We start from the raw sequence: 143,819 nt of genomic DNA on the forward strand, positions 1-143,819 counted from the left end.
TCAGTCAATTGGAGGGCTTTGTGTGTTGCGTGGAGTTTTATGTCACTCCCTGATTTTTGATGTGACTCACTGCTCGATCTCCGTCCTGTTTCACAGCTCGCCATGCAGGCGGGAAGCGAACCGCCGCCAATCTGGCGGGTCCAGAAAGCCTCACTGCAGCAGTTTGTACCCGAGGTGCGAGACGGCCAGCGCCACTTCTCCTCCAGTGGTCAGGTAAGCTTATCCCTCGAGCTCACTCTCGCCCCTCCCCCCCCCTCCCCCTCGGGCGCTCGCCCTCCCCCCCCCTCAGGCGCTCGCCCCCTCCCACCCCCCCACCCCCCTCGGGCGCTCACCCCCTCCCACCCACCTCGGGTGTTCGCCCCCCCTCCCCCTCGGGCGCTTGCCCCCCCCCCCTCGGGCGGGCGCTCTCCTCTCCTCCCCCCCCCCCCCCCCCCCCCCGAGCGGGCGCTCTCCCCTCCTCCCCCCCTCGGGCGGGCGCTCTCCCCCCACCCCCCCCCCTCGGGCGGGCGCTCTCCCCTCCTCCCCCCCCCCCCTCAGGCGGGCGCTCTCCCCTCCTCCCACCCCCCCCCCCCCCTCGGGCGCTCGGGCGCTCGCCCCCTCCCACCCCCCTCCCCCTCGGGCGCTCGCCCCCCCTCTCCCCCCCGCCCCCTCGGGCGCTCGCCCCCCACCCCCCCCCTCGGGTGCTCGCCGTTCGCCCCCCCCCCCCTCCCCCTCGGGCGCTCGCCCCCTCCCCCCCCCCCCCCCCTCGGGCGCTCGCCCCCCACTTGGGCGCTCGCCCCCTCCCCCGCCCCTTGGGCATTCCCCCCCTCCGCCACCTCGGGCGCTTGCCCTCGCCCTCCCCCCGGGTCCTCGCCCCACCCCCCCCCTCGCTCTCACCCACCACCACCCCCCTTGCCCTTGTTCTCGCCCCCCCCCCCTCTCTCCCCCTTGGCTTGACCCCCTCTCTCTCCCTCACCCCCCCCCCCCTCCCTCACCCCCTCCCCTCTCCCTCGGCTCACCCCCCCCCTCTCTCTCCCTCACTCCCCCCCACTCCCTCACCCCCCCTCTCCCCCCCCCCCCACCTCTCCCTCGGCTCGCCCCCCCCCTCTCTCTCTCCCTCACACCCCCCTCTCTCTCCCTCGCCCCCCCCCCCCTCCCTCAGCTCATCCCCCCCTCTCTCTCCCTCGCCCCCCCCCTCCTCTCTCCCTCACCTCCCCCCCGCCCCCCCCCTCACGTTCACCCCCGCACACTGGGAGGCGTGTTCCTACGCACCTGCTGCCTTTGCCACTCACGCTGGCAGAGGAGCCCTGAGGGTTTGGGAGGTGACAGTTGCGTTATTGTCTTTCCCGTTTCCGCGGTGAGCTCATTTTGAAAATGGCCGACCGTGGGATTGTCAAACAAGCAATGAAACGTTCTCCTCCTCCTCCCCGACTAGTACATCGAGTACCCGGATGAGGTGAAGACCGATTACCAGCGTCTCTATGTGAAGTTTCTGGAGAACGTGGACAAGAAGGACTACGTGCGCATCTGCTCCAAGAAGCCCTGGCACAGGCCCCTGCACTTGGCCAAGAAGCAAGAGTCGGTCGCCATCTCCGGGGAGACGGATGAAGACGATGAGGAGAGCGGCGGCGAAGGGGTGTTCCGGGAACGCGACGAGTTCGTCGTGAAAATCGATGACATCAAGGCACTTAAGGTAAAAGAAAACCTCCTGGTTAAACAGCAGCGTGTGCCCTTAACCCGGGGAAAAGTGTCCCCAAGGGCGGCACAGTGGGTTAGCATTGCTGCCTCACAGCGCCAGGGACCCGGGTTCAAATCCCGGCTTGGGTCACTGTCTGTGTGGAGTTAGCACGTTCTCCCCGTGTCTGCGTGGGTTTCCTCCGGGTGCTCCGGTTTCCTCCCACAGTCCAAAGATGTGCGAGTTAGGTGGATTGGCCATGCTACATTGCCCCTTGGTGTCAGTGGGACTAGCAAGGGTAAATGCATGGGGTTACGGGAATAGGGCCTAGGTGGGATTGTGATCGGTGCAGACGCGATGGGCCGAATGGCCGCCTTCTGCACTGTCAGGTTTCTAAGATAGCCGTCCACAGGCAATAGACACCTGAGGAATTATGAGATGGTGCTAAGTGTGGTCAAATGGGAACTGCCTTGAAGAACAATTTAGAGACAGAGAAGCTTGGGGCGGGAATTGACTGTCAATGGTGTGGCAACGTCAACTTAGGCATTTGCAAAGTGACGTGACTGAGGCAGTGCCAATGACTCAGAGAGTGATAGGGTGGGAGAGATTGCGGAGAGGGAGAGGGAAAGGATTTGAAGACAGAGATGAGAAATTTAAGCTCCACTTGTTGCTGGGCCAGGGGCGTAATCTTTAGCCCAATGGCATCGCGGCGGCACCGTGGGTTCGCGCTGCTGCCTCACAGCGGCAGGGACCCGGGGCATCGCGGCGGCACCGTGGGTTCGCGCTGCTGCCTCACAGCGCCAGGGACCCGGGGCATCGCGGCGGCACAGTGGGTTCGCGCTGCTGCCTCACAGTGCCAGGGACCCGGGTTCGATTCCCGGGGGCACGGTGGCACAGTGGGTTCGCGCTGCTGCCTCACAGCGCCAGGGACCCGGGTTCGATTCCCGGGGGCACGGTGGCACAGTGGGTTCGCGCTGCTGCCTCACAGCGCCAGGGACCCGGGTTCGATTCCCGGGGGCACGGTGTCACAGTGGGTTCGCACTGCTGCCTCACAGCGGCAGGGACCCGGGTTCGATTCCCGGGGGCACGGTGACACAGTGGTTCGCGCTGCTGCCTCACAGCGGCAGGGACCCGGATTCGATTCCCGGGGGCACAGTGGTTCGCGCTGCTGCCTCACAGCGCCAGGGACCCGGGTTCGATTCCCGGGGGCACGGTGGCACAGTGGGTTCGCACTGCTGCCTCACAGCGGCAGGGACCCGGATTCGATTCCCGGCTTGGGTCACTTTCTGTGCGGAGTTTGCACGTTCTCCCCGTGTCTGCGTGGGTTTTCTCCGGGTGCTCCGGTTTCCTCCCACAGTCCAAAGATGTGCTGGTTAGGTTGATTGGCCGTGCTAAATTGCCCCTTAAGTGTCCCGGGATGGGTAGGTTAGAGGGTTTAGCGGGGTGAATATGTGGGGTGACGGGGCTAGGACCTGGGTGGGATTGTGGTCAGTGCAGACGCAATGGGCCGGATGGCCTCCTTCTGTACTGTAGGGTTTCTACGATTCTAAACTGAACTGAACAGTCTAAAACCAAAATATATTTCAACTCTTATCTCGTTATTGGAAGTGTTTTTCGCATGCTGTCTCCGTCTAGAAAAACAACCCCTGCAGCTGCTGTTATGGTGTTGTTTGCCTGCATTGTGTACCCTTCAGGAATGCAGTCAATTATTAGCTAACCCAGCATGCCTTCTGGTTCTCTTATGTAGTCAAGCTAGGTACAGTTGTTAAGCGCAGCATAGTTAATCCCTACAGTCTCGCATTTAAATGTAATGTGTACATGGCAGAAATATCTTAAAATGAAGTCTTTGCACAGATTGAAGCGAACAGGGCTATGCGTACATGGGATCCCTCGTGTCCGAACGGCGATTGATGCTGCCTTGTGTTGCTTTCCTTTTTCCGCAGCTTGCCGTGCAGGCGGGACGGGAACCTCCCCCCATCTGGCGAGTCCAGAAGGCCTTGCTACAGAAGTTCACCCCGGAGATCAGAGACGGACAACGGCAGTTCTGCGCAACCAGCAAAGTAAGAGTACCGGGAAGGGAAAGAATACTTGCATTTATATAGCGCCTTGCCTGACCTCAGCACGTCCTCAAGTGCCTGACAGCCAACAAAAAAATACTTTCAGAGTGCAGTTGCCATTGTAATATAGGAAACACGGCAGCCAATTTATGCACAGCAAGCTCCCACAAAAAGCAATGTGACAAGGACTGGATAAACATAGAAGATAGGAGCAGGAGGAGGCCATTCGGCCCTTCGAACCTGCTCCGCCATTCATCACGATCATGGCTGATCATCCAACTCAATTAGCCTAATCCTGCTTTCTCCCCATAACCTTTGATCGCATTCGCCCCAAGTGCTATATCCAGCCGCCTCTTGAATACATTCAATGTTTTGGCCTCAACTAATGAATTCCACAGGCTCACCACTCTTTGGGTGAAGAAATGTCTCCTCACCTCCGTCCTAAATGGTCCACCCCGAATCCTCAGACTGTGACCCCTGGTTCTGGACTCCCCCACTATCGGGAACATCTTCCCTGCATCTACCCTGTCTAGTCCTGTTAGAAGTTTATAAGTCTCTATGAGAACCCCCTTCTTTCGTCTGAACTCCAGTGAAAACAATCCTAACCTAGTCAATCTCGCCTCATACATCAGTCCCGCCATCCCCGGAATCAGCCTGATAAACCTTCGCTGCACTCCCTCGAGAGCAAGAACATCCTTCCTCATTATTAAGATATTGAATGGGCAATCAATATTAACCAGGACTCCACCACTTATCTTCAAAGTAGGGCACCCCAGGGGGGGTGCTCACCAGAGAGAGTGGTTTAATACCACGGCACAGTGGTTAGCACTGTTGCCTCACAGTGCCAGGGACCCAGGTTCGATTCCAGCCTTGGTTGACTGTCCGTGTGGAGGCTGCACATTCTCCATGTGTCTGCGTGGGTTTCCGCCAGATGCTCCGGTTTCCTCCACAGTTCAAAGATGTGCAGGTTAGGTGGATTGGCCATGATAAATTGGCCCTTAGTGCCCAAAGATGTGTGGGTTAGGGGGATTGACCATGCTAAATTGGCCCTTAGTGCCCAAAGATGTGTGGGCATAGTAAGAAGTCTCACAACACCAGGTTAAAGTCCAATAGGTTTATTTGGAATCACGAGCTGTCGGAGCGCTGCTCCTTCATCAGGTGAGTGGCTACTGACCTGATGAAGGAGACTCACTCACCTGATGAGCTAGCAGCGCTCCGAAAGCTTGTGATTCCAAATATACCTGTTGGACTTTAACCTGGTGTTGTGAGACTTCTTACTGTGCCCACCCCAGTCCAATGCCGGCATCTCCACACCAAAGATGTGTGGGTTAGGGGGATTAACAGGGTAAACGCAGGGTGTTAGAGGGAAAGGGCAGTGGGGTGTGGGTAATATGCTCTATCAGAGAGTCGGTGCAGATGTGATATGCAGAATGGCCTCCTTCTGCACTGTAGGGATTCTATGTGGGGAGGCAGTGGCGTAGTGGTATTATCACCGGACTAGTAATCCAGAGGCCCAGGCTCTGAGGACCCCGATTCAAATCCCACCTCGGCAAATGGTGAAATTTGAATTCAATAAAAATCTAGAATTAAAAGTCTAACGATGACCATGAAACCAATGTGGATTGTTGTAAAGCCCAGCTGTTTCACTAATGTCCCTTTTAGAGAAAGAAATCTGCCATCCTGACCTGGCCTGGCCTACACCTGACTCCAGATCCACAGCAATGTGGTTGACTCTTAACTGCCCTCTGTTCAAGGACAATTAGAGATGGGCAGTAAATGCTGGCCCAGCCTTCAATGTCCACATCTCGTGAATGAATCAACAAAATGAGATTCTATAATCTCATCCCAAAGACGCCAGTGCAAGTCTTGGTTCTGTACTGGTGGTTTCGGCCTAGATTTTTGTACTCCAGCCTCTCGACGGGGATTTGAACCTGTCACCTCCTGATTTGGGGATTTACCATCTGAGCCTCGCCTGTCTCACAAACCACGCGTCTACCACAAGGCAACTTGCGATGGGCGATAAATGCCAAAACCTGAAGAATAATTATTCTTTTTTTAAAAAACAAATGTAGTTTAAGATGCTTGGAAGCAGATTCCAGTCAATGAACTTTTTTTTTCTTTTGATTATTCTTTCACGGGGTGGGGGTGTCACTGATATCCCTAATTGCCCTTGAACTCAATAGCTTACTAGGTCATGTCAGAGGGCAGTTAAAAGTTAACCACATTGCTGTGGGTCTGGAGTCACATGTAGGCCAGACCAGGTAAGGACGGCAGATTTCCTTCCGTAAAGGGACATTAGTGAACCAGGTGGGTTTTTCCAACAATCAATAATGGTTTCAAAGAACAAAGAACAGTACAGCACAGGAAACAGGCCCTTCGGCCCTCCAAGCCTGTGCCGCTCCTTGGTCCAACTAGACCAATCGTTTGTATCCCTCCATTCCCAGGCTGCTCATGTGACTATCCAGGTAAGTCTTAAACTATGTCAGCGTGCCTGCCTCCACCACCCTACTTGGCAGCGCATTCCAGGCCCCCATCACCCTCTGTGTAAAAAACGTCCCTCTGATGTCTGAGTTATACTTCGCCCCTCTCAGCTTGAGCCCGTGACCCCTCGTGATCGTCACCTCCGACCTGGGAAAAAGCTTCCCACTGTTCACCCTATCTATACCCTTCATAATCTTGTATACCTCTATTAGATCTCCCCTCATTCTCCGTCTTTCCAAGGAGAACAACCCCAGTCTACCCAATCTCTCCTCATAGCTAAGACCCTCCATACCAGGCAACATCCTGGTAAACCTTCTCTGCACTCTCTCCAATGCCTCCACGTCCTTCTGGTAGTGCGGCGACCAGAACTGGACGCAGTACTCCAAATGTGGCCTAACCAGCGTTCTATACAGCTGCATCATCAGACTCCAGCTTTTATACTCTATACCCCGTCCTATAAAGGCAAGCATACCTTTTCATGGTCATCAGTAGATTCCTAATTCCAGATTTTTTTGTATTGAATTCAAATTCTACCATCTGCCGTGGTGGGATTTGAACTCCGGTCCCCAGAACATTCGCTGAGTTTCGAGATTAATAGTCGAGCGATAATACCACTAGGCCATTGCCTTCTAGTTATCCGAGGGCAGCTATGTGTGGGTCTGGAGTCGCACGTAGGCCAGACCGGGTAAGGATGGCAGATTTCCTTCCCGATAGAGCTTTGGTGAAAGGGGTGGGTTTTTCCAATAATTGATGATCGTTTCATGGTCACCATTACAAATGGGAATTTATTAATTCAATTTAAATTCCACCAGCTGCCATGGTGGGATTTGAACCCATGTCCCCTAAAGCATTAGCTCTGTTCTCTCCGCTGATGCTGTCAGACCCACTGTTTGGTAATTTTCCAAAATTGGTTCCAGGCACTTCACCCCCACCCCTCCAAATAAATGTAGACACTCCACACCATGAGGTGGTGTTGGGTGTCCATTCAAACACCTTCCCATTGACAGTTGCTAAGCAACAGGCGGGTTCCCAGGCCTAATGATCTGTCATTTCCTGTTCCAGTATCTTGGGTACTTTGGCCATGCGAAGAATGAATACCAGCGGCTCTACGTCAAGTTCCTGGAGAACGTCAACAAGAAGGACTACGTCCGTGTCTGCTCCAAGAAGCCTTGGCATAGGCCGCAGCAATCCTTGAGGTACAGGCATCACGTCACCATGATGACAGCTTGGCTTGGCGGTTTTTCATGCTTCCTCCTTTAAAAAGAGCGAATATGGGATTGTTTGGAAACAGTAACGGGTCTCTAGGTGGTAGACCCCTCACGGTCACTTGGCCTATAGGGGCCTGGTGTTCATGTGGGGGTTAAGGGCCTTGATCAGAGTGCGAGAGGGTCACGCCATGGGACCTTAATTGGAGTGGCCAGGCCACACAGTCCAGTCACTGCTTAAAGAGTGGGGACCCTTGCTGACTTTGCCTTTACTAGGAAGAAAAATTAATTGAATCCCTACAGCATTTTGCATGGCCACCCTGGCATCTCAAAGATCTTTACAGTCAATGAAGTACTTTTTGAAGTGTAGTTGCTGTTGTAATGTAGGAAACGCAGCGGCTAATTTGCACACAGCAGGATCCCACAAATAGCAATGCAGTAACGGCTAGATAATTTGCTTCTGCAATTTTGATTGAGGGATAGTGGGGCGGCACGGTGGCACAGTGGTTAGCACTGCTGCCTCAGAGCGCCAGGGACCCGGGTTCGATTCCCGGCTTGGGTCACTGTCCGTGTGGAGTTTGCACATTCTCCCCGTGTCTGCGTGGGTTTCCTCCCAAAGATGTGCGGGTTAGGTGGATTGGCCATGCCAAATTGCCCCTTTAGTGTCCAAAGATGTGCAGGTTAGGTGGATTGGCCATGCTAAATTGTCCCTTAGTGTCCAAAGATGTTTGTTATAGGAATAAGGTGGGGGACAAGCCTGGGTATGATGCTTTGTCGGAGAGTCAGTGCAGACTCGTTGGGCCGAATGCACTGCAGGGATTGTAGGATTCTTTAATAGATATTGCTCAGACCCCGGGGAAAACTCCCCTGCTCTTCTTCTGCGTCTTCTTACACGCACCGTGGCAGGCAGATGGGGGCCTTGTTTTAACGTCTCATCCCAATGATGGCACCTCTGACAGGGCAGCACTCCCTCGGGGCTGCATTGGAGTGCCAGCCTTGGTTTCTGTACTCGAGCCCTGGAGTGGGCCTAGCTCAGGGGGGCTGAGAAGTGAGGCCCCTTCATCCTGCCTCCCCAACACCCTGGCTGAGATCACGGGCAGAATTCTCCGGCCGCGCTGGTCTAAAAGCCGGAAGTTCCCGCCCGACCGTCAATGGGGGTTTCACATTCTCCGCAACCCGCCCGCTAAAATTTCAGTGGCGGGTGGGATGGGAGAATTCTGGCCTGCTATGCGTTTTGCCCTGCTGGGGGAGGGAGGCTCTACCTGCAATGTGCCGTTACTTCTGCTGGTACTAACTTGTGGTGCTTGGCCCTATAGGCGGCAGAGCCAGACGAAGACCACTCCAAATCGGGTACCCGTGGTAGTGAAACCGGAGCCACCAGCACGCCCAGCTTCGAAACCCAAACAGAGACCGTCCAAAGCCAAGGCTGAGCCCCCTCCGAAGAAGAGGAAAAAATGGCTGAAGGAGGTTGCTTCATCATCAGAATCAGACTCCACACCCAACCAGCAGAGTGAAGAGGGTGAGTGGCTTTGTGTGAACTTCGTTTCTCCGCTATTGTGTTTCCATGCTGTGTTGTGTTGGACTGTTGGGTCATTCCCATTTTGTTGGAGGAAACATTCAGGAAGTCGGTGTGTGGGGTGAATGAAGCACCGGCTACTTTTGGGATTCTGTTCTGCTCTTGAACACTCCCAGGACAGGTACAGCACGGGATTAGATACAGAGTAAAGCTCCCTCTACACTGTCCCCATCAAACACTCCCAGGACAGGTACAGCATGGGGGTAGCTACAGAGTAAAGCTCCTCTACACTGTCCCCATCAAACACTCCCAGGACAACACAGGGTTCAATACAGAGTAAAGCTCCCTAGTGACAAAAACGGTTGATGAAGTGACAAAAACGGTTGATGAAGGAAGGGCCGTGGATGTTGTCTATATGGATTTCAGTAAGGCATTTGACAAAGTCCCACATGGCAGGTTGGTTAAGAAGGTTAAGGCTCATGGGATACAAGGAGAAGTGGCTAGATGGGTGGAGAACTGGCTTGGCCATAGGAGACAGAGGGTAGTGGTCGAAGGGTCTTTTTCCGGCTGGAGGTCTGTGACCAGTGGTGTTCCGCAGGGCTCTGTACTGGGACCTCTGCTATTTGTGATATATATAAATGATTTGGAAGAAGGTGTAACTGGTGTAATCAGCAAGTTTGCGGATGACACGAAGATGGCTGGAATTGCGGATAGCGAAGAGCATTGTCGGGCAATACAGCAGGATATAGATAGGCTGGAAAATTGGGCGGAGAGGTGGCAGATGGAGTTTAATCCGGATAAATGCGAAGTGATGCATTTTGGAAGAAATAATGTAGGGAGGAGTTATACAATAAATGGCAGAGTCATCAGGAGTATAGAAACACAGAGGGACCTAGGTGTGCAAGTCCACAAATCCTTGAAGGTGGCAACACAGGTGGAGAAGGTGGTGAAGAAGGCATATGGTATGCTTGCCTTTATAGGACGGGGTATAGAGTATAAAAGCTGGAGTCTGATGATGCAGCTGTATAGAACGCTGGTTAGGCCACATTTGGAGTACTGCGTCCAGTTCTGGTCGCCGCACTACCAGAAGGACGTGGAGGCATTGGAGAGAGTGCAGAGAAGGTTTACCAGGATGTTGCCTGGTATGGAGGGTCTTAGCTATGAGGAGAGATTGGGTAGACTGGGGTTGTTCTCCTTGGAAAGACGGAGAATGAGGGGAGATCTAATAGAGGTATACAAGATTATGAAGGGTATAGATAGGGTGAACAGTGGGAAGCTTTTTCCCAGGTCGGAGGTGACGATCACGAGGGGTCACAGGCTCAAGCTGAGAGGGGCGAAGTATAACTCAGACATCAGAGGGACGTTTTTACACAGAGGGTGGTGGGGGCCTGGAATGCGCTGCCAAGTAGGGTGGTGGAGGCAGGCACGCTGACATAGTTTAAGACTTACCTGGATAGTCACATGAGCAGCCTGGGAATGGAGGGATACAAACGATTGGTCTAGTTGGACCAAGGAGCGGCACAGGCTTGGAGGGCCGAAGGGCCTGTTTCCTGTGCTGTACTGTTCTTTGTTCTTTGTTCTACATTGTCCCCATCAAACACTCCCAGGACAGGTACAGTACGGGATTAGATATAGAGTAAAGCTCCCTCTACACTGTCCCCATCAAACACTCCCAGGACAGGTACAGCACGGGATTAGATACAGAGTAAAGCTGCCTCTACATTTTCCCATCAAACACCAGGACAGGTACAGCACGGGGTTAGATACAGAGTAAAGCTCCCTCTACACTGTCCCCATCAAACACTCCCAAGACAGGTACAGCACGGGGTTAGATACAGAGTAAAGCTCCCTCTGCACTGTCCCCATCAAACACTCCCAGGACAGGTACAGCACGGGATTAGATACAGAGTAAAGCTGCCTCTACATTGTCCCCATCAAACACTCCCAGGACAGGTACAGCACGGGGTTAGATACAGAGTAAAGCTCCCTCTACACTGTCCCCATCAAACACTCCCAGGACAGGTACAGCACGGGATTAGATACAGAGTAAAGCTGCCTTTACATTGTCCCCATCAAACACTCCCAGGACAGGTACAGCACGGGGTTAGATACAGAGTAAAGCTCCCTCTACACTGTCCCCATCAAACACTCCCAAGACAGGTACAGCACGGGGTTAGATACAGAGAAAGGTATGTTTGAGTTGAAGTGGTTTAAGGCTTGCAGTGGTGTTCCCATTTTGAAACACCCGCTGTCCTTGTCCTTCTCAAGATGGTCGAGATCACGGGTGTGGAAGGCGCTGTTGGAGGAGCTACTGCAGTGCATCTTATAGATGGTGCATAATGCTGCCACTGTGCATTGGTGGTGGAGGGAATGAATGTTTAGGGTGGTGCATGGGGTTCCAATCAGGCAGGCTGCTTTGTTTTGGATAGTGTCGAACTTCTTGAGTGTTGTTGGAGCTGTGCCCATCGAGGCAAGTGGGAACTTTTCCATCACACTCCTCGTGCTTGCCTATCAGATATGTCCAGACACGTATAACATGGTTTAAGCTGTATCTTCATTAGACCAGCAAAATACGTGCGGAGTCTCCCCGTGTCTGCATGGGTTTCTCCCGGGTGCTCCGGTTTCCTCCCACAGTCCAGAAGACCTGCTGGTTAGGTGCATTGGCCGTACTAAATTCCCCCTCAAAAAAAAAGGGGTGACATGGTGGCACAGGAACAGGCCCTTCGGCCCTCCAAGCCTGCACCGACCATGCTGCCCGACTGAACTATAACCCCCTACCCTTCCGGAGACCGTATCCTTCTATTCCCATCCTATTCATGTATTTGTCAAGACGCCCCTTAAAACTCAGCATCGTATCTGCTTCCACTACCTCCCCCGGCAGCGAGTTCCAGGCACCCTCTGTGTAAAAAAACTTGCCTCATACATCTCCTTTAAACCTTGCCCCTCGCACCTTAAACCTGTGCTCCCTAGTAATTGACTCTTCCACCCTGGGAAGAAGCTTCTGACTATCCAGTCTGTCCATGCCTCTCATAATCTTGTAGACTTCTATCAGGTCGCCCCTCAACCTCCGCTGTTCCAGTGAGAACAAACCAAGTTTCTCCAACCTCTCCTCACAGCTAATGCCCTCCATACCAGGCAACATCCTGGTAAATCTTTTCTGTACCCTCTCCAAAGCCTCCACATCCTTCTGGTAGTGTGGCGATCAGAATTGAACACTATATTCCAAGTGCGGCCTCACTAAGGTTCTATTATGCTGCAACATGACTTGCCAATTTTTAAACTAAGTGCCCCGGCCAATGAAGGCAAGCATGCCGTATGCCTTCTTGACTACCTTCTCCACCTGCGTTGCCACTTTCAGTGACCTGTGTAACCTGTACACCCAGATCCCTCTGCCTATCAATACTCTAAAGGGTTCTGCCATTTACTGTATATTTCCCATCTGAATTAGACCTTCCAAAATGCATTACCTCACATTTGTCCGGATTAAACTCCATCTGCCATCTCTCTGCCCTCCAACCGATCTGTATCCTGCTGTATCCTCTGACAGTCCTCATCGCTATCCATAAATCCACCAACTTTTGCGTCATCCGCAAACTTACTAATCAAACCAGTTACATTTTCCTCCAAAAATATATATATATAATATATATATATTACAAACAGCAAAGATCCCGGCGCTGATCCCTGAGGAACGCCACTTGTCACAGCCCTCCATTCAGAAACGCACCCTTCCACTGCTACCCTCTGGGGTGGTTAAGGGGACATTGAACAAATATGTAAGAGAGAATGGATTTAGAATCATAGAATCCCTACAGTGCAGGAGGAGGCCATTCGGCCCATCGAGCCTGCACCGACAGCAATCCCACCCAGGCCCTAGCCCCGTAACCCCACATATTTACCCTGCTGACAACAAGGGAGCATGGCCAATCCACCCTAACCCGCACACCTTTGGACTTAGAATTTAGAAGGTTAGGGGAGTGGGGTTAGATGAATGAGGGTCAGAAGGTGAAGGCTTGTGTGGAGCCGAAAAAGGCAGTGTAGACCAGATGGGCTAAGTGCCTGTGTCTGTGCAGTAAGAACATAAGAACATAAGAAATAGGAGCAGGAGTAGGCCATCTGGCCCTTCGAGTCTGCCCCGCCATTCAACAAGATCATGGCTGATCTGAAGCGAATCAGTTCCACTTACCCGCCTGCTCCCCATATCCCCTAATTCCCTTATCGATCAGAAAACTATCTACCCGTGATTTAAACATATTCAACGAGGAAGCCTCCACCACTTCAATGGGCAGAGAATTCCAGAGATTCACTACCCTCTGAGAGAAGAAGTTCCCCCTCAACTCTGTTCTGAACCGGCCCCCCCTTATTTTGAGGCTGTGCCCTCTAGTTCTGGTTTCCCTTCTAAGTGGAAAGAATCTCTCCACCTCTACCCTATCCAGCCCCTTCATTATCTTCTATATCTCTATAAGATCACCCCTCATCCTTCTAAACTCCAACGAGTACAGACCCAATCTGTTTAATCTCTCCTCATAAGCTACACCCCTCATCTCCGGTATCAACCTGGTGAACCTTCTCTGCACTCCCTCCAAGGCCAATATATCCTTTCGCAAATAAGGGGACCAAAACTGCACACAGTACTCCAGTTGCGGCCTCACCAGTGCCTTGTACAGTTGCAGCAAGACCTCCCTGCTTTTATATTCTATCCCCCTCGCGATAAAGGCCAAAATTCCATTCGCCTTCTTGATCACCTGCTGCACCTGCAGACTGAGTTTTTGCGATTCGTGCACAAGGACCCCCAGGTCCCTCTGCACAGTCGCACGATGTAATTTTTCTCCATTTAAATAATATTCCAATTTACTATTATTTCTTCCAAAGTGGATAACCTCACATTTGCTAACGTTATATTCCATCTGCCAGATCCTCGCCCACTCGCTCAGCCTATCCAAATCTCTCTGCAGACTTTCCGCGTCCTCCACGCAATTCGCTTTCCCACTCACCTTCGTGTCATCAGCAAACTTGAATACCCTAGATTCAGTCCCCTCCTCCAGATCATCTATGTAAATGGTAAACAATTGAGGCCCCAGCACCGATCCCTGCGGCACGCCACTGGTCACCAACTGCCAACCAGAAAAGCACCCATTTATCCCAACTCTCTGCTTCCTGTTAGATAGCCAATCCCCAATCCACGCCAACACCTTACCCCTAACTCCGTGTACCCCAATCTTCTGCAGCAACCTCTTGTGAGGCACCTTATCGAACGCCTTCTGGAAATCTAAAAACACCACATCCACCGGTTCCCCTCTGTCAACCGCACTAGTGACATCTTCATAAAAGTCCAGTAGATTCGTCAAACACGACTTTCCCTTCATGAATCCATGCTGCGTCTGCTTGATCAAACCATTCTTATTCAGGTGCTCTGTTATTTCCTCTTTAATAATGGACTCTAGCATCTTCCCAACTACGGACGTTAAGCTAACCGGCCTGTAGTTATCCGCCTTTTGTCTACTTCCTTTTTTAAACAGCGGCGTAACAGTAGCTGTTTTCCAGTCAGCCGGCACTACCCCAGAGTCCAGCGAATTTTGATAAATTACTACTAACGCATCTGCTATTACCTCAGCCATTTCTTTCAGTACCCTGGGATGCATTCCATCCGGGCCCGGGTAACTGCTATATGTTTCTAATTTGGCCGGAGCTCCAGTGGACTGGTGAACTGATATTCAGTCTGTGTAGTTCTCAAGTAATCGCAGTGCTGCTGATATAATCTCCCCCTGGGGAATCATTTGTTTGAAAGTAAACACAATGGGTGGACTTTGAAGTGAAAGAAAAGTCTCTCGGCCTGACTCGGAGCCTCTGGAAGGCCGGGGTCTGGTGAGGATGGCAGCAGTTTAGCTTTTAAGCGTGGCTGGGCCTTTACTGCTTCGTGATCCTCTTGCAGGAAGCGACGCCTGTACAGAGTTGTGGGAGCCGGTGTTCCCTCAGACTTTTCCCTGATGTGCTGTGACTTGTTGTGTCCGCAGGGACATTCCAGATTGCTGTGCCTGCATGCTTCAGAGCGAACGTGAGGGAAAGGGGTGATGTAACAAGCATCGGTGTCGACTGCCTTGGTCAATGGTTACCGCAGCCTGTGAAGATTTTGATCAATTTATTTTTGTCGTGTGTTGGGATGCAGTGAAAAGTATTGCTTCTCATGCGCTTTACGGACAAATCATACCATTCATCACAGAATCACAGAATCCCCACAGGCCTTGTGAGGCTATTTGGCCCATCGAGTGTGCACCGGCCACAATCCCATCCAGGTCCTATCCCCGTAACCCCATTTACCCTAGCTAGTCTCCCTGATACTAAGGGGCGATTTAGCACGGCCAATCCACCTAACCCGCACATCTTTGGAGTGTGGGAGGAAACCGGAGGAAACCCACGCAGACACGGGGAGAACGTGCAAACTCCACACAGACAGTGACTGGGAATTGAACCCAGGCCCCTGGCGCTGTGAGGCAACTGTGCTAACCACTGTGCCACCGTGCCGCCCTTCATAGAGAACGAAAGGAGAGAGTGCAGAATGCAGTGTTACAGTCATATCTAGGGTGTAGAGAAAGATCAGCTTAATATAAGGGAGATCCATTCAAAAGTCTGATGGCAACAGGGAAGAAGCTGTTATTTGATTTGATTTATTATTGTCACGTATTATACAATGAAAAGTATTGTTTCTTGCGCGCTATACAGACAAAGCATACCATTCATAGAGAAGGAAAGGAGAGGGTGCAGAATGTAGTGTTACAGTCATAGCTAGGGTGTAGGGAAAGATCAACTTAATACGAGGTAGGCCCATTCAAAAGTCTGATGGCAAAAAGGAGAAGTTGTTCTTGAGTCGGTTGGTAGGTGATCTCAGACTTTTGTGTCTTTTTTTCCCATCCGGGGTGCGTTGGGGTCCTTGATTACGCCGGCTGCTTTCCTGAGGCAGCGGGAAGTGTAGACAGAGTCAATGGGATGGGAGGCTGGTTTGCGTGATGGATTGGGCTACATTCACGACCTTTTGTAAAAGAGCAGGAGCCATACCAAGCTGTAATACAACCAGAAAGATGCATCTTTCTATGGTGCATCTGTAAATGTTGGTGAGGTTTACCAGGATGCTGTCTGGATTAGGGAGTGTGAGCTATAAGGAGAAGCTGGACAATCTAGGGTTGTTTTCTCTGGAGCGGCGGAGGCTGAGGGGAGACCCGGTAGAAGAGTATAAAATTATGAAAGGCACAGATAGGGTTGACAATCAGCATCATTTTCCCAGAGTTGAAATGTCTAACATACGGGGCATGCACTTAAGCTGAGAGGCAGAAAGTTCAAAGAAGATGTGAGGGGTAATTTTTTTTACAGAGTGGTAGGTGTCTGGAACGCACTGTCAGGAATGGTGGTAGAGGCAGACACGATCGGGGCATTTAAGGGGCTTTTATGAATAAAGGGATATGGACCAAGGGCAGGCAGAAGGGATTAATTTAATTTGGCGTCATGTTCAGCACAACATTTTGGGCCAAAGGGCCTGTTCCTGTGCTGTACTGTTCTATGTACTACTGAATGTGCTTCCACTGTTCTATCAGGGTGGCACAGTGGTTAGCACTGCTGCCTCACAGCGCCAGGGACCCTGGTTCGATTTCCAGCTCGGGTCACTGTCTGTGCGGAGTCTGCACATTCTCCCCGTGTCTGCACGGGTTTCCTCCGGGTGCTCTGGTTTCTTCCCACCGTCCAAAGATGTGCGGGTTAGGTGGATTGGCCACGCTAAATTGCCCCTTAGTGTCAGAGGGACTAGCTGGGTAAATGCATGGGGTAAGGGGGGGACAGGGCCTGGGTGGGATTGTGGTCGCTGCAGACTCGATGGGCCGAATGGTCTCCTGCACTGTAAGACTCTATGAGCACACTCATAACAACACACCGTGTTTAAAAATAAGAATTCTCCTCATCCTTACGCAGGTTGTTCTCTGCTTGGGGCATGACCCCGTGGATTGAGTTGCTTGACCAGATAGATTCTCTTCAAGTGTGATACAGATCGATGGGCTGATTGATTATTGGTGCTGATCCAAAGTCTCTGTTTGCCCATTCTGTTTCCCACGGGTGTTCCCAGTGTATGTTGTTGGATATTGATCAGGAGGTGAAACTTGGCAAACCACCACCTCCCGACTCGAGACAACAAAATGAAGACAGTACCCACAATCTAGATGGTGGTGGGAGTCTGGAACTCTGCCTGAAAGGGTGGGGGAGGCAGAGATCCTCATAATATTTAAGAAGTATTTAGATGTGGGGTGGCACGATGGTTAGCACTGCTGCATCACAGCGCCAAGGACCCGGGTTTGGTCCTCGGCCTCGGGTGACTGTCTGTCTGGAGTTTGCACATTCTCCCCGTGTCTGCATGGGTTTCCTCCGGGTGCTCCGGTTTCCTCCCACAGTCCAAAGATGTGCGGGTTAGGTTGATTGGCCATGCTAAAAAATTGCCCCTTAGAGTCCTGAGATGTGTAGGTTCGAGGGATTAGCGGGTAAATATGTAGGGATATGGGGGTAGGGCCTGGGTGGGATTGTGGTTGGTGCAGACTCGATGGGCCAAATGGCCTCTTTCTGCACTGTAGGGTTTCTATGATCTATGATTCTAAATTGACCCTAGTGTCAGGGGATTAGCAGGGTAAATAGGTAGGGTCACGGGAATGGGGCCTGGGTGGGATTGTGGTCGGTCCAGACTCGCTGGGCCAAATGGCCTCCTTCTGCACTGTCGGGATGCTGTGCTATGTTATGTGCACTACAAGGCTATGGACCAAGTGCTGGAAAATGGGATTAGAACAGTTGGATGGTTTATCTTTGATTGGCGCAGACTCAACGGGTTGAAGGGCCTTTTTCTGTGTTGTAGATCTCTATGACTCTCATAGAATCCCTACAGTGCAGAAGGAGGCAATTCGGCCCATCGAGCCTGCACTGACCACAATCCCCTCGCCAGGCTCCATCTCCCATGCATTTACCCTAGCTAGTCCCCCTGACAATAACAGGCAATTTAGCATGGCCAGTCCACCTAAGCTGCACATCTTTGGACTGTGGGAGGAAACCGGAGCACCCAGAGGAAACCCACGCAGACACGGGGAGAATGTCCAGACTTTGCACAGACAGTGACCCGAGGCCGGGAATCGTACCCAGGATCCTGGTGCTGTGAGGCAGCAGTGCTAACCACTGCGCCACCGTGCCATCTTAGAACATAGAACATAGAAAGCCACAGCACAAACAGGCCCTTCGGCCCACAAGTTGCGCTGATCACATCCCTACCTCTAGGCCTATCTATAGCCCTCAATCCCATTAAATCCCATGTACTCATCCAGAAGTCTCTTAAAAGACCCCAACGAGTTTGCCTCCACCACCACCGACGTCAGCCGATTCCACTCACCCACCACCCTCTGAGTGAAAAACTTACCCCTGACATCTCCTCTGTACCTACCCCCCAGCACCTTAAACCTGTGTCCTCTCGTAGCAACCATTTCAGCCCTTGGAAATAGCCTCTGAGAGTCTACCCTATCCAGACCTCTCAACATCTTGTAAACCTCTATCAGGTCACCTCTCATCCTTCGTCTCTCCAGGGAGAAGAGACCAAGCTCCCTCAACCTATCCTCATAAGGCATGCCCCCCAATCCAGGCAACATCCTTGTAAATCTCCTCTGCACCCTTTCAATGGCTTCAACATCTTTCCTGTAATGAGGTGACCAGAACTGCGCGCAGTACTCCAAGTGGGGTCTAACCAGGGTCCTATAAAGCTGCAGCATTATCTCCCGACTCCTAAACTCAATCCCTCGATTAATGAAGGCTAGTACGCCGTACGCCTTCTTGACCGCATCCTCCACCTGCGAGGCCGATTTAAGAGTCCTATGGACCCGGACCCCAAGGTCCTTCTGATCCTCTACACTGCTAAGAATGGTACCCTTCATATTATACTGCTGCTTCATCCCATTGGATCTGCCAAAATGGATCACTACACACTTATCCGGGTTGAAGTCCATCTGCCACTTCTCCGCCCAGTCTTGCATTCTATCTATGTCTCGCTGCAACTTCTGACATCCCTCCAAACTATCCACAACACCACCTACCTTGGTGTCGTCAGCAAACTTACCAACCCATCCCTCCACTTCCTCATCCAGGTCCTTAGGCGATCTCTATCTCCTTTCTGGCTCCCTGCTGAAATAAAGTGAATGACTGGGTTCAATAAACGGTTACGAGTACATCAGGGCCCCTCAATTTGTTGGTTCCATCCACAATGGGTATTATCATAAAATCTAGGCCTGAAAATATGAATAATTCAGCGATATTTAATTGAGGGCAACGAAGGTTAATTCGCCAATAATCTGTCGTAAAAATGCAACTTGATGTAATCGCTGTAAATCAGTGTAATGATTGCGTAAGGAAGAAAGATTTCCATTCACATAGCCTCTGTCACAACATAGGATATCTCAACGCTTTATGTATGATCATCGTAGAATCCCTACAGTGCAGAAGAAGGCCATTCGGCCCATCAAGTCTGCACCAACCACAATCCCACCCAGGCCTTATCCCCATAACCCCATGCATTTACCCTCGCTAGTCCCCCTGACACTAAGGGGCAATTTAGCATGGCCAATCCACCTAACCCACACATCTTTGGACTATGGGAGGAAACCAGAGCACCCGGAGGAAACCCACGCAGACACGGGGAGAATGTGCAAACTTCACACAGACAGTGACCCAAGCTGGGAATCGAACCTGGGTCCCTGGCGCTGTGAGGCAGCAGCGCTAACCACTGTGCCATCGTGCCGCCCCGCATGAAGTATTTCTAAACATCGGACCATAGGAATGAGGAGCGGCAGTCGGCCATTCAGCCCTTCAAGCCATTTAACACGATCATGGCTGATCTTATCCTGGTCTCAACTCCACTTTCCTGCCTGCTCCCCATCGCCCTTCATCCGCTTTTCATTAGAAACATACCTTGACTATGTTAATTGGTTGGTTATTGTTGATTGATTGGGGAAGGCAATGGCCTAGTGGTATTATCGCTAGACTATTAATCCAGAAACTCAGCTAATGTTCTGGGGACCCGGGTTCGAATCCCACCACGGCAGCTGGTGGAATTTGAATTCAATAAAAAATATCTGGAATTAATAATCTACTGATGACCCATTGTCGATTTTCGGAAAAACCCATCTGGTTCATTAATGTCCTTTATGGAAGGAAATCTGCCATCCTTACCCGGTCTGGCCTATATGTGACTCCAGAGCCACAGGAATGTGGTTGATTCTCAGCTGCCCTCCAAGGGCAACTAGGGATACGCAATAAATGCTGGCCCAGCCAGCGCTGCCCATGTCCCATGCATGAATGATTCGGCCTCCACTGCACTCTAGGGCAGTGAGTTCCAGATTCGCAACCCTCTGAGAGAAGTAGTTTCTCCTCATCTCAGTTTAAAGTTTATTTATTAGTGTCACAAGTAGGCTTACATTAACACCGCAATGAAGTTACTGTGAAAGTCGCCGCACTCTGTTCGGGTACACTGAGGGAGAATTTAGCACGGCCAATGCAGCAAACCCGCACGTATTTCGGACTGTGGGAGGAAACCGGAGCACCCAGAGGAAACCCACGCAGACACGGGGAGAACATGCAAACTCCACACAGACAGTGACCCAAGGCTGGAATCGAACCGGGGTCCCTGGCGCTGTGAGGCCACAGTGCTAACCACTGGGCCATCATGCCTCCCCCTATGGAATGTGTTTTGAAATGTGGTCACTGTTGTAGTGTCCGGGCAATTGAACCAGGTTGCACAGAAGGAAGATTTGTGATGATACGTTTCCATGTGCTGTAGCCAGGGTGGGAAAGTGCAAAGCCGCAGCACTATAGCGGCACCACTGGTGGGAGGCTGGAAGTACAGCGTGATACGTTTACATAGCCAGTCACTATTGTAAATGTGGACACAGGTATTTGTGTCTCTGGGGAGTGTTGAGCCTGGATGTTGGGGCAGGGGTTTGTAAATCAGGAAAGGCTCATTGGCGAAAGTTTTTTTTTTCAAATGTACTGTTATAAATGTGAAAATAGGTGATTAATTGTGACTGCTTCCCTGTGCCGCAGAACGGATTCCCACGGGCCGCATTCTGAACACGCGGGCAATGAAGGAGATGTACAAGAGCTACATTGAGTTATTGGTCAGTGCTGCCCTTGACCCAGCCATGATCGAAACAATCGAGGCCAACAACGGTAGGAATGATCAAGTTTATTCATTATATATTTGTCACAATTCGTCGGGGAAGGCGATGGCCTAGTGGTATTATCGCTAGACTATTAATCCAGAAACTCAGCTAATGTTCTGGGGACCCGGGTTCGAATCCCACCACGATGGTGGAATTTGAATTCAATTAAAAATATCTGGAATTAAGAATCTACTGGCGACCCATTGTCGATTGTTGGAAAAACCCATCTGATTCACTAATGTCCTTGAGGGAAGGAAATCTGCCTTCCTTACCCGGTCTGGCCTACATGTGACTCCAGAGCCACGGCAATGTGGTTGACTATCAACTGCCCTCGGGCAACTAGGGATGGGCAGCAAATGCTGGGGTCAATGCACCCTAACCAGCGTGTCTTTTGGACTGTGGGAGGAAACCGGAGCACCTGGAGGAAACCCACGCAGACACGGGGAGAATGTGCAAACTCCACACAGACAGTGACCCAAGCCGGGAATCGAACCCGGGACCCTGACGCTGTGAGACTGCAGTGCTAACCACTGCCACCGTGCCGCCCTTATCATGATCAACCTGCGAACCGTATATCGGTTTTGAGTGAGAAAACTTATTTCCAAATTTTTGCTGTTATCCCCAATCCTGTCTCATGTTTTCATTTTCTCGCTCCCTTTCTCTTGCTTCTCTGATTGCGCACTTGAGCCCCCCCACTCCAGGTTCCCTCGCCCTCCTGGCGTCTCATTCTGTTTTTCGGGGGGGTGGGGGAGTTGGGGTAGTGAAAAGAAATATCTGCCAACGTTTCTGAAAATGCTACCAAATGTCTGTGGGATTGAATCGTAGTATCATAGAATCTCTGCAGCGCAGAAGGAGGCCTTTCGGCCCATCAAGCCTATACCGCCCCTCCAACAAAGCATCTTACTCAGGTCCACATCTTTCCCCACTCCTGTCCTATTCCCGTAACCCCACGCATTTACCCCACTAATCCACCTAACCTGCACATCTTTGGACACGAAGGGGCAATTTGGCATGGCCAATCCACCTAACCTGCACATTTTGGGCAACTAAGGGGCAATTTAGCATGACCAATCCACATAACCTGCACATCTTTGGACACGAAGGGGCAATTTAGCATGGCCAATCCACCTAACCTACACATTTTGGGCAACTAAGGGGCAATTTAGCATGACCAATCCACATAACCTGCACATCTTTGGACAATAAGGGGCAATTTAGCATGGCCAATCCTCCTAACCTGCATATCTTTGGACACGAAGGGGCAATTTAGCATGGCCAATCCACCTAACTTGCAGATCTTTGGGCTGTGGGAGGAAACCGGAGAACCCGGAGGAAACCCACGTAGACACGGGGAGAATGTGCAAACTCCACACAGCCAGTGACCCGAGACCAGAATTAAACCGGGGGTCCCTGGCGCTGTGAGGCTTGGCACCGCCGCCGTTCGCTGCTAATTTATATCATTGCTTTTCGTTGCAGACGAACTTTACTTACCGACTATGAGGAAGATTGATGGCATTTTAACGGAACATAAGAAACGAGTGACAAAGCGAGTGTCTCTGAGCTCCTCGCTGCAGGTACCTGTGCGACTGCTTACCTTCCTTGACTAAAGTCCGTATGTCAATGCTGACTGGGGTATTGTCATGACAGCCTCCCATCCATTGACTGTCTACATTTTCCGCTGCCTCGGAAAAGCAGCCAGCATTATCAAGGATCCCACGCACCCCGGGCATTCTCTCTTCCACCTTCTTCCGTCGGGAAAAAGATACAAAAGTCTGAGGTCATGTACCAACCAACTCAAGAACAGCTTCTTCCCTGCTGCCAATTGAATGGACTTACCTTGCATTCGGTTGATCTTTCTCTACACCCTAGTTAAAAGTTAAAGTTTATTTATTAGTGTCACAAGTAGGCTTGCTTTAACACTGCAATGAAGTTACTGTGAAAATCCCCTAGTCGCCACAGTCCGACGCCTGTTCACTGAGGGAGAATTTAGCATGGCCAATGCACCTAACCAGCACATCTTTGGACTGTTTGAGGAAATCGGAGCACCCGGAGGAAACCCACACAGACACGGGGAGAACGTGCAGACTCCATACAGACAGAGTGACCCAAGCCAGGAATTGAACCCAGATCCCTGGTGCTGTGAGGCAGTAGTGCTAACCACCGTGCCACCCCACTGTAACACTATATTCTGCACCCTCTCCTTTCCTTCACTATGAACGGTATGCTTTATCTGTATAGCGTGCAAGAAACAATACTTTTCACTGAATGTTAATACATGTGACAATAATAAATCAAATCAAATGTGGAATTCACATTGCACAGAATCAGATCCTTAATGGCTCCTTTGCTAATTGACTGCGTATTTTGGAAGCACACTTTCTGGGAGGAAGTGGTTATCTCGAGGCGAGGTTAAGTGGCTGGTCCTGAGGTTACCTTATCGAAACATACGAAACCTCAAGAGGGCTTGACAGAGGGAATGCCGAGAGGCCTGTTTCCCCTCGAGGGGGAGTCTGGAACTAAGGGGCACGCTTTTAAAAATTAGGCAGTCCCCCATTTCGGACAGAGATGAGGAAAAATGTTTCTCAGAGCTCCTTTATTCTTTGGAACTCTCTTCCCCAGAGAGCAGTGGACGCTGGATCATAGAATATATCGAAGGCTGAATTAGATATATTTTGGATTGGTTTATTGATTTATTGTCTGGGATACAGTGAAAAGTATTGTTTCTTGCACGCTACACAGGCAAAACATACTGTTCATAGAGAAGGAAAGGAGAGGGTGCAGAATGTAGTGTTACAGTCATAGCTAGGGTGTAGAGAAAGATCAACTTAATGCAAGGTAAGTCCATTCAAAAGTCTGATGGCAGCAGGGAAGAAGTTGTTCTTGAGTCGGTTGGAACGTGACCTCAGACTTTAGTATCTTTTTCCCAATGGAAGAAGGTGGAAGAGAGAATGTCCGGGGTGTGTGGGGCCCTTAATTTTGCTGGCTGCTTTGCCAAGGCAGCGGGAAGTGTAGACAGAGTCAATGGATGGGAGGCTGGTTTGCGTGATGGATTGGGCAACATTCAAGACCTTTTGTAGTTTCTTGCGGTCTTGGGCAGAGCAGTTGCCAAACCAAGTTCATAGAGAAGGAAAGGAGAGAGTGCAGAATGTAGTGTTACAGTCATCGGACCGTTCAAAAGTCTGATGACAGCAGAGAAGAAGCTGTTCTGGAGTCAGTTGGTATGTGTTTTCAGACTTTTGCATTTTTTTCCCGACAGAAGAAGGTGGAAGAGAATACATCCGGGGTGTGCGGGGTCTTTGATTATGCTGGCTTGCTTTCCCAAGGCAGTGGGAAGTGTAGACGGAGTCAATGGATGGGAGACTGGTTTGTGTGATGGATTGGGCTACATTCACAACCATTTGTAGTCTCTTGTGGTCTTGGGCAGAGCAGGAGCCATAGCAAGCTCTGATACAACCAGGAAGGATGCTTTCTATGGTGCATCTGTAAAAGTTGGAGTCTTAGTAGACATGCCGAATTTCCTTAACCTCCATGAGAGGCATTGGTGAGCTTTCTTATCGCGACAATGATTGACGAGACAATGGGGAGTGCAGATGAGGCTATAAGTCAAATCGGCCATGATCCGATTGAATGGCGGAAGAAGCTCGATGGGCCAAAAAGGCCTACTGCTCCTAATTCTTGTGCCTTTGTGAATGTTAGAGACAAAGGGAGCTTTATACATTGCCTTTAAAACAGACACTGCGCAGATGATTTTTGAGGCACAATGCACAATATGGAACACAGTTAACTGTACTGTGAATACTGAGAGAAGAATTCATACTGGTCTAAGGGATCTTGTCGTCATTTGTGGTGTTACCAGGCCAGTAGAATTGATGCCCGGAGTTGGGCACGATATTGGGTCAGGTTTTGCTGTTGCAGGGCATCTAACTGCACTTGCCACCCGTTTGACATTTAAAACCAAATCTCCAACAACAATTAACACCTGAAGGGATCAGACTTCCCACTCAAACGAGTTAATTTTCAATACCAGAGGGGTTGACTGGAGGTAATTAGCAATTACAACGTCATCAGCAAGAAATGTTTTGAATTTAAGTACCCAAAATGCTAGCTGACAACGATGCAGCAAGGGAATTGGGGGATTTGAGACCCGGGTCAGCAGGACAAGCAACGGGGCCACAAATATAACCAACCAGATTGAAGGAGGGAGAAACCAGCATCATAAAGACTGAGGACGATGTGTAAGCTAAAGTGGATGAATTTGATGTTGATTCAAGTCGAGACGGAAATGAGAGAGGGATAGAAAGGTTAATGGGGGTGGGGGGGGGAGCGATAAAGGCAAAATGGAAACGATTAAAAAATGTTTTAAAGTTTGACGTTAAAAAAAATCTCCAACAACAATTGCCACCTGAAAGGATGAGACTTCCCACTTGAAATAGTTAATTTTCAGCACCAGAAGGGTTGACTGATAGTAATTAGCAATTACCATGTCATTAGCAGTGAATTTGTTGAATTTAACTTTGTGGTCTGTTTAGCTTGTAGTTAGCATTACAGGAACCCGGCGCTACTCAATGCCAAACAGGCACCAGGATGCCATTCACCAATGATGGTCACCTTGGGTAGCAGTTTTTGAATATTTGCATATCGCTGCACAAAGGCCTCTTGTGTAATGTTGCAGTAACATTTGCACATAGAATCCCTGCAGTGCAGTAGGAGGCCCTTTGGCCCATTGAGTCTGCACTGACTCTCCAACTGAGTGTCTTTTCCCAGGCCCTATCCTCGTAACCCCAGACATTTAATCCATCAAACGACACATCTTAGCGCAATTTAGCACGGCCAATCCACCTAACCCGCACGTCTTTGGAGTGTGGGAGGAAACCGGAGCACCCGGAGGAAACCCACGCAGACACGGGGAGAATGTGCAGATCTCCACACAGACAGTGACCCGAGGCCGGAACCGAACACGGCTCCCTGGCGTTGTGAGGCAGCAGTGCTAACCCACTGTGCCACCGTGCCGCCCACATCACAGCGAGTGTTATGAGCCTCGCTGGTCTTTGGTTGAGAGGATTTGGACCATCGGGTAATGCTTTGGCTCTGTGCATCTGCTCTGTTACAGGAGGGGCTGCAGGCGTTTCCTCAATTGGTCGTCGAAGACTGTGAAGCAGACCGCAAGGGCATCCCGGCCAGCTCAGTGAAGTTAAAAGTGGCCGGTGCGCCGTACAACAGGAAGACACTCAACCAACTAAAGAAGAATGTACCGCGGCCACAGGTAGAGATCCCTCTGCTTTGGCGCCAGTCCGGGGAATGGCGGGGGGGGAGGCACTGAGCGAGCAGGCGCCACCTATTGATGCCTTACAAGAGGCTCAAGGTGCAAGACAAATTGGTCTACGTGGTGACCCCTCTCACTGGGGTCAATGGCACGTCCGATCAAGTCATCACAGGAGGGTGGGTGGGGCGGGGAACAGGGCAAGGTGAAGGTTATTTCTGATGCCCCTAGGGTCGGGTAGCTGGCTGACCTGCCGCTGGGAGAGTCACTCGGAGGGCTGCCGATACCAGTGGAATTCTACCCCAGTCAGCGACGTGGCGTTGGAATGGAGGAACATGAGGTCATTGACCTTTTTGCCCACATGTCCATTCTTGGCCAGTTGCAAGCTGGAGCAGCAGCACCTCATTTTTCAATTGGTTGCATCGCAGCCCTGGGGACTCGACCTTGAGTTTGGCAGCTTTAAATTTTGACCTTTTGACCTCCATCTTTGGCAGCAATTGGGTTCGGGGCTGGCTTCTGACTGGGGCAGAGATTGCCCGTTATTCGGAAGGTAAGTTACAGATGACATTCAGTGATGCTTTGATCTCCCAGACTGGATTTGACATCCTGAGAGAGCCGGAGTGGCATTTTCCCAAATTTCCCCTCTCTGAGTGGCCCCGGGGTTATTTTTGTTGGCCTCTCCTGGGACATCAGAAGACTGCGGAGATGAGGGAGGGTTGGGAGGGTGGGTCTATGGATAGAATGCATCTAATCATGATGGCCTCCTGCAATAGGATTATTGAATCCTAGAATCCTTACCGTGCAGAAGGAGGCCATTCAGCCATCGAGTCTGCACCTACAACAATACCACCCGGGCCCTATTCCCATAACTCCATGCACTTACCCTGCTAATCCCCCTGACACTAAGAGGCAATTTAGCATGGCCAATCCACCTAACCTGCACATCTTTGGAGTGTGGGAGGAAACCAGAGCACCCGGAGGAAACCCACACAGACACGGGGAGAATGTATAAACTCCACACAGACAGTCACCCAAGGCTGGAATCGAACCCCTGGCACTGTGAGGCAGCAGTGCTAACTGCTGAGCCACTGTGCCACCCTGTTCAGTTAGGAGGTAAATGCTTTGAATGAGTAATACTGCAAATAAATATTAATCATGGTGGTTAGCACTGCTGTCTCACAGCTCCAGGGGCCTGGGTCTTGGGTCACCGTCTGTGTGGAGTTTGCACGTTCTCCCCGTGTCTGCGTGGGTTTCCTCCGGATGCCCCGGTTTCCTCCCACAGTCTGAAAGATGTGCTGGTTCGGGTGCATTGACCCCGAACAGGCGCCGGAGTGTGGCGACGAGGGGAATTTCACAGTAACTTCATTGCAGTGTTAATGTAAGCCTTACTTGTGACTAATAAATACACTTTAAATAAACTTTTACTTTACTTTTTCCGGAGTTTGCACTTTCTTCCCATGAGTGGAATGGGAGTTTATACATTCTCCAGGGGAATTGAACCCGGACCCCTGGCTGCGGTGTGGCAGCCGTGTTAACCACCCTGCCGCCCGTGGATGAAGCAACTGTTTCTTTTTCCACCCCCTCCCCCCCTTGCCCTTGTGTTTTGCCTATGCGTGTTTGATGGAGAGGCAATAGTTGACCAGTTTGCAGTTGCGTGTAAGCTGGCATTGCCCACACTGTGCGTTCGTTGATTCTGGAGATCTTCCCTGTGTTTGTTTTCCAGGACTTCCAAGTGGAGGCGGAGAAATTACAGTTTTACACTTTGTTTCACTCCCTCCACCACTACAAGTACCACACGTTACTGCATTGCAAGGAGCAGGTGAGTTGGTTCCTTTCTGGCCTCTTCTTCCTTTCAAAAAAACCCCCCGCGTCAATTGGTTTATAATACTCCCCTCTCCAGCTGTCTCTCCGCCTGTGTCTTGCGTTGTGTTTGAGAGACTGAACTGGGGACTGTTCTCCGAGCGGAGACGGTTCAGGGAAGGTTTCATAAAGGCGTTCAAAATTACGAAGGGTTTTGACAGAGCAAATAGGGCCAAATGGTTCTCGCTGGCAGGAGAGTTGGTCACCAGAGGGCACAGATTTAAGGTGATTGGCAAAAGGACACAGGCGCAGGACTAGACTAGATGGCCCGTCGAACTTGTTCTGCCGTCCAATACGATGGGCGGCACGGTAGCACAGTGGTTAGCACTGCTGCTTCACAGCTCCAGGGACCTGGGTTCGATTCCCGGCTTGGGTCACTGTCTGTGTGGAGTTTGCACATTCTCCTCGTGTCTGCGTGGGTTTCCTCCGGGTGCTCCGGTTTCCTCCCACAGTCCAAAGATGTGTGGGTTAGGTTGATTGGTCATGCTAAAAATTGCCCCTTAGAGTCCTGAGATGCGTAGGTTTGAGGGATTAGCGGGTAAATATGTAGGGATATGGGGGTAGGGTCTGGGTGGGATTGTGGTCGGTGCAGACTCGATGGGCTGAATGGCCTCTTTCTGCACTGTAGGGTTTCTATGATCCTGGCTGATCTTTCCTGCCTGCTCCCCGCACCCCTTAATTCCCTGAGAGACCAAAACTCTGTCAATTCCAGCCTTAAATATATTCCAATGATACAAGATCAGCTAAAAGATATCTGCTTATCCCAACCTTAAATATATCGACAATACAAGATCAAGCAACAGATCTCTTTCTCTCTCGGCCTGGAATATATTCCAACGATACAAGATCAAATAAAAGGACAAGAGGTGATATGAGGATTTTAAAAAATTAACATTGTGAGTGGTTGTGGTCTGGGACTTGCTGCCTGAAAGGGCGGTGGAAGCAGATCCGATAACTTTCGAAAGGGTGTTGGATACTTCAAAAGGAAAACTGGGCAGGGTTATGGGGTAAGTGCAGGGGAGCGAGGCTACAAAGGGCCAGCACCGACAAATGGGCTGAATTCCTCCCCCACTGTTAAGGTTCTCTTCAGCTCCGCATCTAGTTGCGGGTAGACCCTGTCACAGTGTTCCTTCAGAAGGAACTCTTCAAAATGCAAATAATAAAAATATAACAAAACTTACTCCAACTTAAAAATCAAAGAAAGGTTTTCTCCCCATGTCTGCGTGGGTTTCCTCCGGATGCTCCGGTTTCCTCCCACAGTCTGAAAGATGTGCAGGTTAGGTGGCTTAGCCACGTTAAATTGCCCCTTAGTGTCAGGGGGACTAGCTAGGGTAAATGCATGGGGATACGGGGATAGGGCCTGGGTGGGATTGTGGTCGGTGCAGACACGATGGGCTGAATGGCCTCCGTCTGCACTGTAGGATTCTATGATATGATAGCGTGGTGCCCATAGTGGTGAATTAGTAAGCCAAAGGTTGTAGGTTCAAATCTGACCACGGTCAGTTGTCAAACTGAATTAATATCACTCTAGTAATTAGTTGCCATTGACACCAGATGCTGACCATGAAACCATTGTCAATTGTTGTAAAAACCCATCTGGTTCACTAATGTCCCTTTAGGGAAGGAAATCTGCCGTCCTTACCCGGTCTGGCCTACACGTGACTCCAGAGCCACAGCAATGTGGTTAACTCTCAACTGCCCTCTGAAATGGCCCAGCAAGCTATTCAGTTGTATCCAATCCAAGGATGGGCAATAAATGCTGGCCAGCCAGCGATGCCTACATCCCACGGATGAATTAAAAGAGATTGATTCTCAATTCCCTCAGGGTAACTGGGTGCTTAGCAATGGATACTGCCTCACAAGAACCCAACACCAAATAATTTATAAAAACAAATCCTGTCTAAATTATCTAAGCCGATTTTGATGAGATCTGACAGACCCGTGTGTCTGTTTCAAGCCATCCTCTGCCTTACTACCCCTCAACCTAATGCCTTCTCACTGGCACTAGAATCGTAGAAATCCTACAGTGCAGAAGGAGGCCATTCGGCCCATTGAGTTTGCACCGACCACAATCCCACCCCAGGATCTATCCCCATAACCCCAAACATTGACCCCACTAATCCCTCTAACCTACATATCGCAGGACACTATGGGCCATTTAGCATGGCCCATCAACCTAACCTGCACATCTTTGGACTGTGGGAGGAAATGGGAGCACCCGGAGGAAACCCACGCAGACATGGCGAGAATGTGCAAACTCCACACAGACAGTGACTCAAGTCGGGAATCAAACCCGGATCCCTGGAGCTGTGAGGCAGCAGTGCTAACCATTGTGCCACCCTGATCTGGTTGGTATTGACCTGGTTGGATAAGGGGATGCATTGGCACTGCAGGAAATTCAGTCATAATCAAACTTGCCTCGATGAAGTGCCAGGCTGATGCTTAAAAGCTTTAACTGAGGTGTTGGGCATTCTAAAATTGCAGTAATTGTAGTTTTACCCCAAATCTTTACTGCTGCAGGAATTGTTGACTTGTGATATAGACTATTTTTACAATCAGTCAATGTGATGGAAGCAATATTGGAACCAAAAGAGAAAATGCTGGAAAATCTCAGCAGGTCTGGCAGCATCTGTAAGGAGAGAAAAGAGTTGACGTTTCGAGTCCAGATGACCCTTTATCATCGCTATTCCATCCTGCAACGTGCATGGAAAGGTGGCAACTCAGCCTCCCTGCGGAGGTCTGGTTGGCTCAGTTGGCTGGATGGCAGGTGCAGGTCAGATTGGTGCCCACAGCGCGGGATTCGATCCCTGTTCCGCTTTGGGGTGGATTTAGGACCTGCCCCTGCTGGAGAGCCTGGCACTCTGAGAGAGGACCTGCCCTCGGGGACAGGAAGGAAGAGGGTGTGAGGATTCAGTCATTTTGCCCAAACGATGGTGGAAATGATGGCACGACATGGTGGCCTCACGCCGCCAGGGATCTGAGTTCGATTCCCGGCTCGGGTCACTGTGCGGAGTTTGCACATTCTCCCCGCCCCCCCCCTCCCCCGTGTCTGCGTGGGTTCCCTCCGAGTGCTCTGGTTTCCTCCCACAGTCCAAAGATGTGCTGTGCTCAGTTCTGGTCGCCTCATTACAGGAAGGATGTAGAAATTATTGAAAGGGTGCAGAGAAGATTTACAAGGATGTTGCCTGGATTGAGTGGCATGCCTTATGAGGATAGGTTGAGGGAGCTCGGTCTTTTCTCCTTGGAGAGACGAAGGATGAGAGGTGACCTGATAGAGGTGTACAAGATGTTGAGAGGCATAGATCGGGTGGACTCTCAGAGGCTTTTTCCCCAGGGCTGAAATGGCTGCTACGAGAGGACACAGGTTTAAGGTGCTGGGGAGTAGGTACAGAGGAGATGTCAGGGGTGAGTTTTTCACTCGGGGGGTGGTGGGTGAGTGGAATCGGCTGCCGTCAGTGGTGGTGGAGGCAAACTCGATAGGGTCTTTTAAGAGACTTCTGGATGAGTACATGGAACTTAATAGGATTGAGGGTTATAGGTAAGCCTATATATAAGCCTAGGTAGGTAGGGACATGACCGGCGCAACTTGTGGGCCGAAGGGCCTGTTTGTGCTGTAGTTTTTCTATGTTCTATGTTCTATGTGCTGGTTAGGCAGATTGGCCGTGATAAACTGTCCCTTGGTGTCAGGGAGACTAGCAGTGTAAATACGTGGGGTTATGGGATAGGGCCTCGGTGGGATTGTAGTCAGTGCAGGCTTGATGGGCCGAATGACCTCCTTTAACACTGATGAGGAGTTGCCGGCATTGGACTGGGGTAGGCACAGTAAGAAATCTCACAACACCAGGTTAACCGGTTTATTTGGTAGCACGAGCTTTCAGAGCACTGCTCCTTCGTCAGGTGAGTAACCCCCACGACTTGCCTGGACTTGCAAAAATCTCACTAACTGTCCTGGCTGGAGACAATACACATCTCTTTAACCCTGTGCTTAACCCTCTCTCCACTCACATTGTCTGCACCCGACCGCATGACAAAGGCTGCCCAGGACGATCCCCTCTCTCTCTCTCTCGTTCTCTCTCTCTCTCTCCCCCTCCCCCACCTTCCCCCCCTCCCATCCCCTCACCCTTCATCCTATTCCTGACCCTCCCCTCCCTCACCAACGCCTCCATCTCCCTCCTTCCCTCCCTCCAATGGTGGACCCCCACGTCCTCACTAAAACTGTACAGGACGTGACATCAATGATCAAAGGAGAAGGCCTAACATTCATCACTGGATTTTATTTTTAGGATTGTTGGTGTTGCTGTGCGGTGATTTCAGTGCGAAAACTATTCAGTTAGGAGTGTCGATTACCTGGTGCACCTGTTGAGACTCGCATTCCAACCATTATCCCATGATAGAGTTTGTGTCTATATCTGCCCTGTTTGTGAAACAAATCCTGCACTCATCTGATGAAGGAGCAGCGCTCCGAAAGCTCATGCTACCAAATAAACCTGTTGGGCTTTAACCTGGTGTTGTGAGACTACTTACTGCTCCTTCAGCACAGTAAGGATTCTATGATTAAACCCCCAAAATGAATATTCGCCGAGTGTGATTTCGCGTAATTGCTGTTCATGGAATCGAGAGGTCAAAGTCATAGAATCCCTACAGTGCAGAAGAGGCCATTTGGCCCATCGAGCGCACACCGACTCTCTTATAGAGTATCTTAAAGACGTGCTGGTTAGGGTGCATTGGCCATGCTAAATTCTCCCTCAGTGTACCCGAACAGGCGCCGGAGTGTGGCGACTGGGGGATTTTCACAGTAACTTCATTGCAGTGTTAATGTAAGCCTACTTGTGACACTAATAAATAAACTTTAAACTTACTTGAGTTTTAGTCTTGCATTTGGCTTTCTCTCTCCCCCACCCCCACCCTGCAGACAGACACTCTGTCGGAGGTAAACGAGGACTTGGGCCAGGAGGAGATTGTACAACAGTGCATGCGGAACGTGGCGTGGTTGGAGAAACTCTTTGATTCATTCAGCGAGCTCCTCACACAGGTGCAGCAGCAGTGCGCGTGACAACCCTCCGCCTCCACCCGACCGCATGACAAAGGCTGCCCGGGACGATCCCCTCTCTCTCTCTCTCTCTCGTTCTCTCTCTCTCCCCCTCCCCCACCCTCCCCCCCTCTCATCCCCTCACCCTTCATCCTATTCCTGACCCTCCCCTCCCTCACCAACGCGTCCATCTCCCTCCTTCCCTCCCTCCAATGGTGGACCCCCACGTCCTCACTAAAACTGTACAGGACGTGACATCAATGATCAAAGGAGAAGGCCTAACATTCATCACTGGATTTTATTTTTATTTTTTGGATTGTTGTTGTTGCTGTGCGGTGATTTCAGTGCGAAAACTATTCAGTTAGGAGTGTTGAGCGACTTATTTTCTCTCTCACCGCCGCCCCCCCTCCCCCCCACAACCTCGATGAAGCCTCGCGGCCTAGGCCCCGGCCTGCTCTCAGTGGTACCAAGAGGCATCAAGGCGGAGGGTAAGTGCTGAATTTTAAAGCCTTGCAAAGCAATAGTGTTAATTCCTTTGTCGCCCGGACTGACTCCCCACAGCACCTGCCCACCTTCCCTGCCGTTTCTGTAAACGCGGTTGCTAAGCTGGAGGAGGCGGGGTGGGGGCCGGGGTTGGAGTGGTGCTGACGGGGGCGAAAGACGCCGCCAGCCTTTTAATGAACTCTCGGCCTGAACCCAGGGAGCCGCGTGGTAATTTGGCCCACTCGCGATCTCCATTCACTCTTTCGTGGCGGTGTGTTAGTGCGGCGGGGGGGGGGGGGTGCGGAGGCGGCCATCATGTTGGGTGCGATGCTGAGTGCGGCTTTGTGGTGAGTGGCGCAGGGGATTGGGTTTGAGACAAGAGGGGGAAAGAAAAGGCGCGTTTGGGGGTGGGGGAAAAAAACCACTACGTTAAAACCAGGCACAGATTTTCTTCTTTTTAAAAGCGAAATATAATGGAGTTTGAGGTGTCAGATTGCCCATCACAATGTGTCTTTTTTTTTTGTAAATTATAATTCCGACCCTTCAAAACTAACTCCTATCCTCCTTCCCTTAACCCCCATTTTCCTCCGATCCCGAGGCATGCTCAGTGACGGTTAGAGTGCTCTCACCTTTTTTTTTTAATCAGAGTTTGACCCCATTACGGGCAGACATTCTGAAGGTCTCGCTCTGTGAGCAGGGCTGAAAATGACAGTCCGCGACTGGCGTTGGATAAGTGGAGAGTTCAGGGGCCTGGTGAGCAGTGGGAAGGGGAACTTTGTCCCTTTTGGATCATTTTCTTTCTGCACCGCCCCCGCCCCCCCACACTTTGACTTCCCCGTCATCTCCCACTTCCAAACCCCACACAACCCCAACTCTTTCCAACATGGATGCTGGTAGGATTCTTGTCAATATTTAAAGAGGTAAACTATCCAGCCTGTTTTGCAGCTCCTTCGTCTTCCTGGTACCGGCTCTCATGGCATTGTTCAAGTTTAACCCACCCCACTCCATATGCGAGTTCCCGTAAACGTGATTGAGGCCGGGGGGGGGGGAGCGGGGAGGGGGTGGGGTGGGGGGGGAGGGGGGTCAGGGCGGGGGTCGTTGGAGAAGAGCACGAACATTGCACCTCTCAACCAACGGACCATTTGACTTGTCTTCCCTGACGGAGTGTTTCCGAGTGGCTAATCCCGCTTTGCGGGCTGGTGGCATTTGTTTTTTCTCTCTTCCCCCCCCCCACCCCCCAGCTGTCGGAATTCTGTTGCTTCCCTGGAGGCTGGGATAAATCGAGAGGCGCCAGCCGATTTTTTTTTTGTTTCCAATTTAATCGCTGGTTTTCTTAGCTGCTGTAACGAGGGTCATGTCCCAACTATTTGGGCAGTGCCTTAACTGCAGTGTTATATTGTGGCATCCTCCCCCCGCCCCCCCACCCCCGCTCCTCCTTTGCCAGCTGCCCAGCGCAGAGTTAGGACAGAAAGTAGGCCGCTTGTTAACTCTACTTCAATGTTTCCCCAGAGGTCACGGTGCTTTCCTGATCTGGAACTGTCTAACTTCAGTTCAAGTTAAGTTCTGTTTCTACTTCCGGGGGTTGGAGTAAGTTTTTGGCCCCCTCCAGCCGATTGTCCTTTAATTATCTGGTTAGAATTTGTGAAAAGCCACAAAACCCAGTCAGATAGTCTTCACTGTTGCCATGGCTACCGGACTGGTTTGCACTCTGACCTGATCCCTGAGATCTACTTACCCTCTCCGCACCCCCCCGCCCCATTCACAATAGGTAAAGCAAAAAAACCCTGCAGGTTTCTATCTGTAAATTATTGTTTTTAGCGAGGTTAAATTAAAGCCAAGATGATCACGGAATCTAGGCCTGTGGGGCTGGTAATGCTGGAGCGGCTTTACGCTCCCAAGTGAGTGGATTGGGCGACAGTGCAAATGGCCGCCATTTTGGAGGACATCTGACTGGCCTCTGCCAATGGCCACCATTCTGGATGATGTGTGATTGGCCTCTGCCAATGGCTGCCATTTTGGAGAAGTGACTGGCCTCTGCCAATGGCCGCCATTCTGGAGGACATGTGACTGGCCTCTGCCAATGGCTGCCATTCTGGATGACGTGTGACTGGCCTCTGCCAGTGGCCGCCATTTTGGAGAAGAAGTGACTGGACACTGCAAATGGCCACCATTCTGGAGAGTGGGTGACGGTGAAGGGCTGCCAACCTCGAGAGCCAAGTGACGACTGGATTCTGTTTTACCCTCGATTGCCGTCGATTATCTGGTTAGAATTTGTGAAAAGCCACAAAACCCAGTCAGAGAAAGTCTTCACTGTGACGTAGGGTTGTGATGGGCAATTGAAAATGGCTGCCAGTCTGGAGTACGTGACTGGGCGTTCCCAATGGCCACCGGCCCGCGAGGAACGATGTATTCCACAGTCCGAAGAACCAATTTCTTCATCGATACGATCGCACAATCAAAGAAGACAATCTGCCCCGACTAAAAAAAAAATGGCTGCTGTAAATCTCTTCTTCCCTTGCCTGAGAACCCACTCACCCACTCACGCGGAGGGAGGGGAGGGGGTGGTAGAACAACACTTTGGAAAAGATGAGCAGTCTAATTTTAGCACTTGCTGCAAGTGAGACGTCCTGGAGTATCCTTGACCTGACTTCTGGCCAACTCTGGGTGAATTGGGGGGGTGGGGGGTGCGCGGTTGGTGGTACGGAGTGGGGTAGGGGAGGAGGAGAGGGAACCTGCTGAGAGAGGAACGGTGCAGGAACAGCTTTGAGCTTTCCTTCGAGGAAAAACTCAGTAAAAAGTTTGAGGTCGAGCGGCATGTTTTAGACATCATTTCTTTTAGATTTTAATCGAGAGAAAAAAAAGAATTTCTCCCTCATCCTTCTAACAAGAGAATTAACTATTTAAAGAGAGGGGGGGAAAAGAAAATACACAAAAAAAAAACCTAACGCTGGCTGGATATAATTTAATCAGGTTTTGAAGTTATTTAAAAGTGTTTTACTTATTCCATGTCTCTCTCTCTCTCTCTCTTTCCAGTAAAACGATTTTACACAAAATCAAATTAGATTCTGTCCTTTTCGGGTGCTGAGTTGTGTGAAGCGCTTTTTAAAACAGTGGCTACATGCCAAATCACCAGTGTATATATTGTACAGAGCAAATGTCCATGTACTATATTATATTTGAGAGAGGAATCGATACTTAACAGAGGAAAAAAAAAGCAAGGTCGCTTAGCTGTGATGTTCAGTTTGACTGGACCCTATTAGTACCTGGTTTATATAATATGTTCTGAGACTCGTCAAGTGTCCTATTTTATTCAGAAAGGCGGTTTACGACAAGATGGGGGAATGACGCCCCCTCCCCCCCCCCCCCGACCACTCCCTCGGTGAATGGCAGGATAGGGTTTGTGCACGATAGGGTCTTCCCTAACTCCGTGGCCCTCGTCCGGAGGCTTCAGACGCTTGAGCCAGCGGTCACAGCCCACCCGGGACTGATCGTGGTTGCTGCTGGCGGGGGGGGGGGGGGGGGGGGGGGAGAGGAATGGGTGGGGTTGCGCGATTGTACTCCCGTCTCTCGAGTTGGGGGGTGAGGGGGGGGGGGTTTAAAAATAAAAATCAGCTAGGGCAGATATAAAAGCGAAGTACTACGGCTGCTGGAAATCGGAAATGAAAAGAGAAAATAGCGGCTCGTGATTCCTGTGTGTGTCTGCGTGTGTGCGAGTAAAGAGAAGGACAATGTCTGACTGCGGTGATGCCTGCCCTAGTCGAATTACCCTGTCAGCTGAACTTTGCGTCCTGGGTTGCCAGACTGAGAGACCAGCGGGACAGTTTGCACAGCTGCCTCACAGCGCCAGGGACCCGGGTTCAATTCCCGGCTTGGGTCACTGTCTGTGCGGAGTCTGCACGTTCTAGCCGTGTCTGCGTGGGTTTCCTCCGGGTGCTCCGGTTTCCTCCCACAGTCTGAAAGACGTGCTGGTTAGGGTGCATTGGCCGTGCTAAATTCTCCCTCAGTGTACCCGAACAGGTGCCGGAGTGTGGCGACAAGGGGATTTTCATAGTAACTTCATTGCAGTGTTAATGTAAGCTTACTTGTGACACTAAAACATAAACTAAACCCTCCCAATGTGTTTGGCGTTTTAAGAGAATGCCAAGCTGAAAAATTGTTGGCTGCCTGGTTCTGAGTTGGGGCATCAGATTCTGAACTAAATTTTAAAGGTTTATTTGTTAGTCACAAGTAAGGCTTACATTAACACTGCAATGAAGTTACTGTGAAAATCCCCTAGTCGCCACAATCCAGCGCCTGTTCGGAATATCATGACTCTTGCTTAAGCTGGTTTCCATCACCGTTCTCCCACTGATAATATTTCTGCAGATGTATCTGTCGGAAAGGCGATCCATCATAGAATCAAAGAATCCTGCAGTGCAGAAGGAGGCCATTTGGCCCATCGACCACAATTCCAACCAGGCCCTATCCCCATAACCCCATGCATTTGCCCTAGCTAGTTCCCCCGAGACTAAGGGACAATTTAGCATGGCCAATCCGCCTAGCCCGCACATCTTTGGACTGCGGGAGGAAACCGGAGCACCCGGGAGAACGTGCAGGCTCCACACAGACAGTGACCCAAGGCAGGAATCGAACCTGGATCCCTGCTGCTGTGAGGCAGCAGTGCTAACTACTGTGCCGTCGTGTCGCCCCATCAGTGCCACTGACCGGAATGCCGGACCTGATCCCACCCCAGGAATCCCCCGCTAGCAGGATTACACCCGCCAACCGGGCGTTATCCAGGTCACAAGTAGCTTGGAGACAGACCTGCTTTTATCTTGCTTCCTCCCCCGAGTTCTGCCACCTTTTCTACGCATTAAGTAGAGATTAGAACGAAATTCTGACAAGCTGGCACTGATATGGAGTTAACGTCTGTTGTGATGTCAGAAGTACACCACCAACAGCACTGTGAGAATGACCAGATAATCAGATAGAATTGTAGAATCCCTCCAGTGTATTAGAGCCCAATAACCATCATATCATAGAGAATCATAGACTGACTCCAGTGCAGATGGAGGCCATTCAGCCTAGTGAGTCTGCACCAACAACAATCCCATCCAGGGCCTATCCCCATAACCCCATGTATTTACCCCGCTAATCCCCCTGACACAATTTAGCATGGTCAATCCACCTAATTTGGAGACCAACCTAGCCACAAATATTGCAATAGTGTCTCTAGATCTTTCCCCACATCTGGCTGAGAGGCCCCGGTTTAATGTCCTATCTAAATGTCGGCACCTCTGACTGTGCAGCACTCCCGCAGTGGGAGACTCGGTGCCTGGCCGAACGTAATGCCTGAATTCTGCATCTTGCTCCCCAGAGCTTTATAAAAGTGAGTGATAGATGAAGCCTCTCACACCCACTTCTCCAATCGATTCCAACCTGGCTACAGTTTCTGCTATTTATCACCTTTCCTGTGATTTCAGCTTTGGGAAAGGCAGATTCCTGTCTTCCGTCTCCTGGACTTCCATCCCTTGCACTCCCTTCTCCAGCCCTCCAACCGACTCGCGCTTGGATACAGTTCCCTGCCTGCCAGCCGATATTTTGCCTCCTTTGCCCGCGTCTAGGGCAGTGTGCGGCCCTGCTAGAGGGGAAGGGGAATCAAACCCCAGCCTGAAATTGTATCGCCCCCTACCCCATCCAGTGCCCCCCCCCTTTGACTGAGGTCCTCGAGCTATCCCCCTCACTCCCCTCCTTAAACCAGGCCAGTTGCAGACCCCTTGCTGAGTGACTATGAAGTGATCTGCGTGTTTCTGAGGATCCCAGGCCATCGTTTTACTCACATGTTCCCTTTATTTGTTCATCATCCGTTCCCTCCATCATCAGGGCGGAACCCTTTGGTTGGTCCGAATGATCTGCTTGGCTCCAAGAACAGGCAGACTAGGAACTGTTTGACTTGGCCTTGGCTGTGCCCATCTGAACTACCCAGCGACATCAAACCCAAATGGGGGAAACGGAAGGTCCGGGTAAGGGGCTAGGCCTCACCTGGAGTATAGGTGGGTGAAAGGAATAAACATTCACAAACTGGGGAGGCGATGGCCTAGTGATATTATCACCAGACTATTAATCCAGAAACTCAGCGAATGTTCTGGGGACCCGGGTTCGAATCCCGCCACGGCAGATGGTGAAATTTGAATTCAATAAAAAATAGATCTGGAATTAAGAATCTACTGATGACCCATTGTCGATTGTCGGAAAAACCCATCTGGTTCACTAATGTCCCTTTAGGGAAGGAAATCTTACCCGGTCTGGCCTACATGTGACTCTAGGGCCACAGCAATGTGGTTGACTCTCAACTGCCCTCCAAGGGCAACAAAGCTTGGGCAATAAATGCTGGCCAGCCAGTGACGCCATGTCCCACGAATGAATTAAAAAAAGCCTGTTGCAACTGAACATTCTGGAAATTACTGGGTTACAATCTGAAGTCGGAGCTTTAGTTGAGAGTTTTCATCAACTGTGAGGATGGAGGAGTCAGTTTATTTAAATCAAAGATTCTAGGGATTCCTCGAGGTTAAAAGGACTTTAAGGAATTGTTTCCAATTTCAGGTTAATTTTTGGATGAATAAATGTGTGTTTGCGTGTGTGAATGGACTGTACAGTTGGGGAACTATTGGATGAAGGATATCTTGTGGCAGGCGCTGCTCAGAGAACTTGAATTAATGTAATGTTTTTGTTGCCAACTCTGGAAGATATTCCTGAAGGTTTCATCACGACTACCTTCAGCCAACCTTCATTCCCAACTCCCCAACACTTTTTAGTAAAAGAAAGTCTTCAAACAAGAATGCTCCCCAAATCTTGGCAAGGTTTAAGCTCGCAACAGTTGTCCTGGAGACTGATCTTGAGTTAACCCCAGGCCAATCCTGGAGCGTTGGCAATCCTTGCCTGGCGACGCCATTTATTCTGCTCTGAGTCATCCCTGTGTGCATCCTTGCCAGTCATGGGTGTAAACTGGGTTGCCAACTCGTAGTTATGCCAATTTGAACGTTGACTCTCTTTCTTCAGAGCACTCCAGAGATGCCCATTGGTTTGGGAAACTTGTTCGGACTTACTGAGGGGAAAGGAGGGGAACGGGTTGGGGTTTTCTTCCTGAAATTACTGTTATCCTCGCCCCATCCACCACCCCACAAGCGTTTTTACCTTCTTGCTCCTTGCCTGGCATTTTTATTCATTCATTCACTCACCAAATCCTGGTGCCCACATCTAATGTCCACCATTCAGCCCATCGAGCATCAGTGGGCCGAATGGCCTAATTCCGCTCCCATATCTTATGGTCTTGGGGCTTGCTGGCTGACTTCCGAGGGTGCTTAAGAGGTCATCCACAATGCTGCAGGTCGGGAGTCACGTGTAGGCCAGACCGGGAAAGGTTGGCAGACTTCCTCACTATCAGTGAGCCCCGTGGAGTTTTCCGACAATCCAGTGATCTCTTTATTCCTGGTTTTATTTTTAATTTAAATTTAAATTCTCCGGCTGCCATCGCAGGATTTGAACCCGTGACTCTGGAATCAGTAGTCCAGATCTCTGGGCTATTAGTCCAGTCACGTGAACGTAGTTTCATCATTCCCATTATGAATGAAGTAGAATAACAAGAAGTGAACCGTTAGACCTGGGGAATCTCCTCGGGCCTTTTTTTCAGTTAAGAAAAAGAGGAAGTTGCTGTTCGAAGAAACATTCTTCCTTTTTTTTCTTGGTTTTTAAGAACCATATTTTAAGCAATCCTAAAAATGACCGCTCCTGCTCTCTGCCTCGGTGAGCTGGCTACGCTGTCTGGCTCTGCCGCTCGCTGCCAACCAGGCGCCAATCGGAAGGGCGATTCCTGAGCTGGGGCTCGGGTTGCCAACTGAATGCGTTCTGGAGGACCCCCAATGACCCCCCCTTCCACCGCCCCATTCGCCTGCCATTGCTCACCCTCCAGCCCATCCTCACGACCCCACAACCAATTGAGGCGGCGCAGTGGTTAGCACTGCTGCCTCACAGCGCCAGGGACCCGGGTTCGATTCCCGGCTCAGGTCACAGCCTGTGCGGAGTCTGCACGTTCTCCCCGTGTGTCTGCGTGGGTTTCCTCCGGGTGCTCCGCTTTCCTCCCGCACTCCGATAGATGTGCCGGTTAGGTTGATTGGCCACGCTAAATTGTCCCTCAGTGTCAGTGGGACTAGCGGGGTAAATACGTGGGGTCACAGGGATGGGGCCTGGGTTGGATTGTTGACGGTGCAGGCTCGATGGGCCAAATGGCCTCCTTCTGCGCTGTAGGGATTCCATGAATTGGAAAGCAGACAAACTCTTCCTGAACAATCAGATGAACAACCTCCCTACGCTTCCAATCTTTTTTTGACAACAACCAAAAGCGTTCAAGATATTTTTTAAAAAGGTGTATTTTTGTTGGTGATTTTCCCCACGTCCTGGGTGTGTAACCCGCAGCAGTGTCCTCGATGATTCATTGTTGAAGATTCCGGGGTAATCCTGGAGGCGTTGGCGACTCCAAGGAGAGGTGTGGAGGATTGACGGATCGCGATGCAACATTGTGGGGGCGGGGGGGGTAGGTAAGGGCGAAGTGAGAGATAAACGGTTAAGGAGGGACTTGACATTTCACAGAAGGCCCCCCCACCACCAGCTCCTTCCCCCACCGAGGCAACACTAATGGCAACTGAGAATGTGGGCGACCACTGCCTCGCGGGACCTGTGCTCAGTTTGGAGATCTGCGGCCTGTACGGGCCCCAGGGTGAACTCTTTCCCCCGCCCCCCCATCATCGTAAACTGCCTTTCTGAGTTGCAATGTTTTCATCCCTCTCTCTCACACACACTCTCTCTCTCATTACGTACTACTTATTATTGACTTTTTTTAATGACGTGTTTTAACTGTACAATGTTATGGCCTGAAAGGTATTGTTACTGTTTCTGATTTGTGTTTCTTGTATTGATGTTACATATATTATATATTTTTAATTGTTTAATAATGTCCTGCAAATGTTATTCTTTTCCTACTTCTACCCTCCCCTCCCCAACCACCTACCCTACTTCCCTCGCAAAATGTAAAACTTGCGTTGTATCCTGTGTCCACAGAATGAAAAGCAAAACACATTCTTCCTCTGTATTGTTTTTTTCTAAAAAAAAATAGTTTAACCTCTTTTGTGTTTTAAATGATGAATAATTCCTACGCTGCTTTCTGCATTTTTTTCATCTGGTTTAATATGCCTGTGTGTGACGGGTTGTCTCTGCTTGCGGTTCACGGAGCTACGCGGTTGTCCTTTTGGATGGTGCCCTGGGCAGTCCAGTGGGCATAAAGGGAGAGTGGGTGGGTTCTTGGGTAGATTTGGCCTGGGGTTACTGAGTTCCGTCCCGGGCACCGCACCTCAGCAAGGGCACAACCCAGATCCACCAGTTGGCCACAGGTTCAATTCCCCTACCAGCTGAGGTTATTCTGGGCCGCACCTTCTCAGCCTTGCCCCTTGCTGAGGTGTGGTGACCCTCAGGTTAAATCACCACCAGTCAGCTCTCCGTCTACAGAGGGGAGAGCAGTCTATGGTCCTCTGGGACTATGGCGTCTTGACCTTTTCACTTTACTGGAGCCAAACCAGTGAAATTCTAGAATCTACGAACAGGAGGTTGCCCTTTGAGTTCAGTTCCACTGTCCAGTTAAAATAATCACCTATCTGTTCCTCACCTCCCTTTATCCAACTTGATTCTGTATTCCTTAGACCATAAGATCAAAAGAAATAGGAACAGGAGGCCATTCAGCCCTTTCAGTCTGTTCTGTCATTTAATAAGATCATGACTGATCTTATTAACTAAGGGAGGCGATGGCCTAGTGTGATGATCTCCAGACTATTAATCCAGAAATCATAGAATCCCTACAGTGCAGAAGGAGGCCATTCGGCCCATCGAGTCTGCACCGACCACAATCCCACCCAGCCCCTATCCCCACATATTTTACCCACTAATCCCTCTAACCTACGTATCCCAGGACTCTAAGGGGCAATTTTTTTAACCTGGCCAATCAACCTAACCCGCACATCTTTGGACTGTGGGAGGAAACCGGAGCACCCGGAGGAAACCCACGCAGACACGAGGAGAATGTGCAAACTCCACACAGATAGTGACCCGAGCCGGGAATCGAACCCGGGACCCTGGAGCTGTGAAGCAGCAGTGCTAACCACTGTGCTACCGTGCCGCCCAACCACTGTGCTACCGTGCTGAGAAACTCAGATAATATTCTGGGGATGTGGGTTCGAATCCCACAATAGATGGTGGAATTTAAACTCAATAACAAATATCTGGAATTAAGAATCGACTGATGACCATGAAACCATTGTCGATTGTCGGAAAAACCCATCCGGTTCACTAATGTCCTTTTAGGGAAGGAAATCTGCCGTCCTTACCGGGTCTGGCCTACATGTGACTCCAGAGCCACAGCAATGTGGTTGGCTCTCAACTGCCCTCTGAAATGGCCGAGCGAGACACTCAGTTCAAAGGCAATAAATGCTGGTCCCCAGCCAGTGATGCCCATGTCCCATGAATGGGGGAAAAAAAACCACTCACTAAATCCACTTTCCTGCTCTGTAAGCCTCAACTCCCCTACTGATCAATCTCCGCCTTGGAAATGTTCAAGGACTCGGCCTCCTGGGGGTAAAGAATTCCAAACTTTCGCCCCTTTTCGAGAGAAGAATTTCTTTCTCAAATCCGTCTTAAATACGCATCTCCTTATCCTTTCGAGTAAAAACCTAGAGGAAGTGCTGGAGATGAGACTGAAGCATTTGTAGCCATTGTCAGCCAAAGAGGGTGATCCATCTCGGCCTCCTCCTGAGGCTCTTTGCCACCCTGGATGTCGGTCTTCAGCCAATTCGATTCATTCGACGTGGTATCAAGAAACGGCCGAGGCAAAGGCCATGAGAGTGCTGACAATATCCCCTCTGTGGTGTTGAAGACGTGTGCTCCAGAACCTGCCTCTGTCTCTGGCCAAACTGGTACAGTTTGAAACCAGCTGTACCAGTGCCTACACACTGCTGGAAAAGGTTTTTTTTAAAGTTTATTTATTAATCACAAGTAGGCTTACATTCACACGACAATAAGTTACTATGAAAGTCCCCTAGTCGCCGTCCTCCGGTGCCTGTTCGGGTACACTGAGGGAGAATTTAGCATGGCCAATTGCACCCTAACCAGCACGTCTTTCGGACTGTGGGAGGAAACTGGAGTACCCGGAGGAAACCCACGCAGACACGGGGAGAACGTGCAGACTCCACACAGACAGTGACCCAAGCCAGGAATTGAACCCGGGTCCCTGGCGCTGTGAGGCAGCAGTGCTAATCACTGCCACCGTGCCGCCTGGGTGTGTCCTGGCCACAAAAAGCCAGGTCAGATCCAACCTGGCTAATTGCCACAATTATTGGCAAAAGCGATGGAAGGTGTTATTAACAGTGCTGTCAAAGTGGCACATACTTAGCAATAGCTCGGTCTCTGATGTTCAACTTCAGTCTCTTACGAACCACTTGCCCACAGACCTCCGCATAGCCTTGGTTCGAATGTGGTCCAAAAAACTGGATTCCAGAAGTGCAGTGAGAGGGTCTGTGCTTAACATCACGGTGGGATTTGACTGGGTGCGCCATCAAGAAACCCTACTACTGGGAATCGGGGCAAATTCATGTAAGCGAAGATGGTTTGTGGTTATTGGAGACTTGTCATCTCAGCCATAGCACCCCGCTGTGCGGGAGTTCTTCCAGGCAGTATGCTAGACTCAGCTGCTTTGCCAATGACTTTCCTGCCATGATACGGTCAGTTGGCTGATGAGTGCACAGTGTACAGGCCCAACAGCATCTCTTAAGATGACGAAATAGTCTTTGATCATGTGGAACAAATCCTAGACGTTATTCAGGCTTGGGCTGATGGGTGGTGAGTTGTCCTCAAAAAAATGCCAGACAATGACTACCTTCAGTAAGAGAATGTGTAACCAGCTTGCCTTGACACTCAATGGCATTAACATAACAAAATCCCTAACATAATCTAGGTGGGCGGGGCGGTGGGGGGGGGGGGGTGGAAGGAGGGTATCCAATGCAGGTCAGAAGTTGAGTTACCGGAATCATTGACTCACCTATCGATTCCTTAATGCCTGTCCACCATCTGCAAGGCACAAGTTAGCAGTGTGATGGAATAAGTAAGTGAAGTTTTAAGTTTATTTATTAGTCTCACAAGTAGGCTTGTATTAACACTGCAATGAAGTTACTCTGAAACTACCCTAGTCACCATTCTCCGGTGTCTTTTTGGGTACATGATGTGGAGGTGTCAGCACTGGACTGGGGTGGCCACAGTAAGAAGTCTCACAACACCAGGTTAAAGTCCAACAGGTTTATTTGGAATCACGAGCTTTTGGAGCGCTGCTCCTTCATCACTCACCTGATGAAGGAGCAGCGCTCCGAAAGCTCGTGATTCCAAATAAGCCTATTGTACTTTAATCTGGTGTTGTGAGACTTCTTTCTGTTTGGGTACACTGAGGGACAGTTTCGCATGGCCAATGCAGCTAACCAGCATGTCTTTCGGACTGTGGGAGGAAACCGGAGCACCCGGAGAAAACCTACACAAATGCAGGGAGAACATGCAGACTTCACACAGACAGTGACCCAATCTGGGAAATGAACCTGGGTCCCTGGCGCTGTGAGGCAGCAGTGCTAACTATGCCACCACGCTGCCCTTACTCTACTTGCCTGGATAAGTGTGGCTCCGACAACACTCAGGCAGTTCAACACCATCCAGGACAAAGCAGCCTCCTTTATTAGTACCGCACCCTCCACCTTAAACATTCACTCCCTCCACCACTGGTGCAGAAGTGTGTATCAGCTACAGGATGCATTGCAAAGTGGCATTTCCTAAACCCTGTGAGCTCTTAACAGCTGGAAAGACAAGGGAAGCAGACGCACCACCCACCACCTGCAAGTTGCACTCCAAGTCACACTCCATCCTGGCCTGGAACCTCAATGCTGTTCCTTCTTCATCGCTGGGTCAAAATCCTGGAACCCTGCTCCCTAAGGACATGGTGGGAGTAACGGGACAAGAAGATGGTTCACCAACACATTCACGAGGGCAGTTTGGGATGGGGAAGAAACGTGGTGGCCATGTCAGGGATGCCTCTATTGCATGAATGAATAAAGTTAAGGCTTTCATAAGAACCACAGCACTTGAGCAAGGCTTATGCTTGTGTATCTAAACTATAAAATGATCATTAGTGGCCCCCCCTATTGTGTTCTAGAATTACTAACCCTCCTGGATTGTGTTCCAGGAATGATAGATTTACTCGGGCACTGCATGAAGGGCCCTCGTACTTCAACACGTATCAACCATGCCTGCCTCTTGGAATAGGCAACTTGAGACAATTCAGGGGCCTCGTGGCAAAACCTACCTCTCCAAACATGAGGCAACCAAGAAGTGAAATCCGGTATTGGTGGAAGCAACAATGGAAGTTTCGTTAAAAATCTAATGGGTTCTTGAAGGAAGGAAACCTGCTCATCTGACATGATCTCCGTGACACTCTACATCAATATGGTAACTAAAAACAGGGAAGTTAGCCCAACAACAGCTGCCAGGAAAATGCTGGAGTCCATTCTTGAGGAGGTGTTAACAAGACACTTTGAAAATTGTAATATGTTTAGGCGGAGTCAACATAGTTTTATGAGGGGGAAATCTTGTTGGACAAATGGTGGGCGTCATCGTGGCGCAGTGGTTAGCACTGCTGCCTCACAGCGCCAGGGACCCGGGTTCAATCCCCAGCTGGGGTCACTGTCTGTGTGGAGTTTGCACGTTCTCCCTGTGTCTGCGTGGGTTTCCTCCGGGTGCTCCGGTTTCCTCTCACAGATCAAAGATGTGCGGGTTAGGTGGATCGGCCATGCTGAATTACCCCTTAGTGTCAGAGGGACTAGCTAGGGTAAATGCATGGAGGTATGGGGATAGGGCCTGGGTGGGATTGTGGTTGGTGCAGACTCGATGGGCTGAATGGCCTCCTTCTGCAGTGTAGGATTCTATGCTTCTAATTCACTTTGAGGATGGATCTAACAGGATGGAGAAAGGGGACTCTGGGTGGAATATAATTGGATTTTAAAAGGGCAACATGGTGTCAGGTAGGAAGAATGTGAAGGCTCTTGAGACGATGTGAAGGACATTTATCAGAATGCTTTCAGGTGGGTGGGCATGGTGGCACAGTGGTTAGCACTGCTGCCTCACGGCGCCACAGACCCGGTTTCAATTCCGGCCTTGGGTGACTGTGTGGAGTCTGCACGTTCTACCCTGTGTCTGCGTGGGTTTCCTCCGGGTGCTCCGGTTTCCTCCCACACTCCAAAGATGTGCGGGTTAGGCGGATTGGCCATGCTGAATTGTCCTTTAGTGTCAGGGGGATTAGTGGGGTTACAGGGGTAGGGCCTGAGTGGGACTATTGTTGGTTCAGGCTCAATGGGCTGAAAGACCTCCTTCTGCACTGTAGGGATTCTACGATTTTAGTGAAGGATTTTAGCTACAGGGTTAGGTTGGAGAAACTGGGGTTGTTCTTGGAGCAAATGAGGTCTAAAACAGATGTACAAGGTTATGACAGGTTTCGATTAGGTATATACAAAGAAAAGCAGTTCCCATTAGCTGATTGTACAAGAACCAAGGGACACCGATTTAAAGTTTTGGACAAGAGATTTGGGGGGGATGGGATTGACTGGATTGCTCTGCAGAGTTGGACTGGATTCAATGGGCCAAATGGCCTCCTTCGATACCATAACTCTCCGATTTGAAACCTTGGAAATGGCCGACTAAACCACTCAATTATATCAAACCACTGCCTATGGTTCAAGAAGAAAGACTGGCGTTACCTTCTTTGGACAACTAGGAATGGGCAACGATATGCCAGTGATGGCCAGATTCCTGAGAATGAAAAAGCAAATGTCTCCTTGTGGCCACGAGGTCCAAGCACGTTCATTATTATCCTGGGAGAAAAATCATGAATCATTCATTAATTTGGTTTGTGTGTGTGTGCGTGTGTTAATTTCCTGTGCACACTTAATATTCTACAAATACTGGAGATAGAATTTCATCTTTCATATTAAAGAGCTAAAATTAAAGTTCATTTATTAGTCACAAGTAAGGCTTACATTAACACTGCAATGAAGTTACTGTGAAATTCCCCTAGTCGCCACACTCCGGCACCTGTTCGGGTCAATGCACCCGAACCAGCACGTCTTTCAGACTGTGGGAGGAAACCGGAGCACCCCGAGGAAATCCACGCAGACACGGGGAGAACGTGCAGACTCCACACAGACAGTGACCCACACCGGGAATCGAACCCGAGTCCCTAGCGATGTGAGGCAGCAGTGCTAACCACTGTGTTACCATCCCAAACAACAGCCCACACCTTCAGGAAAATGAAGGGGGGATTATTGAAGAGAAGGGATGATAAAGATGTTCGAACAAATGCTTTTTCCTTCCTACACTGTGTTATTGTTTTTTTCATTGCTTGAACAGAGTGAATATATTTCTCATTCAGATCAGAATGTAGAAGCTTGATTACAACGTGATGCAGGCAATGAGAGGTAAATGAGTCTTGTTTATGCAACGTTGGAATCATAGAAGCCCCACAATGCAGAAGGAGGCCATTCAGCCCATCAAGTCTATGCTGACTCTTTGACAGCATCTTACCCAGGTCCTATCCCTGTAACCGCACAGTATTTATCTCGTTAATCCGCCTAACCCACACATCCTAGGACACTAAGGGGCAATTTAGCATGGCCAATCCACCTAATCTGCACATCTTTGCCCAGTAGGGGCAATTTAGCATGGCCAATCCACCTAATCTGCACATCTTTGGACACTAAGGGACAATTTAGCATGGCCAATCCACCTAACCTGCACATCTTTGCCCAGTAGGGGCAATTTAGATAGATACCCTACAGTGCAGAAAGAGGCCCTTCGGCCCATCGAGTCTGCACCGACCACAATCCCACCCAGGCCCTATCCCCATATCCCTACATATTTTACCCACTAATCCCTCTAACCCACACATCTCATGACTCTAAGGGGCAATTTTAGCATGGCCAATCTACCTAACCCGCACATCTTTGGACTGTGGGAGGAAACCGGAGCACCCGGAGGAAACCCACGCAGACACGAAGAGAATGTGCAAACTCCACACAGACAGTGACCCAAGCCGGGAATCGAACCCAGGTCCCTGGAGCTGTGAAGCAGCAGTGCTAACCACTGTGCTACCGTGCCGCCCAATTTAGCATGGCCAATCCACCTAATCTGCACATTTTTGGACACTAAGGGACAATTTAGCATGGCCAATCCACCTAATCTGCACATCTTTGGACACTAAGGGGCAATTTAGCATGGCCAATCCACCTAACCGGCACATCTTTGGACACTAAGGGACAATTTAGCATGGCCAATCCACCTAACCTACACATCTTTGGACACTAAGGGACAATTTAGCATGGCCAATCCACCTAATCTGCACATCTTTGGACACTAAGGGACAATTTAGCATGGCCAATCCACCTAATCTGCACATCTTTGGACACTAAGGGGCAATTTAGCATGGCCAATCCACCTAACCGGCACATCTTTGGATGCTAAGGGACAATTTAGCATGGCCAATCCACCTAACCTACACATCTTTGGACACTAAGGGACAATTTAGCATGGCCAATCCACCTAATCTGGACATCTTTGGACATTAAGGGGCAATTTAGCATGGCCAATCCACCTAACCTGCACATCTTTGGACACTAGGGGGCAAGTTAGCATGGCCAATCCACTTAACCTGCACATCTTTGGACACTAAGGGGCAACTTACCATGGCCAATCCACCTAAGCTACACATCTTTGGACTGTGGGAGGAAACCAGAGCACCTGGAGGAAACCCACGTAGTCACAGGGGAACATGCAAACTCCAGACAGAGGGTCTCCGAAGGCCGCAATTGAATGCAGGTCTCTGTTGTTGTGAGGCAGCAGTGCTAACCGCTGTGACACTCTGTTTTGTTATATTTTATTGGCAGACCTTTTTATGTTCCACACTTTTATTTTTTAGCTTCATTAATACATCTCCACCAATCGGCCACAAGGATGGCATGGTTGCACAGTGCTTAGTGCATATCCCCTACATATGGACTTGTTCAATGGTCCCTTAATCAACATCGCTAAAACTAATGATCTGATCAATATTGCATTGCTGTTTATGTGATCTGAGAGTCAGAGAGCTGTACAGTGCAGAAAAGGACCTTCGGCCCATTTAATCTGCACTGACTATAACTACCATTAAAGTTGCGCTAATCCCATTTTCCTGCACTTGTCCCACATCCTTGAATGCTATGATATTTCAAGTGCTCATCCAAGCACTTTTTAAAGGCTGTAAGGTTTCCGGCCTCCATTGCCTTTCCAGGCTGTGCATTCCAGATTCCCACCACCCTCTGAGTGAAAAAATGTTTTCTCAAGTCCCCTCTGAATTTCCTGAAATTTCCCCTCACCCTAAAACTGTGCCCCCTCGTGATTGACCCCTCAACCATGGGGAACAGCTGCTTCCTACTCACCCTGCCCATACCCCTCATAATCTTATACACCTCAATCATATCCCCCACTCAGCCTTCTCTGCTCTGGAGAAAACAACGCAAGAAGTCTCACAACAGCAGGTTAAAGTCCAACAGGTTTATTTGGTAGCAAAAGCCACCAGCTTTCGGAGTGCTGCTCCTTCGTCAGGTAAGGTGGATTTGACTTACCTGACGAAGGAGCAGCGCTCCAAAAGCTCTTATGAAACCGGAGCACCCGGAGGAAACCCACGCAGACATGGGGAGAAAGTGCAGACTCCACACAGGCAGTGATCCAAGCTGGGAATCGAACCCGGGTCCTTGGTGCAGTGAGGCAGCAGTGCTAACCGCTGTGCCACCATGCCGGTTGTCCTATGAAGAAAGGTTAGAGAGGCTAGCCTTGTATCCGCTGGAGTTTAAAAGAGTAAGGGCAACTTGGCTGAAACAAAAGGCATCCTGAGGGGGTCTTGACAGGGTGGATGTGGAGAGGATGTTTCCTCTGTTGGAGAATCCAGAACTAAGGGTCATTGTTTAAAAACAAGGGGGTCGCCCATTTATGGCAGAGATGAGGAGGATATTTTTCTCTCCGAGGGTCTTGAATTTCTGGCACTCTTCCTCAAAAGCTGGTGCAAATGGCATCTTTAAATTTAAAGTTTATTTTTTATGTCACAAGTCGGCTTACATTAACACTGCAATTAAGTTACTGTGAAAATCCCCTAGTCGCCACACTTCAGCGCCGGTTCGGGTACACAGAGGGAGAATTTAGCATGGCCAATGTGCCTACCAGCACATCTTTCGGACTGTGGGAGGAAACAAAGATACCCAGAGGAAACCCACGCAGACACGGGGAGAACGTGCACACTCCACACAGACAGTGACCCAAGCCGGGAATCGAACTCAGGTCCCTGGCGCTGTGAAGCAGCAGTGCCAACCACTGTGGCCGCCCCAATTTTAAGGCAGAGCTAGATAGATTCTTGATTAGCAAGGGGGGTGAATGATTAGGGGGTAGGCAGGAATGTGGGGTTGATGTTACAATCAGATCAGCTATGACCTTATTGAATGACGGAGCAAGCTCGAGGGGCCGAATGGCCTTACTCCTGCTCCATGTTCATGTGTACTTTTCCTAAACTATAACAGTGACTGACCTTCAAAAATTAATTGGCTGTGAAGCACTTTGGTATGTCCTGAGGTGGTGAAAGGTATTGTAGAAGTAGTTTATTACCCTGCCTTTCTTTGTAGCATGCCTTAGAGGGCCAGCATTTTTCCAAGTGTCCAACAGCAAGGAGAAGGAGACAGGAAATTCCCAGAATCTAGGAAGTGGTGGAGTGGGTATTGCTTTACATTGTCTGGGTTTGTTAATAATTGCGAAAACCTCCCAAGTACTTTGGGAAGAGGCCCATGTGGTGCATGAGCAAAAGAGAATTTGATTGTTATCTGCAGAGAAAAAAACTTACAAGAACACTGGCGGCACAGTGGTTAGCACTACTGCCTCACAGCGCCAGGGACCCAGGTTCAATTCCGGCCTCGGGTCACTGTCTGTTTAGAGTTTGCACGTTCTCCCCGCGTCTGCGTGGGTTTCCTCCGGGTGCTCCGGTTTCCTCCCACAGCCCAAAGATAGGCTGATTGGCCAAGCTAAATTGACCCTAGTGTCAGGGGGAATTGGTAGGGTAAATGTGTGGGGTTTATGGGAATAGGGCCTGGGTGGGATGTGGCTGGTACAGACTTGATGGGCCGAATGGCCTCCTTCTGTACTGTTGGGATTCTATGGAAAGACTCAGCACGGGGACTAGCTGAGCTAATCTGACAGGGAGTTAGAAACATAGAAACCCTACAGTGCAGAAGGAGGCCATTCGGCCCATCGAGTCTGCACCGACCACAATCCCACCCAGGCCCTACCCCCACATATTTTACCCGCTAATCCCTCCAACCTACGCATCTCAGGACTCTAAGGGACAATTTTTAACCTGGCCAATCAACCTAACCTGCACATCTTTGGACTGTGGGAGGAAACCGGAGCACCCGGAGGAAACCCACGCAGACACGAGGAGAATGTGCAAACTCCACACAGACAGTGACCGAGCCGGGAATCGAACCCGGGACCCTGGAGCTGTGAAGCAGCAGTGCTAACCACTGTGCTACCGTGCCGCCCAGCACGAGTTGGCACAGAAACAATAATTTGAATGGCCTCCTGTATTATAATCGTATCATCACCTGATGAAGGGGCAGTGCTCCCAAAGCTCGTGCTACCAAATAAACCTGTTGGACTTTAACCTGGTGTTGTGAGACTTACTGTGCCCACCCCAGTCCAACACCGGAATCTCCACATCAGAATCATATAATGGTTACATGACAAACACACAGAGTAGGTGGACCAAATGACCTGTGTTGTGAATCTGGTGTATTATATGTACCGATATATATTTATATATAAATGCAGCTTGGTGTGGAACTGAAACACATGGACCAGGAAGATTTGAGTGCAATTCTCAGCGAGAACACTGGTCGTAATTCAGAGAAAGAAGATGATCTACTCAGTGATCACAACCCATTCAGGAATCGCGTTTGAGGGATTCAATTGTTCTGTGAACGGGATGTGACCATGAATTGTTATTGTCCTGTGAACCTGTCCTTGTCGGTAGGTAGGTAACTCGCCACAGTCCATGAGGCCATTTTGACACCTTTCAATTAGAGACAATTAGTTATATGGCTTGAGAAACACCACACCACATCATGGGTGGGTTTGTTGTCGGGGCAGACTCGATGGGCTAAATGGCCTCCCTCTGCACTGCAGGGATTCTATTCTATTCTATGAGCATCTGACAGGAGGCAGGTCCCAAGTCTATCTCAGCCAGAGTAAGAATTCAAATTGTGCTGTTGGTGTTATTCTGAACTACGGTAACCATCTGAACTAACTGATAATCATTTAAATCCCTCCTGAATGCCTCATTTGAACCTGTCGCCACCACACTGCTAAGCAGTGCAATCCAGACCCAAACCACCCGCCATGTGAAAAAGTTTTTTCACTTTTGTTTCTTTTTTCAACTACTTCAAATCTGTGCCCTTTCACAAGATCCCAGCCCGTCTTCTATCAAATACTTCGATCAAATCTCCCCTCAGCCTTCTTTACTCCAAATTCTCCAATCTGAAGTTTCTGGGACCATTCTTGTAAACCTCTTTTGCACCCTCGCCAATGCCTTCGCATCCTTCCTAAAATGCAGTGCCCAGGAACTGTACACAATACTCCAGCTGAGGTCTAACTGCAGGTGGATTGCAAACATGCTCCCTTATTCAAGAAAGGAGAGGCAAAATGTGGGAAACGATGGACCAGTCAGCTTGCCCTCTGTGGTGGGAAAGTTGCTGGAGACAATCATTAAGGAGGAGGTAACTGAGCATCTGGAAAAGCAAGTCCCAATTCACCAGTGTCAGCACAGTTTTGTGAAGGGCAAGTCTTGTTTGACAAACCTGCTAGATGTAACCGGGAAGGTAGATAATGGGGATCCTGTGGATGTGATCTATCTGGACTTCCAGAAGACATTTGATAAGGTGCCACACAAGAAACTGATCCAGGTTAGATCCCAAGGGGTTGGTGGTAGAGTAGTAGCTTGGAATGAGGATTGGCTGACTGTTGCAAGGAAAGGGTTGGGATAAATGGGTACTTCTCCAGTTGGTGATCTGTAACTATTGGGGTCCCGCAGGGTTCAGTTCTCGGACCGCAACTGTTTACAATCTATATCAATGATCTACAAGCTGGGACAGAGCATAACATAGTGAAATTTGCTAATGACACAGAAATAGGTGGGAAAGCAGGCTGTGACGAGTAGATTAAAAAGTTTACAAATGGATATTGACAGGCTAGGGGAATGGAGCCAGAATCTGGCAGATGGAGTTTAATGTGGATAAATGCGGGGTTATCCATTTTGGCCAGAAAAATAAAAGGGCAAATTACTATTTAAATGGGAAACAGATTCAAAAGGCATCTGTGCAGAGGGATCTGGGTGTCCTTGTGCATGAGTCTCAGAAAGTGGGTGTGCAGATGCAGGATGTTATGAGGAAGGCAAATGGAATCTTGGCATTTATTGCGAAGGGTCTAGAGTATAAAAGTAGAGAAGTGTTGTTACAATTGTATAAGGCATTGTGAGACCAGACTTGGAGTTTTGTGTTCAGTTTTGGTCACCTTCTTGAGGAGGGATGCGGTGTCACTGGAGGCGGTTCAGAAGAGGCTCACTAGATTGATTCCAGGTTTGAAGGGGTTGTCGAATGAGGAGCGGTTGAGTAGCTTGGGCTTGTACTTGCTGGAGTACAGAAGAATGAGGGGGGATTTGATTGAGGTATATAAAATACTCAACGGGATTGATAAAGTAACTGCTAACCAAACGTTCCCCCTTCTAGAACTGTCTAGGACAAGAGGTTATAACTGTGGAGTACAAAGGGGGGAGGTTCAAGACAGGGATAAGGAGAAGCTACTTCTCACAGTGGGTTGCGAATCTATGGAATTCACTGCCCCAGAATGCAGTGGATGCAGAATCAATGGATTCAAGAAAGAGATAGATAAATATTTGATCAAATCAAGGATAAAGGATTATGGGGAAAAGGCAGGGAAGTGGAGTTAGGATGAGATAGATAGCAGGCTCGAAGGGCTGAATGGTCTACTCTCGCATCTAATTCCTACATTCCTAGTGTCTTATACAAGTTTAATATTACCTCCTGGCAAAATGCAAAATACGGCAGGTGCTGGAAATTTGAAACAAAAACAGAAAATGCTGGATAAAATCAGCAGATCTGGCAGCCTCTGTAAAGAGAGAAACAGAGTTAACGTTTCGAGTCAGTATGGCCCTTGTGTAGAGGGATCATATGGACTTGAAATGCTAACTCTGTTTTTCTCTCTATAGATGCTCCCAGATCTGAGTGTATCCAGCATTTTCTGTTTTTTATAACCTTGCTCTTGTACTCTATGCCCCTACTTATGAAGCCAAGGATGTTGAATGCTTCATTAACTACACTCTCAACTTGTCCTGCCTTCTTATTTCTCCTCACATTATCAGTAACTGCAACATACCTTTCCTTCTCCTCTCTGTACTCTAAGAACGGTATGTTTTGTCCGTTTACTGTGCAAGAAAAAATATTTTTCACTGTATCCTAATATTTGATTTATTACTTGATTTGATATATTATTGTCACATGTATTAACATATAAAGTGAAAAGTATTGTTTCTTGCGCACTATACAGACAAAACATACTGTTCATAGAGAAGGAAACAAGAGAGTGCAGAATGTAGTGTTACACTCATAACTAGGGTGTAGAGAAAGATCAACTTAATGCAAGGTAGGTCTGTTCAAAAGTCTGACAGCAGCAGGGAAGAAGCTGTTCTTGAGTCGGTCGGTACGTGACCTCAGACTTTTGTATCTTTTTCCCGAAAGAAGCTGGAAGAGAGAATGTCCGGGGTGCGTGAGGTCCTTGATTATGCTGGCTGCTTTGCCGAGGCAGCGGGGAGTGTGGACAGAGTCAATGGATGGGAGGCTGGTTTGCATGATGGATTGGGCTACATTCACGGCCTTTTGTAGTTATATATCGCAATACTAAATCAATTCAATGACTTATGCATTTAAAGTTTATTTATTAGTGTCACAAGTAGGCTTACATTAACACTGCAATGAAGTTACTACAAAAAATCCCTGAGTTGCGACACTCCGGCACCTATTCGGGTACACCAAGGGAGAATTGAGCATGGCCAACACACCTAACCAGCACGTCTTTCGGACTGTGGGAGGAAACCGGAGCACCCGGAAAAAACCCACACAGACACCCGCACGGACAGTGACCCAAGCTGGGAATTGAACCCGGGTCCCTGGCGCTGTGAGGCAGCAGCACTAACTGCTGCTACTAATTGATTTAGTATTGCGACATGTAACAAAAGGTCGTGAATGTAGCCCAATCCATCACGCAAACCAGCCTCCCATCCACTGACTCTGTCCTGTCTGGAGACAATACACATCTCTTTAACCTGTGCCTAATGCTCCCTCCACTCACATTGTCTGTACCTTTAAGACCTGATGAGCTGTAAAGATTCGCATTCTAGTCAGTATTCATGTAAATTGAGTTTGTGTCTTTGTGCCCTGTTTGTGATCAGAACTCCCACCCACCTGACGAAGGGACAGCCTGTTCCGAAAGCTTGTGTGGCGTTTGCTACCAAATAAACCTGTTGGACTTTAACCTGGTGTTGTTAGACTTCGTACAGTGCGAGGACAGCAATAATAAATCAATTCAATTCAATGACTTATGCATGTACACACCCAGGCCCCTTTGCTCCTGCAGCCCATTTAATGTTGCACTGTCCCTTCATTATAATATTATTATATAACTGTTCATTTCCTGCGAAGCACTTGGGACTTAAATACACGATATAAATGCAAGGTGTTGTGTGATGTACTAGCGATTAAGACCTGTGGTGCTGAAGGTTATTTCCCAGCTGTCTTCCCCTCTCATATGGGCTGACTTGAGGCTGCTTTCAGGTGAGGCTGATCACAATGGCGGCCAAGATGGCGGCGCCTGCAACGTCATCAGAAAGCGCTCTATCAATTTGGCGGGAGGGGCGGGGTCTGAGCGTCACGTGGGGACAGACCGGCGGCAGCCGCGAGCGTGTGACGCGCGGCAGGAGGCGGGGCCCATTGCCTGGTTACGAAGCAGGGCAGGGCCGTGGCCCTGCCTGTCACGTGGCGCGAAGCGGCGCGCGGGGAGGACGGTGGGCAGGAGTTGGGTTGTAGGAGGCGCGGCCGCGCTGTCACGTGACGGCAGTGGAGGGTTGGAGGGACTGAGCAGGTGGGCGGGGCTATGGGCGTGGCTGGGAAAAGAGGCGGGTCCTATTTGCACCAGACATGGGGGCAAATCTGGGTGGTGCTGAAGAGAGAAGCGGCGTGAGGGGGGGGGGGGGCAGTGTGAAGGAGGTGGGCGGGGCCGTTAGTGAGGAAGCGTGGTCTTGGCTCGACGCAAGCGCAAAAGGCAGTTCTATCACGTGACGAAGCGGCGAGAGGGGGCGGGGCGGGGCGGGGCGGGTCCGCGGAGGTAGGCGGGGCAGAGGGAGGAGGAGGAGGCGGGAGAGTTGTGTCACGTGAGGCAGTCCAGCGTGAGGGGAGGAGCCACGAAGCGGGCGGTGGCTGTGGGGCGGAGTCGGCGGCAGGAGGAGCGGGGGTATGTCTGTCACGTGACGCAGTCGCGAGGGGGAGGAGTCACGAAGCGGGCGGGGTTTATGGGCGGGATCGACTGGAGGAGGCGTGGTTCGGCGACAACGCAAGCGCAGAGGGAGTGGAGCTGTCACGTGACGCAGCAGACAGCGCTCGAGCGCCTTTGCGGCCTGGCGGGAGAGGCTGAGGGACAGACCCGGGGGTGGCAGCAGCAGTAGGGCGCAGAGAAAGGGGCTGCATTCCTCCGCTGCCATGTGGAAAGGTAGCCAACCACCCACCAGGTTCGTGTATTGTTTAAGTAGTGTAGCTGTCCTGTGATGAGGTGGGAGGGAGGAGCTGTTGTTTATTGGAAAGGGAAAGTGACTCTGACACTAACACCTGGGGAGGGAGTTATTGACAACTCCTGTCTGAAATTCCCTCATCAAGTTTCTCTTCCTTTTGTGCTCTTGGTTGAGGTTTTGAAATGCCAGAGTGAATGGCTCAGTATTGCATCCCAGCTGGTGATGGTGCCAGTCCAGAGCAACTTTACACCAGGATTTTTTAAACTCCCCATTTAATTTAAAAATCCCCCCCCCCCAAATACATTCCTCCCTTCTCTTGCCCCTTTCTGTGGCCTTGCAGAGTCCGTGGACCATGTCTATGTTTTGTGTCCCAGGTTGCACTCCCTTTTTGTTTTCCTGAAGAACCTTTTATTGATGTTTTGTTTGCGCTTCAGTCCCACGCTCCTGATCGACGGGCACCCCCTCCCTAGGTGGGGAGAGGGGTGGGTCAGGGTGGTGACCTCCTCGTGAACCTGGGCCTGGTGAAACACGCCATTAACAGGTCCAGGCAATGGGCAATTGACGGGGTCATCCATCCTGACTGCCCCTCTACCGTGGCTACGTTTGCGGCCAGGTGTCCCTGCAGAGGGAGCATGCGGTGTCCATGGGTGCAGTTGACGCCTTCTGTGCCCGTTGGGCACCGCAGGGGTTGGGGTGCTTTATCAACCCTAATAATCACATTATGATTTGATGTTTTCAAGTTTCCTTTGTACTTTGATTTTGTTTGGGCTGTTCCCCCTCCTTTTGGGGAGCTGCCCCTTTCACTTTATCCTTGAGTTAATTTGAGTTGATTTATTTGGTTGGGCCAAAAAGAGGCATTCCTTCCTTCTTCACATTTACAACGTTGGACTCATTGGGCGGCACAGTGGTTAGCACTGCTGCCTCACAGCACCAGGGACCCGGGTTCGATTCCTGGCTTGGGGTCACTGTCTGTGCAGAGTCTGCACGTTTTCCCTGTGTCTGCGTGGGTTTCCTCCTCTGTTTTGAAAGACGTGCTGGTTAGGGTGCATTGACCCGAACAGGCGCCGGACGGTGGCGACTAGGGGAATTTCACAGTGACTTCATTGCAGTGTTTAATGTAAGCCTTACTTGTGACTAATAAATAAACTTTACTCAGCAAGCCCCCACTCCTGACACAATCCGGGCTGCTGAAACTCCCGGTGCATTACTGAAGGAGGGCTGCACTGTCAGAGCTGCCGTCTAAAGTTTATTTATTAGTTGCAAGTAGTCTTGCGTTAACCCTGCAATGAAGTTACTGTGAAAATCCCCCAGTCGTCACACTCCAGTGCCTGTTCGGGTACACTGAGGGAGAATTTATCATGGCCGATGTACCTAACCAGCACGTCTTTGGGATTGTGGGAGGAAACCGAAGCACCCGGAGGAAGCCCACTCAGACACAGGGAGAACGTGCAAACTCCTCACAGACAGTGACCCAAGCTGGGAATTGAACCCGGGTCCCTGGTGCTGTGAGGCAGCAGTGCTAACCACCGTGCCACCCCTTTTGAATGAGATGTTAAACTCTTTGACTTGATTTATTATTATAGAATCCCCACAGTACAGAAGGAGGCCATTTGGCCCATTGAGTCTGTACTGACCACAATCCCACCCAGGCCCTATTCCTGTAACCCCACACATTTACCCTAGCTAGTCCCCCTGACGCTAAGGGTCAATTTAGCATGATGTGGAGATGCCAATTTAGCATGGCCAGTCAACCTAACCCACACATCTTTAGACTGTGGGAGGAAACTGGAACACCCAGAGGCAACCCACGCAGACATGGGGAGAATGTGCAAACTCCGCACTGACAATGACCTGAAGCTGGAATTGAACCTAGGTCCCTTGTCACATATATTGGGACACAGCGAAAAGTGTTGTTTCTTGTGATGCTATACAGACCATTCATTGAGTACATAGGGGGGAAGAAAAGGAGAGGGTGCAGAATATAATATTACAGTCATAGCTAGGATGTAGAAAAAATCAGCTTAATATAAGGTAGGTCCATTCAGAAGTCTGATGGCAGCAGGGAAGAAGCTGTTCTTGAGTCAGTTCTTGACTCGGCCCTCACAGGTGAATGTAAAATGTCCCATTTCCAAAAACAGTAAGGGGAGCTCTCTCTGATGTCTTGCCCACCACCCCAGCCAACCGACATCATTAAAAGCAGAAAATGCTGGAAAGTCTCAGCTCTGACGCAGGGGCATCCTGACACGAAACGTTGGCTCTGTTCTCTCTCCACAGACGCTGTCAGACCTGAAAGCTTCCAGCGTTTTCTGTTTCAGTTTCCAGCATCTGCAGCATTTTGTCACCTTCACTAAAAACAGATTGCCTGGTATTATCGCGTTACTCTCCATGTAAATTGTCTGCTGTGTTTCCTACTTAACAACAGTAGCTACACTTCAGAAAATACTTCATTGGCTGTAAAGTGTTTTGGGATGACATTCAGGTGTAAAAGGTGCTATATAAATTCAAGCATGTAGATTTCTAATGGAAACTATGTAATGAAACTATTGCGCACTCACCAAGTGCCTCTGTTGGGAGAGGGTGTGATGGTATGATCCTAGTTTACATGCATTCGTTTTACAAATTTACAGTGCAAAAGTTTGATTGGGAATATAGGCAGGTGTAAAATTAACATATTAAATATTGTGTTAAAATTAAAGCTAATAATATCTATATCATGATTCAGTACAGAGTACATTTACACTAAAGCACTGACTTCATCAGCCGGAGCATTGAGTATAAAAGTTGGCAAGTTATCTTGTAGCTGTATAGAACTTTGGTCAGGCCACATTTGGGATGTTGCATGCAGTCCCGGTCACCACACCATACACCAGAAGATAACTGATGCTTTAGAGAGGGTTGCAAAGAGGGTTTACCATGATGTTGCCTGGTTTAAAGGGTTTTAGGTACGAGGAGAGATTGGATAACTCGGATTGTTTTCACTGGAAAGGCGGAGGCTAAGGAGCAATCTGATAGAGGTCTACAAAATTGAGAGGCATAGATAGGATGGATAGTCAAGAGGCTTTTTCCCAGGTTGTTGATGTCAACTACAAGAGGGCACAGATTCAAGATGAGAGGGGGAAAGTTTAGGGGTGACTTGCGGGGAATGTTTTTTGCACAGAGGGTGGTGGGTGCCTGGGGGACACGGTGGAGGTGGTGGAAGTGGGCAAATTAGCAACATTCAAGGCCTATCTTGATAGACCCATCAATGGGAGGCGAACAGAGGGGTAGAAACTGCGTATTGGCATAGGCTTGGTGGGCTAAAGGGCCTGTTACTGTGCTGTATTGTTCTTTGATCCTTGTGTCAGTAATTGGTTGAAGAATCATATATATCCTACAGTGCAGAAGGAGGCCATTCGGCCCATCGAGGCTGCACCCACCACAATCCCACCCAGGCCCTATTCCTCCTTTTCTTCCCCCCTATGTACTCAATGAATGGTCTGTATAGCATCACAAGAAACAACACTTTTCGCTGTGTCCCAATATACGTGACAAGGGACCTAGGTTCAATTCCAGCTTCAGGTCATTGTCAGTGCGGAGTTTGCACATTCGCCCCCCGTGTTTGTGTGGGTTGCCTCTGGGTGTTCCAGTTTCCTCCCCACATATTTACCCTGCTAATCCCCCTGACACTAGGGTCAATTTTAGCATAGCCAATCCACCTAACCCACACATCTTTGGGCTGTGGGAGGAAACCGGAGCACCCGGAGGAAACCCACGCGGAGAACGTGCAGACTCCACACACAGTGACCCAAGCCGGGGAATCGAATCCGGGACCCTGGCGCTGTGAGGCAGCAGTGCTAACCACTGTGCCGCCCTAAAGAGATGTTAACCAAGTTTCTGTGGGCACCTGGTACTGGCTGGAGTTGGGATGTAGGTTCCTTGTATTTGAGTGTAAATTACTTGTACAGGTTGGCAACTTGACTGTGGTCGACACACAGCTACGCCACGTGCCACATGCACTTTTTTTTTGCAGGAGACCAAGCCTAGCAGCCAAGAGCAGGAGACCTGGCTGGTAATTCCAACCAGCTCGGAGACAGAAAGGAACGGAGACTGCTTTTAGTAACCCTAAAAAGTGACCACGATTGGTTAACTCAGGAGCAGTCAGGGTTTAGACCTGGAACTTTCCTGATCTTTGGGACCTGGACACTACGTCTGGCTCCTCAGCCGTTAGGAATGCACCCCGTCTGCAAGGAATAATGACGCAGCTTCTCAAAATCATCTGCTTTAGAATTATTTTACCATCTGTAAAGCCATCCCTTTCTTTCACCCGCCGCTCACCCTTGACTTGGAATTGTGCGTCACTGAGATGGAAAGGCGGCACAGTAGCACAGTGGTTAGCACTGCTGCTTCACAGCTCCAGGGACCTGGGTTCGATTCCCGGCTTGGGTCACTGTCTGTGTGGAGTTTGCACATTCTCCTCGTGTCTGCGTGGGTTTCCTCCGGGTGCTCCGGTTTCCTCCCACAGTCCAAAGATGTGCGGGTTAGGTTGATTGGCCATGCTAAAATTGCCCTTAGTGTCCTGAGATGCGTAGGTTAGAGGGATTAGTGGGTAAAATATGTAGGGGTATGGGGGTAGGGCCTGGGTGGGCTTGGGGTCGGTGCAGACCCGATGGGCCGAATGGCCTCTTTCTGTGCTGTAGGGTTTCTATGATTCTATGAAAGCCCCAGAAAGGTTTTGAGCTTTGGATATATTAAAATCCAACTGTTCCGTCAGTTTTGCCTGGCTACTTGCCATCTCGTGTTAAGTTATTTGTGGGCTGACGAGAATTGATTTGATTGCTAGTGATTTCCCCATATTGTCACCAAAATAGCATATAACTTAAGATCAAAGAATAACCCTCACAAAGGCCATTCGGTCCATCATTCCTGTGCCCACTCTTTGACAGAGCTATCCAATTCGTCTCGGTTCCCAGACTGTTTCGCCCTACATGCTTTTCTTTTCCAAGTATATATCTCATTCCCTTGGACAGTTACCACTGAGTCTGATTTCACAACTTTTTAAGGCAGCACATTCCAGATAGTCAGTGTTAAAATCTCCCGTGCTCCGCCCTGCCTTTTTTGCTTAATCTCTTTTATCTATCCCCCTGGTTACTGATCCATCTGCCAGTGGAAACAGTTTCTGCTATATACTCTATGAAAACCTGTTATAATTTTGACCATCTCTCTCAAATCTAAGAACATGAAAACAGCTGGAGGCCATTTAGCCCCTTGAGCCTGTTTTGTCATTCAGTGAGATCATAGCTGATCTATGACCTCCCCTCCATACAAGGGCCTTTGCCCCATATCCCTGAATATCTTTGGTTAACAAAAATCTATCAATCTCATTTTTAAAACTTGCTGTTTGTGGAAGAGAGGCCCTTCCCTTAAATTTCTCCGCTTGAAGGAGAATGATCCCAGTTTATCCTTTCTTTTCCATATTACTGACATAGAACATAGAACATTACAACGCAGTACAGGCCCTTCGGCCCTCAATGTTGTGCCGACCAGTGAAACCAATCTAAAGCCCCTCTAACCTACACTATTCCAATATCATCCATATGTTTATCCAATAACCATTTGAATGCTCTTAATGTTGACGAGTCCACTACTGCTGCAGGCAGGGCATTCCACGCCTTTACTACTCTCTGAGTAAAGAACCTACCTCTAACATCTGTCCTATATCTCTCACCCCTCAATTTAAAGCTATGTCCCCTCGTGCTAGCCATCATCCTCATACTTGTTACCATGTCAGCAAACTGTCCCCTGCCAACCCCTCTGGGTGACACGGTGCACTGCTGCCTCACAGCTTCAAGGATCCGAGTTCAATTCTGGCCTCTGGTCGCTGTCTGTGTGGAGTTTGCCTGTTCTTCCCCGTGTCTGCGAGGATTTCCTCCGCGCGCTCCAGTTTCCTCCCACATTCCAGAGACGTGCAGGCTAGGCGGATTGGCCATGCTAAATTGCCCTGAGTGTCAGGGGGATTAGCAGAGTAAACAGGTGGGGTTACAGGGATGGGGCCTGGGTGGGATTGTTGTCGATGCAGGCTCGATGGGCTGAATGTCCTCCTTGTGCACTGTAGGGATTCTAGGTTTTCTCCCCGGAGCCAGGCAAATTTCTGTCTTGTGTGAACTGTACGAACCACTGCCTTCATTTGTGCTTAAGCCTGACTGCTCTTCGGGCTAGATCTGTTCGCAAAACAATAGCTCTTTATTCTTTCTCTCAATGCAGTTCCCTGAGTGTGAAAGCAAAGGTATCACAGTGACTTGCAGCCGTCATGGTTGTGCCCCCCATTGATACACCCACTCCTCCCAGCATGGTAGCAGATGTGGTTTTCGTTATCGAGGGCACAGCAAACCTTGGGCCGTACTTTGAGTCCCTCCGGAAGCATTACATCCTGCCAGCAATCGAGTAAGTGGAACCTGTGATTACCCGAGTCAGACCAGGTCAACTAAAGTCTAATGCATGGGTACTGCAGCCAAGCAGTTACGGCATTGTGCCGACACCCTCGAGGCCCTGAATTCAAAGCCAACTGGTTCATTATTATCCTTCAGGAAGGGAAGTTTGTCATCACTATCCAGTCATGGGCGGCACGGTAGCACAGTGGTTAGCACTGCTGCCTCACAGCTCCAGGGACCTGGGTTCGATTCCCGGCTTGGGTCACTGTCTGTGTGGAGTTTGCACATTCTCCTCGTGTCTGCGTGGGTTTTCTCCGGGTGCTCCGGTTTCCTCCCACAGTCCAAAGATGTGCGGGTTAGGTTGATTGGCTGTGCTAAAATTGCCCCTTAGTGTCCTGAGATGTGTAGGCTAGAGGGATTAGCGGGTAAATATGTAGGGATATGGGGATAGGGCCTGGGTGGGATTGTGGTCGGTGCAGACTCGATGGGCCAAATAGTCTCTTTCTGCACTGTAGGGTTTCTATGATCCTATGCCTGTTTGTGACTCTGGTTTGACAGGATGGTGTTAACGCCCAGTGCCCTCAAAACAGCCACAATCAAAGCTTGTGATGGTATTGTTTGTAAAGTTCATTCATTCGTCACAAGTAAGGCTTACTCAGCAATTAAGTTGCTGTGAAATTCCCCTAGTCGCCACACTCCGGCGCCTGTTTGGGTCAATGCACCCTAACCAGCATGTCTTTCAGACTGTGGGAGGAAACCGGAGTACCAGGAGGAAACCCACACAGACACGGGGAGAATGTGCAAACGCTGCACAGAGAGTGACCCAAGCCGGGAATCGAACCCGGGTCCCTGGCGTATGAAGTAGCAGTGCTAACCACTGTGCCGCGTTTTGTCACGGGTGAAACTGAGCTTCATAGAGATGCAAAAGCCAAGAAAGCGATATTAGGAGGATTTTTCCCTTCATTCACTGGATGTGAGCATCGCTGGCTGGTCCAGCGTTTGTTGCCCATCCCTAACTGACTTGCTGGGGCCATTTCAGAAGGCAGAAACAACCATGTATTGCTGTGGACCTGGAGTCGCATGTAGGCCACGCCAGGTGAGGACGGTAGATTTCTTTCCGGACATTAGTGAACCAGGTGGGTTTTTATGACAATCAGCAATGGTTTCATGACCATTATTAGACTTTTAACTCTTAGATTTTTATTGGGTTCAAATTTGCTGTGGTGGGATTCGAACCTGGGTCCCCAGAGCATTACCCTGGGTCACTGGATTACTAGTCCAGTGATTGGATTCTAGTCCATTGAGTACGCTCAATGCAACCACCTCCCCATGTAGTCAAACAGATCGGTAATCTTCAAGGCAGTGACCTTTCTTCCGTGAGTTATTGCTTCAAAACAAGTCCAGACTGAGGGAAGTGATGGTTGGTTTTGTGATCTCCAGTTAAGTGGAACTGAATCACGTAGCATGGGAGGAAGCCATTTGACCCATTGTGCCAGTGCTTCCTCTTTGGAAGAACTAATTTGTCCCATTTCTGTGCACTTTTCCCATAGCCCTGTAATTTCCACTTATCCTGCCAGCATAGGTTATTCCTCTTCAAAATGTGTTGCAGAGAGTATTGATCACATATCAATCAATAATGAGTTGTGTCTCTTTCTTTTTTTTTGCAGGTATTTTAATGGCGGTCCTCCAGCAGAAACAGACTTTGGTGGTGATGTATGTTAGCGTCATAGAGTCATAGAGATTTACAGCACGGAAACAGGCCCAACTTGCCCATGCCGCCCTTTTTTTTAAACCCCTAAACTAATCCCAATTGCCCGCATTTGGCCCATATCCCTCTATACCTATCTTATCCATGTACCTATCTAAATGCTTTTTAAAAGACAAAATTGTACCTGCCTCTACAACTACCTCTGGCAGCTTGTTCCAGACACTCACCACCCTGTGTGAAAAGATTGCCCCTCTGGACCCTTTTGTATCTCTCCCCTCTCACCTTAAACCTATGCCCTCTAGTTTTAGACTCCCCTACCTTTGGGAAAAGACATTGACTATCTAGCTGATCTGTGCCCCTCATTATTTTATAGACCTCTATAAGATCACCCCTCAGCCTCCTACGCTCCAGAGAAAAAAGTCCCAGTCTATCCAGCCTCTCCTTATAACTCAAACCAGCAAGTCCCGGTAGCATCCTAGTAAATCTTTTCTGCACTCTTTCTAGTTTAATAATCTCCTTTCTATAATAGGGTGACCAAGTGTGGCCTTACCAATGTCTTGTACAACCTCAACATTGAGCTTGTTGAGTGTTTCTTTGTTGTGTTTGCGTGAACCCCTGAGGTGCTCTTTTAAGTTCTGGCAATGCCTTAAGCTTGTTATTAAATTGTTCTTTTCAAAAAAAAAGGGAAAATCCTAGGCCAAAGGATTGAGCATGGGGCAGTGTCTCGCAACCAATGCTGTTCATCTCAGCAATCATCTTGTGTGGCACTGATTGTTACCCAGCTACCTGCACGTGTAAGAATGTTCCTGGAGCCAGCTGACTTCTTGCAGTTGAGAAAAGATTTATACGCTAGCCAAAGGTGTGTCAACACTGAGGATGACACTGCTGATACAGAAATAGTCATCCTGAAACGCTACACAATGTCATCAGTGAACGGCCCGTTGAGAATAGAAGTAATGCATACATGGCAGGAGAATTATAGGGATGGTGTGTGTGTGCATCTGTGCTTTCACCCCAAGAGGGTTTTGTTTACTTTCTTGTTCTCTTGCTGTCGAGTTTTATTTAATTTGAACATGGTTATGAAATAAAAAGACAATAAGCAGGCAGCAAGGCCATGTGTATTAGATGAGCCGCAATCTAATTGAATAAAAAAACATTTTCACAGAAGAATCACAGAATCCCTACAGAGGAGGAGGAGGCCATTTGGCCCATCGAGCCTGCTCTGACAATCCCACCCAGGCCCTACCTCTTAACCCCATGTATTTACCCTGCTCGTCCCCCTGATACTAAGGGGTAATTTTGCAAGGCCGATCAAACTAACCCTCACATCTTTGGAGTGTGGGAGAAAACAAGAGCACCCGGAGGAAACCCACGCAGATAGGGGGAGATCGTGCAGATTCTGCACAGACAGTGACCCAAACCGGGAATCGAACCCGGGTCCCTGGCGCTGTGAGGCAGCAGTGCTAACCACTGCGCCGCCGTAAATCAAAGTGGGTAATGTCTTTTCTCTCTCAACCAATCTTTCTTTTCCTCCCTTTATTTTTCTCGGTGCCTAATTTGTCATTGAATTCACCCAGTGTAATTTTCACTTCTTTCTCAGCCCCTTTACTGTGAATTGTGTTTCATTCTTCACACTGGCTAAGCAGAGTTGCTTCCCCTGCTTGCTTGGGTTTCGAGGTTCCCTGATTCTGGATATAAATTGTCCCATTGGTAAGACGCAGCATGGGTTCATGAAGGGAAGGTCATGTTTGACTAATTTGGTGGAATTCTTTGAGAACATTACATGTGCAGTGGACAATGGGGAACCTGTGGATGTGGTGTATCTGGATTTCCAGAAGGCATTTGACAAGGTGCCGCACCAAAGACAGAAGACAAAGACACATAAGATAAAAGTGCACGATGTTACGGGTAATGTATTAGCATGGGTAGAGGATTGGTTAACTAACAGAAAGCAAAGAGTGTGGGTAAATGGGTGTTTTTCTGGTTGGCGATCAGTGACTAGTGGTGTGCCTCAGGGATCAGTGTTGGGACTGCAGTTGTTTACGATTTACATAGATGATTTGGAGTTGGGGAGCAAGTATAATGTGTCAAAATTCGCAGATGACACTAAGATGAGTGGCAGAGCAAAGTGTGCAGAGGATGCTGGAAGCCTGCAAAGGAATATAGATAGTCTACGTGAGTGGGCGAGGGTCTGGCAGATGGAGTACAATGTTGGTAAATGTGAGGTCATCCATTTTGGTAGGAATAACAGCAAAATGGACTAATATTGAAATGGTAAAAAATTGCAGCATGCTGCTGTGCAGAGGGACCAGGGTGTCCTTGTACAGGAATCTCGGAGTTGGTTTGCAGGTGCAGCAGGCAATTAAGAAGGCAAATGGAATTTTGTCCTTCATTGCTAGAGGGGTGGAGTTTAAAAACAGCAAGGTTATGTTGCAGCTGCATAAGGTGCTGGTGAGGCCACACCTGGAGTACTGTGTACAGTTTTGGTCTCCTTACCTGAGAAAGGATATACTGGCACTGGAGGGGGTGCAGAGGAGATTCACTAGGTTGATTCCGGAGTTGCGAGAGTTGGCTTATGAGGAGAGACTGAGTAGACTGGGGCTATACTCATTGGAATGAAGGGAGATCTTATAGAAACATATAAGATTATGAAGGGAATAGATAAGATAGAAGCAGGGAAGTTGTTTCCACTGGTGGGTGAAACTAGAACTCGGGGAGCATGGTCTCAAAATAAGGGGGAGCAGATTTAGGACTGAGTTGAGGAGGAACTTCTTCACACACAGGGTTGTGAATCTGTGGAATTCCCTGCCCAGTGAAGCAGTTGAGGCTACCTCATTGAATGTTTTTAAGGCCAGGATAGATACATTTTTGAACAGTAAAGGAATTAAGGGTTAGGTAAGCTGAGTCCACGAAAAGATCAGCCATGATCTGAATGGCGGAGCAGGCTCAAGGGGCCAGATGGCCTACTCCTGCTCCTAGTTCTTATTCTCTCGCTGCAATGTTATCGGCTCGCATTTTCAGCTGCTAATTTTTACAAGTCCAAAATGTGGAAGTCTAGCTCGTGGCAGGTGGGGTTAAATGCCCTGCTACAGTGAAATCTGGCCCAATATTACACCCAACTCTGGGTACCCCACTGACCTGCCAGGCCTTGAGCACCGTCACTCTTTACACTGGTTCACAGTATAACTGAGGTGCATTAGTATTGATTTTTTTTCCCTTACTAAATTATATTTTCTTCCCTCAGTATGGAGGCACACAATACAGTTTAGTTGTGTTCAACACTGTGGATTGCGCCCCGGAATCGTATGTGCAATGTCACGCACCCACCAGCAGCGCCTATGAGTTTGTCACCTGGCTTGACAGTATCCAGTAAGTAAAGAACATTTTGTATGTAGTCCTTCATTGGGTATTGCTGAGGGAACTTTGTTTGCACGCTGGTACAGCGGTTAGCATTGCTGCCTCACAAAGCCAGGCACCCAGATTTGATTCTGTCCTTGGGTGACTGTGTGGAGTTTGCATGTTTCCCCCTATGTCTGCGTGGGTTCCCTCCGTGTGCTCTGGTTCCCTCCCACACTTCAAAGACGTGTAGGTTAGGGGTATTGGCCATGCTAAATTGCCCCTTAGTATCCCAAGGCATGTAAGTTAGGTGGATTAGCCATGCTAAATTGCTCCTTGGTGTCGGGGGGATTAGCAGGGTAAATACGTGGGGTTACGGGGGTAGGGCTCAGGTGGGATTGTGGACGGTGCAGAATTGATAGGCCGACCGGCCACCTCTGCACTGTAGGGATTCTATGGAAGATTGATGTTGAGGTTTTGGAGAGGATATTTACTCAGATATTAGGAATGAGGGCTTTAATGACTTTGAGCAGACAAGACAATCTAGTTTCTTTTTATATGATCGTTTGTTGGAAATGAGTGTTGCTGGCAAGACCCAGTAAGTAGTCTCCAACAGGTTTATTTGGTAGCATGAACTTTCGGAGCTATACCATAGAGTGTCTATATATGCCCTGTTTGTGAACCGAACTCTTCACTCACCTGATGAAGGGGCGACGCTCCGAAAGCTCGTGCTACCAAATAATCCTGTTGGACTTTAATCTGATGTTGTGAGACTAATTACTGTGCCTACCCCAGTCCTACGCCGGCAACTCCACATCATGGCTGGCAAGACTGGCATTTATTGCCCAGCCTCAACTTGTCTTTGGAAACAGGAGATATTTGGTTATGGAGAGGTTTGGCTGTAAGGTCTGATTCGGTGCGTATGACTGTGATAGGCTGTTGCTTTCCTCAGTGAAGATTAATGGGAGAGTGAAGATTAATGGGCGATTTAATAGAGGTGTTCAGAATTATGAAGGGTTTTGAGAGAGTCCAGCTACTAATTAAAGACACTGGCAAAAGAACACAGCAAAATGCGTCTTTAATGCAGCAAGTTATGATGATCTGGGATGCATTAAGTTTAAGTTTATTTATTAGTGTGACAAGTAGGTTTACATTAACACTGCAATGAAGTTGGTGTGAAAACCCGGAGCACCCGGAGGAAACCCACGCAGACGTGGGGAGAATGTGCAGGGATTTATCCAAGGATTCTCTGGGAGGCAAGAGAAGTGATTGCAGAGCCTCTGGCTCTGATCTTCAGGTCGTCGTTGGCCTCTGGTATAGTACCAGAAGATTGGAGGTTAGCGAATGTTGTCCCATTGTTTAAGAAGGGGAACAGAGACTTCCCCGGGAATTATAGACCGGTGAGTCTCACTTCTGTTGTCGGCAAGATGTTGGAAAAAATTATAAGGGATAGGATTTATAGTTATTTGGAGAGTAATGAATTGATAGGTGATAGTCAGCATGGTTTTGTGGCAGGTAGGTCGTGCCTTACTAACCTTATTGAGTTTTTTGAGAAAGTGACCAAGGAGGTGGATGGGGACAAGGCAGTGGACGTGGTATATATGGATTTTAGTAAGGCGTTTGATAAGGTTCACCATGGTAGGCTTCTGCAGAAAATGCAGATGTATGGGATTGGGGGTGATCTAGGAAATTGGATCAGGAATTGGTTAGCGGATAGGAAACAGAGGGTGGTGGTTGATAGTAAATATTCATCATGGCGTGCGGTTACAAGTGGTGTACCTCAGGGATCTGTTTTGGGGCCACTGCTGTTTGTAATATTTATTAATGATCTGGATGAGGGTATAGTTGGGTGGATTAGCAAATTTGCTGATGACACCAAAGTCGGTGGTGTGGTAGACAGTGAGGAAGGGTGTCGTAGTTTGCAGGAAGACTTAGACAGGTTGCAAAGTTGGGCCGAGAGGTGGCGGATGGAGTTTAATGCGGAGAAGTGTGAGGTAATTCACTTTGGTAGGAATAACAGATGTGTTGAGTATAGGGCTAACGGGAGGACTTTGAATAGTGTGGAGGAGCAGAGGGATCTAGGTGTATGTGTGCATAGATCCCTGAAAGTTGGGAATCAAGTAGATAAGGTTGTTAAGAAGGCATATGGTGTCTTGGCGTTTATTGGTAGGGGGATTGAATTTAGGAGTCGTAGCGTTATGTTGCAACTGTACACAACTCTGGTGCGGCCGCACTTGGAGTACTGTGTGCAGTTCTGGTCCCCACATTACAGGAAGGATGTGGAGGCTTTGGAGAGGGTGCAGAGGAGGTTTACCAGGATGTTGCCTGGTATGGAGGGGAGATCCTATGAGGAGAGGCTGAGGGATTTGGGATTGTTTTCGCTGGAAAGGCGGCGGCTAAGAGGGGATCTTATTGAAACATATAAGATGATTAGAGGTTTAGCTAGGGTGGATAGTGATAGCCTTTTTCCTCTGATGGAGAAATCCAGCACGAGGGGGCATGGCTTTAAATTGAGGGGGGGTAGTTATAGAACCGATGTCAGGGGTAGGTTCTTTACCCAGAGGGTGGTGAGGGATTGGAATGCCCTGCCAGCATCAGTTGTAAATGCGCCTAGTTTGGGGGCGTTTAAGAGATCCGTAGATAGGTTCATGGACGAAAAGAAATTGGTTTAGGTTGGAGGGTCACAGTTTTTTTTTAACTGGTCGGTGCAACATCGTGGGCCGAAGGGCCTGTTCTGCGCTGTAATGTTCTATGTTCTATGTTCCGCACAGACAGTGACGCAAGCCGGGAATTGAACCCGGGTCCCTGGCGCTGTGAGGCAGGGACCCGGGTACCATCAGTACTTGTGTCAGCAAGTACTGATGGTAATATTTTCTTTCTGGAGTGACTGGCCTCTTGTCCACTAAAACGTTTCTGTTAAAACATTAATTGACGTGAATCAACCTGATTTGGGGTGGGCACAAAGGTTAGCACTGCTGCCTCACAGCGCCAGGGACCCGGGTTCAATTTCGTCCTCTGGTCACTGTGTGGAGTTTGCACGTCCTCCCCGTGTCTGCGTGGGTTTCCTCCGGGTGCTCTGGTTTCCTCCCACAGTCCAAAGATGTGCAGGTTCGGTGGATTGGCCATGCTAAAACTACCCCTTTAGTATCAGGGGGATTAAATACGTAGGGCCTGGGTGGGATTGTTGTTGGTGTAGGCTCAACAGGCCGAGTGGCCTCCTGCACTGTAGGGATTCTATGATTTCAAGGAAAGAATTTCATTTCTGTAGCACCTTTTGGGAGGATCACCCAGGGCACAATTTACACCACTTTTGAAGTGCAGTCATTGTTGTAGCCAATTTATAGAACATAGAACAGTACAGCACAGAACAGGCCCTTTGGCCCACGATATTGTGCCGAGCTTTATCTGAAACCAAGATCAAGCTATCCCACTCCCTATCATCCTGGTGTGCTCCATGTGCCTATCCAATAACCGCTTAACTGTTCCTAAAGTGTCCACTATCACTGCAGGCAGTCCATTCCACATCCCAACCACTCCCTGCGTAAAGAACCTACCTCTGATATCCTTCCTATATCTCCCACCATGAACCCTATAGTTATGCCCCCTTGTAATAGCTCCATCCACCCGAGGAAATAGTCTTTGAATGTTCACTCTATCTATCCCCTTCATCATTTTATAAACCTCTATTAAGTCTCCCCTCAGCCTCCTCCGTTCCAGAGAGAACAGCCCTAGCTCCCTCAACCTTTCCTCATAAGACCTACCCTCCACATAATTTGTGCAGAGTGAGCTCCTGCTAACAGTTTTAAAGTTTATGTTTTAGTGTCACAAGTAGGCTTACGTTAACACAGCAATGAAGTTACTGTGAAACTAGTTGCCACACTCCGGCACCTGTTCGGGTACACTGAGGGAGAATTCAGCATGGCCAATACACCTAACTAGCACGTCTTTCAGACTGTGGGAGGAAACCGGAGCACCCGGAGGAAACCCATGCAGACGTGGGGAGAACGTGCAGACTCCACACAGATAGTGACGCAAGCCGGGAATTGAACCCGGGTTCCCTGGCGCTGAGGCAGCAATGCTAACCACCGTGCGAGTAATTAAGATGTTTTTGTGCTATCGATTGAGGGGTAATTATTGGCCCAGGCTACCTGGGTTATCTCCGCTGCCACTCTCAAACAGTGCCAGCTGTTCCTTCGATCTACCTTTCATGGCCAACTGGGAGCTGCGTTTTAATGTCTCATCCGAAGCCAGGCGCTGTATACAGTGCTGCACTTCCTCAGAACCCCACTGGTTGTCAGCCTAGATTATTTTTATTCCATTCCCTCTGACTCAGAGACGGGAGCACTTCCAGCTGAGCCAATGCTGACAGCTTTCATTGTGACAGTCTCAATGTGCCTGGTAAACACCAGCCAGTTTCTGGTTGGGTGGTAATTGAGAATGTTGGCCATAGCCATGAATCTGATTTCATTTCACAATCTTGTGATGAAGACGATTATTCTGCAAGCTTGTTTTTAAAAAAAAAACAAAAGTTGCTCATTTATTAGCAAAGTGAAGAGCGCAAAGTTAACTTAGCGAACACTAAGAAAACAATTTAAGCACCTTTGCTCATTTAAATCTGGAAAAAATATAAAGTAATCTGTTGGAGGTTCGATGTAGGATGAGTTTGAGTTATAAGGAGAGGCTGGATTGACTGGGACTTTTTTCTCTGGAATGTAGGAGGCTTAGGGGTGATCTATAGAGGTCTATAAAATAATGAGGGACATCAATCAGCTAGATAGTCAATATCTTTTCCCAAAGGTAGGATGTGGAAGCTTTGGAGAGAGTGCAAAGGAGATTTACCAGGATGCTGCCTGGTTTGGAGGGTAGGTCTTATGAGGAAAGGTTGAGGGAACTGGGGCTTTTCTCTTTAGAGCGGAGGAGGCTGAGGGGAGACTTAATAGAGGTTTATAAGATGATGAGGGGGATAGATAGAGTGGACGTTCAGAGACTATTTCCTCGGGTGGATGTAGCTGTTACTAGGGGGCATAACTATAAGGTTCATGGTGGGAGATATAGGAGGGATGTCCGAGGTAGGTTCTTTACTCGGAGTGGTTGGGGTCTGGAATGGACTGCCTGCTGTGATAGTGGAGTCGGACACTTTAGGAACTTTCAAGCAGTTATTGGATAGGCACATGGAGCACACCAGAATGATAGGGAGTGGGATAGCTTGATCTTGGTTTTGGACAAAGCTCGGCACAACATCGAGGGCCGAAGGGCCTGTACTGTGCTGTACTGTTCTATGTTCTAGATGGTCAATATCTTTTCCCAAAGGTAGGGGAGTCTAAAGCTAGAGGGCATAGGTTTAAGGTGATAGAAAAGGGTCCAGAGGGGCAATTCTTTCACACACAACGTGGTGAGTGTCTCGAACGAGCTGCCAGCGGTGGTAGTAGAGGCGGGTACAATCTTTTGTCTTTTAAAAAGCGTTTAGACAGTTACATGGGTAAGATGGGTGTAGAGGGATATGGGCCAAATGCGGGCAACTGGGACTAGCTTAGTGGTTAAAAACAAAGGGGCGGCATGGACAAGTTGGGCCGAAGGGCCTGTTTCCATGCTGTAAACCTCTATGACTCTGTGAGAATGGAAAAGTGTTCACTGTGCATGACTCAACACACCAGGGGATCATAATAAAAGTTTGGAGTTAAAGGGAGAAGTCAGGCAGAAAATGTGCACCCAAAGGCTAATGAACCAGTGGAATACTAAAGAAGATAAACAATGATTGTTAAATGGGCTCTGGTCGAAACTGTGGATTTGAGAGAGATGAGATTGAGTGGGTTTGTACAGGTTCTGTGAAGCTATGATGAAAGGGTAGGCTTAATTTCCACATTCCCCCTCCAAAAATCCTTGAGAGCTATTTTTCATCAAAATAATCTGTTTTGTGTCCTCAGGTTCATGGGGGGTGGAGGGGAGAGCTGCAGTTTGATTGCGGAGGGACTCAGCACGGCACTGCAGCTCTTCGATGACTTCAAGAAAATGCGCGAGCAGATGTAAGATTTTTTAAAAGTCTTATTTTGTTTTGAAGTTTCGATTTGATGTTTTGAAAGTTATCGTTCTTGGAACAGCACCGTGGGGCGCTGTGACAAGTCATGGATCTGTGCCGGCTGTTCTTGTGCTGAGAGGTCTAGAAGTCTTTTCTAGTTCACAATGGTAATGATGGGACAATAGAAAGACTTGCAATTTATATAGCACCTTTCACCTCGGGACGTTCACAAGCGGTTTATCGCCAAGTACTCTTGAAAGTTCGGATGCTGTTGTATTGAAATGTGGCAGCAGATTTGTGCACAGCAAGATCCCACAAACATTAACATAATAAATGACCTGTTTTTAGTGGTGTTTGTTGACCAGGACACCTGGGAGGGTTTTGAAATTTTGGCATGGGGTCTTATACATCCATTTGAAAGGGCTAGCAAGACCCTCCCATTAATGTCTCTTCCAAAAGATGGCATGAGCGTGGGAGCTGCTTGAAGGATATATTGGCCACGGAGGGAACGCCGCTTAGGTTTGCCAAAATGATAGGTGAACCCCGAGGGTTAAATGACAGAGAGGAGAGATTCTCTCAAACTAAAGTTGTGTCCCTCGGAATTTGATTGAAGTTTTCAAATTTTAACGAGAGTAGAGAGGGTGGATTGGGAGGAACAACTGCCGTTAGAGGAGTTTAGGACTGGGGGCATAGCCTAAAAATTAGCGTGTGTAGTCACTTTTTGGGCACTGGAATCTAACCAGACTAAAACGTAACCAAGTGCTATGCTAGGCTCTGCTCTTCACAAATTGATTGTAAAATTAAAGCTTATTTATTAGTCACAAGTAAGGCTTACATTAATTTTTGATTTGATTTATTATTGTCACATGTAGAAACATACAGTGAAAAGTATTGTTTCTTGCGCGCTATACAGACAACGCATACCGTTCATAGAGAAGGAAAGGAGAGGGCGCAGAATGTAGTGTTACAGTCATAGCTAGGGTGTAGAGAAAGATCAACTTAATGCGAGGTAGGTCCATTCAAAAGTCTGACAGCAGCAGGGAAGAAGCTGTTCTTGAGTCGGTTGGTACGTGACCTCAGACTTTTGTATCCTTTTTCCCGAAGGAAGAAGGTGAAAGAGAGAATGTCCGGGGTGGGTGGGGTCCTTGATTATGCCGGCTGCTTTGCCGAGGCAGCGGGAAGTGTAGACAGAGTCAATGGATGGGAGGCTGCTTTGCGTGATTAACACTGCAATGAAGTTACTGTGAGATTCCCCTAGTTGCCACAGTCAGGCGCCTGTTTGGGTCAATGCACCCTAACCAGCACGTCTTTCGCTGGGGGTGAATCAAATGGCTTGTTAATAACAGGTTGGAACAAATGTAGCGTTAGTGGACTGAGATAGCCGGATTGGAATACAGATTTGATTGGATCTTTGTACTATTGTCCTTTCTCTCTTTCAGTGGGCAGACTCACAAAGTTTGCGTTTTGATCTGCAACTCTCCTCCGTACCTACTACCGGCTGTGGAGAGCACCACGTACTCTGGCTTCACGACTGATAATCTGGTGCAGATGATTGGAGATGTGAGTGTTTTCACCGGCTAGTGCGCAGCTGAAGAATTATGGGCACTGGGGAGGTGGCAGTATGGTGATCTAAATTGGGAAAGGGATCTTCCTGAGATGACTGTGGAATACGTCTTGTTAATCGAACAAAACATTGCCAGTTGTTCCTGAAATGTACCCAGCTGTGGCTTTTAATATTGCTTCACATTTATGGTTTCTCATTCTCAGACATATTTAATCCCCCAGATTCTGGACTACCTGAGAGAAACCTTTATCTAGGATGCCACGGTGGCACAGAGGGGGTTAGCATTGTTGCCTCACAGCACCAGGGACCTGGGTTCGATTCCAGCTTTGGGTGACTGTGTGCGAGGAGTTGGCACATTCTCCCCGTGTCTGCGTGGGTTTCCTCCGGGTGCTTCGGTTTCCTCCCACAGTCCAAAGATGTATAGGTTAGGGGGATTGGCCATGCTAAATTGCCCCTTGGTGGCCAAAGATGTGTAGGTTAGGGTGGATTAGCCATACTAAATTGCCCCATAGTGTCCAAAGATGTGTAGGTTAGGTGGATTGGCCATGCTAAATTGCCCCTTGGTGATCAAAGATGTGTAGGTTAGGGTGGATTAGCCATACTAAATTGCCCCATAGTGTCCAAAGATGTGTAGGTTAGGTGGATTGGCCATGCTAAATGTGTGAGGTTAAAGGGATGGTGTGTGGGAGAGGGCCTAGGTAAGATACTCTCAGAATCGGTACAGACTTGATGGGCCGAATGGCCTCCTTCTGCGCTGGGATTCTATGATTCTATAAGCTTGGTTATTTCCTCCTGCATAAGCTCATGAATGCGAAAGACCAAGAGTGAAAGTGTGGAAATTAACAAATTGCTGACTCCTTTTGGTAAAGCAGCCTGGTGTAACCCCAGTTGTGGTTAGTAAAGGGAAGGTGTAAGAATGCTTTAAGCACTTGGTCTACCTGTGACAATGCTTGAAATTATAGAAGCGCAGGTTAGCTATTCAGGTTCAGATAAACTCGCAAATTAGCCAGAAAGACCTCAAAGGTCTTTGGAAGAAAAGCAAGCAAGATTTGTATGGTGTCTATCTGAGTTTTCAACCATGCAATAATTCCATTCCCCAAACACATTGACCTTCTAAGGTAGATCTGACATGGCATCAGGGCCAAATGGCTGCCTCCTGTTCTATATCAATTCTGTGACTATTTCTGTTTTAAAGCTGCAGACACTTTGGTAGAGGGAAAGGGAGAAGTTTCCCAGGCGCCATTCACCCCTGCCACTCCCAACTAATCTTCCTATGTGAGGCTGGATAGTGAGAACAAGGGAACTGTTCTGTGCTTGGGGGTGGGGGGAATAAGCGGCAAGCTTGAATCATAGAATCCCTACAGTGCAGGAGGCCATTCAGTCCATCGAGTCTGCACCGGCCGCAACCCCACCCAGGCCCTATTCCCGTAACCCCGCACATTTATCCTGCTAATCTCTCCTACACTAGGGTCAATTTAGCATGGCCAATCCACCTAACCTGCGCATCTTTGGACTGTGGGTGGAAACCGGAGCACCCGGAGGAAGCCCACGCACTCACGGGGGATAATGTGCAAACTCCACACAGACAGTGATCCTGCTCCCATCTGCTATCCACACACCGCACTTGCTGGGTGCATTAGATGGTCACCAGCAGAAACCCTGATTTTTTTTTTTTCCCTCTCTTTTTGTATATCTGGGTGTTAAGACCTGATGCACGGCTTTGGCTAAGATAAGTTAATTCCTATGTCTTGGGTGTGACATTATTTTTCCCACTTTAAATCTTGAACCCCCTGTATCTATTCGAGCCCAATAACCATCATATCATGTAGAGAATCATAGAATCACTGCAGTGCAGAAGGAGGCCATTCAGCCTATCGAGCCTGCACCGGCAAAAATCCCACCCAAGCCCTATTCCCATAACCCCATGTATTTATCCTGCTAATTCCTCTGGCACTAGGGGGCAATTTAGCGTGGCCAATTCACCTAACCTGCACATCTTTGAACTGTGGGAGGAAACCGGAGCACCCGGAGGAAACCCACACAGACACGAGGAGAACGTGCAAACTCCACACAGACAGTCATCCGAGGCCGGAATTGAACCTTGAAACCGCGAGGCAGGAGTGCTAATAACTGTGCCACCCCCGTGCCACCCATGCTAAATTGTCCTTTAGTGTCCCAAGATGTGTAGGCTAAATGGATTAGCCATGCTAAATGTATGGGGCTACTGGGATAGGGTGGGAGAGAGGGCCTGGGTAATATGCTCTGTCAGAGAGTCGGTGCAAACTCGATGGGCTGGATAGCCTCCTTCTGCACTGTAGGGGATTCTACATCAGTTTAGTGAACAAATCCTTCTAATAGGGCCTCTTAACAAACGTCCTCGAGATAATGTAATTTATAAAAATGCTTAGGGAATCAGAAACACAAAGGGACTTGGGAGTCATTGTTCAAGATTCTCTTAAGGTTAATGTGCAGGTTCAGTTGGCAGTTAGGAAGGCAAATGCAATGTTAGCATTCACGTCGAGAGGGTTAGAATACAAGAGCAGGGATGTACTTCTGAGGCTGTATGTGACTCTGGTCAGACCCCATTTGGAGTATTGTGAACAGTTTTGGACCTCACATCTAAGGAAGGATGTGCTGGCCTTGGAAAGGGTCCAGAGGAGGTTCACAAGAATGATCCCTGGAATGAAGAGCTTGTCCTATGAGGAACGGTTGAGGACTCTGGGTCTGTACTCGTTGGAGTTTAGAAGGATGAGGGGGGATCTTATTGAAACTTACAGGAGACTGCGAGGCCTGGATAGAGTGGACGTGGAGAGGATGTTTCCACTAGTAGGAAAAACTAGAACCAGAGGGCACAACCTCAGGCTAAAGGGACAATCCTTTAAAACAGAGATGAGGAGGAATTTCTTCAGCCAGAGAGTGGCGAATCTGTGGAACTCTTTGCCACAGAAGGCTGCGGAGGCCAGGTCATTGAGTGTCTTTAAGACAGAGGTAGATAGGTTCTTGGTTAATAAGGGGATCAGGGGTTATGGAGAAAAGGCAGGAGAGTGGGGGTGAGAAAAATATCAGCCATGATTGAATGGCGGAGCAGACTCGATGGGCCGAGTGGCCTAATTCTGCTCCTACATCTTATGGTCTTATGTTTTGTGATGGAGAATTGTATACAAGTTTGGTTCCTTGTGTAGTTAAGATAGAGTTGTCTATTTTCCTGCTACTCACCATCTCATTACTTCTGGTTTTAACATGTTGTATCATGTGTTTCTTCTGCAGAGGGGGATCCATTTCTCCGTGGTGTCGCCTCGTAAGCTGCCCGCTTTACGTGTACTCTTCGAAAAAGCTGCTCTGGGCAACGTCGTGGAGACTCCACTTAAGGACTACAGTCAGGACCCACGCCACATGATAATGATCCGGGGAATGGTGCTTCCAGGTGAGTACTGCAGCACCATCGTTCCTGTCCCTGGCTCCCTGTAGTCTGTTGCCCAAGCCACCATGTCGGGCTAGCTAGCTATCAAAACCAGAAAATGTGCACTGTAACCCTTGGAAGTCCAGGGCATCAGCAAGAGAAACAGCTACATTTACATAAAGCCTTCTCGGGATCTCAAACATCCTAAAATGCCTTACAGTCTGTGAAGTGGCCAACTGTTATGATGCAAACTGACATCAAAAACGATAGGGGAGAAGACGAGATGGAAGATTCCCTCTTTTTCCACTGCTCCCCGTCCCCTCTGAAAGCATAGTTCCTCTGGGCTTCAGACACTCCCCGATAGTGGTCATTTTCGTGTGTGAATCTTGGTGGTGGACGTTAGCAAGATACCCAATAAGGGAGAGCACCACAGTCGGCGGCCCATCCTGTCCTCACCAGGCACCTATGTTTTCCAGCAACGGCCAATGGGTTCCCATCGTAGGATGGCAAGATTATTCTTGGTGGAGGAATCCGATCGGAGTCTGCGACTATATGTGCCCCTTTTCCACACAAGCGGACATCCCACCAGGGATCATTAGATAGTAATCCGGTGGAGACCTGTGGCGATCTCAGTCGAGCCCCAGCCTAGATGAGCTAAGCTAGTCTGTGCTGAATTAATTCATCTCAGCCGGGTTGGCAGTGAGGTCGTTCAGTGCAGATCAAGTCGGGTAGAGGGAAAGGCAGCAAGGGGCTGGGTGAAGGTGCAGCCAAGCGACACCGCAAAATGCTCCACGGCAGCATCCAGGGCATCACTAAGCTGGCCATTCGCAGCCAGGCTCACCACGGGGAGGGTCAAGCGCATTTCCGAGCTGATCTCCGAGGAGGTTTGCGGAATCCTGAAAGTTTTCCTGGAAAATGTCATTGGAGGGACCTCTAACCTACACTGAACACCCCAAGCACAAAACAGTGATGGCCGTGGACTTACTGTGAGAGCTGAAGTGTCAGGGACGGCCCCTCTATAGCTTTGGTGGTTGAAGATAATTTTAAGAACTTTCGCATAGACTAGGGATATTTCCTGTCGGCATGGCTCACTGCTGAGCTATTGGGAAAAGTCATTAAGGCACAAAGGAGGCTATTCTGCCCATCAAATCCATGCCAGCCCACAGTAAAGTATGTTTCTTATAAATGTGAAAATCAGCTTGCCGTAATGCTGCAGTGTAAACTCCTGCAGTGGTTGCAGGAATGTCTTTGGAGAAAACTTTTGCCCATGCTCCAAGTCTAATTTTAGAAAAGAAAACTTGCATAATTTCAGATTTTAAACCCTTTTTGCCAATAAGGAGTGGCCTCCCTTTTAAAAGCTGGGTCTGGATAGTGAGAATAATGGCACTCTCTCTGAATCATCCCTCCTTTATTTACAGGTCTTGAGCACTCGATAAATGTAATTGGTTTGAACACACTTCTCTCATTGGTGTGGGGGGCCTGTATTTAAATCCAGTTCTGGATTTGGATGGGTCAGTTTGGTCAGTTGTGTTGGACCTTAGTCTCAGTTGCATTGGCACAGTGGTTAGCACTGCTGCCTCACAGCGCCAGGGACCCGGGTTCAATTCCAGCCTCGGGTAACCGTCTGTGTGGAGTTTGCACATTCTCCCCGTGCTCTGGTTTCCTCCCACAGTGTGAAAGATGTGCAGGTTAGGTGGATTGACCATGCTAAATTGCCCCTTCGTGACAAGGGGATTAGGGCAAATGCGTGGGGATAGGGCCTGGGTGGGATTGTGGTCAGTGCAGACCCGATGGGCCAAATGGCCTCTTTCGGCACTGAAGGATTCTATGGTTTACTACATCTGGCTTCAGAAGTAAAGGGGGCAAACATCAGCCTGGATTGCTGCTCTTGATCATTATCAAAATGACCTTGGCTTGGAGGGAGGGCAGTGCAGATTTACCAGAATGATAGCTGGATTCCGCAGTTTAAGTTATGGGAAGAACTGGAGTGGTGTTCGCTGCAATTTAGAAGGTGACTTGATAGAAGCTTTCAAGATATTGAGGGGAAACTGATAGGGTAGATTGAGAGAAACTATTTAGGCTGGTTTTGGAGTCTAGAACTGGGGACATTTCCTTCAAGCTCAATCTTTTCAGCAGCAAAGATAGAAAACACTTCAACAAACAAACGGTGATAAGAATGTGTGGCATTCTCTTCTGTAAAATTGATGCCAGGTCATTTGTTAATTTTAAATCTTGAGCTTGATGGACTTTAGTTAACCAAAGGTATTCGGGGACATGCAGCAAAGGTATATGTATGGAGGTTGGTTACAGATTAGTCATAATATCATTAGAATCATAGAATCCCTACAGTGCAGAAGGAGGCCATTCGGCCCATCGAGTCTGCACCGACCACAATCCCACCCAGGCCCTATTCCTGTAACCCTCATATTTACCCTGCTAATCCCGTGACAGTTAGCATGGCTAATCAACTTAACCCATACATCTTTGAATGGTGAAACTGGCCCAAAGGCCGAAAAGCTTGAAGTTTATTAATGTTACAATTAGGCTTAGATTCACACTGTAATGAAGCTACTGTGAAAATCCCCTAGTCGCCGCATTCCGGCGCCTGTTCGGGTACACTGAGGGAGAATTTAGCACGGCCAATATACCTCACCAGCACGTCTTTCGGACTGTGGGAGGAAACCGGAGCACCCGGAGGAAACCCACGCAGACTCGGAAAGAATGTGCAGACTCCGCACAGACAGTGACCCAAGCCGGGAATCAAACCCGGATCCCTGGCCATGTGAGGCAGCAGTGCGAAATACTGTGCCACCGTGCCACCCCAAGGCCTCCTGTTCTTTTGTTCCTACCTCTGTTGAAATGTGTGGATAGGTGAACATGCTGCTGGGCTCAGCACTGGATTTGCCCTGCAGTTAAATATCCTGTTGAAGGTTGTTTGAGTAATAGTGTCTAAACTGAGGTACTGGAAGATATTCTGCATCAGTGAAGTAACATTTCTGCAGGAGAGCCGGGTATTAAAAAGAGAAAGTAACTGTTTATGTTGCACTCGGTCCCCTCAGCACCACCACATTAATATTCGTAACTTTGGATCAGTGTAAAAATGCATACTTGCTGCCGTTCTTGACCTGTTTTGTGCCCCGTAGGTGGAGGAACAGTTGCAGCGAATACAATACCACAGAAGCCAGCTCCGCCGCAGCCACAACCATCAGCACAGCAACAACCGAGCCTGTTGTCGAGTCAACCACAGACACCCCAGCTATCGCAATCACAGCCACCATCACAGTCCCAGGCAATACCTTCAGTCTCACAGCCATACCAGGTAAATGCGCTTAACCTTTAGAATCACCCAAGAGCTGATTACTTTCTCCAGACCGGCCTCCAACACATCTCCACCATCTCTGACATAAATTAGAGTCTTAACATAAGAACATAAGAAATAGGAGCAGGAGTAGGCCATCTAGCCCCTCGAGCCTGCCCCACCATTCAATAAGATCATGGCTGATCTGAAGTGGATCAGTTCCACTTACCCGCCTGATCCCTATAACCCCTAATTCCCTTACCGATCAGGAATCCATCTATCCGTGATTTAAACATATTCAACGAGGTAGCCTCCACCACTTCAGTGGGCAGAGAATTCCAGAGATTCACCACCCTCTGAGAGAAGAAGTTCCTCCTCAACTCTGTCCTAAACTGACCCCCCTTTATTTTGAGGCTGTGCCCTCTAGTTCTAGCTTCCTTTCTAAGTGGAAAGAATCTCTCCACCTCTACCCTATCCAGCCCCTTCATTATCTTATAGGTCCCTATAAGATCCCCCCCTCAGCCTTCTAAATTCCAACAAATACAAACCCAATCTGCTCAGTCTCTCCTCATAATCAACACCCCTCATCTCTGGTATCAACCTGGTGAACCTTCTCTGCACTCCCTCCAAGGCCAATATATCCTTCTGCAAATAAGGGCACCAATACTGCACACAGTATTCCAGCTGTGGCCTCACCAATGCCCTGTACAGATGCAGCAAGACATCTCTACTTTTATATTCTATCCCCCTTGCGATATAGGCCAACATCCCATTTGCCGCCTTCCTGCATGATCTGTGACAACTGGCGAGCAAGATAAATTGATGTTGCTGAGGAGACAACGGAGGTGGGTCACAGAGACATGGGGGGGATTGGAACACACAAAGATGAGAATTTTAAAACAAAGGTATTGCTGATCTGGGGGATTACATGGATCCAATACAGCTCCTGCTCAATGCCCCGTATCCCAAGAGGTTGTGGCAGTGATGATGCATTTAGATGGCATGTGTTTTATTTATCACATGTCAGCCCAAACTCAAGAGCCATCTGCGTCCTGCTGTAGGCTGCTTCATTATTGAACCAGTTGTGAATGGAGCTCAACATCATAATTGCTGGCAAACGACCCTACTTTTGATTTGATTTATTGTTGTCACATGTATTGGGATACAATAAAAGTATTGTTTCTTGCGTTGCTATACAGACAAGACACACCGCTAATAGAGTACAGAGGAGAGAAAGAAAGGAGAGGCTGCAGAATAAAGTGTTGCAGTTACAGATAGGGGGGAAGAGAAAGATCAGCTTAATATATGATGGGTGCATTGAAAAGTCTGATGGCAGCAGGGAAGAAGCTATACTTGAGTCGGTTGTTAGACTCAGACTTTTGTACCTTTTTCCCAACGGAAGATGGTGGAAGAGAGAATGTCCAGGGAGCGTGGGGTCCTTTAATTATGCTGACTGGTTTCCCGAGGCAGCAGGAAGTGTGGACACTTTGACAGATCTATCAATGTATTCCTACTCGTTAAACTCAAAGTTTAAAATGTTTATTTATTCGTCACAAGTAAGGCTTACATTAACACTACACTGAAGTTACTGTGAAATTCCCCCAGTCGCCACATTCCGGCGCCTGTTCAGGTCAGTGCACCCTAACCAGCACGTGTTTTGGACTGTGGGAGGAAACCGGAGCACCCGGAGGAAACCCACGCAGACACAGGGAGAACGTGCAAACTCCACACAGACAGTGACCCGTGCTGGGAATCGAACCCAGCGCTGTGAGGAAGCAGTGCTAACCACTGTGCCGCCACGCCGTCCCCACTCCTGACGGTTTGTGTTGCATTGAGTACAAGATGCAGGCACTGTTGATGTTGAAATTGCGTGGGAAGCATTATTGTCAGGCCACGACGTCGCGCCAGCAAGTGTATCCGAAATGGCCTTGAGAAGAGAAAAACAAAATGTACACTTGCTTCATGATTTTGTGGTAACAAGGTTGTGTGTGCCTGCTTTGCCCTGGTGTAGCTTGCCTTGAATCTCTCTCTCTCTCTTATCCGCAGGGCCCTGCAGTGTCCGGCTCCCTTGCTGCTGCTCAAGCTGCTGCTCAGATTGCCGTGGAAACAGCGACCAATCAGCTCAAGGCAGCCGTGGTCCCATCAACCAATCGATGTAAGATGCAAACATCAGAGACTTTTGTGACCCTAACCGGGTTCTATCAATCTGTGGCCCCACTAGTGGCCAGTGAGGTATGGTAGACACAGGTCTGCATGGAGCTCGATCAAAATTCCATAAATTAACTTGTGCACCCTCATCCAGTTTGTCATTTAGCTTGTTGATGCAGAGTTGGCCTTTTTTTTTTTACCCCTTTTTTTTTCGGAACTCATTATATGATCATACAAATTGGGTGCTGGAGTAGGCCATTGGGCCCCTTGAGCCTGTTCTGCTATTCGACAAGATCATGCCTGATCCAATTGTGGCCTCATTGTCGCTATCCTAGCTACCCCCAATACTCCATGATTCCCTTGTTGATGAAGTTGCAATCTAGAATCATAGAATCCCTACTGTGCAGAAGGAGGCCATTCGGCCCATTGAGTCTACACGACTCTCTTGACAGAGTATCAGACCCTATCCCTGTAACGTCACACGCTTGCCATGGCTAATCCATATAACCTACGCATCTTTGGACACTAAGGGGCAATTTAGCATGGCCAATCCAGCCAACCTGCTCATCTTTGGACTGTGGGAGGAAACCGGAGCACCCGGAGGAAACCTACACAGACACAGGAAGAACGTATAAACTCCACATAGTCACCCAAGGCCAGAATTGACCCCGGGTCCCTGGTGCTGTGAGGCAGCAGTGCTAACCACTGTGCCACCGTGCCCCCTAGCTTTGCCTTAAAAAATATTCAATGACCCTTCCTCTACCACCTATGGGGAAGAGAGTTCCCCAGACTAGTGACCCTCCGAAAAGATTTCTCCTCATCACGGTCTTAAATGGGTGACTTTGACGACTATTTCTGGAGCAACAAAATACTAAGTAATATTTTTCTAGTCTTGCTATGAAGCTACAGGTTACACTTGTTTCCCTGATGGGGCCACGGTGTGCTATTAAACCAGACAAACCACAAAGATTAAATGTTTGATTCCTAGCCTGTGCTGAGTTAGCTAACTGTGGTCAGAGCAGCATTAGGTATATTGGTGTGGGGGAGATGGGTATATGCAGCATATCATCTCGGATTGCTATGCAGTGACTGTTTCTGAAATAAGTACAGATGATGCTGGAGTAATTTGACCAGTTGGACAGCGTCTGTTGAGAGAGAACCGGGGCAAACATTCCAGTTGACAATCAGAACTCCTTTCAAAGACACACCATAACACGGGGCGGCACAGTGGCTAGCACTGCTGCCTCACAGCTCCAGGGACCTGGGTTCGATTCCCGGCTTGGGTCACTGTCTGTGTGGAGTTTGCACATTCTCCCCGTGTCTGCGTGGGTTTCCTCCGGGTGCTCCAGTTTCCTCCCACAGTCCAAAGATGTGCGGGTTAGGTTGATTGGCCATGCTAAGATTGCCCCTTAGTGTCCTGAGATGTGTAGGTTAGAGGGATTAGCGGGTAAATGTGTAGGGATATGGGGGTAGGGCCTGGGTGGGATTGTGGTCGGTGCAGACTTGATGGGCCGAATGGCCTGTTTCTGCACTGTAGGGTTTCTAGATGATTTCTATGATTCAAGGCTGTGGGCCAAGTCCTGGCAAGTGGGATTAGGTGGGCAGGTCAGGGCATTTCATGCGTCGGTGCAGACTCGATGGGCTGAAGGGCCTCTTCTGTACTGTAGTATTCAGTGATAACATTAACTTGAAAGGATGTTGATTAAGGACAGGATTTGATTTGGCTTGGTGAGGTGTTACCTCCAAAATAACCTCCAGGGAGACGGTGGTATGGTGCTAATGCCACTGCACTAATAATCGAGAGATAGAAAATGCTGGAATGAATGCTAGTCTCAGTAATGGTGACCTTGAAACCGTTGTGGTTCGTCGTTCTTTTTTAAAAAAAAAAGTCTGGTTCACGAATGTCCCCTTCAGGGAAGGAAATCTGCCGCCCTTGCCTGGTCTGGCTTACATGTGACTCCAAACCCACAGCAGTGTGGTTTGGTTTGGTTTGATTTGATTTATTATTGTCACGCATATTAGCATACAGTGAAAAGTATTGTTTCTTGCGCGCTATACAGACAAAGCATACCGTTCATAGAGAAGGAAAGGAGAGAGTGCAGGATGTAGTGTTACAGTCATGGCTGACTCTGAGCTGCCCGCTGAATTGGCCAAGCAGACAGTTGAGTTCAGGGGCCATTATTATGGGAAACACATACCAGTGATGCCCACATCCCATGAAAAAAAAATCTAGCCCGCCAGTGTCTTTTGTCTTTTAAAAAGCTACATGGGTAAGATGGGTATAGAGGGATATGGGCCAAACGCGGGCAATTGGGACTAGCTTAGGGGTTTAAAAAAGGAGCGGCATGGACAAGTTGGGCCGAAGGGCCTGTTTCCATGCTGTAAACCTCTATGACACCTATGTACTCTGTGTCTGGGCTTTGAGGTTCAACTATTTAGGAAAGATACTTGAGAAGAAGGCTTCATAGAATCCCTACAGTACAGAAGGAGGCCATTTGGCCCATCGAGTCTGCACCGATCACAATCCTACCCAGGCCCTATCCCTGCAACCCTCATTTACCCTGCATTAGGGTCAATTTAGCATGGCCAATCAACCTAACCCGCATATCTTTGGACTGTGGGAGGAAACCGGAGCGCCTGGAGGAAACCCATGCAGACACGGGGAGAAACTCCACACAAACAGTGACACGAGGTGGGAATTGAACCCGGATCCCTAGCGCTGTGAGACAGCAGTGCTAACCACTGTGCCAGTTTGCAGAATCATATCCCAGTGAGACCAAGTACATCTAGAAGAGGTATACAGTTAGAAACATTTATACTGTGTACAGTTCTGGTCACCCTATTTATAGAAAGGATATTATTAAACAAGAAAGAGTGCAGAAAAGATTTACTAGGATGCTACCAGGACTTGACGGTTTGAGTTATAGGGGCAGGCTGGATATATTGGGACCTTTTTCTCTGGAGCGTAGGAGGTTTAGGGGTGATCTTATAGAGGTCTATAAAATAATGAGGGGCATAGATCAGCTAGATAGTCAATATCTTTTCCCAAAGGTAGGGGAGTCTAAAACTAGAGGGCATAGGTTTAAGGTGAGAGGGGAGAGATACAAAAGTGTTCAGAGGGGCAATTTTTTCACACGGGGTGGTGAGGGTCTGGAACGAGCTGCCAGAGGTAGTAGTAGAGGCGGGTACATTTTTGTCTTTTAAAAAGTGTTTAGACTGTTAGATGGGTACGATGGGTATAGAGGGATATGGGCCAAATGCGGGCAATTGGGACTAGCTTAGGGGGTTTTTTAAAAAAAGGGGCGGCATGGGCAAGTTGGGCCGAAGGGTCTGTTTCCATGCTGTAAACCTCTGATTCTGAGGGAAGAAAATTGTTGGAATGTGATATATTCACCTAGACCTACATGACAAGTACATGAATAGGATGGGAATAGAGGGTTATGGTTCCCGGAAGGGTAGGGGGTTTTAGTTCAGTCGGGCAGCATGGTCAGTGCAGGTTTGGAGAGCCGAAGGGCCTGTTCCTTGCTGTAATTTTCTTTGTTCTTTATATTCTCACTATACTGTTGCTGATGGAAAAAATGTTTAAAACCTTGCCCCAGAGATGGCTAAACGGTTGTTTTTCATGCTTTGTTCTTTCGCAGTTCCTGCAGTCAGCCAAATCCCTCCTGTTTCTGGTGTAGGAGCTATGTTCAGCCAGACCACTCCACAAGCATTAACGACCACCCCCGTGGCCAGTCTGACCAAAGTCATCCCATCCACGGCTTCCATGATGACTGCAGCAGCACAGTCTAGCCTGGTGCCCACGGTTACCACTGGCGTTCCATTATCACAGCAACCACAGGCGGCACAGCAGCCCAACCAGCAGTCCATGGTGAGTAACTCTTTTTTTTCTATTTCTTTTTGACATTTATTATCTATCACCCTTGAGAAGGTGGTAACAAAACCATCTTCCTGAATTGTTGCAGTCTATGATGTGTGGATACTTTCTCCCGCTGCTGTTGGGGAAGGAGTTCCAGGATTTAGAAACATAGAAGATAGGAGCCATTCGGCCCTTCGAGCCTGCTCCGCCATTCATCACGATCATGGCTGATCGTCCAACTCAATAGCCTAATCCTGCTTTCTCTTCATAACCTTTGATCCCATTTGCCCCAAGTGCTATATCCAGCCACCTCTTGAATACATTCAGTGTTTTGGCATCAACTACTTCCTGTGGTAATGAATTCCACAGGCTCACCACTCTTTGGGTGAAGAAATGTCTCCTCACTTCTGTCCTAAATGGTCTACCTCAAATCCTCAGACTGTGACCCCTGGTTCTGGACTCCCCCACTATCGGGAACATCCTCCCTGCATCTACCCTGTCTAGTCCTGTTAGAATTTTATAAGTCTATGAGATCCCTCCTCATTCGTCTGAACTCCAGTGAAAACAGTCCTAACCTAGTCCATCTCTCCTCAAACATCAGTCCTGCCATCCCCGGAATCAGCCTGATAAACTTTCGCTGCACTCCCTCGAGAGCAAGAACATCCTTCCTCAGAAAAGGAGACCAAAACTGCACACAATATTCTCGGTGTGACCTCACCAAAGGCCCTGTATAATTGCAACAACACATCTCTGCTACTGTACTCGAAACCTCTCTCAATTTGCCCGCTTTACTGCCTTCTGCACCTACATGCTTGCCTTCAACAAGGACACCCAGGTCCCGCTGCACACTCCCCTCTCCCAATTAACAGCCATTCGGGTACTAATCTGCCACCTTGTTTTTGCTTCCAAAGTGAATAACTTCAGATTTATCCAAATTGTACAGCATCTGCCATTGATTTGCCCACTCACCCAACCTGTCCAGATCATGCTGACACAGTAACTTTGAAGAAACGGCTATGCATCTCCAATTCGGGGTGGTGTGTGACACAAGGGTATTGTAGGTGGTAATGTTCCCATTTAGGTGGTAGAGGTCTCAGAAGGAGCTTTGGTTGGTTACTGTCCTGCATCTTGCAGATGATGTACACTGCCGCCACTGTTCACTGGTGATGGAGGGATTGAATGTCTGTGGGTGGGCTGCCAATCAAGTCGGCAGCTTTGTCCTGGATGGTGTCGTGCTTCTTGCCTGTTGGAGCTGTACTCATCCAAGCAAGTGGAGAGAATTCCTTGTGTCCTGGATGGTGTGGAGCTTGTGTTACTTCAGCACATTTTGTGTGTAATGTTCTGCCTTCAATAAAAGCCATATTGTCTTTGTATGTATATAATGATCCTGCTAAGATACCCATGAAGTTTCAGTTGTTGGAGCTGCACTCATCCAAGCAACTGGGGAGAATTCCATCACACTCCTGACTTGTGCCTTGTAGATGGCGGACAGGCTTTGGAAAGTTGTGTGATAAGTTGCTTGCTGCAGAACTCTCAACCTCTGATATGTTCTTGTAGCCACAGTATTTATGTGACTAATCCAGTTTTGGTACTCGTCGAATCTCAATGATTTAGTAACCGCATCCCTGCCTCTGTTCTTCCTGCAGACTGTGGGTGTTGGAACCAGTGCTGGAAATGTCGTTGGGGTCACTGTGGCACCTCCACCTCCTGGCTCAGTGGCCAATAAGATCTTAGCATGGAGTGGGGTGTTGGAATGGCAGGAGGTGAGAAGTGTCTGTGTTTGTGTGTATTTCTATTGGCCAGAATGATTGCGGCGGAGCAAATTGGAGGATTAAAGTGTCCTGAATGTCTAACAAAGGCATGACCGGCGTAGTCCGTCGTAATCCAACTGCTTGAAGCTTAAACCAAAAGAGAAAATGCTGGAGAATCTCAGCAGATCTGGCAGCATCTGTGAGGAGAGAAAAGAGCTGACGTTTCGAGTCCAGATGACCCTTTGTCCTGGACTTGAAACGTCAGCTCTTTTCTCTCCTTACAGATGCGGCCAGACCTGCTGAGATTCTCCAGCATTTTCTCTTTTGGTTTCAGATTCCAGCATCCGCAGTAATTTGCTTTTATCCAGTGTTTGAAACTTAACATTTCTCTTTCACCACCCACCAGAGAGAAGATTTTGAAAATGAAAAATTTGTAATTAGCTCGAAGTACGATTGCGCAGCCACTTGGTGTATAAATATTTACAGTGATGGTTAAAAATACTCCTGCCATTGGCGCGTTATAACTTCAGAGGTCAAGTCGCTTTTCAAAACTTGACTCCACTCTACTGAACATTGCCCGGATTGAACTTTCTTTTTGCTTCGCCTTCCGCAGAAGCCCAAACCTGCATCGGTGGATTTAAACGCAAAGTTGACACGGTCACTTCCATGTCAGGTGTACGTCAACCCGGGCGAGAACCTGTAAGTGCAAGAGCTTAAAGATATTCATAGTTTGAAGAATTGTCTTACCAGAAGGGGCCCATTTTTTTAAAAAGGCCAAGCATGATATTATAGAATCTATAGTGCAGAAGGAGGCTGTTCGGCCCATCGAGTCTGCACCGACCACAACCCTACCCAGGCCCTATCCCCATCACCCTATGCATTTACCCTAGCTAGTCTCCCTGACACTAAGGGGCAATTTAGCATGGCCAATCCACTTAACCCGCACATCTTTGCACTGTGGGAGGAAACCGGAGCACCCGGAGGAAACCCACGCAGACACTGGGGAGAACGTGCAAACTCCACACAGACAGTGACCCAAGGCTGGAATTGAACCCGGGTCCCTGGCGCTGTGAGGCAGCAGTGCTAACCACTGTGCCGGATCTGCATCTTTTGTTTTTATGTTGAGTTTGCTGAGGCTTTGACAGGTGAGACTCCCTCTTCCTCTCTGCATATGAAAGACTTTCCAAATTCCTTGTTAGCTAAGGGAACGCGGTATGTCTGAGATTAGAACATAATCTTGGTTTCAGATAAAGCTCGGCACAACATCGTGGGCCGAAGGGCCTGTTCTGTGCTGTACTGTTCTATAATGCTGAACCGATTGTTTAAGGGCAGTGAGCTCTGCTTCACTGACACTTTTTTAACCTCTCTCTTCTCTCAATTCTTCTACAGAAAGACAGACCAGTGGCCTCAGAAACTAATCATGCAGCTCATTCCACAACAGCTGTTGGTAAGCAGGAGAGGGCTGTTTGGCCAGATTTTATCTTCGATGTATTGATCACGGGGAGGTTACTTGATGGAATGAAGAGATATTTAAGGGAGGGAGGGGAAAAAAAATGAGCGAATAATGTAGAGGAAATCCATGGTGATGCGGTGCTGTTTACATGTTTCTTGGTTAGCTGTGCTGGTACTTTACCACCAAGACGAGCCTTGGGAGCAGATAGGACGGCACAGTGGTTAGTACTTCTGCCTCACAGCACCAGGGATCCCCGGGTTCGATTCCCGGCTTGGGTCACTGTCTCTGTGGAGTTTGCGCATTCTCCCCGTGTCTGCGTGAGTTTCCTCCGGGTGCTCCGGCTTCCTTCCATAGTTCAAAGATGTACGGGTTAGCTTGATTGGCCATGATAAATTAACCCTCGTGCAGGAGGATTAGCAGGGTAACTGCGTGGGGTTATGGGAATAGGGCCTGGGTGGGATTGTGGTCGGTGCAGACTCAATGGGCCGAATGGCCTCCTTCTGCACTGTAGGGATTCTATGGATTGTCCAATAGTCATCAGTTAGAAATGAAGCACTTTGTGGAAGGATTGAAAAATAGTATCATCATCTGTCCACTTCTGCTCTGCTTGCAGACATCTCCTGCATGCTGCAGGATCTCGTAGAAGTTTATAAAATTCTAACAGGATTAGACAGGGTGGATTCAGAAAGAATGTTCCCGATGGTGGGGGAATCCAGAATTAGGAGTCATAGTTTGAGGATAAGGGACTGAGGTGAGGAGACATTTCTTCACCAAGAGAGTGGTGAATGTGTGGAATTCATTTGACTTGTTATTGTCACATGTATTAGCATACAGTGAAAAGTATTGCTTCTTGCGCTCTATACAGACAAAGCATACCGTTCATAGAGAAGGAAACGAGAGAGTGCAGCATGTAGTTTTACAGTCATAGCTTGGGTGTAAGAGAAAGATCAACTTAATGCGAGGTAGGTCCATTCAAAAGTCTGATGGCAGCAAGGAAGCTGTTCTTGTGTCGGTTGGTACATGACCTCAGACTTCGCTACCACGGGAAGTAGTTGGGACCAAAATGTTGCGTGATTTCAAGAAGAAATTAGATATAGCTCTTGGAGCTAGACGGATCAAGGGATTTGAGTGGGAGAGGGGGGGGGAAAGACGGGATCAGGATATTGAATTTAACCAAAATGAATGGTGGAGCAGGCTCAAAGGGCCAAATGGCCCCATCCTACTTCTAGTTTCTATGTTTCTAGGTTAGGGTACATTGACCCGAACAGGCGCCGGAGGGTGGCGACTAGGGGAATTTCACAGTAACTTCATTGCAGTGTTAATGTAAGCCTTACTTGTGACTAATAAATAGACTTCTATAGGTCGGGGAAGTCAGACGTACTCTGATAGGAAGAGATTGGATGTACTTTTTGCAGTTGGTTATGGTGATCCTGTATTGATTATTGGGAAATATTAATTCATCTTCCAACAAAATTGCAGCAAAGACCAACTGGCTCATTAAGCTTTCCCGGAGTGACCTCCTCCCAACTTTTACAGATGCACTATAGAAAGCATTCTTTCTGGTTGTATCACAGCTTGGTATGGCTCCTGCTCTGCCCAAGACCACAAGAAACTACAAAATGAACGAAGCCCAGTCCATCACGCAAACCAGCCTCCCATCCATTGACTCTGTCTACACTTCCCGCTGCCTCAGGAAAACAGCCAGCATAATTAAGGACCCCACGCACCCTATACATCCTCCCTTCAACCTTCTTCCATCAGGAAACAGATACAAAAGTCTGAGGTCACGTACCAACCGACTCAGAAACAGCTACTTCCCTGCTGCCATCAGACTTTTGATCGTATTAAGTAGATCTTTCTCTACACCCTAACTATCTCTGTAGCACTACATTCTGCACTCTCTCATTTCCTTCTCTATGAACAGTATGCTTCGTCTGTATAGCACGCAAGAAACAATACTTTTCAATGTATGCTAATACATGTGACAATAAGTGAAATCAAAATCATACCCTAGCTATGACTGTAACACTACAGTCTGCACCCTCTCCTTTCCTTCTCTATGAACAGTATGCTTTGTCTGTATAGTGCACAAGAAGCAATACTTTTCACTGTATATATGTGACAATAAATCAAATGAAAATCTAACTGTGACTGTAACAATACATTCTGCACGCTCTCCTTCCGTTCTCTATGAACAGTATGCTTGGTCCGTATAGTGTGCAAGAAACAATACTTTTCACTGTATCCCAATACATGTGACAATAATAAATCAAATACATTCAGTTGATCTTTCTCTACACCCTAGTTATGACTGTAACACGACATTCTGCACTCTCCTTTCCTTCTCTCTGAACGGTATGCTTTGTCTGTATAGCCCGCAAGAAGCAATACTTTTTCACTGTATACCAATACATGTGACAATTATGAATCAAATCATTACTAGACATTTCCTATCTCTCCACTGTTATGTTGTCTGCTGCCAGCAGATCACTGTATTTGCATTTGATGGGTTTTTTTTTTGCTTACAATCTCGCTTCACCCAAGATCACGAAACAAATATTATCATTTAGTGGGTTGGGGGTGGGAATGAGGAAAGGAGAGCAGGGAGCTATTGCTCTGATTTGCCATCCTGACTAACTACTGTTCTTGTCCTTTTACCCTCCCCCCTCTCCCCGCCTCAACTATCTAGACAACACTTGGACATTTATTCCGTAATTCGCGAATGGTTCAGTTTCAGTTCACGAACAAGGATTTGGAGTCGTTAAAGGGACTGTATCGAATCATGGCCAATGGCTTTGTAAGTACCCGAGTGTGACCTCCCCCCAAGCACTTCAACTTTCGAATGATGTTACTGGAGATTAGCGCTTTCTTTTGTCGCTGAACAATCTCTGGTCAGGAGCCCAGTTTCCAGGTTAGCCTTAGCCTTCCCAGGAGGTTAGCAGCAAGAATGGAAAGTGAGCAGGAACTGCATGAAGAGGTGGTGCTTGGGTGAGGCCAGGTTTGGGTTTTTAACAGCCTCCGGGTTGAGAGGAAGTGAAAATTGAGGAAAGTCTCATGAATTTGAAGCCCCCCCCCCCAAAGTTGGATTGGCATTCAGTAATTATTCCAGGCATGAGGATGTAGGAGGAAATACAACCTGTGGGTTAGTTATATATGGTGCTTAATAAGAGCAATAGGAATTCAAAGCACTGACGATAGTATTGTGAAGAGGGAGAAAAAAAGGAGTTGGAGTAGGAAAATTGCTATCAACTGGAAAAATTGGAGGCTTGAAGGATAAGGTGTCAGTCCTGTAACGATAAATGGGCAGCACAGTGGTTAGCGTCGCTGCCTCACAGCGCCAGGGACCCGGGTTCAATTCCTTGTGCACTGTCGCTGCAGAGTCTGCACGTTCACCCCGTGTCTGCGTGGGTTTCCTCCCACAGACTGAAAGACGTGCTGGTTAGGGTGCACTGGCCGTGCTAAATCCTCCCTCCGTGTACCCGAACAGGCGCCGGAGTGTGGCAACTAGGGGATTTTCACAATAACTTCATTGCAATGTTAATGTAAGCCTACTTGTGACACTGATAAATAAACCAAACTAAAACCTCAAACTGAGTGTGTATTGCATTGATTTGTGGAATGTGGCCTTTTAATCTTGTACAGTCTTCTAAACCCTTAGTCCCCAATATCTCACTTCTAATGTAAATTATTTTTCAGTGATTTATTTTTCCGAGTGTAGTGGGATTTTGACTCTTGTTTTCCCCCCAGACTTGTCACGATGGGTTGAGCAAAGTTTTAGACTCCCCTACCCAAAGAGATAGGGGAGTCTAAAATTAGAGGGCATAGGTTTAAGGTGAGAGAGGAAGATACAAAAAAGGGTCCAGAGGGGCAATTCTTTCACACACAGGGTGATGAGTGTCTGGAACAAGCTGCCAGGGGCACTAGTAAAGGCAGGTACAATTTTGCCTTTTAAAAAACACTTGGACAGTTACATGGGTAAGATGAGTATAGAGGGACATGGGCCAAATGCAGGAATTGGGACCAGCTTAGGGGTTTAAAAAAAAGGGGCGGTATGGACAAGTTGGGCCGAAGGACCTGTTTCCATGCTGTAAATATCTGACTCTAAATGCTTTAACACAGTAAGAAGTTTAACAACACCAGGTTAAAGTCCAACAGGTTTATTTGGTAGCAAAAGCCACACAAGCTTTCGGAGCCTTAAGCCCCTTCTTCAGGTGAGTGGCTTCAAGAGGCTTAAGGCTCCGAAAGCTTGTGTGGCTTTTGCTACCAAATAAACCTGTTGGACTTTAACCTGGTGTTGTTAAACTTCTTACTGTGCCCACCCCAGTCCAACGCCGGCATCTCCACATCTAAATGCTTTGGCATGGTATACCATGGAATTGCTTGGAATGGCCTATTTCTTTTCCCCGCACTTGGTTAAACTGGTCTACACTTGTGTTAATACTCAGTATGAACCTATTCCCGGCGTGTCTGGAAAGGAGGTTGGGTGCAGAGTGTGTGTGTACATGCGTGCAACAATTACTGAAAGGAGGCTAGCTAGCAAAATGAGTGATCACATAAAGATAAATGCCAAATATTGTGGCTGCTGCAAGTCTGAAATGTAGGTGGGCCCTGCCTTGCTGTGTATTTCCACTATGTTCTGTTTTATTGTACACAAGAAGTAAATACATGGGGTGGTTATGGGAATAGGGTCAGGGTGGGACTGTTGTCAGTGCAGGTTCGATGGACCAAATGGCCTCCTGCACTGTAGGAATTTTATGAAAAGGGAAACTGAAGAATTAGATGTACTAATAGAAACCCCTTTGAGCAAGACCGATTGCACGAGCTGTGGGATTACTAAGAGCAGGGCATTAAAGAATGGATTGCGCATCAATTCTAGAATAGTGGGAATTTGCCAGATGCATTCACACCTGGAAATCTGTTCAACATCGATGCCATAATCCCGACTCCGTGTTTCTTCCAGGCGGGTTGTGTCCATTTCCCACACAGTGCTCCGTGTGAGGTCCGTGTCTTGATGCTGCTCTACTCCTCCAAGAAGAAAATCTTCATGGGCTTGATCCCAAATGATCAGAGTGGCTTTGTGAACGGAATCCGACTGGTCATCACCAACCACAAGAAAGCGCAGCAGCAGAAAATTGAACAGCAGAGGAACGTAAGCAGCTTGATCAGAAATCTCGAGTTAATACTGCGTCTTTCAGACTGGCAATGCCTTTGGGTGGGGTTGTCGAGTGTATTTCTGTCCATTTTATCCGCTGAATGTATTGGTATCTTTGTGTGTCTGAGGATGCCGATGGTCAGTAATGCTGTCAAACCCAAGTGTATAAATCACTTCATCCGTAAATAAGATCCAGTTAGTGATTCTAACAAGCAGAGCACCTTCCAAAGTGTGCTTTTAGGGTGTACTATTCTTAACCCAGCTTTAACGTTGTGCTGTTTGTGTTAAACTATCGCATTATCATGAACTGGAGAAGCTATTGTATTCACTCAACTTGCTGTACCAGTTGATGGCCTGATTTTGCGAAGGGGTCGGGTGGTTTAAGTGCCCTTACGATGCCCATTCCTCAGTCGGAGGAAGGAGAAACTTGACTTCTGCAACCCATAGGATGGTTTTCTAAACAGAATGGTGCCAGTATAAGGGTGGCACAGTGGTTAGCGCTGCTGCCTCACAGCGCCAGGGACCCAGATTCGATTCCCGGCTTGGGTCACGGTCTGTTTGGAGTCTGCACGTTCTCCCCGTGTCTGCATGGGTTTCCCCTCTCACTCCAAAAGTTAGGTGCTGGTTAGTTACATTGGCCATGCTAAATCCTCCCTCAGTGTAGCCAAACAGGCGCAGGAGTGTGGCGACAAGGGGATTTCCACAGTAACTTCATTGTGGGTGCTAATGTAAGCTTACTTGTGACACTAATAAATAAGCTTTAAAACTTTAATTTCTCCAACCCCTCCCCCCCCCCCCCCCCCCTGCAAAAAAACTTTCTTACATAGCTAGATGGCTTATTTCTATCTCCACTGCATACTGTTAAACTCCTGTCTCTGAAACCATTGAGGAAACATTGGGGCAGCACGGTGGCACAGTGGTCAGCAATGCTGCCTCACAGAGCCAGGGACCTGGGTACGATTCAGGCCTTGGGTCACTTGTGTGAAGTTTCTGCGTTCTCCCCATGACTGCATGAGTTTCTTTCGGATGTTCCAGTTTCCTCCCTTGGTCCAAAGAAATGCAGGTTAGTTGGATTGGCCATGCTAAATTGTCCCTTAGTGTCCGGGGGATCAGTAGGGTAAATATGTGGGGTTATGGGGATAGGCCAGAATGGGATTGTTATCAGTGCAGGCCGAATGACCACCTTCTGCACTGTTGGGATTCTATGATTCTAAGAAGAAAGGCAAGAAATAAATGATTGTGGGCACTTTATAATAATAGATTTATTTGTGTCATCTTGTATCTTCTTTATTTGGCAGCAGATAAGTGGGTCGCAGCCAATGGGAACCGGGTCTCTCCCCACTCCAGCATTTATGCAGAAGGCACCTGGAGCAATGCCGGTTTCTCAAGGAGTGCAGCAGCAACAGGTATGAATGATCACAAATAAATATTCACACATTGCCAATTCGTATTTCAAACATTTCAGGGTATATAGAAACTCTAACTGTTCAGACAAAACCCGTTTCTCATTTCATCTGTTGCAAGGGGCACAATCAGAATAGTTGACTGATGAAAACGTGCTGTGCCTTGGAGTTCTGAGTGCCCTTCGTCCTGAACAGAGAATGGATGTCATTCTGGGGACAGGGTGATTGGGGGTATAATGGGGCGGCACAGTGGTTAGCACTGCTGCCTCACAGCGCCAGGGACCCGGGTCCAATTCCCGGCTTGGGTCGCTGTCTGTGCGGAGTCTGCATGTTCTCCCCGTGTTTGCGTGGGTTTCCTCTGGGTGCTCCGGTTTCCTCCCACTGTCTGAAAGACGTGCTGGTTAGGGTGCATTGGCCATGCTAAGTTCTTCCTCAGCGTACCCAAACAGGCACCGGAGAGTGGCGACTCAGGGATTTTCACAGTAACTTCATTGCAGTGTGAATGTAAACCTACTTGTAACTAATAAATAAACTTTAAACTTTACTTTATAATATTTTCCCCCTGCAACTCCTACAACCTTTGCTGCTGGAGCACAGTTCTCTGGTACCTCATTCAATTGGCTATCCTCCATGTGTGAATCTAGACACCATGTATGGGTAAGCTAATTGGTCAGAGCAGAAGATGGTGGTGGTTGTTGCAGGTCAATCATCTTAGTCCCAGGACTTAACTGCAGGATTTCCTCAAGATACTGTCCTAGGCCCAACCTCCTTCAGCTGCTTCATCATTGACCTTCCTTCCATCTTGGAGTCAGAAGTGGGGATGTTCGCTGATGACTGCACAATGTCCAGTACCATTCGTGACTCAGATGCTGAACAGTCCATGTCCAAATGCAGCAAGACCTGGACACCATCCGGGCTTGGGCTGACAAGTGGCACCTGGGGCAGCGTGGCATGGTGACACAGTGGTTAGCACTGCTGCCTCACAACACCAGGGACCACGATTCGATTCCTGGCTTGTGTCACTATCTGTGTGGAGTTTGCATATTCTCCCCGTGTCTGCGTGGGTTTCCTCCGGGTGCTCCGGTTTCCTCCCACACTTCAAAGATGTGCAGGTTAGGTTGATTGGCCGTGCTAAATTGACCCACGGTTTGGGGGGATTAGTTGGGTAAATATGTGGGGTTACGTGGATACGGTGGGATTGTTGTCGGTACAGGCTCGATGGGCCGAATGGCCTCCTGTACCGTACGGATTCTATGATTCTGTTCTATGAAGTGCCAGGCAATGACCATCTCCAACAAGAGAGAATCTAACCATCGCCCCATGATATTCAATGGCATTACCATTGCTGGACCCCCACTACTGATATACTGGGGTTTGTCATTGACCAGAAACAATACTGGACTGGCCATATAAATGCTGTGGCTATCAGAGCAGGTGGGAGGCTAGGAATCCTCCAGCAATTAACTCGCCTCCTGACTCCCATAGTCTGTCCACGATCTACAAGGTACAAGTCAGGAGTGTGATGGAATACTCTCCACTTGCCTGGATGAGTGCAGCTCCAACAATACTCAAGCTTGGCACCATCCAGCCCAATTGATTGGCACCCCATCCACAAACATTCACTCCCTCCCTCACCAATGCACAGTGGCAGCCATGTGTGCCATCTAAAGATGCATAGCAGGAACTCATCAAGGCTCCTTTGACAGCACCTTCCAAACCCACAACTGCTACCACCTAGAAGGACAAAGGCAGAAGACCTATTTGAATACAACACCTGGAATGTTCCTCCTCCAAGCCACACACCGTCCTGACTTGGAAATATATCACCATTCCTGCACTGTTGCTGGGACAAAATCCTGAAACTCCCTCCCTCACAGCTGAGCGCATCTGCATCATATGGACAACAGCATTTCACGAAGGCACCACCTTCTTGAGGGCAATTAGGGGTGGGCAATAAATGCTGGCCAGTCAGCGACGCCCATGCACCACGAATGAAAAATTCTTCAGAGAGGAGACTGTGTCCATTAGCCTCCAAGGTGAAAGAAGTTGTTATGATTTGATTTTATGTATTTGATCATTTTTGTAAAGCATTGAGTTTACACATTTTAACAAGTAATCTAACTTCCTTGGCGCCACCTTCCCTTTCCCCACTATTCAGATACCAGGCCAGCCAGTGACCACCTCAATACCTCAGGTTCACACAGTAACGACGATGGATGACCAACAACGGCAGCAGAATCTGGTACGTGTACGTTTTTAACTTCTTGTTGCTTGGAAACATATACTTGTTTGGTGTTTCTGGCTTATCCATTAATTTTTTTTTAAAGTTAAAAGTTTATTTATTAGTCACAAGTAGGCCCCCCCCCCCCCCCCGTGAACCTGGATTGAAAAGGAACACCACCTTTCTCATGGATTTTCTTTGCAGTAGGAATTGGCCAGTGAGAGCAGGCCATGCCCACCAACACACAATCAATTTAAAGGGGTCTTGTAGCTATTAGCACTCAATCCGAGCTCCGTCGTAACCTTTGCTGCCTTGGAGATCGTGACCCCAAAATCCCATTTTGTGACCAGTGGAGTAGCAACCCATAGTTTGGGAAGTCCTGTATTAATGTCCCTCCCTCATGCAATGAGATTTGATTTATTATTGTCACATGTATTGAGGTACTTTTTTAAAATAATGATTCATTTGTGGGACATGGGCGTCGCTGGCTGGGCCCAGCATTTATTGCCCATCCCTAGTTGCTCTTGGAGGGCAGGTGAGAGTCAACCAGATTGATATGGTTCTGGATTCACATGTAGGCCAGACCAGGTAAGGACGGCAGATTTCCTCCCCTAAAGGACATTAGTGAACAGTGAAAAGTATTGTTTCTTGCGAGCTGTACAGACAAAACATACCTTTCATACAGTACATAGGGGAGAAGGAAAGGAGAGGGTGCAGAACGTAGTGTTACAGTCATTGCTAGGGTGTAGAGAAAGATCAACTTAATAAATGATAGGTCCATTCAAAAGTCTGATGGCAGCAGGGAAGAAGATTTTTCTTGAGTTGGTTAGTACGCAATCTCAGACATTTGTATCTTTTTCCCGACGGAAGAAGATGGAAAAGAGTATGACTGGGGTGTGTGGAGTCCTTGATTATGCTGGCTGCTTTCCTGAGGCAGCGAGAAGTGTAGACAGCGTCAATGGATGGGAGGTTGGTTTGCAAATTAAATTTATAAGTTTATTTATTTATTTGTCAGAAGTAGGCTCACATTAACATTACAATGAAGTTACTGTGACAATCCCCTAGTCGCCACACTCCAGCGCCTGTTCGGGTACACTGAGGGAGATCTTGGATGGCCAATGCACCCTAACCAGCACATCTTTCGGACTGTGGGAGGAAACCGGAGCACTCGGAGGAAACCCACGTAGGCACGGGGAGAACGTACAGACTCCGCACAGACAGTGACCTGAGGCCAATAATTGAATCCAGGTCCCTGGCATTGTGAGGCAGCAGTGCCAATCACCATGCTGCCCATATGTCTGAGGCTTGGCATTCCAACCAGTAAGAAATCTCAAGATACCCTGCTGTATTTGTTTGATTTTCAGGGGCTCTTAGATTTACAACTTGTATTTAAGAAACCTGAAGGAAAAACTTTACCTCACTAGTAGCCACATTTCCTCTGATGTCCCAAAGTAATTGACAGCTAATTGAAGTGCTTTTGAAGTTAAGTTGCTGTTGTAATGTAGCAGCAGCCAATCTTGAGCATAAGAGGCTCCCACAGGTAGTAGTGAAATAAACAACCATATTATCTGTTTGTGGTGTTGGTTGAGGGGATAAATATTAGCTAGCAACCTAGGGTGGCACGATGGCACAGTGCTTAGCACTGCTGCCTCGCGGCGCCAGGGACCTAGATTCGATTCCTGGCTTGGGTCACTGTCTGTGTGGGAGTCTGCACATTTTCCCCGTATCTGCATGGGTTTCCTCCAGGTGCTCTGGTTTCCTCCCACAGTCCGAAAGATGTGCTGGTTAGGTGGGTTGCCCATGCTATATTCTCCCTCGGTGTACCTGAATGGGCACCGGAGTCTGGCAACTAGGGGATTTGCACAGTAACCTCATTGCAGCGTCAATGTAAGTGTGCCTGTCACACTAATAAATAAACTTTAAAACTTTAAAAAACTTTAGGGAGAGCTCTCCTCTTCAAAATGGTGGTCATAGGATCTTCCGCACCCAACTGAGAGAATAAATCGGACTTCAGTTTAATGTTTCTAAAAAACAGCATCTCAGGACAGTGCAGTGTTCCATCAGTACTGCACTGTGTGTATCAGCCAAGATTTTGTGCGAGAGTTCTGATGGCATCTATCCTCGACTGCTCAGGGAGACAAGAGGTGAAATTGCTGGGCCTCTGACGGAAATCTTTGTCGCTTCTTTGGATACGGGTGAGGTCCCTGAGGATTGGAGGATAGCGAATGTGGTCCCGTTGTTTAAGAAGGGTAGCAGGGATAACCCAGGAAATTATAGGTCGGTGAGCTTGACGTCCGTGGTAGGGAAGTTGTTGGAGAGGATTCTTAGAGACAGGATGTATGTGCATTTAGAACGGAACAATCTCATTAGTGACAGACAGCATGGTTTTGTAAGAGGGAGGTCGTGCCTTACAAATTTGGTGGAGTTTTTTGAGGAAGTGACAAAAACGGTTGATGAAGGAAGGGCCGTGGATGTCGTCTATATGGATTTCAGTAAGGCATTTGACAAAGTCCCACATGGCAGGTTGGTTAAGAAGGTTAAGGCTCATGGGATACAAGGAGAAGTGGCTAGATGGGTGGAGAACTGGCTTGGCCATAGGAGACAGAGGGTAGTGGTCGAAGGGTCTTTCTCCGGCTGGAGGTCTGTGACCAGTGGTGTTCCGCAGGGCTCTGTACTGGGACCTCTGCTATTTGTGATATATATAAATGATTTGGAAGAAGGTGTAACTGGTGTAATCAGCAAGTTTGCGGATGACACAAAGATGGCTGGAATTGCGGATAGCGAAGAGCATTGTCGGGCAATACAGCAGGATATAGATAGGCTGGAAAATTGGGCGGAGAGGTGGCAGATGGAGTTTAATCCGGATAAATGCGAAGTGATGCATTTTGGAAGAAATAATGTAGGGAGGAGTTATACAATAAATGGCCGAGTCATCAGGAGTATAGAAACACAGAGGGACCTAGGTGTGCAAGTCCACAAATCCTTGAAGGTGGCAACACAGGTGGAGAAGGTGGTGAAGAAGGCATATGGTATGCTTGCCTTTATAGGACGGGGTATAGAGTATAAAAGCTGGAGTCTGATGATGCAGCTGTATAGAACGCTGGTTAGGCCACATTTGGAGTACTGCGTCCAGTTCTGGTCGCCGCACTACCAGAAGGACGTGGAGGCATTGGAGAGAGTGCAGAGAAGGTTTACCAGGATGTTGCCTGGTATGGAGGGTCTTAGCTATGAGGAGAGATTGGGTAGACTGGGGTTGTTCTCCTTGGAAAGACGGAGAATGAGGGGAGATCTAATAGAGGTATACAAGATTATGAAGGGTATAGATAGGGTGAACAGTGGGAAGCTTTTTCCCAGGTCGGAGGTGACGATCACGAGGGGTCACGGGCTCAAGCTGAGAGGGGCGAAGTATAACTCAGACATCAGAGGGACGTTTTTTACACAGAGGGTGGTGGGGGCCTGGAATGCGCTGCCAAGTAGGGTGGTGGAGGCAGGCACGCTGACATCGTTTAAGACTTACCTGGATAGTCACATGAGCAGCCTGGGAATGGAGGGATACAAACGATTGGTCTAGTTGGACCAAGGAGCGGCACAGGCTTGGAGGTTTCCTGTGCTGTACTGTTCTTTGTTCTGCGAGTAGGACTAGAACTCTCGTCCTCTTGACTCGGGTGAAGTTCTATGACTAAGCCCTGGTTGACAGTTAATGTGGTGACCATTGTTTTGGGAGGCTGTCAGGGTAAGCGTGTGTATGTCTTCGATCCTCTGGAAGTGCTTCAGTCCCATAATGTTTGCAGCCCCCTGCCCTGAACAGCTGTCTTCCACCTGCATACAGACCACTTGACCATGTCCAGTCTGATCCTATTCTCCCTATCTCTGGACATGGATGTTTATCAATGGATCACACCCCTGATCCACTGATAGTTATGAGTGGCTGGGGTTTAGGAACATAGGAATTAGGAGCAGAGGTCGGCAATTCAGCCCTTCGAGCCTGCTCCGCCATTCAATCAGATCATGGCTGATCTCTCCCTGGTCTCCAATCCACCTCCCCACCTGTTCCCCATATCCCTTTATATCCCATATTTATTCTCTATTGGGCTTCACTGCCCTCCCACACTTCAATTCCACTCACAGCCCAAAGTTTAAAGTTTTTTATTCGTCAGAAGTAGGCTTACATTAACACTGCAATGAAGTTTCTGTGAAAATCCCCTAGTCGCCACACACTCCGGCGCCTGTTCGGATACACCGAGGGAGAATTTAGCATGGCCAATGCACCTAACCAGCACGTATTGCAGAGTGTGGGAGGAAACTGGAGCACCCGGAGGAAACCCACGCAGACACGGGGAGAACGTGCAGACTCCGCACAGACAATGACCCAAGCTGGGAATCGAAACCGGATCCCTGGCGCTGTGAGGCAGCACTATGCCAACCACTGCGCCATCGTGCCACCCTGAGTTTAGTAGTACTGCCAGCCAGGGATAGGGTTACAACATCGTGCACTGTTTCCTGACAGATGCAGGTTGGATTCTCCTCTGCCATGTTGCTATTGAGGCCGTTTAGTTTTAGTTTTTGATAATCTTAATTGTTACTTAGCTCAGTGTGGGCACAGCAGGATGGGTGGCCTGAAAGAGCAAATCAGCTCTGATCATGAACAATTGCAAAGATGCAGCCTTGTATAATGTGTGAAAGGTTTGAAGTTATTTTGCTGATATTGACCTATTGATGCAGCTGTTTTCTCTTTCCCAGTTTATTCTCCTGCAGTTGTGCTTTGTAGTCCCAGTACTGAGTCCGAATGTTAAGTTTCTCCCTCTCTTTGAGAGAGCAGAATGGTTTGGATTGGTGAACTGTCAGGACTGCCAATGCAGTGCTACTGCTTGGCAGTCATCAGACCAGAATTATTTGAGAAACCTTCATTCCTGCCCATGTAGAACAAAATATTACCATGCAATCTTGTTAATTGTGTGTCAATTATATTGTTTTGTCTTATTAAAATACACAAGTGAAGGGCATTGTTAAATTAAGTACTTTGATCAGATATAAATAGAGGTAATTGGGACACTGGGAACTGGAATCATAGAAACCATACAGTGCAGAAGGGAGGCCATTTGGCCCCTCGAGCCTGCACCGACCACAATCCCATCCCAGGGCCTATCCCCACAATCCCACACATTTACGCCACTAATCCTTCTAGCCTACACATCACAGGACGCTACGGGGCAATTTTGCATGGCCAATGCACCTAACCTGCACGCCTTTTGGACTGTGGGAGGAAACCAGAGCACCCGGAGGAAACCCACGCAGACACGGCGAGAATGTGCAAACTCCACAGTGACCCAAGCCGGGAATCGAACCCAGGTCCTTGAAGCTGTGAGGCAGCAGTGCTAACCACTGTGCCACCGAAGGAGAGGTATAAGGCTGAACAAAGTCAATAAAAACTCTTGCTAAAGAACAGCTCTGTGTGATTAGCCATTTGGTAGTACAGAGCTTGAATATTGCTGAAAATAGAGGCATTTTGTCTTGCACTCATCGGGACAACTCGCAAAAATACCAATGTAAGGGGAAACAAATTTGTATTATAAAAAAGTTTATTTATTAGCCACAAGTAAGGCTTACATTAACACTGCAATGAAGTTACTGTGAAATTCCCCTAGTCACCACACTATGGCGCCTGTTTGGGTCAATGCACCTCACCAGCACATCTTTCAGAATGTGGGAAGGAACCGGAGCATCCGGAGAAAACCCACACAGACACGGGGAGAACGTGCAGACTCCACACAGACCGTGACCCAAGGCCGGGAATCGAACCCGGGTCCCTGGCGCTGTGAGGCAGCAGTGCTAACCACTGTGCCCCCGTGCTGCCCTAAGAGAAGGGCAGAAAGTGGCAAGACCTGGATAAGGTTACAGGTGTGGGTGGAAAAACAGTAATTTCACAACATGGCAATCAAAATGTTAGGGTACATTCCTAAAGGCAAGTTCCTCAAAGCTAATTGGCACAGATTGTACACCACTCTCAGAACCTGATGTGGGGGAGTTGCCGGTGTTTGACTGGGGTGGACTCAGTAAGAAGTCTTACTACACCTGTAAGAAGTCTCCAACTCTGAATTCACCTGACGAAGGAGCAGTGCTCCGAAAGCTCGTGCTACCAGATAAACCTGTTGGACTTTTAACCTGGGTGTTGTGAGACTTCATGCTGTCTCTCAGAACCTGAACAGGTAATAGAAAGTGAAGAGGCACTTTATATACATGTACATTGGACGATAGCAAACAGCAGATTCTGACAGATAAAAAGCTGGCCGAATATGAGCAAAGTGATGCTGAAGCACATGGTAAGGCTATTTATTCCAAAGGGTGGCACCGTGGCACAGTGGTTAACACTGTTGCTTCACAGCGCCAGAGACCCAGGTTCGATTCCAGTCTCGGGTCACTGTCTGTGTGGAGTTTGCACGTTCTCCCCATGTCTGCGTGGGTTTCCTCCGGGTGCTTCGGTTTCCTCCCACATTCCAAAGATGTGCAGGTTAGGTGGATTGGCCATGCTAAATTGCCCCTTAGTGTTGGGGGACTAGCTAGGGTAAATTATTGGTGTTGAGGGGATAGGTCCTGGGTGGAATGGTTGTTGGTGCAGGCTTGGTAAGCCAAAATGGCCGCCTTCTGCAATGTAGGGATGCTATGATTCATTCTATGAAGTAAATCAATATCCAAAGAAGGTTCTTTTAGGTGGCTTTTTTTCTTTGCACGATTCCTGGTCTTGGCCCAAGGAACTTGGTTGCAGATTAAATCTGTTGAAGATGCAGCAAAGTATTCTTGTATCCTAGAAATTCATTCACTCTGTAGGCAAAATGCAGGGTTCTTTCTGGAGGTCAGATTTTGGAGAGATGGAAGTCAAAGGCAGGTTGCTCACCAGGAGTCCTAGGAGCAGAAGTCCTAGGAGCCATTCGGCTCATTCAGTCTGCTCCGCCATTCAATGAGATCGTGGCTGATTTTCAGAGATTAAACCGCAACTGAAGATCAAATTCACAAGCTGTATCGTTGAAGGAAATGAAACATCTCCAGTCTCAGTTATGTGACAGGGTGGCTTTGGGTCGAGTTATTCAGCTGACGAGGTCTCCTTGTTAAAACCCATTGTGTTTTGAGGTGGTCACTGTAGAACCATTAACAAGGTTGGAGGCAAGTAACGCATACCTTTGTCCATAACTGGCTGGTGCAGACATCGTGCTTGCTAATCCATTGTGTTGTTGGCTTGGCTGGAATGTTTATGCACTGCAAGTTGTGTTATCCAGGCGTTTGACATGTTAACGTTTTATCTATGTTTAAACTGCTCCAACGTCCAGAACGTATGGTCAGTGGTGTCCATTTTATCAGTCCAACCATTCTTCCATTTAAAAAATAATAATTTCATAAAAGAGCTAGGCTGACTTAGATGCACATTTTTCTTCCTGTTTCCTGGACGGGACATTATCAAATGTGTTGAGAGGAATCCGATGCAAAGATCATTCTGAGAAAGGTTTGCCCTTATGTGGATATCCATTCTCTATGGGATAGCGTACATTCAACAGAGAAATGGTTAAGGATTGATTTGCAAGCATTAAAGAAATGTTAGAGAGAAAAAAATCTCTCAGACAAGATGGATCTTCACATGTCACCAATTATCAAGACTTGATATAGAGATGCTGGCATTGGACTGGGGTAGGCACAGTAAGAAGTCTCAACACCAGGTTAAAGTCCCAACAGGTTTATTTGGAATCACAAGCTTTCGGAGCGCTGTGAAAGCTCATGATTCCAAATAAACCTGTTGGACTTTAACCTGGTGTTGTGAGACTGAGACTTATAATTATCAAGACTGTTTTACAAAGGAGGAATGTTTGCTTGAAGAAATTGTTCGAGGTCTTAGAAGAAAGTTGTCTTGTATTCATAGAATCATAGAATCCCTACAGTTCAGAAGGCGGCCATTTGACCAATTGAGCCTGCACTGACACCAATCCCACCGACACTAAGGGGCAATTTAGCATGGCCAATCAACATAACCCACACATCTTTGGAGTGTGGGAGGAAACCAGAGTACCCGGAGGAAACCCACACAGACACGAGGAGAATGTGCAGACTCCACACAGATGGTCACCCAAGGCAGGAATTGAATCTGGGTCCCTGATGCTGTGAGGCAGCAGTGCCTGCCACTGGATAACCCAATGATGGGTTATCTGAAATGTGGAAAATTGTATTTTACCTTGATTTGTTTTGAAATTATTTGTGTTATAAAGTTTAATATTTTAAGAAAGAAATGGGAATCTGTTAATATGTTAATTATGTTAAGGTGCACTGGTGAGGGGCATTGTTTAATTAAATACTCTGATCCCATAAATAGGGGTCAGCCGAGACACTGGTTGGAAGAGGGGGGGGGCATGAGGTTGAACCAAGTCAGTAAACTCGCTAAGCTCTGTGTGCCTTGCTTTTGACTTCACCGACCAGCTTGGATTCTATTAACAATGCTTTGTCCAGCTGCTTAGCTAAGAGCTGGGTGTACAGTGTTGCAGGGAAACCTCATCAAGTTGTTCAGACTTCAAATGGTTCGCTCTCATCAAGATTTAGCACAGCCCCGCTACCCTCTTGGTTTGCATTGTTTATCATTCTTTTCCCTCTTCGCTAACAGCAGCAGCAGATGCAGCTCAGAGCGCAGCAGCAAGCCCAGGCTGCGACGCAGCAGCAACAGCCGGGCGGCCCATCTCCGAATCAGCCTCAGGCTCCGCAGCAGACCGGGCCCCTGCTACGACCACCCAACCCTGGTGCTAACCCACAGCTTCGCAGCCTGCTCCTCAGTCAGCAAACAGTGAGTGTCATCGCAAGTGCAAATGCCTGCTTTCCTGGAGCACTTTGGCCTCATCTTTCCAATCTTGAGCTATTTTTTTTTCAACCAGTGTGTGTCCTTTCAACGATAGCAGCCTTGATTGCCGCGAGATTTCGGCAAGTTGTTCATTTCGCCGTCATTTAAGAGTGGCAGAATTTGAATTTTTAAATGATGGATAAGTGACACAATTGTTAGCAGGTCTTCAAAACAGAACATGCTGGTTAGGCAGCATCAATGGAGAGAGGAGAACCCTTTTCTATTGGCTAGGCAGCATCAGTGGAGAGCGGAACCCTTTTCTATTGGCTAGGTAGCATCAATGGAGAGGGGAACCCTTTTCTATTGGCTAGGCAGCATCAATGGAGAGGGGAAACCTTTTCTATTGGCTAGGTAGCATCAATGGAGAGGGGAACCCTTTTCTATTGGCTAGGCAGCATCAATGGAGAGAGGAACCTTTTTCTATTGGCTAGGCAGCATCAATGGTGAGTATAAAAGTTGGAGTGTTATGGTAAGGTTATATAAGGCATTGGTGAGGCCGAATTTGGAGTATTGTGTACAGTATTGGTCATCTAGTTACAGGAAGGATGTAAACAAGATTGAAAAAGTGCAGAGAAGGTTCACAAGGATGTTGCCGGGACTTGAGAAGCTGAGTTACAGAGAGAGATTGAACAGGTTGGGACTTTATTCCCTGGAGCGTAGAAGATTGAGGGGAGATTTGATAGAGGTGTATAAGATTTTGATGGGTATAGATAGTGAATGCAAGCAGGCTTTTTCCGCTGAGGCTAGGGGAGAAAAAAACCAGAGGGCATGGGTTAAGGGTGAAAGGAGAAAAGTTTAAAGGGAATATTAGGGGGGGCTTCTTCACACAGAGTGGTGGGAGTGTGGAATGAGCTGCCAGATAAAGTGGTAAATGCGGGGTCACTTTTAGCATTTAAGAAAAACTTGGACGGGTTCATGGATGAGAGAGGTGTGGAGGGATATGGTCCAAGTGCAGGTCAGTGGGACTAGGGATAAAATGGTTCGACACAGACAAGAAGGGCCAAAAGGCCTGTTTCTGAGCTGTAATTTTCTATGGTTCTATGGAGAGAGGAACCCTTTTCTATTGGCTAGGCAGCATCAATGGAGAGAGGAATCCTTTTTCTATTGGCTAGGCAGCATCAATGGAGAGGGGAACCCTTTTCTATTGGCCAGGCGGCAGCATCAATGGAGAGCGGAACCCTTTTCTATTGGCTAGGCAGCATCAATGGAAAGAGCAACCCTTTTCTATTGGCTAGGCAGCATCAATGGAGAGAGGAACCATTTTCTATTGGCTAGGTAGCATCAATGGAGAGAGGAACCCTTTTCTATTGGCTCGGCAGCATCAATGGAAAGAGCAACCCAGTTAAAGTTCCAGGTCTATGCTGCCTTACATGGAGTATTTCCAGCATTTTCTGTTTTTATTTCGAATTCCAGCATCTACAATATTTTGGATTCTGTTTCGAAGCGTTAACTGTTGATTTGCTAAGATGAAAGAAATTATTTGCCCTGGTTATTTTGAATAGGTATACAGCATATAAATTCATGTAACTGTTAGTTTAGTTTGTTTATTTGTTAGTCACAAGTAGGCTTACATTAACACTGCAATGAAGTTGCTGTGAAATTCCCCTCGTTGCCACATTCCTGTTCGGGTACACTGAGGGAGAATGTACCACCTAATCAGCATGTCTTTCGGACTGTGGGAGGAAACCGGGGCACCCAGAGGAAGCCCACGTGGACATGGGGAGAACGTGCAGAATCCGCACAGACAATGACCCAAGGTGGAAATCAAACCCGGGTCTCTGGTGCTGTGAGACAGCAGTGCCACTGTGCCGCCGTGCCATTAATTCCACATATCTCAAGTTGTTGCTAACAATCCCCATTGCTTGCACTGTTCTATCACAGCAACCACCTATTTTGGACTGTGACTCCAATAATGATAAATGGTTCATTGCAAGGTAGTTGCATCTAACAGACTAACTGTAACTCTCTTCCATCTGACCTTCAAGCCATTTCAATCAGCTGTAGGCACCTAGATAAAATGGATTGTCCACAGTGAAGAGATTCTGGATGCAACTGCTAAAGGGAGAGTCAATTATCAGGACTGGTTTCCTGAAAAAACGGAATGAATATTGACAGCACTGGCAGACAGGGTTTGGTTTGTTCGTTCACTTGTGAATTTGTACAGACCCTGCACCAGAATCCAAAATTACCTTCGGAAGCCAGACTAGACCGTAACAATTTTCTAACTTGGCATAAATGTGGGGATAGGATGCTTCACTCCAGGTGACAAATTGGGGATCCTTTCCAGTAAAACAAACCTTTATTTATTTTTATTCATTTGTGGGACATGGGCGTCGCTGGCTGGGCCAGCACTTATTGTCCATCCCTAGTTGCCTGAGGGCAGTTGAGAGTCAACCACATTGCTGTGGCTCTGGAGTCACATGTAGGCCAGACTAGATAAGGATGGCAGATTTCCTTCCCTAAAGGGACATTAGTGAACCAGATGGGTTTTTCCGACGATCGACAATGGTTTCATGGTTATCAGCAGATTCTTAATTCCAGATTTTTTAAAAATCGAATTCAAATGCCACCGTCTGCTGTGGTGGGATTCGAACCCGGAACGTTAGCTGATTTTCTGGATCAATCGTCTAGTGATAATACCACTAGGCCATTGCATCCCTCTTATTTAATAACAGTTTAACAATAACTCTAACAAATGAAGCAGCCGAACCATGCCAGTTGAACAACATGAAATACAACTTCAATCTATAACTTGTCTGTTTCAGTTCCAAATACGGACTTGTACTGCCACTTCAAATACAGTTAGCAACCATAAATATACTTGCTATAAGTCTCAAAGCTTTAAGAGGTTTTGATTTTCAGAGCAGCTTGCAGACTACTGTCTTTAAACAGCCAGAACTGAAAGCTGTTTTCTCTCTGCTACATACTTATCTCCTCCCATTAACCACATCATCACATAACCCTACATACCTAAACCCACCTTCCATTCCTTTAATCAAAAACCCCAGGAAACCTTCTCTTTTTCGTAAACAAAAGTCCATTAGCTCTATCTTGGTAAACACCACATGGCCAAAATGAGTAATTAACCTTCTCTCCCAGCATCTGAGTTGTATTCCTTCCAAACTTACCGACTACCTGTAGAAAAAAACTGAACCTTAAAACATTCCCCAAAATATCAATACATATATCTATAGCAACTACTCTCATCCCAAACTCTGAACCCAGCAAACAGTGCCTCTTGCTATAGCTTCAGTTACAACCGCAGAGTCTACTTTTCTCCACCAAAATGCAGAGTGGGAGACTGAATTCTGTGCATAAAACCAATCCCAGTTACTTGGTGATGATTGGGAAAATAATGTCCACACTCTGCTGGATTTTTAGTTTAAAGTTTTTTTTAAAGTTTATTTATTAGTCACAAATAAGGCTTACATTAACACTGCAATGAAGTTACTGTGAAATTCCCCTAGTCGCCGCACTCCGGTGCCTGTTCAGGTCAAGGTACTCAACCAGCACATCTTTCAGAGTGTGGGAGGAAACCGGAGCACCCAGAGGAAACCCACGCAGACACGGGGAGAATGTGCAGACTCCACACAGACAGTGACCCGAGGCCGGGAATGGAACCTGGGTCCCTGGCACTGTGAAGCAGCAGTGCTAACCACTGTGCTGCCCATAGAGTCACTATTACGCAGCCTTTTTAAAACTGTATTCTTTGATGGGATGTGGGTGTCACGGGCAAAGCCAGCATTTGTTGGCCTCCCTAATTGCCCTTGAACTGAGCAGCTTTCTTGACCATACCAGAGGGCAGTTAAAGTCATTCATATTACCTGGTCAGTTTCACAGTAAGCAGAGGGCCTTCATCCCACCCCTAAAAGTTTTATTAAATGATAATTGATAGACTAGGTTTTGAGTCCAGATTTTATTAATCTAGTTTAAATTTCACCAGCTGCTGTGATGGGATTTGAATCCATGTCCTCTTCAAATTAGCCTGGGCCTCTGGATTACTAGTCAGGTGGTTAGCACTGCTGCCTCACAGCGCCAGGGACCTGGGTTCAATTCCGGCCTCCGATCACTACCTGTGTGGAGTTTGCACGTTCTCCCTGTGTCTGCGTGGGTTTCCTTCGGTGTTCTGGTTTCCTCCCACAATCCAAAGATCATAGAATCCCTACAGGGCAGAAGGAGGCCATTCAGCCCATCAAGTCCGCACCGACCACAATCCCACCTAGGCCCTAGCCCTGTAACCCCACATATTTACCTCGCTAATCCCTCTAACCTATGCATCCCGGGACACTAAGGGGCAATTTAGCATGGCCAAAACACCTAACCCGCACATCTTTGGACTGTGTGAGGAAACTGGAGCACCCACACAGACACGAGGAGAACGTACAGACTCCACACAGACAGTGACCCAAGCTGGGAATCGAACCTGGGTCCCTGGTGCCGGTGGCACAGTGTGGGTTAGGATTTATTGGCCATGCTCAATTGACCCTAGTGTCAGGGGGATTAGCTAGGATAAATATGTGGGATTGCGGGAATAGGGCCTGGCTGGGATTGTGGTCAGTGCACGCTCGATGGGCTGAATGGCCTCCTTCTGCACTGTAGGGATTCTATGAAGTGACTTTATCACTGCGCCTTTGTCGCCACCTATTTTAAAAAGCATTTTGATTAGCTGCTTATTGTGTTTAATAGCAATGCACTCACTATAGGACTGGGACTGTCCTAACGGATTTTGGAATTTGAAGGTAGGATAAGAGGGATAACCGTGTTGAAGACAGTCCTTTTCAAGTCTCGTGCTGACAAATTTCCCGTTGAACAAACCCCAAGTCTAATGACTCAAGTTTCACGACTCAGGATTTCAAGACACTGGGTCGTCCCTCCCTGACTTCAACGATAATGCCACACTTGGGTTTTGAGAGTGTTGAGCTGCACTGTTATAGTTCCCAATTCTGTGACCTGCGCTCTCAGCGTGGCTATTGTTTGTGATCCAAGGTAATAATGCTTTAGTGTTTGGCAGGTGTGATGGTGCTAACCTAGGCAATCCAAGAAAATCTGCTACCCTTGTGTACAGAAGATCCTCATAGAATCATGGAATAGAATCATAGAATCCCTACAGTGCAGAAGGAGGTCATTCGGCCCATCGAGTCTGCACCGACCACAATCCCAGCCAGGCCCTATCCCCATAACTCCACACATTTACCTCTCTAATCTACGCATCCCGGGACACTCGGGGACAATTTAGCGTAGCCAATCAACGTAACACGGAAAACTTTGGACCTCATCTTTGGACATCCTGTCCTCTTTCACAGAACCAGAGAAACACTAGCCCAGTGTCTCACTTGGGTGGGACAATGCTAAATGTTATTGCATGTGTATATGTGAGCTAGGGGGAGGTCAGTTTATTGCAGCGTTTTTAAGTGAATGAAATTTGAGTTGCAGCTCGCAGCGCCTGTGTTACTTGGAGAAAGCGACAAGCCGTCGTTACCTGTGACTATTTAAGGTGGGACGTTTCAAAATTCTTCATAACATCATCTCAGCGAGAGCCCTGAAGGAACTTTCCGTTGTGCCAACAACCTCACTTGAGCTTTATTCCCTATTCTTGTACATTTCTAATTTGTCTTTATGATAAGCAGCAAAATATTCATATTCACAAATTCCTCGTCCCAGAATAAACCAGAAATATTATTGATGTCTTAAAAATGGATTTTAATGTACTTAACTGCTAAAGGTGATATATGTGTATTGTGCAAACCAGAAGAAGTTTCCAAACTGTCCCACTTTGGTAGATTAGCCTCATTCCCTTCACATGTGACTATTTGCTTGTCCTGGTTTGTTTTGGTCCTGTAATTATCTTGCTTCTTATGCCCTTTTTTTGTTTTGGCCCAGTCGCAGAGTGGAGTTCCACAGCCCCAGCAGCCCATGCACCACATCCAGCAGCAAGCCTCGCAAATGCTGTCCCATCAGTCCATGGGTCAGCAGATGCCCCACCACCCTCAAGGACAACAACTCCAGATGCAAGGGCAACAGCTAATGCACCAAGTTCCTGGGCAGCCATGGGGCAGCCAGATGGCACAGCGCCCACCTTTACAAGGTAAGAAACTCCCAAAATCCCGACCGCTACGGTTAACTGGCATACCAATAATCTCGTCAAGGGAACAAGTGGAAAAGTTGGATGGACGAATGAAAGTTGTGTATAAATACAGCGACAAGTATTGCGGATGCATGGGTCGTAAAGGATCAGAACCCACCTGAATGAATGCTGCAAGAGATCACATCAACAGTCTCTTCGGCTATAGTATTAACTATAACCCTAAATGTACAATTTATCATTGGACAGGTATATCATCAGTGACTATTGGTCATAAACTAGATAAGCTCTTGTCACTTTCCAGAGGGGGACAGTCTTACGAGGGAACTATAGACTAAAAGTGTCAGAGTAGAATTGGCTTGGTGATAAAGGACAAACAATAGATGGGCTCTTGGACAATGGCAGTAGTTGAGAAGAATCAACAGCCAGGGAATTAGAGAATCACCTACAGCTCCTAGGGAGAAATACGCTAACCCTCTTGCTGGGGGTATCTGAGTCTACTGTCAACTATTCACAAGTAAAGGGGTCTGAAAAATTCCTGGTTTAGCCAAAGAGAGCCTGCAATTCATAGAATCCCTACAGTACAGAAGGAGACCATTCAGCCTATCTAGTCTGTACCAACCGCAATCCCACCCAGGCCCTATTCCTGTAACCCCACGTATTTACCCTGCTAATCACCCTGACACTAGGGTCACTTTAGCATAGCCAATCAACCTAACCCGCACGTCTTTGGAGTGTGGGAGGAAACCGGAGCACCCAGAGGAAACCCACGCAGACACGGGGAGAACATGCAAACACCACACAGACAGACAGTGACCCGAAGTTCGAATTGAACCTGGATCTCTGGTGCTGTGAGGCAGCAGTGCTAATCACTTTGCCACAGTGCCGTCCTTATAACATCTGCTATTAATAGCTGTTAAGTGAGGCATCCGTTAAATGAGCCTCCCAAATCCTCTTTGGAATGATAAATGTTCCTTAAATCTTGCCTCTTACCAAGCCTTTTGGCCCTTACTTGGCTCAGTATCAAAGTTATATAACTCCCATGTTATATTCATAATCGCTACCCACGTGGATGAAGCTTGGGCTTGTCTGTTTTTGTAGCTTGTTTTCCCTGAAACCAGTTGTTACCCTGTAGCCAGGAGCTTGAGGTGTATTATCCTGTGTCAAGTATGGCTGTCATGATGTGGAGATGCCGGCGTTGGACTGGGGTAAACACAGTAAGAGTTTTAACAACACCAGGTCAAAGTCCAACAGGTTTATTTGGTAGCAAATGCCATTAGCTTTTGGAGCCCTGCTTCTTCTTCAGATGGAGTGGATATCTGCTCTCAAACAGGGCACAGAGACACAAAATCAAGTTACAGAATACTGATTAGAATGCGAATCTCTACAGCCAACCAGGTCTTAAAGATACAGACAATGTGAGTGGAGGGAGCATTAGGCACAGGTTAAAGAGATGTGTATTGTCTCCAGACAGGACAGCCAGTGAGATTCTGCAAGTCCAGGAGGCAAGCTGTGGGGGTTACAGATAGTGTGACATGAACCCAAGATCCCGGTATAGTCCGTCCTCATGTGTACGGAACTTGGCTAGCAGTTTCTGCTCAGCGATTCTGCGTTGTCATGTGTCCTCCACTCACATTGTCTATATCTTTAAGACATGGTTGGCTGTAGAGATTCGCATTCTAATCAGTATTCTGTAACTTGATTTTGTGTCTCTGTGCCCTGTTTGAGAGCACATTTCCACTCCATCTGACGAAGGAGCAGCGCTCCGAAAGCTAATGGCATTTGCTACCAAATAAACCTGTTGGACTTTAACCTGGTGTTGTTAAAACTCTTACTCCAGTATGGCTGACCATGGATTGCTCTTATAGGAAGGATTTACAGGTTGATTCACATCCTGTTTGGCCGTGTTTTGAATGCACCTTCCTTGGCCATCAAGACCTGGGGCGGGACCTGAACCTGGAGCTTCTGGCTCAGAGGCAGGGACACTACCCACTGCGCCAGAAGACCTCCTTATTATGTTAAAGTTGTTGAGTACAAGTTGGTATTATTGAATGAATAAAAAGGAAAGGAATTGATTGGAGTTACACGAGGGCTGTCTGAGGTTTGTACAGTCTTTTCAGACTGCACTGTTTTTAGAGTGGTGCATAGGCGGCATGGTGGCACAGTGGTTAGCACTGCTGCTTCACAGCGCCAGGGACCCGGGTTCAATTCCCGGCTTGGGTCACTGTCTGTGCGGAGTTTGCACGTTCTCCCCGTGTCTGCGTGGGTTTCCTCCCACAATCCGAAAGATGTGCTGGTTATGTGCATTGGCAATGCTAAATTCTCCCTCAGTCTACCCAAACAGGCGCCGGAGTGTGGCGACTGGGGGATTTTCACAGTAACTGCATTGCAGTGTTAATGTAAGCCTACTAACAACATTAAATATTCTAAACTGGGCGGCATGGTAGCACAGGTGCTAGCATTGCTGCCTCACAGCGCCAGGGACCCAGGTTCAATTCCGGCTTTGAGTGACTCTGTGTGGAGTTTGCTCATTCTCCCCCTTGTGTGCATGGGTTTCCTCCGGGTGCTCCGGTTTCTTCCCACAGTCCAAAAGATGTGCTGGTTAGGTTGATTGGCCATGCTAAATTAACCCTAGTGTCGGGGGGATTAGTGGGGTAAATATGAGGGATTATGAGAGTAGGGCTTGGGTGGGATTGTGGCCGGTACAGACTCGATGGGCCGAATGGCCTCCTCCTGCACTGCAGAGACTGTAAACATTAGTCCAAAATCCAGTGGTGCAAACTCTTAGGAAAAATTCTTCAAACTCCCTATCACCTTTCCCAGATTCAAGCTTGTGTTTGCACCCTGTGGCTTGGCCTTGGGTTAATGGTTTCCTTTTTGTAATTTTTTTTTCAACTCAGCAGGCCAGATGCTGATGAACACGGGACCGCGGGGCCCAGTCCCTCAGGGTGGACTGCAGCAAGGCACAAGTCTGTTGGAGGAGGAGATTCTGATGGACCTCATCTAGAAGCTTCGCGCGTCTGACTTCTCCTTTGTCCAAGGTGTGGACGAAAAGTACGGATGGTCGACATGGAAGTCGGCCTGATGAACTACTCCCTGTCCTGCGAGGACAAACCAAGAAATTCGCATTTGACTTGCTATCCTTTTTAAATGGGTTAGTGATAGGAACTGGAAGAGCTTGTGTTTTCTTTTTAAAAATGTTAGATTTTCTCTCAAAATCAGAGGGGATTGGGTGAGTCAAACAACCCAATTGGTACCGAATCTCTCTCTCAACAGGACAGGTCGAGATTGAAAGCAACATCTGCTATAGTTTGAAGGTTGCTTTCAGTGGGTTGGTTTTTTCTGCTCAGTGTGCATTGATCTGATTACTGTAGTTTTTTTTTAAAGAAAATTATGTATTTAATTTTATTTTTTGAAAAGCAACCCGGTGTCTGTTGTTTTTGTTTTCTTTTTATTTTTCTTCACGTCCTCTCTCAGTAAGCAGATCTGGAAAATAGCCGTCAAGTAATCGACATTGTAACTAGGGTGACCAGCGCGAATCACGGCGTGGCAGGGATCCTGCTTTCACCTCCTGAGCTCTGCTTTATTGACAATGCAAGTTCACTGAAAACCCCAGTAACCTTGAGAACGGATGTCTCCACACCACAGCGCACCACTTGTAAGTATGAAAAGCTACCTTATTATTCTCTCCGCTGCCCCCTTCCCCACCCCCACAACCAACCTCAAGAAAATATTGGGCACGTCCCATTTTCATTTTTAGAAAGTTCCGTTAAAAAGTTCCAGTCACAATCCAGGGAATTTTTGCTGCAACTGGGATCCACAACAGCAAGAAATAAGCTGGAAAAGGACAATTGGGTGCAGGGGGTAAGTGGATAAAGGTCATGCCAGAGTGTGTGTGTCTTCGGATCAGTGGAGCTTTGTTTGCAGGCTGGCCTGGCCACTTTGCCTTTACTTCCATTCAAGTTTCAGTTGTTGCCGTTGTTTTCAGGACTTTTCTGCGATTAAATGTGGCCTCAATTCTCTCTCTCTCTCTCCCCCCCCCCCACCCCCGTAAAATTCCATATGCAGAGCAGAAGGTGGTGCTTGAAACTGCAAGAGTAAAAAGACATCTTTTTTAAAAAAAAACTGACATCCAGAAAACTGACATCTGGAAAATAAAAAAGGGTCAGTATTTTGACCATTTGATCAGAGCTGGAAAGAGATCTCCTTTCCGGAGGACAAAGTGAGGGGCAGCAGGAAGAGGGTGTACACCAGGCCTGGGTGTAGTTGTATGATCGTCACAGGGCAATTGCAAACAAGCTACCGTGTGAGAATGGCGCTGAGCATGATGTAACCATGATGGCAGATCTCCTTTTTGGTAGGGGCATCAGGAGTTGCGCAGTGCCTCCCATTTTCACACACTCGGTCACGGCTCAGTCAGTCACACGCTCTTCTTGGTCAGCAGGTTATGGGTTCAAGTCCCACTCCAGAAACCCGAACACACAATCTAGGCTAGCACTGCTGTGCAGTTCCTAAAGGAGTGCTGCACTGTTGGAGATGCTGTCTTTCAGGGCAGATGTTAAGCCGATACCCTGTCAGGTGGCCATAAAAGATGCTGTGGTATTATTTCAACAAAGCATGTGGGAGCTCTCCGGTATGTCTTAAACAGATGATCTGGTCATTTCTTTCAAACCTGTTTGTGGGTGGCTCACTGTGCACAATTTGGCTGCCACCTTTCCTGCATGACAAAAGTAACTACACTTCAAAAGTACCTATAAAGGGCTTTAGGATGTCCTGATGCCAGGACAAGGTGCTATATCAATGTAGGTTTGTTCGTTCTTTATCCCGTGACAGTGAAGGTGTTTACAGTTGGAAGTTCCTGGATTCAAGAGATTTTCTCTGCTCACTTGGAAGAATGCACTCAATAATTTCGACTGCCATTTTCTCCCAGCAAGTAACCCCCTTGGCTGTGGCATCCACTGGGAGGGAGCATCCCTCTCAACAGGTCCTGCTTTACTTGGGATATTCTGGCATTAAATAGCGCTCGTCAGAAAAGCAGGTTTCAAACTAGCAAAGTTCAGTTGGCTTTCCATTTCTTTTGGCAAGTTCTTAAGTACCAGCTCTAATTCTACTTTTTTCTTTTCCTCACACTGAATTATCTCACTTAATCTCCCCATGGCATTGATTTCCTGGTCAACAGTGCCAATGGCTCTACGCAACTCAAGAAATAGAAGCAGGAGTAGGCCACTCGGCCCTCCAAGCCTGCTCCTCCACTCAATACCATCATGGCCTCAACTCCTTTTCTGTGCCATTTCCCCATTGCCCTTTATTCCTTGATAGGATAGAATAGATCACGGAATCCCTACAGTACAGAAGAAGGCCATTCGGCCCATCGAGTCTGTACTGACCACAATCCCACCCAGACCCTATTCCCGTAACCCCACATATTTATCCTATTAATCCCCCACACACTCGGGTCAATTTAGCCCAATCAACCTAACCCGCACATCTTTGGACTGTGGGAGGAAACCGGAGCACCCGGAGGAAACCCACGCAGACACGGGGGGAGTGTGCAAACTGCACACAGACAGTGACCGAGGCTGGAATTGAACCCGGGACCCTGGCGCTCTGAGGCAGCAGTGCTAATCACTGTCACCGTGCCGCCCATCTAACATGCACATCTTTGGACTGTGGGAGGAAACCGGAGCACCCGCAGGAACCCCACACAGACCCGGGGGGGAATGTGCAAACTGCACACAGACAGTGACCGAGGCCGGAATTTAACCCGGGACCCTGGCGCTCTGAGGCAGCAGTGCTAATCACTGTCACCGTGCCGCCCATCTAACATGCACATCTTTGGACTGTGGGAGGAAACCGGAGCACCCGCAGGAACCCCACACAGACCCGGGGGGGAATGTGCAAACTGCACACAGACAGTGACCGAGGCCGGAATTTAACCCGGGACCCTGGCGCTCTGAGGCAGCAGTGCTAACCACTGTGCCACAGTGCTGCCCTATTTATCCAATTTATCGAATAATTATCCACCTCCACTTCTAATGTTCCAGCCTCCATTACACATCCTCCAGCCTCCACCACACACCCTCCAGCACCTCAGTCAAGTGTCTGTCATTTCTGGGTGAGCGTTGACAGGCTGTTTGGTTTCTGTGACCCAGAGCACAGAGGCCTGTCTCCGCTGTAGCACTGGCGTGGACTCGGTACAAACTGCCTCCTCTTTGTCACACCTCATTAGTCACTTTCTGAACCAATTAGATCAGCAGGGGAGCCTGAAAACCTCACATCTTATGAATGAATAACAAAAATGCTCACAGCTCATGAATTAATGTAAAAATGAAAGTTGAATGGCATTGAATTTGTAGTGTGGAAACGGGCGCTCAGTCCAGGCAAGGCCGCTATTTGTGTTCCTCCACTCACTATACTTTACTCTGTCCTGTCGACGTCTGTCTCCCCTCTAATTATGTATCAAACTTCCCCTTAAATGTTTCAGCGCCTTGTTTCCCGTCAAAACGGCAAACGCAAACAGCCAGTCTAACTTGGGTGAATGTTCTTTGAAATTGCAGGTGGGTCAGAGTGTGAGATCTAGCGATTTGCGTTTTTAACTTGCGACGGGTTTTTAGATGAATAATGAGTTGCCTCACAACATTTTAAGAGTAGTTTTTGAATAGGAGACGAGCAAGGACATTCCTGTCCGATGAATTGACCAACCCAAAACCTTAAATGGTTCGTCAAGGTATTTAAACCATGATATATATCGGTATCATTCATGATACTCGCATTGGTATTCCAATTGATCTAATTGATCATGGGAATAAGGAGAAAGCAGTTTGTTGGAGTTGTTCAGAGTTCCCCATTTTAACACTGCTACGCGACAGATGAATAGTTACCCAGAGGTATACTGCCATACACAATTAATGTCCAGAGAAGAGGTGAGTTGGTTCCACTCCCTGCCCTTCCCTTCCGTCTATCACTGAGTGACCTTTTCATGATTTCAATACAATGGACATTTATTGAATGCGACATCAGTTTTGTCAATTTTTAATCTGTTGCATGGTGGTGTAGAGGTTTTATGACCTTCTCAAATGTTGTATAGAAAAAAACTGGAACTGTTTGATGTATATTGAGGAATGAGAGGAGGAATGATGTGTTTAATCGACGTTGTATAGTTTCTTTTCAGATCATTAATAAATTTATTCTTACCAGCTGCTGCTTTTCTTCCAAGTTTGAACAACTTGCATCTCTTCAGCACTTCACGATACAGGTGTTGGGGCTGAAACAGGAGTAGGGATGGGATTGGGGGGGGTGATTAAAAATGTGGTCCAAGAGGGAGGTTTTAAGGAGGCTTTTGGAGGTTGTCATGAAACCAGTTTAGAAGCAGTCTTCCAGAACGCAGGGTGATGCTAAGAGTCTTGCTGCCGACAGGGGGAGCAGTATTCACAGTGAGATGTTTTTTTTTTAAGAGGGGAGGGTGTACGCTGTGCGCGCAAGGCTGAGATAGTTTGACCCCATCCTGTCTGCAACTATGAAGAGAATGTGTAATCCTGAATGCCATCCCCGGCCTTTTGGCTAAGATGAAGCTTGGATCGAGCCCGGGAGGGGGGAGTATTGCCTCATTCTGTCAGCTTGGATCTGGTTTGATAAGAGCCCGAGGCAAAGCAGCCAGCATAATTAAGGACCCCACGCACCCCGGACATTCTCTCTTCCACCTTCTTCCGTCGGGGAAAAAGAGGTCAGGTACCAATCGACTCGAGAACAGCTTCTTCCCTGCTGCCATCAGACTTTTGAATGGACCTACCTCGCATTAAGTTGATCTTTCTCTACGCCCTAGCTATGACTGTAACACTACATTCTGCACCCTCCCGTTTCCTTCTCTATAAACGGTATGCTTTGTATAGCGTGCAAGAAACAATACTTTTCACTATGTTAATACATGTGACAATAATAAATCAAAGGATGTTTATCCTTGTCTTGTCAGATCTGGTTTGTCCCTCGTGGAGACTCTGATTGAACTTGATTGGCTTTTTTCACTAGGAATACAGTACCAAAAGGTACAAAAGAAAATTCCGAATAACGGCCTGTCGAACGCAGAGAGCCAATGGACTTCTTGGGACATTGTTCCAAAAGGAATTAGTGGCACCTTGCTCTTTACAGATTGCAGAGTTCTGGCTGACCTTATTTTGATCTCCTGTTTTCCTTCCCCCTAACATAACATTGAGGTCACTTGTACCTTAACTTTTTTAAAAAAAAACATTCAGACATGAAGGAACTAGATAGTCCTCCAGCAGCCATATGAGGATGGAGGCAAACAAACCAGCAGAAGACTTCATTTTTTTAATCAAGGTGCTTTATTACCACATCTTTTATTCAAAAGCACTTGCAGAACAGAGAATTACAAATGAAACTTCCTGTCAATTAACACCCTAGAATGATGGGGAGTGGGATAGCTTGATCTTGGTTTCGGACAAGGCTCAGCACAACATTGAGGGCCGAAGGGTCTGTACTGTACTGTGCTGTACTGTTCTATGTTCTATATAATGCTTGAAATATCCTTCATATGGTTTTGTTATGCGAGGGAGAAGTCGCAAGAGGGAGCTGTAATAGTAGGTTCTTGCTTGGCCAGCCTGACTGATATGAAGCTGAACTGGGACAGGAAAAGAAACCTTTTTATTACTATTCTCTTTGGCCTGTCTTTAAAATGAGCTCTGATACTCTGAGCCTTAGATGAATAATATAGAAAGGGTAATAATTAGTATCTGAAATTCTTGGGCACTTTGGGTTTTTTTTCTTTGAGGGGTGTAAGTGCTTTCTTGCTCTCTCTCACTCTCGGGGCGGTACAGTGGTTAGCACTGCTGCCTCACAGCGCCAGGGACCCGGGTTCGATTCCTGACTCGGGTCACTGTGGAGTTTGCATGTTCTCCCTGTGTCTGCGTGGGTTTCCTCCAGGTGCTCTGGTTTAATCGAATCCCTACAGTGCAGAAGGAGGCCATTTGGCCCATCAAGTCTGCACCGACCGCAATCCCACCCAGACCCTATCCCCGTAACCTCACATATTTAGCCTGTTAATCCCCATGACACTGAAGGGCAATTTATCATGGCCAATTCATCTAACCTGCACATCTTTGGACTGTGGGAGGAAACCGGAGCACCCGGCGAGAATGCAAATTCCACACAGTCACCTGAGGCCGGAATTGAACCTAGGTCTCTGGCGCTATGAAGCAGCAGTGCTAACCACTGTGCCACCGTGCAGCCAATCCTCCCACAGTCCGAAAGATGTGCTGGTTAGGTGTATTGGCCGTGCTAAATTCTCCCTCCGTGTACCCAAACAAGCACTGGAGTGTGGTGACTGGGGGATTTTCACAGTAACCTCAGTGCGGTGTTAATGTAAGCCTACTTGTAACACTAATAAATAAAACATTTTACTCTCTCGAGGTTTATTCGGATCTCACGTGGGTGAATCTCCTTTTAGCGGGTTAACTGTGAGACACTGCGCTGGTTCTCTAAGGAATAAAGTAATTTTGTTGAGTTCTGTTCCTCAGTTGTTGCCTGCTTTCCTGAAGGTGCTGACTCATGTTTAGGACCATAGTTTAGCTACACTGATGATAACGGCTCTCTGGGGCCTTGTGTAACTGGGCAGGCTTCAACGCCCATACCTCGACAGCGAACGTTGGCACACTATTCTAGTGTGGAGCATGGATTATCTGATCCTGTTCCCACCCAGTATCCATATGTTGCCCAGGAGACGGCACTGGAAGGTGACCAGAAGCTTGAATGTTTTGTTTCTACCCTCAACCCAGGAGGTCTTGAATCCAAGTGTAGCTCCCCTTAAAGACTTCACTGAACCTGGGGGAGTTGAGCCTGCAGTCTTTCTCTTGGGGTGAGTTGCCCTTAGAATGCTGGACATCTGAAATAAAATCCCAAGAATGTCTGGGAAAATCACCAGTTATTAAAAAGAGACAAACCGGAGTTAATATTGTAAGTGTCCAAATTGATGGTTTTTGACTTTCTTACAGAAGTTGACTCTTGCATTTCCAGCATCTTCAGTACGATCTTGTTTTTAGATACAATCCGTGAAAGAGTAAAGATCTTTTTTCAAATGTTGGGGTGGCACTGGTGGTTAGCACTGCTGCCTCACAGCGCCGGGGACCTGGGCTCGATTGCCAGCTTGAGTCACTGTCTGTGCGGAGTCTGCATGTTCTCCCCGTGTCTGTGTGGGTTTCCTCTGGGTGCTCCAGTTCCCTCCAAAGATGTGCGGGTGAGGTAGATTGGCCATGCTAAATTGCCCCTTAGTGTCAGGGGGACTGGCTAGGGTAAATGCATGGGGTTATGGGGATAGGGCCTGGATATGGGGATAGGGCGGCATGGTAGCAGTGGTTAGCACTGCTGCTTCACAGCTCCAGGGACCTGGGTTCGATTCCCGGCTTGGGTCACTGTCTGTGTGGAGTTTGCACATTCTCCTCGTGTCTGCGTGGGTTTTCTCCGGGTGCTCCGGTTTCCTCCCACAGTCCAAAGATGTGCGGGTTAGGTTGATTGGCCATGCTAAAATTGCCCTTAGTGTCCAGGGATGCGTAGGTTAGAGGGATTAATGGGTAAATATGTAGGGATATGGGGGTAGGGCCTGGGTGGGATTGTGGTCGGTGCAGACTCGATGGGCTGAATGGCCTCTTTCTGTGCTGTAGGGTTTCTAAGATTCTTATAAGATTCTAAGATGTGATTGTGGTCAGGGCAGACTCAATGGGCCGAATGGCCCTGTGGATTCTATGAAATATGTCCAGGCAACTGAAGCAAGGAGAGAGAAAGAGGACGACCTTGGAATCGATCCTTTCAACTCCTCAGTGCCTTGCTTCTCAACTTGTAATGAAGCGTTAGTCAGATGAAGCAGTTGATCTTGTCTACCTGTCACTTCCTGCAAAGCACTTCAAACCGTGCTTAAAGCTGGTTCCCAGTTGCCTGAATTTCCTGATTTTCCACATTAATTCTTCTCTCTCCAGAGGACCTCTGAACCATCTTGGGGATATAACCTTTCTTGCCTGTACATTTGTGAAAGTCTGCGGCTTCAAGTGCCGTGGTAAGTCTTGTAGATACTATGTAGAGTACTGTTTTTTTGTAGTGACTGGTGTTGACAGATTATTGTGCTTTATTTAAATGACCTGTAAACCATAAATAACCGAGTGCGTGCTCCTGGTATTAAGGTCATGAGTGACCTAATAATTCAGAAGAGGAAAGCTCCGGATGCCATGCGTGATGTGGTCAAGGCCCCAAAATTGGCTTTGGGCTGGAGAGGGGGCAAATTGGGCGGGATTTCTGATCTCTTTTCAGTAAGATGTGGGATAAACAGGGAAGTACTACAGCGAGGGGTGTGGGATATATTGTTGCGTTACAGTGAAGGGTTGTGTGAGATATACAAGAGAGCATTACAGTGAGGGGTGTAAAGCATTGTATGAGATGTGGGATATACAGGAGAGTGTCACAGTGAGAGGTGTGGGATATATTGGTGTGTTACAGTGAAGGGTTGTGTGGTTTATTAGAAGAATTGTACAGTGAGGAGTGTAGGATATATTGGCGAGTGTTACAATGTAGAGTATGGATTTATCAATGTTATAGCGATGTACTGGGGGACATTAAAAAAATAGGGTATACCAGAGTGTTACAGCATTATATTTATTATATATAAAGTGTTTACAAATGTTTGCAAGCAATTTTTGTGCTTCTGACCATCCCACTACAACATGATTTCTTTCCTGCTTTCACCTATTTGTTTATATACAAACTGTGCTCTTTCTCTGAAACTTGCATCAGTAATCGAAATAGCTTAAAATTCGCCTTAAACGTAACTGGTCTTTGAGAGGTAAGGGAGTTCCAACATCAGGGAGCTTTTATATTTGGTATCAAATCAGTCACAAAAATTCTGACTATTTTTGTCTCTCGCTCAGTGACTGGTGATAATCATGCTGGGAAGCTGGCTCGGAGTTATTGCTTGATACCCTGTTGATGGAATTAAATTGACATCAGTCAGGGTGCAATTGTTTAACCCAGGTTTGTCATTCCCATTGAAACTGTTCATACAGGTCCCATCCCTTGCACTGCCATTCTCCAACCGTGTTAAGTCAGCAACCTGTATCAATGACCTGTATATTTACTAATTATCCAATTCCTCTGCGAGATCAAACTCATCAACTCTTGCTACCTCTGAACAATCCTATGTGTCTTGGGCTCAGAAACTTCTCCTGTCCCGAACTTGAACGCTAACCTAGCTCCCTTGAATGCATCAGACGCTGCCCTCCCAGCTAAAAAATGCTGTTAACATTTGCAGGCTGAATTTTTTTAAAAAGTAGTTAGTCATAGTAATGGAAACAAATTTTAGATTGTTTTTTTTAAAGCTGTGGTGGTGGAGAGACAAGGTCTTTGATATAGGTCCTGGTGATGATGCCTTCATTTAAAATATCCACATTTTTAAATTAAGCAGCGTTCACTCTGCTTTCTACTGCATAACTTCTACATAGTTTGCTGGGTACAGTCCAATCCGGCCTCCATCAAGGTAACCTTTGCACCATCCTTGCTCATCCTCATCCTCTACTTTAGTCAGCTCCTGACCTGCAAACCAAACACAAAAAGCACCCAATCAAAGCAGCGTAAAGGTGGTTAGCACTGCTGCCTCACCACGCCAGGGACCCAGGTTCAAGTCCCGGCTCGGGTCACTGTCTGTGTGGAGTTTGCACATTTTCCGTGTGTCTGCGTGGATTCCTTCCGGGTGCTCCGGTTTCCTCCCACAGTCCAAAGATGTGCTGGTTAGGGTGCACTGGCCATGCTAAGTTCTCCCGAACTTTGCTCAGTTTACCCAAACAGGCGCCGGAGTGTGACAACTAGGGCATTTTCACAGTAACTTCATGAATGAAGCCTACTTGTGACTAATAAATAAACTTTGAATTTTTATAAAGTAAATGTAGAGATCTATCACATAATCTAAATGGGATAGATCCAGACTGATCTCAACCACTAGGTGGTGGTTCGTAAATATACCCAAGTACCTTTGGAAAGAGCTGAGATCTGGTAGTGTTTTTGACTCTTCCACCCATTCCGTCTTCCCAAACGCCATTAAACTCCAGCAAGAGCTAACAGTGAACTGAAAGCATCTCTTATCGCTGCAACCCTTCTCCTCTCCCAATTTCCTGCCCAGTGAGACTATATTGTAGAATCATAGAAGCCTTACAGTACAGGAGGCGGCCATTCGGCCCATCAAGTCTACAATGGATACAATCCCACCCAGGCCCTATCCTCAGAACCCCACGCATTTGCAGTGGCACAGTGGTTAGCACTGCTGCCTCAGTGTCAGGGACCCGGGTTCGATTCCCGGCTTGGGGTCACCGTCTGTCTGGAGGCTGCACGTTCTCCCCGTGTCTGTGTGGGTTTCCTCCAGGTGCTCCCGTTTCCCACACAGTCCAAAAGACATGCTGGTTTGGTGAATTGGCTGTGCTAAATTCTCCCTCAGTGTACCTGAACAGGTGCCAGAGTGTGGAGTCGAGGGAATTTTCACAGTAAAAACTTCATTGCAGTGTTAATACAAGCCTACTTGTGACAGTAATAAATAAACTACTTTTTAAACTTTGGCGTTCCCCCTGATGCCAAGGGGCAACTTAGCAGGGCCAATCCACCTAGCCCGTACATCTTTTGGACTGTGGGAGGAAACCCACGCAGACACGGGGAGAACGTGCAAACTCCATACAGACAGTGACCCAAGTCAGGAATCGAACCCTGGTGCTGTGAGACAGCAGTGCTAACCACAGTGCCACCTCATTTAGAGTTAGTTGAAGGGGTTCACCAAACATGCATTGAAGGCTGGAGTTGACATACCCATAACCCGTCTCCTTTGTATTAAGCTATTTTGTTTTTGGGTGCTTATCAAAGTGAGAATTATCATTGCTTGGGAATGGAACGCACTCCCCATGGAATCGAACCCGGATCCCTGGGGCTGCGAAAAGTCGCATCGCTTGCCGCTGTGCCACCGGGCTGCACAGTTGGGAGCACTTTTCCTGAGAAACGTGCTTCAATCCCAACTAGAGTGTGCCCCTTACTGCAACACCGACATTGATCAGCTCTCCATGCCTTCCTGAGACACATGTAGCAGTTTCAAGTTGGACTAGGGTCAGCTTTGAACTGTGGGGCCATACTCACAATATTAATGCAGAAGACTTTCAGCAGTGTTTGTAAGAAAAGAAACTCACCAATAACAATATACATTTATATGATGTCATTGATTTAAAGTTTACGATGCAATGCTTACCCGCTTTAAAACTGAGCTCGTCTGATTCCTGGCTGGTGTAGTCATACAGTGCTCGGATTCTGACGCCAGGGATGTTTGTGCCATCCTCACCAAGGGAATACCCTTTACTTAAACTGTGAAACCAGAAAACACAAGAATGGAGTTGCTTGTAAACAATGTTCAGCTGTGAACCAGTGAAGACAAAGGAAGCTCAACTGGTTAAGCACTTGTCTCCTGTTCACAGCCCCCCCTGTTCTGTGTCACTGTTTAGATCTAACGTAATAGAATTCCAAACCCACGACATCTACCGTCTAGAAGGACAAAGGCGACAGATGACATGGCGACACCATCACCTGCAAGTTCCCCTCACCATCCTGACCTGGAAATATATCGGCCATTCCTTCGCTGTCACCGGGTCGCTATCCTGGAATTCCCTCCCTAACAGCATTGTGGGTCAACCCACAGCACGTGGACTGCAGCGATTCAAGAAGGCAGCTCACCACCACCTTCTCAAGGGCAACTAGGGATGAGCAATAAATGCTGGCCTAGCCAGTGACGGCTATGCCCCAGAATGAATAAAACAAAAATTCAGTTTCTAACTGTCCAAAATTGACTTTCAGTCGTGCTTTTATTTTCGTTTGTTTAAAACTCCCTCTTCTGTTTAAAATTCCTTTTTTTTTGCAGGGCGTGTAATCATAAGAAATAGGAGTAGGCCCTTTGGCCTCTCCGTCCTGTTCTGCCATTCAGTAAGATGGTGGCTGATCTGTACCTTAGCCTGTCTGACGTCCTTGTCAGTCAAGGATCTGTCGAACTCGGCCTTGACTATATTCAGTGACTCAGCCTCCACTGCTTTCTGAGGAGAATTCAAGAGCAACAACCCTCAGAAGAAATTCCTCCTCATCTCTGACTTAAATGGATGATCCCTTAGTTTAAAAATGTGCCTCCAAGTTCTAGATTGTCTATAAGGGGAGGAGCATCCACTCAACATCTATCCTTTCGAGCCTCCTCGGAATCTTATTTGTTTCGATGAGATCACCCCCCAGTCTTCTAAATTCCAATGAGCACTAGGTCCAACCTAACCCTCATCTTGTGAATCGGCCTTGTGAACCTTCTCCAAACTGCTTCCAATGCAAGTATATCCCTCCTTGAGTGAGGAGATCAAAACTGAATCCAGTACTGGAGGTGGTGTGTGCTTTCACTCCCTCCAGTACCTCGCCGCAATGATGACTCTCGACGAGTGTCTGTTTAACCATGGCAAGTTGTCCCAGCTGAGCTGAATGTGGTCTTCATCTGAAATCCAGTTAGGAGTCACTAGATGGAATTTCCGAACCTGGGTCACCGTCTGTGTGGAGTCTGCACCTTCTCCCCGTGTCTGCGTGGGTTTCCTCCGGGTCCTCCGGTTTCCTCCCACAGTCCCAGCTGGTTAGGTGGATTGACCATGCTAAATTCTCCCTCAGTGTACCTGAACAGGCGCCCGAGTGTGGCGACTAGGGGATTTTCACAGTAACTTCATTGCAGTGTTAATGTAAGCCTACTTGTGACACTAATTAATAAACTACTTTTCACTTCTTTTTCTCCAGAACAAATCCAGACTTGAACTTGTGCTGCTGTTTTTGTTTTTACCCACACTTTGCTACTAATTTGTGTTCAGCCAGTTTTTTTTTAAACAATAGCTGGTTTTCCAAATACTCAGAGATAAAGGCTCATTCGTGGAGGCCAGGAAGGATTTAGATATTTTTCTCCTCGTCTGAGTCGAGCTAGCTGATTTCAGCTGGGCCGCAGTGTTTACAGACGTGCGTTCAATTGACACCTTTCTCAACCGTCCAGTGATGTGTGGGTTAGGTTGATTGGCCGTGCTAAATTGCCTCTTGGTGTCCCAGGATGTGCAGGTTAGAGGGATTAGCGGGGTAAATGTGTGGGATTGTGATCAGTACAGACTCGATGGGCCGAATGGCCTCCTTCTGCACTGTAGGGTTTCTATGATTCTATGAAGCATGGGGTGTCCCAAAGTGATTTACAGCCAACAGGTCCCTGTTGTCATGTTGGAAACGTAGCACCAGTTTGCAGAGAGTAAGATCCCACAGGATCAACTCATTGCACCACAAGACCTTGCATCTCGAAACCTTTTTGGAGAGGGTGATGTGAGGGGGGGGATAATGGTGGCATTATCAAGCACACATTGCATTCACTGAGGGCTCAGAAAATGAGCCTCAAAGTGACTATCCTTAAACAGCAGAGGGCCAGGGTGCTTTACATGGGTCGCTATATCCTGAGATGAGTTTAGCCATGACTCATGTTCCTGATTACTATCTGACAGCCCCACCCAGAACTGAGGACTGGGTCAGACTTGGCTGGCTATCCTACAGTGGGGAAAAGCCTGCTCACACGCACTGATGACCAGTATTTATACGTGAGCATAGGTGTTGAGGTATTGGAGGAGCACCCAGTTTATTTTGGGATGATCTGTCAAGAGTCAGGGTCTTGAGAAAGAGAGGAGAGAAGATTGTCGGGGAGTGGGGGGAGGTGGTGGAATACACCATGTTTGTAATCAGAGTGAAAATGATCATTGGAAGGGTCTCCCTTTAGCATCAGGAAGTGACATCTCTAACACGTTACAATTCTAAAACTTCACCTTAAGCTTTGAAGAACCACTTTGTCCCCTTCCTTCTTCCCTTTCCCCTTCTTGTCTGTAATCTTCTCTCTTTCTGGGCTCCATTCCTGTGGGGTGAAAAGTCAGTGTTAGATGCTGGCAAATAAACAAGTATAAGCCGAGTCTTTGAATTAAAATCAGCTATTAATCACAATAATTAGCATATTTTCCCAGATCTGGAACTGAGATACGGAATTCAAAATAAAAGCCTCTTAAAATGATTAAGTATTATAACTCGAATGATGAGTTATGGAATTGTTACAGTGTGGAAGGGGGCCATTCTGCCCGCCTCCCTCTGCAAGAATGTCTCAGCTACTCCTATCCCACTACACAGTACAGAAAAGAGAGAGAGAGTATCTGGTGAACTGGTGTGACAACAATAATCTCTCAAACAACAAAATGAAGGAAACTGTCATCGACTCCAGGAAGTGTAGTGGAGAAACATGCCCCTGTCTACATCAATGGGGCTGAAGTAGAAATGGTCGAGAGCTTCAAGTATCTCGGTGTCCAGATCACCGGGAACGTGTCCTGGTCCCTTCATGCTGACACAGTTAAAGCCACCAGTGCCTCTACTTTCTCAGGAGGCTACGCAAATTCGGCATGTCCACTACAACCATCACCAACTTCTACAGATGCACCATAGAGAGCATTCTGCTTGCGTCACAGCTTGGTGTGGCTCCTGCTCTGTCCAAGACCGCAAGAAACTACAAAGGGTTGTGAATGAAGGCCAGTCCTTCAAATTCAATTTAATTGCAGTTGCCCTGAGGCTCTCTCCTAACGGCAGGCAGGCAATCAGCTGAACACTTGCTTGCCCCAAGAATTGCCCAAGTGGGAAGAATCCTTGATTAAGTCAATAAGGACATGTGCCATCATGCAAACCAGCCTCCCATCCATTGACTCTGTCTACACTTCCCAGTGCCTCGGAAAAGCAGCCAGCATAATCAAGGACCGTACGCACCCCGGATATTCTCTCTTCCACCTTCTTCAGTTGGGAAAACGATACAAAAGTTTGAGATCACGTACCAACCAACTCAAGAACAGCTTCTTCCATCAGACTTTTGAATAGACCTACCTCACACTAAGTTCATTTTTCTCTACACCCTAGCTATGACTGTAACACTAAATCCTGCACTTGCGTTTCCTTCTCTATGTACGGCATGCTTTGTCTGTATAACGCACATTAAAAAAATACTTATCACTGTATGCTGATACATGTGACAATAAATCACTAGATTTTAATCCTTCAAGTGCTTATCCAGTGTCCCTTTGAAAGCCACAATTGAATCTGTTTCTGCCACGCTCCCAGGCTGTGCATTGCAAATCATCCATTTGCTGAGTAAAAAAGAAAGTTCCCCATTTTTTTTCTTTATTCTTTCATGGGATGCAGGTATCCCTGGCAAGGCCAGTGTTTGTTCCTCATCCCTTATTGCCCTTTAATTGAGTGCAATTAACAGTCAACTGCATTGCTGTGGGACTGGAGTCACATGTAGGCCAGACCAGGTAAGGATGGCAGATTTCCTTCCCTAAAGGATATTGGATTTTTTCCATCGATTTATTGTTCTGTGGTCAACATCACTGAGACTAGCTTTATATTCCAGAATTATTAACCGAATTCAGATTCCGCCAGCTGCAGTGGTGGGATTTGAACCCACGCTCGCAGAGCATGAGCCTGGATTATCCAGTGACATTCCCACTCTGCCACCATCTCCCCATATCCTTATGTTGCTATTGGGCCCTTTGCCAACCACTTTCTATATGCGTCCTCTGATTTCCAATCCTTCCATCAATGGGAACTTTATCCACTCTGTCCCTTGTGACTGAAGCTTCATTTTACATTATGAATCACTTGGTGAGCATTACATAAACATAGAAACTGGAAGCCACAGTAGGCTATTCGGCCCTTCGAGCCTGTTCCGCAATTCTTTTAAACTTTAAAAAGAATATTTATTAGTGTCACAAGTAAGGCTTACATTAACACTGCAATGAAGTTACTGTGAAATTCCCCTAGTCGCCACACTCCGGCACCTGTTCGGGTCAATGCACCCTAACCAGCACGTCTTTCAGACTGTGGGAGGAAATCGGAGCACCCGGAGGAAACCCACGCTGACATGGGGAGAATGTGCAAACTCCACACAGACAGTGACCCGAGCCGGGAATCGAATCCGGGTCCCTGGCGCTGTGAGACAGCAGTGCTAACCCACTGTGCCACCCAATTCATTATGATCATGGCTGATAAATTAAATATCCTGATTTCTGCCCCCCCCCCCCCCCCCCCACCCCACTCCGTATCCCTCGCTCCCTTTAGCCCCAAGAGCTATATCTAATTTCTTCTTGAAATCACACAACGTTTTGGCCTCGACTACTTTCTGTGGTAGTGAATTCCACACATTCACCACCCTCTGAGTGAAGAAACTTCTCCTCACCTCAGTCCTAAAAGGTTTACCCCTTATCCTCATTACTTAGTGTCTTTCACCTCCTCAACAAATTGCAAAGACTCCTCCACTATCCAGTTATTTAAGCACTGTTTTGTGGAGGCACTGTTTTATTGGGCAATGCTGGTAGACATTTGCAGTCATGTATGGGATGAATACTGGCCAGAAAAGTGGGAGATTGCCCCTTGCTGTGCCACATAGTCTGCCTGAACGTGGAAATAGGTTCTTTGTGTCATGTTGCATCTGACAAATGACACAGTTGGCAATGTGGCACGTCTTACTAATGCAATGAAAGGTCAATTGGACTATTGGCTGGAGTGGAACTTGAACTTCTCAACCGTCTGTCCTGGAAGTGAGAGAGCCAAGCTCATCTAAAAAGTGAAGGACGAGGTGCCTACCACGTTCCCACTACATTCTGAACACAACAAAGACTATTTCCTCGGGTGGATGGAGCTATTACAAGGGGGCATAACTATAGGGTTCGTGGTGGGAGATATAGGAAGGATATCAGAGGTAGGTTCTTTACGCAGAGAGTGGTTGGGGTGTGGAATGGACTGCCTGTAGTGATAGTGGAGTCAGACACTTTAGGAACATTTAAGCGGTTATTGGATAGGCACATGGAGCACACCAGGATGATAGGGAGTGGGATAGCTTGATCTTGGTTTCAGGTAAAGCTCGGCACAACATCGTGGGCCGAAGGGCCTGTTCTGTGCTGTACTGTTCTATGTTCTATGTTCTAACAGGTGAAATACTGCACATGACATAACCAGTATGTTGACTTGAAAGATTCAAGTCTTGGATATGTTTGGGGGTGGCACGGTGGCACAGTGGTTAGCACTGCTGCCTCTCAGCACCAGGGACCTGGGTTCGATTCCCGGCCTTGGGTCACTGTCTGTGTGGAGTTTGCACATTCTCCCAGTGTCTGCATGGGTTTGCTCCAGGTGCTCCAGTTTCCTCCTACACTCCAAAGATATGCGGGTTCGGTGGATTGGGCATGCTAAATTGGCCCCGAGTGTCAGGGGGACTGGCTAGGGTAAATGCAAGGGGTTATGGGGATAGGGTATGGGTGGGATTGTGGTCGGTGCAGACTCAATGGGCCAAATGGCCTCCTTCTGCGCTGTAGGGATTCTATGATTCTATATTGACCAAATAAAAGTGCCGTCACTTCTATTATGTAGGAGACACAGCAGCCAATTTGTGCACAGCAAGCTCCCACAAACTCCAATGTGACAATGAGCAAACAAATGTGCTGTTGACTGAGGGATAAATATTGTTTAGGACACCGGGGATAATTCCTTTGCTCTTCCTTGAAATCACTGTGGGTGGCACAGTGGTTAGCATTGCTGCCTCACAGCGCCAGGAACCTGAGTTCGATTCCCAGCTTAGGTCACTGTCTGTGCGGAGTCTGGACATTCTCCCCATGTCTGCGTGGGTTTCCTCCGGGTGCTCTGGTTTCCTCCCACAGTCCAAAAGACGTGCTGGTTAGGGTGCGTTGGCCGTGCTAAATTCTCCCTCAGTGAACCTGAACTGTGCCACCAAGATGGCACAACTTTCACCAACTTTTACAGATGCACCATAGGAAGCATTCTTTCTGGATGTATCACTCCTGCTCTGCCCAAGACCGCAAGAAACTACAAAAGGTCGTGAATGCAACCCCCTCCATCACGCAAACCAACCTCCCATCCATTGACTCTGTCTAACTTCCCGCTGCCTCGGCAAAGCAGCCAGCATCATTAAGAACCCCACGCATCGCGGACATTCTCTCTTCCACTGCCTTCCTTCGGGAAAAAGATACAAAAGTCTGAGGTCACGTACCAACCGACCCAAGAACAGCTTCTTCCCTGCTGCCATCAGACTTTTGAATGGACCTACTTTGTATTAAGTTGATCTTTCTCTACACCCTATAGCTATGACTGTAACACTACGTTCTGCACTCTCTCCTTCTCTATGAATGGTATGCTTTGTATAGCGCGCAAGAAACAATACTTTTCACTATGTTAATACACGTGACAATAATAAATCAAACAGGCACCGGAGTGCGGCGACTAGGGGATTTTCACAGTAACTTCATTGCAGTGTTATTGTAAGCCTACTTGTGACACTAATAAAATAAACTTTATTATAGGATCCTTTATGTTCACATGAGAGAGCAGGTTTAACATCTCAACTGAAAGACAAACCTCTGACAGTACAGGACTCAGTCTAGATTGGTCTTTGGAGTGGTATTTAAACCTGTAACCTTTTGACTCGGTGACATGGCTGACACTCGAGTCATAGCTGAACGCTCTTCCTATTTTTGATCACAAGTAGAGGATTAAAATTCTAACATGCGGTAGGTACAATAATGAAAAAGATTGTGACCTGGAGAGAAACTGGCACCCGACAGGATTGTCCAAAAGGGTTGGCACAGTGATTAGCACTGCTGCCTCACAGCACCAGGGACCCGGGTTCAATTCCTGGCTTTGGGTCACTGTCTGTGCGGAGTCTGCACGTTCTGCCCAGTGTCTGCGTGGGTTTCCTCCCACAGTCCAAAGAGGTTAGGTGGATTGGCCATGCTAAATTGACCTTCGGTGTGCGGTTACATGGATAGGGCCTGGGTGGGATTGTTGTCCGTACAGGTTTGATGGCCTAAATGGCCTCCACCTGCATTATAGGGATTCTATGACAGATGGATTATGCACTCACCTCAAAATGTGGCCAGTTGGTTGGCATCCCCGGACCATGTGTATTTCGCCACCATTTCAAATCATTCTGCTCGTTTACTGATAGTACGGTCTGTTGTAAGTCCTTAAATATAGACCGGAAGCTGCAGAGAGAATGCGGAATGGTAATTAATAAGGACATTTCATAGAATCCCTACAATGCAGAGGAGGCCATTCAACCCATCGAGTTTGTACCGACCACAATCCACCCTGGCCCTATTCCCATAACCCCACTTATTTACTCAGCTAAACCCCCTGACACTAAGGGACAATTTAACATGGCCAATGCACCTAACCCGCACATCTTTGGACTGTGGGAGGAAACCCATGCAGACACGGGGGAGAATGTGCAAACTCCGCACAGACAGTGACTGAGGCCGAAATTGAACCTGGGTCCCTGGCGCTGTGAGGCAGCAGTGCTAACCACCATGCTGCCCAAATACCTTATACCTCAGTCTATCTTTGAGGTGAGGTGCAGCCCTCAACTAGGAACCCAAGTGGGCTGAATGCTAACCAGTGGGCCATTTCTTTTTAAAGGAACTTAATTGGCTCATTAATGATTACAGTAGCTGGGAATACATACAAGAAGGGAAAATAATTCTCGATCTAAAAGTTTAAACCATAGGACTTTTGTCCAGTTGTGCAGCAAAATAAGCAGCTGGTTGATGAATAAGACAATTATGTTTTATTTTTGGGATCGAAAAGCACTGAAAACAATGTTGTTTACAAGGCTCTAGTTTTGTTCCCGGACGGTTCTAACTCTTGGTGAAGTTCACAGCTATCAACTGTACCGTGACCAAGTAACCATTCTCCACATGTGGGCTTAGGCAGAAGGTGTCACTGACTCGACGGGGGCCTGGTCCGGCCCCGACTCGACGGGGGCCTGGTCCGGCCCCGACTCGACGGGGGCCTGGTCCGGCCCCGACTCGACGGGGGCCTGGTCCGGCCCCGACTCGACGGGGGCCTGGTCCGGCCCCGACTCGACGGGGGCCTGGTCCGGCCCCGACTCGACGGGGGCCTGGTCCGGCCCCGACTCGACGGGGGCCTGGTCCGGCCCCGACTCGACGGGGGCCTGGTCCGGCCCCGACTCGACGGGGGCCTGGTCCGGCCCCGACTCGACGGGGGCCTGGTCCGGCCCCGACTCGACGGGGGCCTGGTCCGGCCCCGACTCGACGGGGGCCTGGTCCGGCCCCGACTCGACGGGGGCCTGGTCCGGCCCCGACTCGACGGGGGCCTGGTCCGGCCCCGACTCGACGGGGGCCTGGTCCGGCCCCGACTCGACGGGGGCCTGGTCCGGCCCCGACTCGACGGGGGCCTGGTCCGGCCCCGACTCGACGGGGGCCTGGTCCGGCCCCGACTCGACGGGGGCCTGGTCCGGCCCCGACTCGACGGGGGCCTGGTCCGGCCCCGACTCGACGGGGGCCTGGTCCGGCCCCGACTCGACGGGGGCCTGGTCCGGCCCCGACTCGACGGGGGCCTGGTCCGGCCCCGACTCGACGGGGGCCTGGTCCGGCCCCGACTCGACGGGGGCCTGGTCCGGCCCCGACTCGACGGGGGCCTGGTCCGGCCCCGACTCGACGGGGGCCTGGTCCGGCCCCGACTCGACGGGGGCCTGGTCCGGCCCCGACTCGACATCCATACGTGTTGAAAGTGCACGGTGGCACGGTGGTTAGCACCGCTGCCTCACAGCGAAAGGGACCTGGGTTCAATTCAGGTCTCGGGTCACTGTCTGTGTGGAGTTTGCACGTTCTCCCCGTGTCTGCGTGGGTTTCCTCCGGGTGCTCCGATTTCCTCCCACAGTCCAAAGATGTGTGGGTTAGGTGGATTGGCCATGCTAAATTGCCCCTTAGTGTCAGGGGGATTAGCAGGGTAAATGTATGGCGTTAAGGGAATAGGACCTGGGTGGGATTGTGATTGGTGCAGACTCGATGGGCCGAATGGCCTCCTCCTGCACTGTCGGGATTCTATGATCTCAGCAGGAGTGAACAGCGATCAAAGTGTAGCTCTCCAACACCTGGTCCAATTCTTAGTATCTCGGGTGGAGCTAGCCCTGTCAGTCATCAACTTATTGCTCATCTCACATAGTCATTCAGCCCGCGGAGCTCTCTGGAGAGCAATCCAGTTCTCTCTCACTATCCTGTAGCCCTGCAAGTTTATTACTCTCAAGTGCCATCCAATTTCCCTTTGAAATCAGTGATTGTCCCTGCTAACAGCATCCCACCGCTGGCAAATATCCATTGCATCCAAGGAAGAGATAGATAATTTGTTACATTTTTGCCTACAGCCATACTAGTCTGAGAATGTCCGATCTCGGCAGCTAAGCAGACTCAAGCCTGGTTGGTACTTGGATGGGAGACCGTCTGCGAATACCAGGTGCAGTAGGCTATCGCTTCTCGACCTTTTGGCTAAGATCAAGCCTAAGATGGGGTACAATGCCTCATCTTGTCAGCTTGGATCTTATTTGTGTCTCTCTCTCTCTCTTGAGGATCACAAATTGGGTTCAGTTGGATCTTGAATTTGGATTTGGGAGCAAGCAAGGACTGGATTGGTTTTCCCCGGTCCATTCTGAGCATTGGCTTTGTAACTTTAAGGATGGAGTAAAAAATGTTTTTTTTAAAAAAACAGGAGTTCCAGTTGTCTACCACTCAATGCCCAAGAAGGTTCTTCCTCACGTCCTCCCTGAAATCCTGTTTCCCTTAGTCCTTGCAACGTCAGCTCATGGGAACAGCTTGTCTCTTATGGTAAAGATGATTTGGAGGACTGGAATGTAGCTTCAACCTCACCTTTCATTGTTGGTGACATCGAGGTGCCGGTGAATGGACAAGAAGATCTGTTTGAGAAAGATGATGCGTTTCTGCTCCATCTGCTGACTCTGGTCAAAGACCATCTCCATCTCCTCCATGTATTTTGGATTGTACTTGTTTAAGTCTTCCATTGTCTTTGTGTAGCGCAGCTTAACCTTGACGTGGGAGAGAATGGAGAAGACAGAAGATGAGTGGGCAAAGAGACACATCCCCTACCCCTACCCCACACAACACACACACACCCCAATGGTGTCAGCAGCTGCTCTCTCACCTCTTATTTTTGGTAGGTTGAGGGTTTAAGTCAGAGTCCGGAGTCTTGAGCATGTACAATACAGAAGGAGTGCTACACTGTCAGAAATGCCATCTTTTTTAAAATAGTGTCACTAAGTGGGGCGGCATGGTGGTTAGCACTGCTGCCTTACATCGCCAGGGACCCAGGTTCGATTCCGGCCTCGGGTCACTGTCTATGTGGAGTTTGCATGTTCTCCCTGTGTCTGCGTGGGTTTCCTCCGGGTGCTCCAGTTTCCTCCCACAGTCCAAAGGTAATGTAAGCCTACTTCTGACGAATAAACTTCACTTTAAAGTAAAGTAGACTTACATTAACACTGCAATGAAGTTACTGTGAAAATCCCCTAGTCGCCACACTCCAGTGCCTGTTTAAGTACACCGAGGGAGAATTTAGCGCAGACAATGCACCTAGCCAGCACATCTTTCGGATTGCGGGAGGAAACCGGAGCACCCGGAGGAAACCCACGCAGACACGGGGAGAATGTGCAGACTCCACACAGACAATGATCCAAGCCAGGAATCAAACCCGGGTCCCTGGCGCTGTGAGTTAAAAGTACTAACTACTGTGCCACCTTGTCGCCTGAGATGTGATGTTAAACTCAAGTTCCTTCTTATCCTCAAGTTGGGCAAAAGATCCTCTGACACTATTTCAAAGAAGTGCAGGGGAGTGCTCTTGACTAATATACATCCTTCATCCAAAACATCACTAAAATAGACCAACTGGCCATTACAATAATGTGGGACCTTTCAAAAAGTGCTTCATTGGCTGTAAAATTAGCTGCATGGGTTTCCTCCGGGTGCTCTGATTTCATCCCACAGTCCAAAAGACGTGCTGATTAGGTGGATTGGCCATGCTAAATTGACCCTAATGCCAGGGGGATTAGCGGGGTGAATATGTGGGGTTGCGAGAGTACGGCCTGAGTGGGATTGTGATCGGTGCAGACTCGATGGGCTAAATGGCCTCCTTCTGCACTGCAGGGATTCTATGAAAAAAAGTGTTTTGGGATAGCAGAGGTTGTGTGACAGACTAAAGAAGTTCATGTCTTTGAAAGTTATTTATTGATCAACAGTGAGAATGATAAAACCCTGAGCAAATAAACTGCTCCATCAATCACGGGTTCAATGTCACCAATTGTGGCATGCATGGCTGGGATGGCTTGTGCATGAGCGATTGTTAGCTTTGTACATTGATTGATGCGACACATTCCCAAGCGTTGACAATGTAAGCA

General features: G+C 48.2%; 3 protein-coding genes and 1 pseudogene across 9 annotated transcripts in view; 3 read left to right on the top strand and 1 right to left on the bottom strand.

Moving 5' to 3' along the window:
• The window catches only part of LOC144509005 (proline-rich protein 12-like), an 89,946-nt gene extending 56,376 nt beyond the window's left edge, over positions 1-33,570 (top strand). Inside the window, exons 7-16 of the mRNA XM_078237242.1 lie at positions 97-213; positions 1,415-1,672; positions 3,598-3,714; positions 7,255-7,388; positions 8,714-8,916; positions 21,016-21,141; positions 22,611-22,708; positions 26,245-26,397; positions 28,118-28,213; positions 33,167-33,570. Of these exons, the coding sequence (XP_078093368.1) occupies positions 97-213; positions 1,415-1,672; positions 3,598-3,714; positions 7,255-7,388; positions 8,714-8,916; positions 21,016-21,141; positions 22,611-22,708; positions 26,245-26,397; positions 28,118-28,213; positions 33,167-33,307 (1,443 nt within the window). The 3' untranslated portion in view covers positions 33,308-33,570. The remainder of the gene's footprint in view (positions 1-96; positions 214-1,414; positions 1,673-3,597; positions 3,715-7,254; positions 7,389-8,713; positions 8,917-21,015; positions 21,142-22,610; positions 22,709-26,244; positions 26,398-28,117; positions 28,214-33,166) is intronic.
• Positions 33,571-58,592: 25,022 nt separating this feature from the next.
• Positions 58,593-120,886, top strand: med25 (mediator complex subunit 25). 7 transcript variants are annotated; one of them, XM_078237243.1, is made up of 20 exons: positions 58,593-58,796; positions 65,037-65,216; positions 66,871-66,916; positions 70,156-70,280; positions 76,172-76,270; positions 77,703-77,823; positions 81,095-81,251; positions 84,371-84,546; positions 86,572-86,680; positions 90,315-90,544; positions 92,179-92,295; positions 92,897-92,982; positions 93,673-93,730; positions 96,426-96,533; positions 98,697-98,885; positions 100,187-100,294; positions 102,450-102,533; positions 111,151-111,327; positions 117,262-117,466; positions 120,364-120,886. In XM_078237243.1, the coding sequence occupies exons 2-20, from the start codon at positions 65,083-65,085 to the stop codon at positions 120,468-120,470; spliced, it is 2,436 nt and encodes an 811-aa protein (XP_078093369.1). In that variant the 5' UTR covers positions 58,593-58,796; positions 65,037-65,082; the 3' UTR covers positions 120,471-120,886. The 7 variants fall into 7 exon arrangements, with proteins under 7 accessions (XP_078093369.1, XP_078093370.1, XP_078093372.1 ...); XM_078237244.1 differs by having other exon boundaries at positions 120,367-120,886; XM_078237246.1 differs by having other exon boundaries at positions 111,154-111,327.
• Positions 120,887-125,790: 4,904 nt separating this feature from the next.
• Positions 125,791-143,819, bottom strand: part of LOC144509482 (protein kinase C and casein kinase II substrate protein 3) — a 21,665-nt gene continuing 3,636 nt past the window's right edge. The window contains exons 3-8 of the mRNA XM_078238388.1: positions 142,282-142,457; positions 139,482-139,602; positions 134,347-134,432; positions 131,736-131,848; positions 128,129-130,048; positions 125,791-126,458 (exon numbers count right to left, since the gene is read on the bottom strand). Coding sequence (XP_078094514.1) covers positions 129,936-130,048; positions 131,736-131,848; positions 134,347-134,432; positions 139,482-139,602; positions 142,282-142,457 — 609 coding nt within the window. The 3' untranslated portion in view covers positions 125,791-126,458; positions 128,129-129,935. The remainder of the gene's footprint in view (positions 126,459-128,128; positions 130,049-131,735; positions 131,849-134,346; positions 134,433-139,481; positions 139,603-142,281; positions 142,458-143,819) is intronic.
• Positions 141,775-141,883, top strand: LOC144509587 (5S ribosomal RNA; annotated as a pseudogene).

Source organism: Mustelus asterias, chromosome 21, assembly GCF_964213995.1.
Source record: "Mustelus asterias chromosome 21, sMusAst1.hap1.1, whole genome shotgun sequence".
Classification (NCBI taxonomy): domain Eukaryota; kingdom Metazoa; phylum Chordata; class Chondrichthyes; order Carcharhiniformes; family Triakidae; genus Mustelus; species Mustelus asterias.

Bases quoted from the DNA above. Each gene is read 5' to 3' on its own strand.
- med25 (XM_078237243.1), top strand. From the start codon at position 65,083: ATGGTTGTGCCCCCCATTGATACACCCACTCCTCCCAGCATGGTAGCA. The intron at 76,271-77,702 runs GTAAGATTTTTT...TCTCTCTTTCAG, and splicing joins AAGAAAATGCGCGAGCAGAT to TGGGCAGACTCACAAAGTTT. The intron at 98,886-100,186 runs GTAAGCAGCTTG...TTTATTTGGCAG, and splicing joins AAATTGAACAGCAGAGGAAC to CAGATAAGTGGGTCGCAGCC.